This window comes from Schistocerca serialis, chromosome 4 (genome assembly GCF_023864345.2).
Source record: "Schistocerca serialis cubense isolate TAMUIC-IGC-003099 chromosome 4, iqSchSeri2.2, whole genome shotgun sequence".
Taxonomy (NCBI): Eukaryota; Metazoa; Arthropoda; class Insecta; order Orthoptera; family Acrididae; genus Schistocerca; species Schistocerca serialis.
Window position 1 is genome coordinate 69,828,854 of NC_064641.1, and position 115,156 is coordinate 69,944,009.

A 115,156-nucleotide genomic window follows, 5' to 3' on the forward strand; every position below is an offset into this window, starting at 1 on the left:
GTTTGTATGCTTACAACTATGGGCCAGCTAACAATTCTTACAACAGTTACATATACTGTTCTCACTATAATAGGCCTATCTGCTGTACAAATGCAAATAATGGGCTTTTGATGCACTTTTTAATAATGCAGCTGACCATTCATCTTCTTTATTGTCACCATCTTGTAAGATTATGATATGTTATTCATATTTTTAGCGCAATGCTGCACTTTCAATGTTTTTCGCTGTCATTGTACGATTTGTGTAACGTTTCTCAAAAAAATAGTTAAATAAAAATAAAATAATTAATATTATTATTGATTAGATAGATATGAAGTAATTAATTGAAATGGAATGTTAATAGATTTTATCTCTGCTAGTAAACATGACTTTCAAAAAAGCATTGAATAATTGTTAAGTACTAGTTGAGAATAGTACATGAATGTTTCTTGCTTTTCTGGAGCCAATACTAACGAAATGATAAAACACGGCACAGAAAAATTTGACACCCTTTCCTAATTAAGCAGGAACTCCATCTTCCAGCATAATCATTACATCAATGTGGCTACTGCAATGGTAGACGACATTGTCTGGAGGGCAATGACCTATCTAAATATTATGCAGTTAACATAATAACATTGTCCGGATTTCGAGAGAAAAAGATGGGTAGAAATGATATCACGATGTATGAATTATAATATGATGGATTAAAAGGCGAATGACCACTAACAGTGTTTGGCTGTGACCAATAACCAATGTGCCAGCAACTTCTCTTCGATGCAGCCTGAAACTGAGCTAAAAATTGCGTAATAAAATCACATATAACATGAACAGCAAGGAAAGTGATTTTCAAATAAAAGTAGCTACTTAAAATCAACTTAACACAATTATTCAACAAGAACATACAAGTTACACAAGTGTACACCTACATAGCTTGTCTGGATAGTGGAGAACAAAAGAGAGAGTGAACAAGTCATGTCCCACATTTTTATATCTTTACACAAATGACTGTACCTACTACATTTTGTTTCACGGTGTTCTCTTTACACGTTTTAACTCATAGATACTTCTTCGCAAAAGAATTCATGAATAATTAAAAATATATCATCTCATTAGTATAGATGTCTTTCAATTAATACACAGATTTATATATAGAAGATTGTTTATAATATTTTCAAGCGTTAACTAAAATTGGTGCTACTTTTTTATGCATTTATAAAGTAACATTTCATTTGTCTTTTATATATGGCATGTTGCCAATTACGTATATAAGTCAGCTTCCCTGGCTTTCAATTTTATCTTCATTACCCTGTTATTTTTATGGATTTGAAAATAAATTTGGCCTAGTTACAATTTTTTGTCTTTAACTTGAATTATTAGCTGTTACATAGAAAACATCTCTTACATGCAGCATATCGCTACTCAACTATATAACACAATCTCTCAGCCTTGTAATTTTAACTTCATCCTGTTGTTCTTTAAATAATTTAAAATTTATGTAGATTTAGGTATAAGCTTTTAAAAATGTTTTTGTCTTAAAGTCTTTCAGCATGTTCACAAGCTGGCTCTCTCATAATGAAGTTTGTAACTACATAATGGCATAGAGTTGTTGACCCACAATACATGTAATTGTATGACTACAGCTAATGATGATAGTTTTTACAGAATAGACTGTGCTTTTTATTTTTTAGATGATATGTCATCTTAACAGCAGTAACATAATAATGTTAAGTGGACTTGTTACAAGTTCACTTTTACTATTGAAGTTGGCCCTTTTTCTATGTTTTGTTCTTCTGTTATACACAGTTTTACATCTTACTTTATTGTACAAAACTTTCTTAGGCTACCTTTTCTTTATTTCTTTACAGTTCTGAAGATGGTTATAGGAAGCAACCGAAATTAGTTATACTGCATTACTTTATAAGGAAAAAACTTACAGTATAGTCATAAAAAATTTTTGAAATTAAAAAAAATATCTTTCATAAACTAGATTACTGACAGAAGAAAATTGCAGACCAAATTTAATTTTCTGATGACAAAATACAAAACTAAACAACAAGCTAACCATTAACCACTCACCAACTAGAAACTGCAATGGGATAGCTGAAGCTGAAGTACTTGTAGAAACCTGCAGCTTACCTCAAAACGATAAAGTCGATGAAAGGTTCTGAGAAACATTAGAAATCGAACTGCTTCTCAGCATCCGTTCAGCTTGCACAAATATGAACACAAACTGACTGTGGACATCCAAAGACAAAGAACAAGAAGCAATTGTATCAGACAAAAACTCTGCCTCCGGACAAAATGCTATCAAGAGACTCCATTTCCGAAAGACACCTGCCACTGCTGATCAACTACTGCCTTGAAAAATACACCATCTGATCGATGTGGAACCGAACGAAGACCATTACGATCCACAATGCAAACAAACCAAGGACAGGCTCAAACTACTACTCACATATATCATTAACGGACATAACAGGAAATAGATTTGAAATAATATTGACAGATAAACAAAATTCGTCAACCAGTGACATTTACTCCCAAACAACTAACCTAGATTCAGAAAACACCATTAACAATGACTGACTAGCATGTTACGACTAACATTTGACATCACCAAAGCGATCAACACAAGGCACTGCATGCAGACTGCTGAACGATCATTTGGCGAAATATGGTGTGGTGAACTCTTCCTCAAACTGAGGGCCATCAGACATCGGACTAGGCCTCCCTCCCCCCTCCCCTCCCTTCCGATGCAATAAAACTATTTTGAATCCTACAAGGTAAAAAAATAAGCAGACTATGTCGATGACCCAATACCCCAATTCTTCCCCCTTAAATTTGTGTGTAAGGAGGAACAATCTCACAATTTTTCTGTTAACTGTATATCATTGACGTCCCCAAAGCAAGCTGTAAAAACGAAAATATACAACTTTACACTGACAACACAGCCTACTGGAGCTCAGGAGCTACAACCAACACAATCACCTGACAGATGGAGAGATATTCAAATAGACCACAAACATGAATTAAGAAATGGGGTATTATACTGAATCCTGACAAAACACAAGCATTCCTACACTGTCACCAAAACAAATTGCAAAACATAAACAAAGCCTAATTGACATCACACTTTTCTTCTGGAATGCACCATCCATTACCACACACAGACTAAATAAAATAACTTTGGGTGTGCCTCGACAAATGTCTAAACTACAGCACCCATGTTACAGCCAATTCACACTGCCTGTTACGACACTATCATGTCATGACACTGTCAAGTGTGTTAGTCTGTTGGTCGGTTTTGGAATAACCATTCTGGGAGGCAGCCCAGCAGCCAACGCAAAGAGTATGAACTCGCATGAAATTTATGTAATGGGAGATAATTACTACTTGCATTACTGGAATTAAAGCATGGATTCTTGTTGAAAATAAACTGGTGTCATGAACAGTCTTTCTCATAGCCTAAGAAAAATACAATGCAATGTAGAAATACTGAAATCACAAAAATGAATAATGTGTACAGGATAGTTTTTCATACTCTGTCCACAGGAAGATTTTTAGAAAGTCTGATTTTACAACAGACCTGGTGTTTAACAAAAAGTCAATTGTACGATTATTACATATATATATATATATATATATATATATATATATATATATATTTAATAGAGCTCTCTGTTAGGTTAAACTGATATCATTAATTTACCTCTGATTTTCTGTGGTTACCGATCATACAGTCCATCCAATAAATCTTGATTACAACATATATATTTTAAGATGTCTTGCAGGATGGAAGAACTTACTGCCTCTTCTTATGACTGCAGGCAAAAGTCACTTCGACATGACGAATAATACATATACATATATTGTAAAGAGAAAAATGGGTGTTGGGAGTTTCTGAAGAAGTGACTGTACCCTTTGTGAAAGTTGGCCCCTTACTTGCTCTGTAACAACAAACCTATATCATTACCATGTCATTTACCAGACTGCTACTGTGTATACTTTGAATCATTATACACACACACACACACACACACACTATTTCTTACAACTAAATTTTATTCACTTGAGGTGCGGCCCATTAAATGTGTATGGTACCATGCCACTCTCGAAGCTTATCATTTCTTCTTTCACCCAAAGTCGATGCACTAGTCGCTGAAAAGAAAAAAAACTTAAAACTAAATGTGTAGTAGCTCACTGGCCACTGATTAAGTCATTCTTTTACGTCTGTATACAGCCATTTTATTCACCTGTTCTGCCCAGTACATCACCAGCTTAATTTACCTTTACCCTGTAAAGATAGGTATCTAGAAAATTCTATAAACTGTGAGATAATTATGCCCCTCATCTCTGTATCCTGCTTTCAACTTAGCCATCGTCGTACATATCCTTGAATGTATCTTACATGTCCTGTGGTTCACTTTCTATAAACACCTGCACATATCTGTTTATAGAAGGTTAACATTATTATTTCATGTAGATATTACCCATAGTCTCTTGTGCGTTTCCTTAATTCAACAATGCATATATACATATTAAATGTAGTCCACCTTACGTTTATAGTTATAAAATAGTTATTCCCCCTTTCTTCCTGAATGTATATAATTCTTATAAATGTGTGCATGGACGAGTTGCGTTTAATTGCGTTAGCTGGCGGTCGTTTATCATGTCAGCTGTCTAATAACTAAACCTCCTGCGGCCGTGTTTACATGTACATGCTCGCGAATCGTTGCTTTCACCTCGTCTGCTGACGTAGCTCTCCACTGCGATTAAACCACAATTTGTGTTGCAAGTTCTGCTCTGCTTCGTCCCTCCTCGCATCACGCAAAGCGCTGTATCATTTAATATCTCTCCCAATTTTACTTACCCTACTACTTTATTTCTCAAAATACAAGTATACTCTCTTATATCTAAACATGTTTCCTTAACAGTAGCATTCAGAAGAAAACAGAATTTAAATTACTGTTATGTACTCTATGTACAGTAATTTTTAGTAATAATACTTGTGTCAAAAATGTTTATTCCACAATGACTTTAAGTCCTTGTGGCAGCAGATACCTTTGTCTTGACCTGTCCTCTTGTAGATCAATAGCTCAAGGGTATGAGATTTTGGAAACTATATGCAGTCTCGTGCACTCATAAAAAAAAGACTTGCATCACCTCGGTTCCGAGAGTTCCGGAACCTGTACAGAAAATTGGAATGGAGATCAACATAAACATCATTTCTGTCCTTTTTATTGCTCATGGAAACCACACATTGCATGTTGTACCACCATACAGTGAGACCTTCAGAGGTGGTGGTCCAGATTGCTGTGCACACCGGTACCTCTAATACCCAGTAGCACGTCCTCTTGCATTGATGTATGCCTGTATTGGTCGTGGTATACTATTCACAAGTTCATCAAGGTACTGTTGGTCCAGGTTGTCCCAGTCTTCACTGAATATCGTTGGAATTCTCTGTAAATGAGAAGCATATCGACTTGTTCTTCCAAGCAATACATCATTAACATTGAAACGTCCCCTTTTGAACAATTATACAGGACTGTGCTTAAACTGACACACAATGTTTTTAGCGCAACGCAATCTGACTTTCAAAAATCCCTACAAAAAAAATGGCCGTGACTAACATTAACCTATGCGTTTCACAAATCGCTTACCTCACAAAAATCTTGGTTACTCGAACTACTGCAATACAGCAAGCGCCACTACTGCCAACTAAATAAAAGATTCAAACTACGGAAGGCACTAACTACTGATAGGCATATTTAGCAAATGAAAGATTTTGATAGAGAACAAATGATGTATTTACCTTAATAGTAATAATATATATAGCAGTTCATGACATCCAGTCTTATAAATTTCAAAACTCCGCCATCTCTCTGCCCACATCCACCACTGCTGGCGGCTCACCTCCAACTGCGCAACGCTACGCGCTGTTCACATCCAGCTGCCCAACACTACAATGGCAGACAAAAATGCAAACTAGCCACAGACTGCACACAGCACAGACAGTGATTTTCATACAGAGCGCTTCGTAACGTTGCCAATAAGAAAACATAAACAGCCTACTTACATAGCCCCCATGCTCCCCACAAAAAGTTTTACAAATTGTTTTGGGCAGTGGCCGATACAGATTTGAAAAAAAATTTTCATAATTACAATAACAAAGAAATCAAATGCACACACTTATTGATACAATGTTGGTCAAAAGCTAAAATTTTCTCACAGTCCATAAAGACAGTCCTGATCGTTCATCACAGTAAAATAGCAGCGTTTTTCTCAAAGTCTGAGCAGTAGAAGAAAATGCACACAGAAGTAGTGGATTTCCACGCAATCTTGAAGAAGTAATGTTGTCCTTCCAACGGAAAGACAGTGCTGACTCTTGACATGCAGACAGGTATTGGTCCACAACAGATCAAACCCACAGCAGAGTCAATCGAAATTTTGAAGAGTATTGGTAGGTTGGTCATCACAGAGCAGACCCACTGTAGTCTTGGTAGAGATTACGGTATTTGTGGGCCACCAGAGGTGCAGACCCACTGTAGTTCTGGTAGAGATTGTGCTATTGGTGGGTCACCAGAGGTGCAGACCCACTGCAGTCCTTGTAGAAATAATGGTACTGGTGAGTCAGCAAAGGTGTAGACCCACTGTAGTCCTTGTAGAAATGGCCAGCAGCCATCTGTTGTGACTCTGCAGGTGCACAATCACCATTGAAGAGTCTTGCGGATAATATAGCAAGTCCATAACCACCACTTGTGCACTCACAAAGTTTTTGGAATTGTCCTTAGAACCAGCAATGCTGTTATTCAGTTCCTTGCTGAATTAGTAACACGCGTGCAAACACTAACAGTCCCTACTTCTCACATATTGTGCATTACTATGACCAACAGAAACGTGTGCAGTGAAATGTAACTTAATTTGAAGAACTGGTGTCTATACAATTACAACATAAGAATACAATTACAAAGGTACAAAATACATCATTAAAGAACATAACAGTACAGATAACATTTGTAGTAACACAGACTTTACAAAAGAATAGAAATAAACATATACATCAGTGTTACAGGAATTATGAAATAAGTAAATAAATAAAATAATGAGAATAGTTTTCGAAACATTAATTTCACACATGATAATTGAATCATCCAGTACAATGAAGTGATTATTGTAAAATTACAGTATAGACAATGTCCATCTGGATGTATCGTTTCTAACGTAATCAACATTTTTCTTGGGGAAAGGACTTGGGTCAAGAACTCCTAAGTTCAGGAGTGGTATAGAGGTTGCGGTTAGCATGCTGGACACGAGTTTGCCTATAGCCATTTTTCTTTGATTTCAAGAGAACAGGTTCCTTTTATTTATAATCAGGAATGTTCCTGTGTGATAGTTCATGCTATAACTAGGAAACTTTCTTTAAGCACTAATGCAAACAAGCAGATTAAGACAGAATGTTTAGCTTCTGCAGTTCTTACTAACTCCAAACTCTTTCAGGTAGTCTGACTACGGACAAATAAAGTAGATTCATCTTAAACTGGTGATTGTTACCATGATTTTTTCTTTGATTAATCACTCGTCAAATAGACATCATTCTTTAGGACTGACAATCATTCATGTAGCTACGATACGTTTGATTCTGTAGTGACAATAGAGAAGCACAACAAATTCTGAATGTGCAATCCTAACAAAAGGAATAGCGAGAAACAATGGATTAAGAATATCAACTAAATTCTTATCAGGAACTGCAGATTGTTCTACTACGTACTGGAACCTGTGAAGTACATCAGGTGCGCTTGCAAAGATTATTTATGAAACTTTTTTTTCGGTGTATGTGCTTTGTCTTGTTACAATTATCAGTGGAGTGTAGTTATTGTTCGATAATACCATCACATCAAAGTACGATACAAAACTACATCATATTAAAAGAAAATCGAACTTATAAATTTCACTCTGTAGATAGGACAGATGGACCCAGCACAGCATGAACCTTCACATTGCTGGCATAGTTTCGTGCAAACAGTTCTGCTCGCCTACACCCACACTGACCTGCCAGCCTTTCTTGCAACTGCAAAATATAAGCCTCAAGACGCCTCTTTGGAGCTAAGTGATTCAATGAAGTATTCGGAGCCAGCCCAACTTCTACCCCCACAGCTTTGGAACCAAGTAGTATAGTTTATGTGATTTACAGGATTCGTATGGTCATGACAAAGATTCACATAGACTTACTTTCAAACAAGTTTGTGACTAGTATGTCTATTATGTACACAGTAAGTACAAAGAAAGTGCAATAGTTGTGTTTGATGGGTGCTTGGACAAACGGAAGACTATCAAGTCCACGGTGCACTAGGTGAGGTCGCCCAAAAAAACCGTCTGTGGAGTTATAATTTAATAGCACAATGACACCAACAGTTTCACAAGTAGAATTTCTACCGAATGCGAAAAATAGGTATAGAATCATCATCATGCTGGTAACAAAATGCATTGAAAGCGGTTCCTCCAAGATGGTGCAGTGTTACGTGACTTTATGCTTAATTACAGACTTACTATTTTATCAGTTGATTTGTTTGCACCACGTAACGCCCGCTGTTTACGTCCTTCTTCGTTGCTGAGCGATGCATCACTTTTCGTTCTGACGCCGCAACTCTTCCTTTCCTATATCTTTACTACTTTTTATTTATATAAATGATGAACTATTGGTTTTGCCGTTTAACAGATTTTTAATAACTGTGGAAGTATTACAGGCATCAGGTCCCACCTAATGTGTCACCCGCCTATACGTTTTATGTGAACCTTTCAAGACTCGATCGATCTGTTTACAAAGAGAGAGCAGCATATCTCTTCCTTTGATGCTGTCCAACAACGACCTAGGAAGCTCGACGCCCTCGCGGTTCTTCCATGGCTCGCGGTAGTTTGCAACATTCGTTTTATTCCTTGCCCACTTGCCGCTACGTCGAACTTTCGTGGTGATCGTTGGGCAACGTCTTCCACGTTATCTGAAACATAAATAATCTTTCTTCCCACAGTATTTCTGTAAACCCAAAAACAAACTTAAAGAACATAATAATAATAACTGTTCTTACAATTATTCGTATAAGTCTTGGTCGATTTAATGAGTGGTGAGACAGGCCTAAGCCTTGTGACACCACAATGGCAACTGATGATGCAGACCCACATATTTCAGGGGGCAGTTTGCCTGGCTTCAGCTCACTATGTCGCATTTGTGGGCAAAGATGTTGAAGTCCTAGTCATGATGATAGGTCTCCAAACTCCCCAGGGACATACATACTTCCTCAAGCAGAAGATAGGTACAGCTCCTTAGCTTGTCTACCATCTGGAAAGTGTAGTGGAGAAAAGTGTTGCCAACCATTTGCTCTTCCTCCATGCAGTGAATGGAGGAGACTTTACTTCCCCAGTATTCAACCAAGGCAAGGTTAAATTTCTCAACACCCTTTCCAAAAGAATAAGGATTTCGAGTCATACACTAGCAAAGCCACCAATCGTTAAGCATATCCAATGGAAATAACAGCTGCTGGTGTGTACTTTCAGACTGCCATTTTTGGTGATAATCACCCAACCACAAATCTCGCAAGGTTAGGCATAAGCAGTACATGACATTAGCCTAAAGGACATCAGCAAACACGGCTTTTTTATATGTCTTACAGAAGCTGCAGCTCAAGAACACATCTTCAGAGTTTTCCATTAGGTGGAGCAGAGGATCGGAAACTACTTGGATCGAGAGCAGTGGGGTGGAAGTTGACAAAAATGGGTACTCCCATTATTACACTGAATTCCTCTACTCTCAAGAGGCTTCTTCAGCTTATATCTTGCAAATGTATGACAGACTGCAAAGATCAATGTGGGTGTAGGACAGCAGGACTATTTTGCACGAAACTGTGAAACTGTACCAGCAATGTGAAGGGTCATGCTCCAACATCGATGACAATTGTAATGCAGGAGATGGAGACGAGGTGGATGAGCCCCTTGCAGTACCCATGTCTGAAGCAGCTGAGGCGACAGAAGGTGTTAATACACGTAATATTTTGCAGCGTTATGCATTCTTAACCATGTATATAACGTATTTTTCATTTATCGGATTTCTTCCTCCGGTACAGGCAGCACTCGTGACATGACGTTTGCGTATTGCGGGGAAGATAACTGAATAGCTTCTTGGTTTTGTTCCAATAATAATAATTATTATTCAGACAACACAAATGGCTGCCACACACATCTTACAAAAATACGTCTTCTCCACTCGAGAACTAAAGACAGAGTCTCTCTATTAATTGACAAAACACTTGAATGAGGTTTCCCTCATTGGTTACCGCTTTGCGTCACAGTGAAATACACTTTTGTTAACGCTTACAGCGATCGCACTAATGTTTTTGTAAGTGCTTTTTTTAAGTGGCAATACACTAGAATAACATTCATCACTAAATTACAATTTTTTCAGTTGAAAAACAGCGACAGCTCTGTTCTGGCTGAACCTTCCACAGCCCCTGACCCTTTTCCAGGATCTTGAAAACCTGAGACCCTTCACCTGGACCTTCTAGTTCCCAAGAAACATTGCCTTGGCCACTAACATCCAAACAGAGACGAGTAAAAAAACTACACACATGATGTATTGTCCAATTTCTTTACTGACGTCTTTTTCATAAATATTTGGAAAAGTAACTTATTCGGGATTAGTCACACACTTGAGAGGAAACAGTTTACTTAGCATATCACACTTTGATTCCAGAAATGCTGCTCGACTGAGAATGCTATTTATACAGTCACTCATCAAATATTACATGCATTAAATAATAACATATCGCCAGTTCATGAAACTCTCTTAGAAAAATTCAAGTTTTGTAGAATTGAGGGCTTCACACACAGATGGTCTGATTTTGTAAAGTTGTGCTGAATAATTCAGACAATATTAGAAAGGTAGAAAATTTTAATTACTGGGGTAAAAACCACAAAGGGAATCCCACAGAGTTTAATTTTGGTTCTATTCCTATTTCCTATAGATGTGAATGACCGTCCACTTAACATTCAAAAAACAAAATTGGTATTTTTTGTGAACAGTACTAGTGCCCCAATATAGACAGTAAATGATATTTTCCAAAGACTTATTAAGTGGTTTTCTGAAAATGGACTCTCCCAAAATTTCGAAGAAACACACTACATTCAGTTCTGCACAACAAATAGGATCATGAAAACAGCTGATGTAGTGCCCAATAACAAAACGGCTGGCATGTGGAGAAATAAGTCTTAAATCTAATTTAAAATCATTTCTCCTGGATAGCTCCCATTCCATTGACAAATTTCTACTTATAAACAGCAATTTAAAAAAAGCTAGTTTTAATTGTAGCGACACGAGTAGGAATAAAATGATAAGGTGTTGGTGTAATCTACATGTACATGTACATGTACATAAACTTGTACATGTACATGTATACTCTGCAAATAACACTTAAGTGCTTGCAGGGGTTCATCGAAACACCTCCACAATAATTCTCTATTATTCCACTCTCTAACAATTCGCAGGAAATACGAACAGCTACATTCATCTGTACGAGCTCTGATTACTCTCATTTTATTACGATAATCGTTTCTCCCCTGTAGGTTTGCGCTAGCAAAATATTTTTGCATTGGGAGGATAATGTTGGCGACTGAAATTTCGTGAGAAGTTCCCCACAATGAGAAACACCTTTTTTTTTTAAAAAAAAAAGGGTATGCAACCCAAATCCTGTGTTATGTCCATGACATACTCTCCTCTATTTCTCGATAATAGAAAACGCACTACCCTTCTTTGAACTTCCTCAATGTACTCTGTTAATCCTACTTGGTAAGAATCCCACACCTCGCAGCAGTACCCCAAAAGAGGATGTACAAGCATAGTGTAGGCAGTCTTCTAAGTTATCTGTCAATAAATCGCAGTCTTTATTTCGGCTTCTCCACAATGTTCTCTATGTGTTCTTACCAATATAAGTTGTTCATAATTGTAATACCTACGATGAATTTGCGGCCTTTAGATTTGATGGATTTATCGTGCAACCGATTTTTTTTACGGATTCTTCTTAGCGCTCACGTGGGTGACCTCACACTTCGTTATTTGGGGTCAATTACCAACATTCGCACCATCAAATATCTTTCTTAAATCGTTTCGCAATTTGATTTGATCTTCTGATGACTTTACTACACAATAAACTACAGCATCACCTGAAAACAGCCGTAAGACGGCTGCTTATACTGTCTCCTAAATCGTTTATATAGATAAGACACTGCAGAGGGCCTATGATACAACCTTGGGGAATGTCAGAAATCACTTCTGTTTAACACGATGACGTTCTGTCAATCATTACGAATTGTGACCTCTCTGATAGGAATTCACAAACCCATTTGCATAACAGACGTTATCTGTAAACACCTAATTTGATTACAAGCCGCTTGTGAGGTACAAGTGTCAAAGCCTTCTGGAAATCTGTAAATACGGGATTAATTAGAAATCCTTTGTCAATAGCACTCAACATTTCGTGTGAGTAAAAAGGTAGTTGTGTTTCACAAGAACAATCCTTTCTAAATCCATATTGACTGTGTGTCAATAGACTGCTCTCTTCGAGGTAATTCAGTGTTCGAACATAATATATGTTCTAAAATCCTGCTGCATATCGACGTTAATGATTTGGGCCTGTCATTTAGTGGATTACTCCTGTTGCCTTTCTTGAATATTCGTGTGAACTGTGCACTTCCCAGTCTTTGGGCACGACTATCGTCGAGCGAGCGGTTGTATATGATTGTTAAGTACAGAGCTATTGCATCAGCATACTCTGAAAGGAACTCTTTGGACTTTCTGCCAGGTTTCAAGACAAATTTTAGTTGTGGAATCTATTTTAATCATCTTGCTTTGAAGCCCACACTAAATTTAGAGCTTCTGTAAGAGATCGCCAATCTTGAGGATTTTGTGATCGTTTAAATCTGGCATGCCTGTTTCGTTGTTTCTGCTACAGCGTTCTGACCTGTTTTGTGTACCATGGTGGATAAGCTCCGTCGTTTGTTAATTTATTTTGCATAAATCTCTCAGTTGTTGTCGATACTATTTCTTTGAATGAAAGCCGCATCTGGTCTACACTAACATTGTTAATTTGGAATGAGTGGAGATTGTCTCTCATGATGCTGTAAGGGACTTTTTGTCTGCTGTTCTAAATAGGTATATTTCTCCCCATCCCTCCCTTCCCAAATGTAAAATCTTGCAGGGGGAGGGGGGAGTGTACAGTAGAGCGAATGAAGAATCTTGCCAGGGAGAAGGAGGAGATATGAATATACAGGGATTGCAGGAGCTAGATGAGAAGTGGGTAGAAGAATTATTGATGTCAGTAAATAGGGACTTAGAGGAAGCTATGGAAGCATTTCATGACGGTGATGACCAGAATGGGGGTCAGCCGAGTAAAAGTAATGTAGAAGGAGAAGATGAGGTAGAAGAATTAATGGAGGAACTAATTACTGTAGAACAGGGAGCTGCAGATTTGCAGAAGTGTTTTAATCTATCCATAGTGGATAGGCTAAAGAATGTAGGAAAGGAGAGTATTGAAAGCAATCCTGTAGGTATTTGTATAATCTCTGGGCCCAAGGAAGGTTTCGAAAGGCATAAAATTGTACACGACTTGCTTGAGGAGGATGAAGTCACTGTTAAGGAAGAAAAGAAAGTTCGGCCAGTAAACAATCTGTTAGTGCAAGGGGAAGTAGTACAGTGCCTAGATGATAGTGGCAGTGATTTGTGTGCTGTTAGTCAGCAATGGTTAGATGCTTTGCCTAATAAAAGAGAGCTGGTAATTATGCCTGTCATGGGACTCCAGATAATTGTAGCCACAGGAAAAGTGAAGAAGAATGTAAAGTATGAAGTGATGTTGCCTATCAGTATAAATGGTAACCAGTTGTATCATAACTTTCTAGTTATTGAGGGCTTAAGAATAGATATGTTAGTGGGAATTGATTTCTTAATGAAGTACAAGGGGAGGATGGACTTTGAAAATGACAGTATAAGCCTGGAAGTGAGTGGGAAAAACATTATAGTGCCTTTCTCTAAGAAAAAAGCTAACAAAGAGAGAAGGAGTAGCAGGGGGTGTTGTTGTGATGAATAGTGGTAACAGTGTGAGTGAAGTATGTGTGGAAAAAGGAGTTGAGAAAGTTAGAGTAATGAGACAGGCGGATATAATTTGAAAAATAAAATGATGCGTTATGGTGAGTTTGCAGTAGTGAGGTGTTGTCATGTTGTATATGAAGGTATATGTTTTGAAGTAGTAGTGAGAGAAGTAACAGAGATGACTAATTATAGAGTATAATAAAAGGGCTCAGAGTAATGAGGAGGAAGGGCACAACTTGTTGTAGAAGTGAGTGTTATCCTGTTGGAAAATGGTAAAGGAATTGTGGAGTGTTGTTACAAAAGTTGATGTTTGAAAAAAAGGGTGTTGGTTAGCATATGATTACTAATGGAAAGCGAGTAAGATGATTTGCATGAAGATGCATGGTCATAGTGGAAAATGAATCTATCCCAAAAATGGCATGAAATTTACCGGAGGTGACTAGTAAAATAAACTGATAGAGACGACAACCAAAATATTACTAATACTAATGCTACCAGGTGGGAAGGTGAGAGTGAACTGGTGTAAATAGCTATATGAATTTGAATTTAATATCTTATGTGATTTTGAAGTCATGCTCAAGTTTTGAATTTTGTGAATTATTTGCTATTGTAAAAGACTTCTTAAAAATTTTTGAAGAAGAAATCATAAAGTTAAGCGTATTTATGGAACATGGTAAAACCTGTCATAAAGACTTTGCCACAGTTGTCAATATTTGAGAAAAGATACAGTGGACAGGGAATAATCAGAATTTAACTTAATTAAGTGATTTCAGTGTATGCCTTCAATAGCAATGCATAATTTTGCTGAAGTAGCTCTTAAACACTTTAAAAGAAAATGCAAATTTCCTTGCAGTTTAAGAGTTAAATGTTCTGTTAATTTGCTTTTAATAGTTAAAATATAATTAATTAAAGATTATAGCATATGGAGAACAATTTTTTACTATGTGTTGAGACAGTTATGTATATTAGTAGTCTTAGACGAAACATGTTTTGTAGATAAAAACCACTGTACAATAAGGACTGGCCTGAGAGTGGACCAATGTGCAATGTTATGGACGCCAACCAACTAAGGTGTTGTGACATGCTAAGAGAAAAATCGTGAGGTAGAGGACACTTATGCAGTGCAATGTGTAAGGTAGAAGTGATTTCAAAACTACACCAGGACACCAATCAAAGTGCGGGTGGAGATTCAATGAAATATTGAGTCCATGTAAATAAGAGGAGGTAAAAGGCGAAAAATTTAATTGTAATGGACAAGAACTATTTTATGTAAAGTCACAATTTGTGGAAAGTTTGGTTTTGAAGGAAAAAATTAATTAGTTCAATTATAAAGTTTTGTAAAAAATTCCTAAAAAATCCAGTATTGGCTAGTATGCCAAGTCCGAAGTAAGAATTCTGCAACTTAGATTAGTAATTTTCAAATTTCACATTTGTTTTGAGAGTAAGGAGACAGTCCCGATGTAGTAAAATCATAAAAAGTTGTTTTCAACAATTTTAATAATTTCAGGGGGTGTGAGGCGTAGTGCCTTCGCATCGCTCCTGTCACTTGTTAGGACGATATCGTTATAGGCATGAGTCATCGACAGATGTCACCAGCTGACATGGACCTGAGTTACAGAGCTGTACATAGTTGTACTAGTAGGTGGCAGAGGTCAGCAGTTGACAGACAGTGCTATCAGTCGTAGTCAAAACAATGTTGTAAAGTTATATTTGATTAATATTTAATGTATTTGCTTAACTATAATTGTTTTATATGTGTAGTAATTAGCAGTGTGAGTGTTGTATGAGTGAAGAAGAACAGAAGTAAATGAAAATTGTTTTATTTATTCACGAAGTACCAGTTAAACTATACAGGGCATTTACTATAATTTAATGTGCAGTCAGTTTATGGTACTAATAAATCGTGAGTAGAACACAAATTAATCGGTAATTGCCGAGTAATTTTATATTTGATACTTTTCCAAATTTATTTATTTAGCAATTGCCATAGAAAGAAATGTTTTACTATGATTGGTCATTGAAGTAAAGCGCGGGTTAGCGCGGGATAATACTGCAACCTGATTTGCTGTTTGTGATATCAGCCAATAAGAAAAATGCAGGCTCGCGCCAATCTATGCTGGGAACAAAGCCTTTGGTGTGATCTAGGGGGGTCGGGGCTGAGGGTTCGAACTAGTAACATCTGATTGAAAGCATCTCCGACGAAAGTACTGTAAAATCGCGGAAAAATGCTAATTACGAGTCCGCGAAGTAGTACAAAGTGTATTTAAGTGAACGGTATAGTGGAAGTACGTGTGAATTTCGGACGGAATATCAAAATTATTGCTTTTGACTGTTAGTTAAAACCGCGTGGCGTGTTGTGCAATCTAAGACTGGAACAGGTATTAGTGTAGAGCAGAGTGCACAACATTTGAGGGAGCATTTTCATAACTAAACAATCCGGTGAACGCTATTAACTTCAGTAACGCGTGTAAATACCATAAACTGGCTACGGGTGTGATTATGGTGTGCATGTGAACTTTACATTGTGTTACCACTTAGTACGGACTTGGCAGTATTAACTGTGACCTTCATCAGGAAAATACACCTGAAAATTTACATTGCCAAGTTAAAACTTTTATTTCAGTAGCTAGCCACATCCCGTTTACCGGAAAATTCTATGATGTTGCGACCTGCAATAGACAGTAGTGGTCTAGTATTTTCTATTACAGATTTTAGCTAGACAAATGAACATTGCTGGACACTGGCAGGGCGGTAAAAATTAGTGTGCCGCGCCACAATCCTACCCCAAACAACTCCTCCCAATGGACTTCTTTCAATACCTCCACATATTCCGGAAGGTAATCATAATGATGAACGCCAACGTTAGGCAAAGGAATTTAGGAGACACCAAGGAAAATAACAACGGACAACTCCTTTTTGATCTGCTGACAACAGATCTGTGGAGCAGACTCCCAATCAATCAATCGACATATATAGGACACGCAGGCCACTCCACACAAGACCACATCATCTACAGTCCATGCTTACAAGAAGCCATGACACAACAAACAACAGACCCAACGATAACAAGCGACCACCTACTAAGACTGTTCACAACCACAGCAGTCCCCCCTCCCCACCTCCCAGATCAGAAACATGGGCGATTAGAAACTACAAAGCAGCAGAATGGGAGGGATACCAGCCAAAAATATGGGACGAAATAGCCGACCCAGTAACGACCTCAAACAACCAGGATCTAGTAACGGTCACCAACAAAATAGAATCGACAATTCAAACCGCAATCGAAGAAAATATCCCCAAAAAAGTAATACAAAACCGGAAACCCACCATTCCACAGGCAGCACTAGCGCTTATAAGAGAAAAAAGGGTGTACACGGAAATCAAAAGAACAAATGACCCCACACTAAAAGGAACAGGCTAAACGCGAGGATAAACCGAATATTCTCCGAATACAGACAAAACAAATGGACTGAAACATGCAAAGAACTAGACTACAGGGATGGAGGCAAATTTTGGAACAAGTTTAAAACACTCACAGGGCAAAAACAGTCCAACGTGCCATTCCTGTTAATCGACAACGAGCCGACCACTGATGCCAGGAAAATAGTACAGGAGTTCAAATGTGTGTGTTAATTCCTAAGGGACCAAACTGCTGAGGTCATCGGTCCCTAGACTCGCACACTACTTAAACTAACTTAACGCTAAGGACAACACTCACACCCATGCCCGAGGCTGGAATCGAATCTACGGCAGGAGCGGCGTGGCGCCTCTAACCGCGCGGCCACTCCGCGGGGCCAAAGGAGTTCAAAAACAGCTTTAAAGTAATGTATTCATACCCACAAGACGCGAGATTCGACTTAAACCACAGACTAACGACAGAACAGGCCATAGACGAAATGCTAAACACATCCACTGTAGACAGGAAGGAAGAAGAAACGCTAACACCACAAATTGCCGAAAACGAATTGACGGAAGCCATAATGACAGGCAGGGACTCGGCACCTGGAGAAGACGAAATTCGCAGATTACACCTCAGGAAAGCCCCTCTAGAAACAGTAGCGCCAATGCTAACGACACTATTTAACTACTGTTTAACCAGGGAAACGACAACAGAGACATGGAAAAAAGGAAAACTCATTATGCTACCAAAACCGAATAAACCAAAAACAAACCCCAGCTCGTACAGATCTGTCACACTGCTAAACGTAATAGGAGAGACATATGAGAGAATTATAACAGATTGGATCAGAAAATACGTGGAAAACAAGTTCATAATACCCACCACCATCCAGGCGGGATTCCGCTAAAACCACTCCACAAATGACCCGCTCATGAGATTATCCAATTATGTCACACAAGGATTTAACAATAGTCAATGCACCCTGGCGATATTTTTAGATATTGAGCGAGCCTTCGATAAAATATCGCATAGCGGTCTGCTAACATAGCTAATCAATATAGGAATCCCCAAAAACTGGTGAGGATAATAACAGGACAAAGATACCGAGCGAGGTGGCGCAGTGGTTAGCACACTGGACTCGCATTCGGGAGGACGACGGTCCAATCCCGCGTCCGGCCACCCTAATTTAGGTTTTCCGTGATTTTCCTGAATCGCTATAGGCAAATGCCGGGATGGTTCCTTTGAAAGGGCGCTGCCGACTTCCTTCCCCATCCTATCCTAATCCGATGACACCGATGACCTCGCTGTTTGATCTCTCCCCCAAACAACCCAACCCAACAGGACAAGTAAGGGAAGGCAATGCCGGGTCCACGTAAGAAACGAAACATCAGACTATTTCACGCCACAGGCTGGCGTACTGCAGGGAGAAATCATCTCCCCATTGTTATATACACTTGACACGGAAAACTTTCTGACCACGGACGGCAATATAGAAACATTAGCCTTGTATGCAGATCATAAGGCATACTGGGTCACAGGCTGCAAATCACACACAATACAAAGAAAAGCAACTATATATTTAATAAACTAGAAAAATGGATGGCAAAGAATAGGATCAAACCCATCCCCAACAAGACTCAAATGGTACTTTTTCGGGGGCATCGAGACTTAACCAAGAAAAGAAACGAAATTAGAGAGACGTAAGACTCACACTATGGGGTACGCCACTCCAACTATGGAACACAGCTGAATATATAGGGATCCAATACGACAAACTTAACACCTGAGTCCCCTAGACTTAGAACTACTTAAACCTAACTAACCTAAAGACATCACACACATCCATGCCCAAGGCAGGATTCGAACCTGCGACTGTAGCATCCACGTGGTTTCGGATTTAAGCGCCTAGGAATTGGCACACCCACCAACAAGAATTACTAAATAGAAGCAGGAAAAGACAAAACTTCGTCAGAGAAGTACAAGGAAGGTTTGAAGGATGTAGCACAGCAGAACAGCAGCATACACATATAAAACCTTTATAAGACCAATGCTAGAATATGGGGCCCCAGCACTAGGAGGAATGGCAGCCATAATAGCAAATAAAATGTACACAACAGAAAAACGACTCCTATGGAGTTTCCTTAAATTGCACAACACTACATCAAGCAATGAGGTATACAGGATCATCAAAACCACATCACTACAAACATGTCTAGCCAACCTAAGAGTCACCCTGACTTAGAGCACATAATAACTACCAGAATCAACAAAACAAGGAACCGAAATTCAAATACATTCACCCCAATAGGACAGTGCCTCAAAACACAACCAAAGCATTCCCAGAACTAGCGCCAACGATGGCGCCCCTCACTGAGGATGAAGAAACACCACCACATATGGATGAAAAATAACAAGGGCAAGATTAGAAGAACCACAGACACAACCAACAACAAGTTCACAGCAACCAACCACAGCAAACAGCAAGGGGACCTTCGCCCCACAAAAAAGAACAATAAAAATAAAAAATAAAAATAAATAAACAAGTAAAAAAGCCTGGTATCCATTCTCAGCGGTATTCATCAGCAGAAACAGCGTTCTTCTAAAGATGGAGAACAGTTGGATCGCCAAAATATTGAATTGAGTGATTTTAGGATCCAGCAGCAAACCTGAAGAGAGTTTCAAGACTTATTACTCCAGGAAAGTCTATGAAGTCAGATAAATGGGGTATGTTTTCTGATGATACCAAGGTCTTGACTTGTTTCATAACAAAATACTGGGTGGTCATAGTGAAAGTGCAGCTACTCACGAAGGTCCAATGTGGGCTGTAATTATTGTATGGTAACAGAACTTGGAAGATATGGTAATGCGTTAATACAGAACCGATTTACGCTGAAAAACAAATTAGTTTCAGCTGTGGCCACCCGTGCAAATCTGAAGCTATACATAATCTGTATGATGATATGATATCGACGTTGCCATTTGGCAAGCTATAATGTGAGTGGACAGCATGGCTATCGAGAAGGGAGATTGGGCACTCTTAATGAATCAGTTTTATGTGAATGGCAGCAATTACAATGCTGCATTGAGAGAGTTCACCAACTGAAGTGTCATTATATGATGTAAGGAAGATGATAATGAAATCCGAAAACATGGGTGAGTTTGGTGTGACATCTGGAAGGGGAAGACGTTCCATCCTGGTCAAAGTTATTGACAAGGTTGCTGTTCCTGTAACTGACCATGCAGTTCATGCCCTGACTAGCGCTGGCGCTCATGCAGTGAAACGAGAATTGTCTATCCCATAGTCAATGATACAGAAAGTTTTGTGGCCTGTTTTATTCCAGTATTGGTAAAATATTCGCGGCGACGTTCTGAATTTGCTCTTCTGTTTCTGGCGTGGATCGAAGTTGATGACTTGTGGCCAGGCAATATTCTATAAAGAGACCAGACACATTTTACAATGTACAGTGCAGTGAATAAACAGAACTAGCGAATTTGATGTACTGCTAAATCGCATGTTGTGCATGAAGAGTCATTACACTCACCATATGTGACTGGTCGGTGTGGATTCACAAGCACCTTTATTCTCAGTCCATTCTTCTTTGAAGAGAATACACACAAAGCGCCTGTCAGGTGTATTGTGACGTCAGCAGGTTAGGGAGTCAAGAAGAAACGTAATCGACGGAAACGAGAGAACACATGATAATTAATGGGAATAAGTGCGCGATGATCACCGCTCACTGACTTGCAAACAGATGCCGTGAAGGAGGTGGAATGACAGAAGAGTACATGGCCGAAATCACCATACACACGCAGAATTGAATGAGACAGGATAGGCATGACCAAGGGGGCGCATCGTTGCCTAGCCGTTTTCAAAAACAGAAGTATTATGAAGTGGAAGAGGAGATGAAAGGAGAAGGTGATGAGGTCGACAATGATATTTGTACAGTGTGTGCTAGTATTATATATGTGTAGTCCTGGAAACAACATATACTGTCGTTTTAGTGAACAGAGGAATTTTCCTTCTTTTGGCATCTTGCAATTGCGAGACTTACAAGTGTAGGAACTGATAATATTAGAGCTTAAACTATTTCGGTTTTTTGTAGTAATTGTAAAAGCTGAGAGGTGCTATGTTTTTCATGTTTGCTTCATGATGGAGAGCTGCAGATTCTGGTGACGCACGTCAGCACCACACTGCACCTTGTTCGTCGCTGATGAAAGCTGAGAAAGAGAGGTGGTGGTTGCACAAAAAGTGCTGCATGCTTGTTCTGTTAACTCTTCTCTCGAGCAGCCAGAGGACATAGACCTTCATCCATACAGCTCGCAACACCCACTACCTACTTGCAACAGTTGGCACTCCGATGTGCTCACACAATGTTCCTAACGGAGGAAAACTGTCGAAATCAGCTGCTAACCAGTACCTGTCAGCGCATGTGTGCATTGCTTAAGATGTTGTGTGGGAAAATAAAACGTCATTTATCTGTGTGTTTGCAAATTTTCTGTTCCAGGAAACTGATCTTCGACCTGTAGTAATTGTATTTCTGGTATTTGTAAGCCAAAAGTGCTAAATCTTTTTTACATTATGTGTTACATTATGACACAAAAACAAAGAATGAACTTGTATGTGTAATATAGTTTAACTGATATACACAATATATTTACTGATGTCATGTTATTGTTTACTCTTGAGGTATAACTATTTTCCATTTTGCTTGTGTTTCTACAGATATGGCAATGTACAGTAAATACTTCTTGTCGATTAGAAGTACTGAAGTGGACAGTAAATATTGCTGTACTTTGCTTTTTCTGTTTGCCCCATTGACTTAACCAGAGTAAATTAACTGATTTTCATGTCAGTAATTACACTCTACTTCATGTAAAGTCCTGAGATGTTTTACCACATAAGGTGAATAGATGTTAAACAATTAGCTTCCATTTTAATGAACGTTTAGATTTCATTTAATGGCTTCTATATATTAAGGTACATTCATATATAACTTGTTATAAAAGTGTAGATACGTTTTACTTAACCTGATCAATGTCTGGCTACACAGCTCACTTAAGGTATCATAATTCCTGGATTTATGGAAATATGTTTGGATGAAGTAGTAAGTTATACCTTGTTACAGTATCAGACAATATTTTCAATGATGTTTAGCTTTGTAGAAAGAGAAGTATGCAATGTTTAGAGTTGTGTAAGAGGTCATCATTTTTTAATTTTTTGTGCAATCTGTGAACATAACAGCAGCTGATTACGTGAACTTGCCTCTACAACTGCAACATATAGTCTTACTTATTGGAAAAATCAATAATTAGGATGAGCTGTGTGGTCCAGAGCTTTAACTAGAACGCATTAAGTAGTTTTGGAATTGTATCCATGGTCACTAATTTCACATTATGTTGTTGTATAATCTAATCAGACAACAAATTGGATTTCCATGTATATTCTATGTCTTCTCAGGACATATATAGACCAAAATGTAAATATATTGTAAATTTTCATTGTAGGAACGAGAGAATGTGAAGCATGTTTGATATTTTTATTGTATTACAATATGATGACTCATTGTTCATTACTCTGAAGTTATTTCTTTCTCTGGGAATCTTGCTGGGTCAAAATTTCTTTGATATTTCTATATTCATTTTGGGTTTATGGAGAACTTTTTGTCGCATCTTTTGAAAAAATTCCTGTGGGGGCAGCGGTGTGTAAAGAGTACTGCTGTCTTTGATGTTATGACATAGTGATATCATGCTCCTTATTCAACGCTGTATTCTGGTATCTTAGAAGTTGTGTGCACTTTTTCTTTGACTACAACATTGACCTGCTACTTAATCTCAATAATGCCCAAGCACTACTAGTCACACACAGAGATTGGAGTGTCAAATAATCAACACATTTAAGACCAAGCAATCAGCTGGCTGGGACGAGATATCTAGTGTCTTGGTTAAGAAGTGTCACAACAAATTAGTTAAACCTATTATCTATCACATTAACTGCTGTATGAGGGTAACGGCTACTCATTAAAAATTTGCTTGGGTTAAGCTAATATATAATAAAGAATCCAGAAAACGGGTTGAAAACTTTAGGCCAATATCGTTAGTACCCATATTTAGTAAAATCATTGAATAAGTTTTGCTTTCACAACTCAGTGAATTTTTCACAAAAAATAATCTACTCACTGAAACACAATATGGTATCAGAAAGAAAACACAGCACTGCCACAGCAATCTCTGAATTTTTACATGGTGTATATAGTGTACTAGGTATAGGAAATTTGTCAGCAGATATATTCCTTGATTTTACCAAAGCAATGGATTCATTTAAACATGACCTATTAATAAAGAAACTTAAGTCACATAACTTTAAAGATTCAGCAATACACCTAGTAACCAGCTACCTGTCAAACTGGCAGCAGTGCACAAGGCTAAGCTATTAAATTAATGACTGAGTTGTAACCTGTCAGTCTTTTAGTGAAACAGTGAAATGAGGTGTCCCCCAGGTGTCAATTTTCAGCCCCTTTTCCTTCTTAGTAGACGTGCATGATGTCACCCAGCCACAAAACTCGAAAATAGTGAATTATGAGGATGACACATCTCTGCTGTTTTTTGGCAAAAATACCTGTGAACTTACATCTTCTACAACAGATGGAGTAATAAATATAATTTTTTGCATGAACAAGTAAATGTATATGTTAATAAATCGCGATTATTATCATTTAAGACTGTTAACTCGACTCATACATCTATAAATCGTATATGTGGAACTGAAGCAACAGATGCTAATAGCTGCAGATTCTTAGGACTATACATAGATGTAAACTTGTGGTGGTCAAATCATATTGACTTTGTATGTGGGAGGATTAGTAGTGGATGATATCCACTCAGTCACCTACCATAAATAGTTACAAACACTACTATCAAAACTTCTTTACTATGGAACAATATATCCCTTGCTAATGTATGATGTTAAATTATGGGGCTGTGTTGCAGATACACACCTCAATAGATTCATGTTGCTACAAAAGAAGGCAGTTAGAATAATGAATGGTTTAGGTTTTCATGACTCTTATAGATTGGTTTTTGTACAATATAAATACCTACAGCATATTCCTTGTATTTATATAAGGTATATTATTTTTTGTAGATCATCAGAAAGATTCTAGAAAGTGCAATAATATATGTGACCACAATACTAGAAATAAAAATAATTACTTTAGACAAAGAAGTAAACTAAAAATAACAGACCACAGCCCATACATCAGTGGTCTGCTTATACTCACTTTCTGAATTTTCAGTTGAAAACATGTGATCTAACAGTTTTCATTAGAAATTAGACATATTTTAATTATACACCTGCTTTTGTGGCTTTAAATTCTCTTTTGTGGGCTTGTATTGTATGTAGTTTTGTTAATTTATTTCTCCTATCTGTTTGCAAAAGTCATCTTCTTTGTTGACTCTATTCAAATAAATAAATAAAGAAAGAAATAAATACGTTGTTGTAGGAGTTACATGTCAGATGGTTAGATGCAGTCATAACTCAGATGAAGTGGCAGAAGAATTTGGTAGAAAGTATGAGCATAAGTCGAAAACATTGTGTTGGTTCATGTGGTAAACATATTTAAGTGTTTTACTTTAGTCGCAGAAGGGGCACGAAATTATGTATGAAAATTGTGGTTGTTACAACATTGTGTTTCTTAATCAGTAGCTCCTGTGGTGGAACACATTACTATTATACATAATTGAAAAAGGTTTTTGTGATCAGTGATTACCTGTTAAATTAATGTGGAAATGCAATACAGCTATGCTTGTTTCTACATGAATGTGAAATGAACTTAAATGTTGATACAGGAGTGGTGAGGTTAGGTAGTGTTATGAAGTCTGTTACATGTCAAAAGGATAATAAAGTAAAGAGTCATTTCACAATGACATTTTGCAACTTTTAAGCGAGTGAGTTTCACATATGAATAGTGCAAGAGAAATGCCTTCACATTAGGCACATGGTAAACTTTAATTTGTAAGAAGGTGTATTCTCTTTGCAATGCTCCCATTGTCGAACTCCAATAGCTGCAAAATAAATAAATTATAAAGGGAGAGCTTTACAATCCTTCATGTCAATTTGCTGTGGAATTACTCTACATGTCTTATGCTCATATATTATGACGTGTTTGCAGAATAATACATCCTCTATAAAAATTATCATGGGTTTTACAAACAGAGCTCTTGTGAAACTCTGCTCGATCTATTCCTTCATGAGATTCACAGCATTGTAGATAATGGCTTTCAGGTTGATGCTGTGTTCTTTGACTTCAAGAAAACATTTAACACCATGCTCCACTGTTGTTTACTGAATAAATACGAACTTACTAAATATCAGATCAGATTTGCAGCTGGATTCAAGATTTCTGTGAAGCTGGAACTCAATATGTCACTTTTAATGGAACACAATCGACAAATACAAAGATAATTTCAAGAGTTCCCCTAGGAAATGTAATAGGACTATAGCTGGTTGCAAATATATATAAACGATCTAGTAGAAAAGATCGAAACCTCCATAGGGCTGTTTGCACATGATGCAGCTGTCTATAAAAAGGTAGCAATGCCAGTATACTGTAGCGATTTTCAGGTGGAACTGAAGAGAATTGATTAATGGTTCAAGGACTGGCAGTTGGCTCTTAATGTAAATAAATATAACATATTGAGCATGTGTGGGAGAACAAATCTACTGCTGTAAAACTGCTCAAATGATGCCAAATTACTGGAACCAACATCTACCATGCAATATCTGGGAGGAATTATCCAGAGCGACCTTAAGTGGTGTGTCCACATAAAACAAATAATAAGAAAAACAGATGCCAGACTGAGATTCATAGGAAGATTCTCAAAGAAATTTAATCTGTGTGTGAAAGAAGTTGTTTACAGAACACTTGTTCAACCCATTGTTGAGTACTGTTCATCAGTATGAGACCCTTACCAGGTAGGATTAATGGGAGACGCAGATATGTTCTAATGAATAGTGGCACGTTTCGTCATTGGAGCATTTAGTCAGTGAGAGAGTGTTAACAGAGATTTTCCATAAACTCCCGTGTAAGACACTACAAGAGATGCATTGTGCATCACAGAGACGTTCTTTGGTGAAATTCCGAGAGAGTATGTTCCGGGAAGAGTCGGAAAGCATATTACTTTCTCTCATATACGTCTTAAAAACTCTCCACAGAGGAAATTCGAGAAATTAGAACTAATACACAGCTTTAACGACAGTCGTTCTTAACATGTGCGATTCATGAATGGAACCGGGAAGGGGGGCAGGGGGAACCAGTTAGTGGTATTGGAAGTACACTCTGCCTCACACTGTCAAGTGTTTTGTGGAGTACTGATGTTTATGTAAATCTAATCCACCTGACCAGCGATAACATACTTCAAAATCCACAAAAGTCACAAGTTTGGATTCCATAGGAGTTACGTAACTGATAATGCTATATACACATTCATCCATCAAATTTTACAAGCATTGAATAACAATACAGCACCGTTTGATATTTTCTGTTGACTGAGTGAATCACAATATTCTCCCAGATGAGCTGAAGATTTAAGAAATTGATGCTGTAGGCAACCGAGGAATAATGCTATTTCCAACCAATAGAATACAGAAAGTTGTACTTAATAAATAATTCAACCAGTGTAAGAAAGGGAGATTTTTCTGACTGAGGAAAAAAAAAAAAAAATGTTTTGAGGTTCCACAAGGTTCTACCCTGGGTCCACCGCTATTTCTAATATACTGTACAACAAACAGAATTAGTTCTTTTTGTGGATGACACTAGCATTGTAATCGATGGGAACATTTATACAGCAACTGAAGAAATGGTAAATAATGTTCTGAAAATTATTATTGAGTGGTTTTCTGCAAGTGGCGACTCCCTCAATTTCAAAATGACTCAATATATTAAGTTCTGCACTTATAGAGGTTACTACACTAGAGATAAGTGTAACACAGTAGTATGTTGTATCTTGCATTTACTCATTGAACAATGTCACATGTAATAATATTCTAGGGTAACTCATCTTTAACGAAAAAATTCGTCATTGCTCAAAAAGATGCTGTAAGAATAATGAGTGGTGATTACACACAAACATTTGTTTAAGGGTGTAGGTATTTTGACTTCTGATTCAAAGTGTATTTATTCCCTCATGAAGTTTGTTGTAAATGATCCACTGCATTTTAAACGGAACAGTGATGTATAAAATTTTCAAAGCCAGAAGAGGAAATGATGTCATTACTCCACATTAAGGCCGTCTGCAGGACAGAAAGGTATGTACAGTGTTGCAATCAAATGTTTTGATCGCTTTCCCAATGATATAAAATGTCTGACAGACAAGTTAAATCTGGAACAGACTGCAAAAGTTTCTCCTTGACAATTCCTTCTGTTCTGTACAATAATTTCTACTTTTGTAAGGTGTAAAAGCTGGTACATATAAATCAACTAGCTCACAACTACATCTAAAAAAATCTTAAATGGTCAGCATGTAGCCATATTAACACTGAATATCGTATGTAATGTGAATGTAAATGACTTTTTCCCTATCATTACGATTAATCTTACAAATAATCCATAGAAGATGAAACTACCAACTAACTAACTAACTCTGCTCTCATAATTTGTATAGAGGCCTTTCATTATTCAGTGCCACCGCAGATAGTTTGGGTTTACTCTTTATAATTACTTCTTTTTGTTTTGGAAACAAGGAAAATAAACACATTTGGATCAGACTGAGAATAAAAATGTCCTTTGTTACAATGAGAAGCACATGCAGCGTTAACTGATATTACTTTCAGTTATTGCGCTGAAGAGGACTATCCGATTACGGAGAGGAACATCGACCTTGTGCCATTGCTGCCTGTCCGACCAAACGTTTCACACTCCATTCCTCTTAATCTCAGAATGTTGTGATTACCGTTGAAGTTCTACTGTCTTTCTTTTTCTTCTCTAGATAAAAATTTATTTTTGAACATGTGAACTGGATCAGGAGCACGCATTGGCTTGAGGTACGTGTTAAACATTATACCTCAAAATCCAGGCTCTGTGATGACGATTTCGCTGAAGTTCAATGAACGTCTCTCTTTTGGGATGTTGTGCATCGAGGGGCTGAAGCGTTCAAGGCTTTAATGAGAATTATACTTGCAGCGAAAATAATTCCCAGCTGGTCTTATCTTTTTAATAAGGGACTCATACTCCTCACGGTATGAATATTTACGGTATGGACTTCCATTGTCGTTTGAATTTTGCCGCCTAGTCAGACAAAGATGGAAATTTAATAGTCATTCATTTTTCTTACAGTCCAGCCAACGTGTCAATTGTCAGAATTTGACTATTTCTGCCGTAAAAGTGCATGTGTGTGTTGTGCATTAATGAAGTTGTAAATTCTAATTAATTTCTGCAGTAGCGAAAACATCTTCTGAGACTGTTAACCAGTAAGCGTCCAGGCACAATAGTTCAAATTTATGTTTAGTTTCCGGCACTAATCATCTGTTTCGGCATCTAGAAGAACTGCATCTCGGAAGAATAAACAACGAAGATACTGCATTTCGAAATTCAAGTTAATGATTGGTTGAGCTTCGTCAAACTATAAGTTAACCAATATGGAGTGTGTTGGTATGAATATATTTATTTGCATAGTGATCTATTGTAGCGTTTTCTCATACGATTGCTCGTCTGTTCGGCAGCGTAGTTTTAAAATGTAAACAAATTAGACCAATAGTTAATTCTTTTTATCTGCTGTTTCAATCCTTTGTCAGTCATGCAGCTTTTCAAATAGTGCATGTCATTTTAGAGTAATATCAGGACAAAAGCTAGACGATTTTTATTGTAAAATTAAAATTAATTTTAAGTTGTAACCGATTATAATTTCGTATTTACACATTAAGGACGCTACGGCTGAAATATTACGCCATAGTTGATGGGCAGTTTTTTCCCAGTGTTTGTACGTTATAACGCATAGTAGGACTGAAGGGTTACTTTCATTTTATTTGCATTTTTAGGGGCAGAAAAGGGTGATTGTAGTAGTGAAAACTGTAGGCCTAATGCAGAATGTTTGCAAGAGACAGAAAAGGAAAGTGGTACTGTTCCTGATGGTGATGTGAATGTTGAAAAAGTGGACTTCAAAGTAATATACAACAAGACGAAATACGATATTAGTTTTGGTTTAGATAGCACTGTCGGGCAGCTGAAGGAACACCTGCAGGATGTCATAGGTAGGTTCTGTGTGTTTTATTACGCTTAAATCTTAGTACTATTTTTTGGCATGATACATGTAGTTTATTTTACCCTGTTTAGTGTTTAGCACTATTTCCTCTCATATTCATAATATTTATAAGATCAATTTGTTTAGCTCATTGTGTTGCTGACGAATGTTTAGAAACTTTCTCATTTGTGCCACCTGTAGTTTCTAACCCTTGATTTATCAATTTTGCAGAGTCATTGATCATACAACTAGTAGTTTTATAAGAATGTGATCCTTGCTTCACCACTCAAATATTTTTTCAATTGTAGCAGGAAAACTGACTGTAAAAATGAGGTTGGGTATAGGCATAGATCTACTGTGGCACAATCTTGAGTAATTCGCGAAAAAATGACACATATTACATAAGTATGAAATTAGTATCTGTTTAAACCAACAAACTTGTGGGAACAAAATGTCAGCATCTGTATTTTTCTGACATTTAGCCTATTTGTGTATGCTTTCCACAGTGATATTTTGAACATTATTGTTGAAACAAGAACCATTTGTTTCATTTATATTGATTGCTCTTTCGAACAGAACACTTTTATTATCCACTTGTTGATATTTAGGCTAGAGTATGGCATGCTGTGTTTTTACTGAAATATTTGTAGATTGGCCGTGATTTGATATTTTGTGTTAAAGGCCTATGCAGTTAGCGCACATACCCTACTATTTTGAAAACTACATCATCATGTTGTGGTTTCAGTTATTAGAGAAATAATAAGTAACTGAACAAGTTTTGCAAATATTTTTTGTTATAATCAAATAAATAGAAATCATTGCTTGGTCATTTCAAGAAAGCCTTGTAGTGCACTACAAGCACAATTAATAATTAGTGTTAGGCCTTCCTCACATTTGACTGACTGTAAGCAGAGAGATACGTTAGACTGCTTTACCAGTTTTCTGTAATGAAATGATTTTGATCAGCTGATAAATTGCCGCACTTAATATTTAGTAATTTCTATTTTTGTTATGTTTAAATTGTGTGTTTTCTTCTATTGATAAAATGGAAATAATTCTGTGTTGAAATGAGCATCTGATAAATTCTGATACATCGGGGCCGCAGTAATCATGTAATTTCAACACACTTAATGGTGCAGAAAAGGTAATAATTGGGTTATGAATTTTCGAAGCCAGTGAATGTAAATGCCAAATACGTGTTGTGGTAATAATGAACTGAAGTGCTCTGGTATGTTTACGTTCTCTGTACACTTTTCATCATTAAAACAAAAACTGCAGAGTACTTTTCGAAAACATATGTTAGATAATGGACGAGTCTCGGTGTATTTCAGTGCTTGTTATGTGCATATATCGTACATAAACTACAACAAATACAAGGGCAGTACACTACCTAACTGTTTCCTAGTTCGGGCTTATAAGTTAATTGGAATGTTGTTGAGTTCAGTGTGTATTTAAATTGGGTACAACTTGTTGTGGACTGTTTCAGTTTTGTTAACTTCTACTCTGTATTTGATTTCTGAACATGCAGTGAAGACATTTGAAAGGTAGGTAACTTTGGGTCGGGGTGACTAATTCGTAAATGCCATATGAAATAATGCCACCAATTTAAACAGTAAGCCATGCTGGTATAAGTTCAAATAACACTTATGTGATATTGTTCAATTACAGTTAATGTTATGGGTAAGTCAAAAATTACAACTACCATCTTAAAACTAACAACAGTATTGAGCATATATATCGATCAGTTGGATGGAATTCAACTTGTCATTCTGGGTGTATTTTCCACAGTAAAAACAAAGATTTAAAGATCAGCAAATACCAGGCTTTAACATTTCTCTGGAAGCATTTGTCGAAATTTTTGACGTAAACGCCATACGAAGTGACAAGCCAAAAAATGTAATGCCATATGATAAATAACGCAACAAATATTATATGAAAGTGATAAGGTTTAAAAATTACCATTTGTAGTGTCTTTGTTTATACTCTGTGGGGCCACTGGGGTGATTTTTAAATAATTTTTGAAAGGTTGCAATATTATTCAAATATTTTTTGACGTAGTCCCACTTTTTTATTCACAGCTTCAAATGGATAACAGAAAGCAGGGAAGCTTTTTGAGGGTCCCTTGTGTTCTGAATCACACCGAAATTCCATGTATTTGTCCACCTGCTCAACTGAGTGGTAATGTGCTTCCCTACCATGCAGCGGGCCCAGGTTCGATTCCCAGCCAAATTGGATATTTTCTCCAATCGTGGACTGGGTGTTGTGTTTTCCTCATCATTTCATCCTCATCACTGGCACACATGTATTTATTGGTTGAAAGTATAACTTTGGGTTGGGCACCAACAACTTTTCTGTGTTTCCATGGCTGAGAGACTTTTCTTTTAATGAGTTTTTGATAATTGCTTCATCCTCTTGTGACCGTGTTCCTTAAGTTTTATCTTTGTTGTTCGAAAATCTAAAGTCTTGATCATTGGTAAGAAGCAGATCGGCTCTTTCGAGAAAATAATGTGTTATCTTGTTGAAATGCCAAAAGTCTGAGAGAGGGAAAATTGAATCATTGTGGTTACATTTGTGTCCAGAGCAGCCATCAGAAAAAAATATGTACTTAATGAACATGCTACGAACTTCTGTTTCCTTTCTTTGCTTCAGTTTCACCAAACAGAAAGAACATATTTTTTATTTGTTGAATTTTTAAAATTATTGTTTTCCATTGTTTATATAAGTAGGTGACATCTAGAGGGAGTATTTTTGGTCATGATAGATTCTACATGAAGTCAAAATTATGCAGTGTCACCATGTTGTAAGCACAATTTAGTTCTGGACTTCAGTTTCAGATGACAATTCATATCAGTTCAAGGAGGAAAAAGGGAAAAAAATCTTTCTTTGAAGTGTCAGGTGTTACTGCATTTAAGATGTATTAAATGAAGTACTAAACATATATTTTTACGTTCGATCCAGAAACATTCCTGTCCTGGGAGACAGGCTGCAAACAGTGGCACCTCACCAAATTCAAAAAGATTTTTTCCCGATAAACTGCTTTTATTTTCCTTTTTCTCTTAATCAGTGTTGTGCAGTATTACTTTCCATATAACGGTGAACTTCAGTTTTTCAGTGAAACGGATTTTATAAAAATGGAAAATAATTCCACACATTAAACCAGTTCCATTAACATATCTTCACATATTGAGTGTGTGAATAAAAATAGTTTTATTTGACATAGCATTTTAATTCTTGTTGCATACTGATAGACATGGTTGTCAAACATACAAAAACTTCAAAAACAGGTGTGCAAATTGTAACACATGCTGGTTCCAAACAATAGCACTTTTATGATTCCCACTTAGAACTGAAATTATCAGTTAAGTGAATTAAATGTAGGTTTGTCAGTTTCTTCCTTTGATAGTGTGTGATGCATAATCAGTCTTCAAAAATGTCTTACCAATCTGGCTATTTCCTCAGTTTCTCACATTAATTGTATCCTTTACTTTTATCTGTTATCCTTTTTGCAATTTAAAGTCTACTGCTCACTTTCGTGTTTTTTGCTCACCTTTCTTTCTTTTGTCAAAATTTTCGATAGTAGAGCAGTTTGTTTGGGAAGGATTGCACCTTTTTCATGATGTGGTCACCTACACATTCTCAATACACGGAAAACTCCTCTGGCCCAGAAGCCAACACAGTAGCCAATGGACTCTGAGCAATGGACAGCACAGTGACTGGGTGATGCCCATGAGGAGAGCCCTCAATCAAAGTAGATGACATTGTGGTTCACACCTCACAAATTAAAAAATTAAACTTACACCAGATAAAAGCTGTCGAGATGTGGCTGTCGCAGTGGCTGGAAGAAGAAAATTTATTGCCTTCAGTTCTATGGCCATGTCTTATATATACAGATTGCAGCTACACAGGGTGTTACTGTGGTTTGCACACTGTGGTAAAATGCAGGTGGAATGGGAATCAAATCCCTATTCATTTGCCCTGTTGTAAATTTTCAGTATTTTGACTAAATCACTGACACAAATGTCAGAATGGTTCCTTAGACAAAACTGCTAATTTTTTTCCCCCTGGGCCAATTGTAGAGACACCATAGGGCCAAGTGATGTAATTTTGGAAAAAGTTACTGCATGACCATCACAGATGTTGCTGAAGTTTTGTGTGAACGTTCACACATATTCCCAATGAACATAGGTAAGATTTTACATTTGCCAATATAATAGTTACAGAGATATAATCATTTGTTTGTCCCTGTAGCACAGTATTTAACAGTGCAGCCCCTGAGTTTTTTTAACTTTGAGACATAATGTGTCTGTAAGTATTTTCGTGAAAGTAACAAAACTTGGCAAACTTTTACAGCCTTTTGCACTCTCGGAAAATAATAAAAACAAAATTCTTGAGCAATTTTCATATAACTTACCAGTACAAGATCTTAGAATATAAAATTTCATTCTCCTGCTGCATTCTCATAGTTTACAAATTGAGGAGGGCAAAATTGGCTTTTTTTTTAAACACCAAAATGGTTATTGTTAAATAGTTTAAAAAATAATAATAAGATGGAGATGTACTGAAAATGTGTCCATATTTTGCTGAAACTCAAATTAAATCCGACATCTTTGATTATGTTCTAAAATTGTTTAGTAATCTCCGGGGAAGGCAATATAAAAAAAAAATGTTGATGACTCGGAAGTGAGATAAAGCATGAGTAACTAGAAAAGCTTCAAAGAAAGATGTCTTTTGTCATGACTCATCATGACATACTTCAGTCTGTTATTCTGCTATGATTACTGCAGCTTCATGCTGATTATAAACTTCAAAATTTAACTGTGCATTACCAAGGTATTGGAGATCGTACCAGTAAAATTCTTGCGTAACAGTTGCAACATACATATTCCAAAGTGCTGAAAAGTTTTACATCATCGTTACAGTATGTAAATTTATTTGAAGTTCTCACAGTGAAATGCGGTTCCAAGTTTGAGTCTTGGTCTGGCACACAGTTTTAATCTGCCAGGAAGTTTCTTATTTGAAGTCCATAGCAAAGTGAGAAAAGCAGTTTTCCCACTGCCATAGGGGCCATGCCCAACAGCTGTCAGTGGGTTTCTGTATCAAAGGTTCCCAAGCCCGACAAGGGTTTTGTTACACAGGATCACAAGCATGATGGTATATTTAAATGTTGGAGGCCAAAGTTAGAAAAAGTCTATTTTTGGATCCTAAGCTTAAGTTTACTTCAAGCCACTTTAATTTTTTTACAGGTTTCACTAACATGCCGTTGAATTTCGTGACGAAAACCATATTGCCAGCCAGATGATGTCACTGATGATGTTGGAATAAGTGTGATAATGTGCTGATGTGATGTGATGTGCTGTTCCAGAACCCAGCACTTTTCACTCCTTGGTGGCCAATGAAATGAATTTGCTGGGCCATGTGGGTGCATAAAGCTTTTTAAAGCATACTTCTACTCAGTGGAAGCTCCACAGATATTTCCAATTCACCACTCTTCGTGTTAAATGCATGCAGCATACCAATGGTAGGCCATGAACAGCTGATAACTCCATTTTGTTAAATTTTACAGATGAAGCGAAAATTGTTCCTTAAAAAATAGTTTAAAGTGACCCAGAGAGTTGCTACATGTGTAATGGTATAGTAGAAGCCTAGCTATTGACAGATTAGACTAATCCACCCACTTTCAAATCTCTTTGTGGTTATGGAGTTACAGGGCACTGGACTTGCAAGTTTTCACAGACAGATGAGTTAGGTTTTTGTTGCCTACCATCAATATTGCTGTGGCTAGAGGTCTGAGGTCACCTTCATCACTGTCACTAATTTTGGCCAGAAAAGATAATGAATTATTTGGAAACTTGCTGACCTGATATGTTTTATCAGTTTGCAAAATGGCATTAAATTTGCTTTCATCAGCACAGCAGAAATTGAATGAAATCAAGGAGTGAAAATCCTGTGTTCCAGAATAGCATATTATTAAAATTATTCCAGCATCATCTGTGACATGTGGCTTGCAGTGCGGTTCTCATCTTAACGTTAGACAGCAAATTAATGAAACCTGAAAAAAAAAAAATAGTGGTGTGAAGTAAACATAAGTGTAGGATTGTAAAAGAGACCTCTTCTAGCTTTAGACTCTTAACACTTAAATATATCATCAAGATCAGGATCCTGTATAAAGAAGCCCTTATTGGGCTTGGAACCCTTTTGGTAAATTAACCCACTGGCAGCTGCTGTTGCACAGCTGTTGAGTGTGGCCTCTATTGCAGTGAGAAAGCTGGTTTTCTCACTTTAAAAGAAACCTGCAGTGATTAAGCATCCATAGACCACTGTAACTCATTTATACAATATTTTATCAGTACAGTAATGTTTCACATGAACTACAACCACGTAAACACAAATATGCTATATTTTAAACCAGAATTAAACTAGCAAATCAGTAGCATTGTGCAATAAAAAAGATATATCCAGAATTCTTTATAGCATAAGTTTTATAAAAAAAAAAAAAAAAGAAAAAAAAACTGGCAGACTGCTGTGAATTTTATCAAAATCACACAATGTGACAGTAGTGTAAAACATGAAGGCAGTTTATAGGGTGTATGTTGCAGCTGTTATGCAATAATTTTTCTGGTATTATCTGCAGTGCCTTGGTAATGTACAGAAGTTTTGAAATTATAACCAGTTTGTTTCTGTAGTTGTCGTAGCAGAAAAACAGGCTGAAGTATGTTGTGAGGAGTTATGACAAAAGACACACTTTCCTCCTCCCCCTCCTGAGTTGTTCTGACTCAATCTCACTTCGTAATCAACATCTTTTGATATTACCTTTCCTTGAGGGTACTAAACAATTATAGAACATAAAAAAGACATCAGATTTGAGTATCTGTGGAATATGGGCACACTTCTAATTCACATCCACCTTGTTATTGCTTTTTAGGGCCTCTATGCTTGCATTGCAAAACCAAATCTAATTTTTTGGTGGTTTAGAAATTGGCTTTCTAATGAAATTGGTTTAAAAGAGTTTTCGGAATACTCTTCTTGTAAAAGTGGGGCATTTTTGCAAAAAATAAGAAATGTAAAGTTTTCCCTTACTTTGTAAACTGCTGGAAAGCAGTGGGAGAATGAAATTTTATTTTCTAAGACCTTGTATTGGTAAGCTATTACACGCAAAGTTTCAGATTTATGTCACAATTGCTTCCAGAGATACTTTGCATTTTTTTCCAAGCTTCTGTTTTTTTGGCTGACTTTGCTTCAAATCATCTATATGAAAATTGCTCAAGAAATCTGTTATTATTTTGCTTAATAGTGCAAAAAGTTTTAAAAGATGGCTAAGTTTTGTTTCTTTCAAGAAAATATTGCCAGAGGTATTGTGTCACAAAGTTGCCAAAAAAACTCAGGAATACATTTTGGGATCAAACAAATGAGTATGTTGCTGCAAGTATTACATTGGCAAAAGTAAAACTGTACCTATGTTCATCGGGAACATGTCTAAATGTTCACACAACATTTCAGCAAAATCTGTGATTGTCATGCTGGGAGCTCTATACCACTTGGCATGGTATGACTGGTAAAGGTTGAATGAATCACATTTTCCAACAGTGGAAAATATCATAAAATCATTAATGTAACATGATCGCCACATGGTAAGTTTCATGCGCCCATGTTTAATTCCAACAAATTTACTTTTGTGGAGAGGAACATCAACAGTATTTAAGAGGGTGTGGTAGGTACTCTTTAGAGGCTCATTGCTGAAGTATAGATCAAAATTTCTGTCATAGTTACTGCGAATAGCAATTGGTATACAGATTTCAGTGGTGCCACATTGAAAATTAGCTCAGGTAATTGTGACAGCAGTTTGATCAAAAGTGGTGCCTATAATTGCACTTTCCTGTTCAGTGTTTCTCGATTCAAATTCTTCCAAACTTGTGATCTGTCTCCAGGTCACAGTATGATCATTTACAGTATCGTGCGACACTTGATTTATAACTATGAAATAATGTTAAAAATGTCAGACAACAGTTTATGAAGTTGTGGTAATTTGACTGGAAACTCATGTTAGGTAATACCTGCTAGTGCAGTAATTGTAGTGTATTGAAGTGCTTTGTTGCAGATTGTCAGGTGCTACCTGTCTACTTTTAGACTTCAGGAAGCTCTTCAGTTGCTGTGAGTTTAGGATATATTCTTGCATCTGTGATAGCCAGGTCCACATGGATCCAGCAGTAATAATGATTGCATGTGGCTCAATGTGACTTGGGTGTCCCTAAAATCCCCCAATTATCTGCCCCTTGTGCAGCACCTACTTCCTTTCTTGTGCTGGAATCCCCCATCTCAGACTGTCCTTGTTTCTCCTGTATCCCTTCCCATGGTGACAGTGTTTGATGTTAACCCAGCTCTGTGTCTAGCTTCTGTTGTTTTACATCTTTATGCATTTCCTCTGCATCAGTTTTTCAGCAGGAGTAATTTCTGGTCCCATTTTGCCTTTGACCTCCATTTTGAAAATTTTTCTATAGTGTTTATCGGGTGGGAAAGAATAGCTTAAATAGCATAAACTTTTTACGCTGCTAAAGATCCCCTGCCCACAGTGACTACCTAGGCTCATTTATGCACTTAAATGCCAATGCAGTAGCCAGTCTAATTTGATAGGGATCATTAATGTACCACTTCGATAGGCTTGTGACAACACAGGGATCACACTTCTGATGCCTGAGCTGCTAGCTCCCCATGCATGTGTAGAAATACATACCCAACTTCTTGGGGCATTGGGACTCCTGTCAACAACCTTTAAGCTAGATGACCTTTGCTGTGGCTAGGTGGCATCTGTGTGGAGAGCCCTTTTTCAGAATATGTGGAATCAGTGTTCATGTTTCACACATGAAACATTTCAAACTACATCAATGTAATGGCTCTATTGATATGGCTGTCTCGACTAATAGGTATTGCCATTTCATTGAGGACAGTTATGTAGGATATAACAAACATGGTAAAGCAGAACAAACACAGAACAAGCAGCCAGAGGTGTTCACACACTTCTCAGATTAAACACCTTCTGTGAACAAATTCCTATAAACACTACACTCGAAACAATAGGTCATTCCATTTCAAATCGACCAATAAAAAAATTTTAACCTTTATGTTTGACAGTTTTGTAATTTTTTTGTCATACCATTCAACTTATCAAACTAACATCAAATAAAAAATTAGAGGATAATGAATAACAATCTGTTATCTGACAGTGGCTTAAGAAAGCTTAAAGCCGGTTCATAACGAACTAATAAATAGTGTGCACCACCAACATATGGTACAGTATTTTTTTTGATTTACACAAGGTGTTTGATACAACATGGCATTTTCACATTTTGTCATATTTGCATGAATAGGGTTTACAAGGAAATTTACCAGTCATCATCTGTGTGTGTTTTTTTTCCCCCGACTATTTAGAGCCTGGGTTGGCTTGACCCTTAGTAACAGATACATGCAGGGCAGTAGAGTCGCATAAGGGTCAGTGCCACACTTTTTGCAATTACAGTAAACGGCATTGAAGATGTGATGGCACAGAGTCACACCAGAATTATATTTAGTTGATCTTTGTTTAAGCTATAGCTCCATATCACTATGTAAAGCAGAATGCCAACTACAGACAACTATATGGAAAGCAAGAAAATGGGCACAAAACCATGAATACCATTTCTCTCCGACTAAATCAAGAGCTGTGTGCATTTGTAGAATACGGCCTCCCCATCCTTGGTGAGAAGTACATGTTGAAACCCAATGGAAATAAAGGACCACTACCATTTTCTAAGACTTCTTTTTGATGATAAGTTTATATGGTTGCCACATACGCAACAACTCAAGACTTCCAGCATGAAGGAACTCGGTACTCTCCGCTTCCTCACTGACAGTACCTGGGGTGCGAATCACAGTTTCATTAATATTTTGTAAAGAACTCATTTTATCCTATTTGGACTACAGAAGCAGCACTGACCATCCTAGAAATATTAGACCCTGCCCACCACAATGGGATCCATGTTGCAACCGGAACTTTCCAAAAAAGTTCAGTTGATAGCCTTCTTGTAGAAGCAAGAATACCGTTACTGAAATACAATTTAACCACACAATCATGATTAATCAAATAACGAATCAGCCTTGGCATTCAATTTTATTCCACAATTCAAAGACAAGTTACTCATGAAACACATTGTAACAGAACATCTGGCAGTGTAGGGCTGGGAGACATCAGACACGAACTTCAACGTCCTCCAATTATCAGTATGCAACACTCCACCACAAACACCTCCATGGTATGTTCCCCAACCAGAAGTAAAGATAGACCTAAGTTGTGGCACCAAAGACAATAAAAGTTCCAGTTTTTATCACTGTGTGCTTTATTCAGTCATCAAGAGTATTCACATGTTAAATCTCCTTTAGGCCGTTTGCCCATTGGTGCAACACACCTGCAAGGAAATGTATGAGCATTGGACAGCTGTCACTTCAGAGTCTGACCCATTGTGCTGCATTGTACCTTGTCCACAGGCGCAACTGCGGTCCATGTGCAATGCAACATGTATGTGCGTAACTCCCATACAACCACGTCCAATGCAACTGCTCTGGCAGTTGCGTCACAACTCTGGTGTGACTTCCCGCATGGTATTCTTTCTTGGTGATTAGTTATGTCAGATTGGGTCCAAGTAATTTGTGCTAAGCTGGCTTTAACAATGGAGAGTCATCCGTGTCTATATAGTCACAGTTTGCCAGTATATTCAAACAAAATTGCTGTGGAAAAAGCATGAGAAACTGTAGGAAAAGAAACTGATGCGAGTGGTAAGTACATTGGTAGTTATTTCAGTAGTATCAGCATTGAAGTGTTTCAGGTTGGCTTGAGCTGCGTGATGGTTTGTTCTACTTCACCTCGTGCACCTAGCACTTAGTAAGTTACCACTTCAACATAAATAAGTTGCCACTTGAACATTCCTTTTATATACAATGAATGTTGCTTACTGAATATTCGGTTGCTGTTAAGTATTATTAATCAAGTCCAACTAGCCTGTGTCTTGAATCTGTGTGCCTTTGTCCCCAAATTTGGCTCAGACTTCACCTCCTTACAGACTGCGGATAAAGCTGCAGAAAATTAACTTCTCATTTTTTGCTCACCTCACCACCTAAGTAAAAAGTGAGATTCAATTCACCTTCTTATATTATCTTCAAAATTAGAACTCAATACATGATAAATGAGGACAGCTACCAACCTGTATACTGCCTCTCTGTGCTATGTACATAACAAATCTGATATTCAGCCAGGTAGTTAACAAGTATAATACCTTTATTATCTTTGAGATTTCGTGTTCTTAGATTTCATAGAGCTCTTTCCTTCTGCACTGCCTGCTCTATGGAAATACTATCTCCACCTCAGCATGTACGATTGTCTGACTACTACCCACTTCCATACATTCGCTGGATCATTAGCTCTGGTATCATCATCTACAATTTAAAACACCTCCCAACAATAAGGTGCTCACCACTTATCGATTACTCTCTGACATGTGTATTTAAGGATGTTATACCTCTTATTTAGGGAATGGGATGTATCACTACAGTGTACATATGATATCGTGGCGATGTACAGCAATTTAACTGTGTGTTGATAATGTATTGTTCAGTGTTATCTGTTTTTTAATTATTATTGTGAAGTATTTTTATTAGAGCAACAAAAAAATCATCATGTGTTTTCATAGCTGATAATTGTTTTTATTTTGATTTAATTATTATTAACATAATACTTCCATAGCCAAGGTAAAGCAATATTTGGTGTCAGGAAATATTGCGTTAAAAGATTTTGTAATCCTGGTCAAAGCCATATTTGCTTACTGAATATGTTTTCTCTTCTCTGTTTCTAGCGGGCACACACACACACACACACACACACACACACACACACACACACACACACACAGCTACTCACTGTTGAGATTCTTTTGCAAGTTATTAAATTTTGCAAAATGCAGGCTCATCATACTCAATGCATGACCCTGACTCAATCTACAGTTGAATATCCATGTGAGGTGATTGTCTTTTTTATGAAATGGTTGCATGAGATATTTTTGCAAAGGAACTACTTCATCAACAACAAAATAAAATGAGAACTTTGGTCTTGTAATGTCATGAGGTAAGGTACAAGGTTCAGGCAAACCAAGAGTTCATTGTTGTAGCCTGTGGTTCAGGCTTGAAGCTTTTAGAATTCCACCATCACCGTTTCTTCCCAAGATATCCTGTTTCATTTACAGTGACATTTGCCATTGGAATTGGCTGCAGCCATCAGCATGATTGAATGGTATGACTTATAGCTGAAATCTGTTAGTCCGCTTCTAAGAATTTTCTTAAAAGTGTATGTGGGTTCCATGTATCATGCCTATGCAGATAGGTAGTTCCAAAGAGACTGAAAATGCTGTTTGTTTCCAGAGAGTTTTGTCTGAGCTGGCATGCATTGCTTCTGCAGCGTGTTCCAAATAGCTTCGCAGAATTTCTTTGTTGTTCTTCCAATGGTACAATTCCCATGAATGAAATAAAATGATAGTGAGGGGAGACTGCATCCACTTCCCAAGTGCCTAAAACAAAACTATCTCTTATAAGAGGAGTTGTAAGCGAAATTGCACTGATAAATTTTATAATTTTTTCTTGAGCTGTTATGAAACTTAGAAAACTGAAACTTGGCAACTGAAAACACTGTGCTTAAAGTAATACTACTTAATATTTACAGTATTTTTAATGGTATTAAATTAACATTGAAACACTGAAAAAAGTGATGTACCTGTTTCTCCAATACCATTGCTGATACACATCTGAAATTTAGGGCAGCTTTAGTTGATGTAGGTACAAACAAATTGGTGGAAAGAATTTTTTAAAACAATGTACTTTTCTTTATATTTTAATTACCTTCTGTAAAGAAACATGGAGAAATGGGGACTGTATTTTCAAGGAGTCAAAACCAGGTTGTAGTGGCGGCAAATGAAAGAAAGAATATTATTTGTATAAGGAGCTGCAGTTTCTAGTTCGTCATGAAACCTTAAGCTAGCAGATGTTGCTGGAAGTTTGCCTCCAGCTCCCAAACAAGAAAGTGAGGCTCTCAGCAGTGCACATATCAGTGATGATGAAGAAGAAATTGATGATGACAATGAGTTATCAAATGAATATGCTTCCCCAGATAATAAAACTCCAATACAGGCATCATAACTCAGCACTAAGTCTCAGCCTACCTCGGTATTTCTGAAATGAAGACCAAACATACTGTGAAGAAGGTAAAAGTCTAATCACTAACATCTGCAGCCGATAAAGCTTTTATAGACTTTTGTAATCAGCAGATTAATTTCACAGAAGACAGTCTGAGTAAACATGTTTCAGTAACAGATGTGAAAAACATGACACACAATTTTGTCTGTTCAGAAGTGAAGTGGTACTATTGACAGATGGTATTCTCGAGTCCTCCAACTCGTCAGTCATCTCCGTGCCCACAGATGACTGCGTGAAACACCTCTTCCATATAAAACTCACGAACATGTATCCTCAGTTCTGTGTGCCACATCCCATGAACCATTTACTTCCCAGGATTCCCAGTACCCATCAGTCAATTGGTGGCAGTTTGGTGCAGGCAGCCCAAATGTTTAGTTCTATGAACTCACATTGTTATTTTTCATGTCTTTGTGTTAAATTTTTTTTTAAATACAATAGAATTATAACATTTGTAATGAGCTTAAATTTATAAATACATTTGCTTCACGGTAAATTTCTTTTATACTTTATAATGATTAATAAATGCACCTTACCTCAAAATAAGTGATCTTTCTTCAACTGAAATACTTTTCCTCCATTTTATGTCCTTTTTTGTAATGATTGAGCAAAGATTTTCAGCCAGCTCCTCAGCTTCTTTGACATTCTATAAATTCCTTTGAATTTTACTTGCACTAATACAAAAGCTGAACATGTCTGATTATTGTGAATGAGAGGATGAAACCAGAATTTGTTTTCTTCGAAGCTTCCTCAACTACCAATATGCCACGAGAAAATTACAAACTGCATAGCTTGGCATTGTTGAGCAAACTGACAAAATTCAGCACTTTTGAGATGGTTGCCCATTGCAAAAAAGTTGCATCAATGGACAAAGAATGTGCGATGCAATTCTCCTTCAACTGTAGCCAAAACGTTGTGTTGCATCAGTGGATGAACAGCCCTATACAGACAGCTCAGGAGATAATGAATAAGTTTTCTATGCATACGTAAACAACTGCAGTTGAGAACAATATTCTCTGTCAAAAGAATGCAGCATACATTCTGCAGAGTTGATCGCCATACATAGAACATTGCAAAACGTGATAATTTTTCCTTGACAGATTTTCATTATTTTGCGAACAATAGGTAGGTGCTACCCAAAACATCCATTGGTCTCTTCTGCCACCCATGACAAACTGTCGAACTGTGTGCCCTCAGCATACAGTGCTTTTTCTTTTTTTTCCTTAACCATGTTGGCATTCCAGGTAATGAGCTGGCTGACAAACTAGCCAAAGAAGCAACAGGGATGGAAGCACTCAAATTCAATGTCCCAACTGATGAACTGAGGGCACACATTAGACCCTGCATCCTGAAGAAACGAGAAGACAAATGGCAATTAAGTACACGATACAATTAACTATGGACCATTGACACACTGCTAAGGCAAACTTTGCTACAAAGCTCAATGAGGAAGGCATTGCCTTGTGCAGATTACGAATTGAACATACCAAAATAACTCTAACATCAACATAGTTGAGTCTCTTTACATTTACAATCATCTTGAACATCCCAATTATCCAATGAGGGAAAGGAGACCAAAGCTTAACATTGAATCTGAACCATTTGTCAATCCTGGTAGCTTGTCACGTTGTTGAGAGGTGAAGGTTAGATTACAGGCAGATTGAAAATTTCTGTGATCCAAACCTGATTCCGTCCTACAACCTCTGTTTCCACACTCTTGCCTTAGCTTTAGATCACCAAGCCCAAAAATACATGCACTCTTTGACATGACTTAAAAAAGGTATGTTGTTTTCAATATTTTGTAGTCATTTGACACTACTTGGACATGTATCTTCGAACTGCTCTCTGAATAGCGCTTCTATACAATTTGCACATTTTTATGCCATTTTCCCACTTGATGTTATTTCAGATATCTGTTTTGCCATTCAATACATGTTTGTTGTCAATTTTACCCTTTTACCCCATTGAGAAATCTGAAGTACTTACCTTACTGTGATATGTTGACCATTCAGCATCATAAAATATACCTTATCTGTTCTAGTTTGACAAATAATAAATTTCTTGTTTACTGTGAGTGCATAGTGTGTGGAGCTGAAACCTCAGTGTATTGTCGTTGAAAAATGAAGTGCTCACAGATGTGTTGTGGAAACTGCGTTGCGAATATGGTTTTACAGCATGTGAATGTCAGTATTCACAAAGTCTGGGGCCAATGGGCACCTTAGCTTGTGAAGAGTCTCAGATATATTTTAGATATTTTGCAGTACACTAGAGCAAACCCTCCTATCAGGATACATTTTTGGGTATGAATAGCTCCCATTGGTTGCAGGATCATTTTCAAAGTGTATATTAGGATTCAACTTACACACAAAATTTGCAGCTTTCGAGAGAGATATCAATGTACATCTAACAAAGAAGTTGTTGAAGGGAAAAATGCCCTAATATGTTATAGTTCCCTGGATAGTTTTGAATAGTTGTTCCAGCAGAGAAAATTTCTCTTCTGTGTAAGAATAGAAGTTAGTTTATGCTTTGTTACATTGCTTGCAGACACCCACAGCAGCCCATTATGAAAAAGTAATATGCACCTCTTGCTACAAAAGTGTCGAGGTGTTGATGTATCAGTAAGCAGTTTAGGGGGCACACGAAAACAAGAAATATGATGTAACAGTCAAAGGGAGTACTCCGTGACTAAAACAACTTGTCGTTTGATATTTGTCACACTGCAGTACAGTACTATCAGCTGCCCCTCTGTTAAAGCTCAAACAGCACATTGTGGCGGGTGACCAGCACTGGCGCTTCTCCAACTTGCCCATCACTCAGCAGAAGGAGAACGGACTGCTGTCAGATTGTGTCTACACTGCATTACTTGAAAACTGCATGTGGTCTGACGTTTGGCAGTGGCTAGTCCGTGTCATGTTGTAAGATTTGTTTAGATCAATTAAATTCCAAGGCTTTCAAAGCTGACAAATTATTTTAATCTGACTATTGGAATGGACTAGGAAACAGTCAGTGATTAAAGGGTCACTGCAGGTGGGGGGAAAACAAACAGCCATTGTTTAGAGTCCTTATGTCAGTGTCTTAGGACAAGTTAACTTTGATGCACATGTTATAAAAAACAGTGTTGATGAATAACGAGTTTTATGGGTAACTTTTGTGATTGAGGACCTTTACTCTTCCACAGAATAACATTTTTACCCACACATTCCTTCCTCCTCCCACCCAGTGTTCAAGTGATTTCTGATTGTTAAAGATTTGTTTGTGTTTCTATATATGTTGATTACTTAAAGATCCCCAATGATCTCCCCTCAGTGGGCTCACAGCTATCTCATTAGTGAGTTGGTGGGTAAACAAGGGGCCCAAAGCTACTGCAGCACTTCATTCCTTTCTTGTGATGTGTAACATGCCACACTATTATTTATTAATTTATATTTAATTGTTGCTTGCTGTGGTCTAGCTGTTTGGAAAATAAGGTGCCGGACATTCATACATAGCCGGTTTTGGAGGATGACCTTACCCCAGACATACATGCGTCGATAAATAAAGTTCTGAACCTTTGCCCACAGCACATGCCTTGTCTATTCTCCCACACTGTTCTATAACTTGGTTCCTTCCATAATATTGTAATAACCTCTCAGACAAACAGAAGCTAAACGATGTCAAAGTTAGCGTAAGGAGGGCTATGCGTGAAGCGTTCATTGAATTCGAAAGTAAAATTCTATGTCCCGACTTGACAGAAAATCCTAGGAAGTTCTGGTCTTACGTTAAATCAGTAAGTGGTTCGAAACAGCATATCCAGACACTACGGGATGATGATGGCATTGAAACAGAGGATGACACGCGTAAAGCTGAAATACTAAACACCTTTTTCCAAAGCTGTTTCACAGAGGAAGACCGCACTGCAGTTCCTTCTCTAAATCCTCGCACAAACGAAAAAATGGCTGACATCGAAATAAGTGTCAAAGGAATAGAAAAGCAACTGGAATCACTCAATAGAGGAAAGTCCACTGGACCTGAAGGGATACCAATTCGATTCTACACAGAGTACGCGAAAGAACTTGCCCCCCTTCTAACAGCCATGTACCGCAAGTCTCTAGAGGAACGGAGGGTTCCAAATGATTGGAAAAGAGCACAGATAGTCCCAGTCTTCAAGAAGGGTCGTCGAGCAGATGCGCAAAACTATAGACCTGTATCTCTGACGTCGATCTCTTGTAGAATTTTAGAACATGTTTTTTGCTCGCGTATCATGTCATTTCTGGAAACCCAGAATCTACTATGTAGGAATCAACATGGATTCCGGAAACAGCGATCGTGTGAGACCCAACTCGCTTTATTTGTTCATGAGACCCAGAAAATATTAGATACAGGCTCCCAGGTAGATGCTATTTTTCTTGACTTCCGGAAGGCGTTCGATACAGTTCCGCACTGTCGGCTGATAAACAAAGTAAGAGCCTACAAAGTAAGAGCCTACGGAATATCAGACCAGCTGTGTGGCTGGATTGAAGAGTTTTTAGCAAACAGAACACAGCATGTTGTTATCAATGGAGAGACGTCTACAGACGTTAAAGTAACCTCTGGCGTGCCACAGGGGAGTGTTATGGGACCATTGCTTTTCACAATATATATAAATGACCTAGTAGATAGTGTCGGAAGTTCCATGCGGCTTTTCGCGGATGATGCTGTAGTATACAGAGAAGTTGCAGCATTAGAAAATTGTAGCGAAATGCAGGAAGATCTGCAGCGGATAGGCACTTGGTGCAGGGAGTGGCAACTGACCCTTAACATAGACAAATGTAATGTATTGCGAATACATAGAAAGAAGGATCCTTTATTGTATGATTATATGATAGCGGAACAAACACTGGTAGCAGTTACTTCTGTAAAATATCTGGGAGTATGCGTGCAGAACGATTTGAAGTGGAATGATCATATAAAATTAATTGTTGGTAAGGCGGGTACCAGGTTGAGATTCATTGGGAGAGTGCTTAGAAAATGTAGTCCATCAACAAAGGAGGTGGCTTACAAAACACTCGTTCGACCTATACTTGAGTATTGCTCATCAGTGTGGGATCCGTACCAGATCGGTCTGACGGAGGAGATAGAGAAGATCCAAAGAAGAGCGGCGCGTTTCGTCACAGGGTTATTTGGTAACCGTGATAGCGTTACGGAGATGTTTAATAAACTCAAGTGGCAGACTCTGCAAGAGAGGCGCTCTGCATCGCGGTGTAGCTTGCTCGCCAGGTTTCGAGAGGGTACGTTTCTGGATGAGGTATCGAATATATTGCTTCCCCCTACTTATACCTCCCGAGGAGATCACGAATGTAAAATTAGAGAGATTAGAGCGCGCGCGGAGGCTTTCAGACAGTCGTTCTTCCCGCGAACCATACGCGACTGGAACAGGAAAGGGAGGTAATGACAGTGGCATGTAAAATGCCCTCCGCCACACACCGTTGGGTGGCTTGCGGAGTATCGATGTAGATAATAATGAAGAGATTGTAATATGTGAACATTTTGGGCAACACAGTTAATTTATTTCGCTTTAATTTAAAGTGTCACATCCATACTTGTTCTGATCGCATTCACACTATTATTACAGTCACTCATTTGCCTCAAGTTTATATGAGTTTATCATTACCAATTCCTTGCAGCATGGTCGCATTTTAATTACCTGTCAACTCCTCTGATAAGAAATGAAGCCATGCTTTAAAATTATGTTTTACCACAAACACTTTTCCCTCATACATATGTGTCCTACTCGTGTGAGGGCACTGGTGCAATTGACTCATTCCTTCATGCCCTATGACTCCAGGTGCCAGCCTGTTCCTTTTAGAACTATGGGGCATCTCTGTCAGCGATGCTGCTGCGCTGTAGCAAAGAAATGTAAGAATAGATTTGATCCATCAAGTACAGGATCAATATTTATCTCCCAACTAATTATTCTCAAAATCCAAGTGAGATTTTGAAAATAAAAGAAAAATCCTCCCCAATACTGAAAAAGAAAATTCGCCACTGACTGAAAATAATTGAAAATGGCAGTGGTGCCCTCTTAGCTTGGCAACATTAATTCTCTCTCTATCTCTCTCTCTCTCTCTCTCTCTCTCTCTCTCTCTCTCTCTCTCTCTCAACCACTGTAATGTGCTGCGAGCTCACTCTTCTTCCACGCCACTCAGGTTTATGTTACGTACACGATGACTAGGTGACCTATTGACAGCTGGCTCGCCCCTGTTGTTGTTGGCTGATAGGACCGATTTTTGTGCTTGCTGAAGACATCCAGCTGGCTGTTGAATTCTCTCCAGTCCATTGGCTGCTTCATTCACTGCCTGAAGTCTCACCACACTATCAGGCTGCTCTCCGCAGTGCCATTCTGCAGTCAAATGCAGCACCTCGCTTTACTGGCTCTTAGCATGTAACAACCCATCACACTTACTATCTCTTGAATTGCTCTGCTTTCAACACAACAGGCTAAATAAGAGGCTGTGTAACTGAATATGTTCAAAGCAGCCTGTCACTAAACTACATATACTCTTAATTTTTAGACATGTCCATTACAAGAGTCACAATAAACATTCATAAACTTAAATAGAAGGAAACATAGTCAAATTAATATACCAATACAGTATTGACATGTCCATTATTGGCAGTTAGATATATTACACTTAATTACTTCATCAGCACTGTTAATTTTACTTCCTATTTTCCTCTTCTTCTGGGGGGACAGATCTCTAGTAAAATATTTCTTTACATGTGCCATGTTGCGTACCATATATGTATTAAAGTTCCAACGTGTTTGGGAGTTTGTGCTGTAACCTTATATTGTCCTTTATATGCATGATGGAACTTTTAACACCGAATCCATGACATCCTAAATTGTAGGATGCTCCAGTTTATCATATTGTTTTCACCTAGCATCAGGTCTTCAGTAACTGTTTCTTCCACTATTTTGACCTTTTCCTTCCATGTAACATATATATCGTAGAGATCGGTAGAGTCCTGAGCTGGCAGGGAATCAGACCAGTCTTCTGCCACCCAGGAAGATTAAGGAAATGTTGCGACCCATGAAAGATAATCTCGGCCTGAGAGTACCGGAAATTTACAGCATTCCTTGCGAGTGTGGCAAAATTATATGGGCCAGTCTATAAGAACTGTTGCCGACTGCTGTGTGGAACGTCGGCGTCACCTGAAATACAGGTATCTAGAAAAATCAGCGTTGGCTGAGCACAGTTTGTTAAATAAACATAAGATTCTATTCGATACAACAAGAATACTTGCTCACACTTCAAACTATTGGGACTCTGTCATCAGGGAAGCAGTTGAAATTAGACTATGTGAAAATAATTTCAACAGAGACTCCGGATATGCACTCACCAAAGCATGGATGCGCGCAGCTGATAAAGAAAGAGCGCAAGGGAGACTTCTTACATTCCTCCCAGTTCTCCGCCTGTTGCGATGGATGGCGCTACAAGCAACGCTGGATAAAGTGCGGAAACAAAATCTACGGACATAGAGGCCACCACCTCCGTTTTCACCATGACGTTATCCAGTCAATCAGAAGCCGTCCACTGCTTATAAAAGCGGAAGCCTCACTGGTCCACGACAGTCAGTTTTACCCCTGATGAAGATGACGGAGGTAGTCATCGAAAGCTCAGGATTTTATCCAAATTTGACGCGGCAAGTAAACAGAGAACTTTTTTGCAAGGACTCTGTCGTGAAAAACTTCGTAGTCATATATATGTGACTTCTTGATCAAATCTACAGTGAGGCCCTATTACACCATCAAGTTTCTTTGACAAAGATATTCAACAAAAAAATTTGATAGTGTAACACGGGCCTAAGCAAAGAAGGGAAAGCAGAAAGGTGGAAGGAGTATATAGACACTCTACACAAGGGTGATGTACTTGAAGGCAATATTACAGAAGTGGAAGAGGGCGTAGATGAAAATGAAATGGGAGGTACGATACTGTGTGAAGAATTTGGCAGAGCACTGAAAGACTTGGGAGTACACTACATTCCATTAGAACTACTGATAGCCATGGGAGTGCCAGCCATGACAAAACTCTTCCATCTGGTGAGCAAGATGTATGAGACAGACAAAATACCTTCAGATTTCAAGAAGAATACAATAATTCCAATCCCAAAGAAAGCTGGTGTTGACAGGTGTTGAAGTTACTGAACTACAAGTTTAATAAGTCACGGCTGCAAAATATTGACATGAATTCTATACTGATGAATGGAAAAACTGGTAGAAGCCAGCCTTGGGGATGATCAGTTCAGATTCCATAGAATTGCTGGAGCATGTGAGGTAATACTCACCATTACAACTTATCTTAGAAGATAGTTTAAGGAAAGGCAAGCCCACGTTTCTAGCATTTGTAGACTTAGAGAAAGCTTTTGACAATGTTGACTGGCACACTCTTTCAAATTCTGAAGATGGCATTGGTCAAATACAGGGAGCAAAAGGCTATTTACTATTTGTACAGATACCAGATGGTAGTTATGAGGGTCTAGGGGCATGAAAGGGAAGCAGTGGTTGGGAAGGGAGTGAGACAGGATTGTAGCCTATCCCTGATGTTATTCAGTCTGTATATCGAGCAAGCAGTAAAGCAAGGAAAAGAAAACTTGAGAGTAGGAATTAAAATCCACGGAGAAGAAATAAAAACTTTGAAGTTTGCCAATGACATCTAGTACTGTCAGAGACAGCAAAGGAATTGGAAGAGCAGTTGAACGGAATGGACATTGTCTTGAAAGGAGGATATAAGAACATCATCAACAAAAGCACAGCAAGGATAATGGAATGTCGTCGAATGAAGTCAGGTGATGCTGAGGGGATTAGATTAGGAAATAAGACACTTAAAGTAGTAGATGAGTTTTGCTATTTGGGGAGCAAAATAACTAATGATGGTTGAAGTAGAGAGGATATAAAATGTTGACTGGCAATGGCAGGAAAAGCGTTTATGAAGAAGAGAAATTTGTTAACATCGAGTATAGATTTAAGTGTCAGGAAGTCATTTCTAAAAGTATTTCTATGGAGTGTAGCCATGTATGGATGTGAAATGTGGACAATAAATAGTTTAGACAAGAAGAGAATAGAAGATTTCGAAACGCGGTGCTACAGTAGAATGCTGAAGATTAGATGGGTAGATCATGAAACTAATGAGGAGGTACTGAATCGAATTGGGGAGAAGAGGAATTTGTGATACAGCTTGAGTAGATGGAGGAATCAGTTGGTAAGACATATTTTGAGGAGGGATCACCAATTGTATTGGAGGGCAGCGCGGAGGGTAAAAATCGTAGAGGGAGACCAAGAGATGATTACACTAAGCAAATTCAGAAGGATGTAGGATGCAATAGTTACTAGGAGGTGTAGAAGCTTGCACAGGATAGATTAGTGTGGACAGCTGCATCAAACCAGTCTCTGGACTGAAGAGCACGACGACGACGATGAGGACAGCGACAACAACCACCACCATGTAGTTAAGCCCCTTCAAAATTGTCATTCTCTTTTACTTTGGTATGTTGAACTTTCATGATGGTTATATTTCGATGGTTATATTTCATGTGAAGATAAAGGTAGACATAAAAAACCAAGTGTACACTGTAGTAAAACTATCATAAATGTGCATTTGTATATTTACAGTTGAGAAAGTATGTATGTCTTGGCATCTCACATAATTTCTTGTATAGTTAATATCTACATAATCTGACTGGAACAGAAATAAGAGGATTATGGTTTATTTTGCAGGTGTTCCACAGGCCATGCAGAAAGTTATGATAAAAGGACTTGCAAAAGATGAAAGGACACTGAGGGAACTTGGTGTTGTTAAAGGTGCTAAAGTAATGGTTGTAGGCTCAAAATTGGATGATGTGCTGGCAGTGTCTACCCCCAGCAAGCAGGTATTGTGTTTGTAGTCACTGTTGCATTGTAGCTTATTTGTGTAAGTTTGTAAGAAAAAACAAATAATGGAGAAAGGAATTCAGGGAACTTGTTTACCTCCAGATTAATGTGGCTGGCACAATATTATCTTGTTCTAGTAAAAGTACAACTCATGCCCGCCCCCTCCTCCTTTGTACCCCACCCCCCCACCCCCAGTGTTCACTAGGAACGAGAGATGGTTCTAAGGTCAATGTGATTTTGAGAGTCCATAGGTACTTTCTGTCATTTATTCATAGAACAAGAGAATTCGCAGCTGCTTATAGGTTTGTTGGCTGATGCTGACACAACAGAATCAACTATTAACATTGGTCTGCTCACCATGCTAACAGTAAGACAACTGATGTTTGCTGCAAGCACTTCACTACTTGTGTTGCATGTGGCATTTTCCTCTTACCATGCCCCTCACCCCTCTGACAGCGGACTTTGTATGGTACGAAAAGAAAAGGATTGTTCAATAAATAATGCCCACACTTTTTTCGCAGAACTTGTTTACTCTTGAGATTCAGAATCTGGTTACACTATCAGTTGATAATTCTTTTACATGTACTATTTTTCTGCATAGCCTCGAGGACATTGTATGGCCTGTGTTCACTACTATGAATTACGTTCTCATTGTCTTCAAAGTGTGTTCCACATAGAGAATCCTTAAGTGGTCCAACATGTGGAAATTCAAGGATGAGAGGTCTTGGGGAATGGGTTGGATATGTTCACATTCCTGAGGCTTGCGTGTAGTGGTGATAGAGCAATGTTTCTGTTGGGTTCTTGTCACACTATTTACTTTGGAAATGGATCTTGAGTTTTTGTCAGGGTCTTCACGTATGACTCTTAATTAAATGGTAGGCCTCTTGGAAAAACATACACGAGAATGGCACCACCTCTACACCAGAAGACTATCATGACTTTGCCAGCCAATTGAGCTACTTTGAATTTCTTCATTCCATTGATTGGCTTAAAATTGTTTCTAGCTTGAAGTGAGGCAACCAGGTTCTGTCACCTGTAACAGTCTTCTGAAAGGATTCTCCATTGGTCTGAAACTGAATCTTGTCATTTGTTGCTAACATTCATTGAAGCCATCTTGCTTTGAATGTCAGAAGAGGTTTGCCTGGCTTTAGTATCGCTATAATCTTTGCTCGTTTAAGCTGGTGTGGGATATTACCCAATTCTAAAATATCTGTTAAGAAGTTTGCGAGCCATGTTCTAGTATATTTTCCACAGTGAAGTAGGAATTCCGGGTGGATGCCATCGAGGCCGGGAGCCTTGCCACTTTTGATTTTTGACAAGGCTGCTGCAACTTCTTCCGCTGTGATAGGCTGGGTAAATTCGGAGGTAGGCGATGCCCTTTGTTTTAAGGATCTTAATTCACTTTTGACGGTCGTGGTGTGTGTTCTGTCCCTTGGTGCTCTTGAGGTTCTAACTATGTGTGCGGCCACATTGTTAGGGGCTATCGGGTGGGTGTCTTTTATTTTACGTTTACTGCCTCCCAGGTTACGGAGTAGGGTCCGTGCTTGCCTACTGGATTTAGTGAAATCTAGATTCTCCACGGTGTCCATCCATTTTTCCCGTCGAGCTGCGTCTAAGCTGTGCAACAGTTCGTCCGCGATTTCTTGGTTGTTGGTTTCGGTAAATTCCTGGTACAGGTCTCCGCATCTCTCATTCCAGCCTGGGATGTACTCTTTCCGGTAGCCTCTGGGTACATTCCTCTTAGCCGTGGCGATGACTGCTCCCACAAATCTGTCACAGTTGTCCCTAGTCGGGGGTATCCAACCTAGACACTTGTCAAGGTTTTCTGCAAAGGTGGCCCAGTCTGCCTTCTGGAAATCCCATCGTGGGCGAGGAAAGGATTTTATGATTGGGATGTTAATTCCGACTTTTAAGATAACAGGGCGATGCTGGCTATGTGGGAAATCAGACAGGACTTCGCGAGTTGCGGCTAGCGGTTGGTTGTTTTTGTTTTTAGTGACAAAGCATAAGTCAGGGTTATAAGCTCGTCTCCATGCTGCTGATCGAAATGTTCCGCGGTCCTTGGCGTCGAAAATCAGGTGGGTGTTAGTCTCCTCACTTCAGCTCGTCAGGGATTCACCGTTCTGGTCGTTTCGTGCGTACTTCCAGTTCTCATGGTGACTATTAAATTCTCCTACGTAGATAGCAGGGTGGGGATATTCTTGGAGTACTTCTGGAGGCCATGGACAGCCGGGAGGCTTATAGATGTTAACTATAGTGGTCTCGCAAATTTTGACAGCAACTTCATGTATGTTGTTGTCTGTAGATATCTTACACAGGGAAGCATTTTCTATCTTATTTCGTATGTAGGTTGCCACGCCGTAATTGCGGTGATAGGTGGCTGCCAGTATCTCGAATCCAGGGATTTTTCCTCTATAGGCCAGCTGATCTACGTTTTCCGCATGAGTCTCTTGTATCGCGACTACGTTGATTTTGTTCTGAGTGAGAACTCTCTGGAGAAATTCACATTTGCTCCTACTTATGCCTTCAATGTTTAGGTGGCAGACTCGGAGGCACGGTCCGAGTGCTCTAGTCAATTCTTCATCGTTCATTTGGTCGGTATCACTCATGATGTGTTTACCAGGAGATCCAGCACAGGATTATCTGGATCATCTGGTTACCTTTAGTGCTAGTTCATTTAGCATTACCCAGGGTGCACGTGTAGTATTCTACTATGGACGCGAACTAGCCTTACACCCCAGAAGTACATAGGCAAAGATGTTGTTGAATGACAGGTGAGGTATGAGCGGCGGCAATTTGAAATTAGCGGAGGTTGAGGCATGGCGGGTAACGAGAAGAGAGGATATACTGAAGGGCAAGTTCCCATCCTCAGAGTTCTGACAGGTTGGTGTTAGTGGGAAGTATCCAGATAACCCGGACGGTGTAACACTGTGCCAAGATGTGCTGGCCATGCACCAAGGCATGTTAAGCCACAGGGTGATCCTCATTAACAAACACTGTCTGCCTGTGTCCATTCATGCGAATGGACAGTTTGTTGGTGGTCATTCCCACATAGAAAGCTTCACACTGTAGGCAGATCAGTTGGTAAATCACATGGGTGCTTTCACACGTGGCTCTGCCTTTGATCGTGTACACCTTCCGGGTTACAGGACTGGAGTAGGTGGTGGTGGGAGGGTGCATGGACAGGTTTTACACCGGGGGGGGGGGGGATTACAAGGGTAGGAGCCAGAGGGTAGGGAAAGTGGTTTGGGGATTTCATAGGGATGAACTAAGAGGTTACGAACGTTAGGTGGGCGGCGGAAAGACACTCTTGGTGGAGTGGGGAGGATTTCATGAAGGATGGATCTCATTTCAGGGCAGGATTCTAGGAAGTCGTATCCCTGCTGGAGAGCCACATTCAGAATCGGATCCAGTCCCGGAAAGTATCCTGTCACAAGTGGGGCACTCTTGGGGTTCTTCTGTGGGAGGTTCTGGGTTTGAGGGGATGAGGAAGTGGCTCTGGTTATTTGCTCCTGTAACAGGTCGGGAGGGTAGTTGCGGGATGCGAAAGCTGTTTTCAGGTTGTTGGTGTAATGGTTCAGGGACTCCGGACTGGAGCAGCATCCTCCTACAGGCCAATCGCAAATTAGAACAGCATGCCACCCTCCACCTCAAAAAACTATCCAATCTCCTGGTTTCCCACCTCCGGAAAGGCAACTCACTCACCCTTCATAACCTTTCCAGCAAACCTCAACCTCCTCTCATTGCACACAGACCCAGTCTCTCCCATCTACTCAATCTCCCACTTCCAGCTCCACTCCCCCCAAAACCTCAAAATTCCAATCAACACAATCTGGAACCACAACACCCTAATTCAGTAGTTAACCTTTCCTCCAAACCTCTCTCCCAATCCGAAACCTCTGTCCTATCCAAAGGCATCCCCTTCAGCCCCACTCCCAGATTCAACCAAACAGCCCTTGTCAAAGATTTACTGTCCTACACCCGTACTCTCTGCTGGAAATATCACTTTGCCACGAAGAAAAATGATCCTAATCCTACTCCTAATGGTCCAACTCCCCAAGACACTATCCAAATTGAACCCTGCCTGGAACAGTTCCGTCCTCCGTCACAGCGGGACCCACCTCCTCTTCCTCAAAATCACCCTCTCCAAACTTTCCAGGAGTTTCTAACTTCCAGCCTTGCCTCTCAATCCTTCTTGAAAAACCTTAATCCTGCTCCCAACATCACCACTGCTGAAGCCCAGGCTATCCGTGATCTGAAGGCTGACCGATCCATCGTCATTCTTCTGGCGGACAAGGGTTCCACAACCGTGGTACTTGATCGTCGGGAGTATGTGGCTGAGGGACTACGTCAGCTTTCAGACGACACTACATACAAAGTTTGCCAAGGTAATCCCATTCCTGATGTCCAGGCGGAGCTTCAAGGAATCCTCAGAACCTTCGGCCCCCTACAAAACCTTTCACCTGACTCCATCAACCTCCTGACCCCACTAACACCCTGCACCCCTACCTTCTACCTTCTTCCTAAAACTCACAAACCCAATCATCCCGGCCGTCCCATTGTAGCTGGCTACCAAGCCCCCACAGAACGTATCTCTGCCTATGTAGATCAACACCTTCAACCCATTACATCCAGTCTCCCATCCTTCATCAAAGACACCAACCACTTTCTCGAACGCCTGGAATCCTTACCCCGGAAACCATCCTTGTAACCATTGATGCCACTTCCTTATACACAAATATTCCGCACGTCCAGGGCCTCGCTGCGATGGAGCACTTCCTTTCACGCCGATCACCTGCCACCCTACCAAAAACCTCTTTCCTCATTACCTTAGCCAGCTTCATCCTTACCCACAACTTCTTCACTTTCGAAGGCCAGACATACCAACAATTAAAGGGAACAGCCATGGGCACCAGGATGGCCCCCTCGTACGCCAACCTATTCATGGGTCGCTTAGAGGAAGCCTTCTTGGTTACCCAGGCCTGCCAACCCAAAGTTTGGTACAGATTTATTGATGACATCTTCATGATCTGGACTCACAGTGAAGAAGAACTCCAGAATTTCCTCTCCAACCTCAACTCCTTTGGTTCCATCAGATTCACCTGGTCCTACTCCAAATCCCATGCCACTTTCCTTGACATTGACCTCCACCTGTCCAATGGTCAGCTTCACACGTCCGTCCACATCAAACCCACCAACAAGCAACAGTACCTCCATTATGACAGCTGCCACCCATTCCACATCAAGCGGTCCCTTCCCTACAGCCTAGGTCTTCGTGGCAAACGAATCTGCTCCAGTCCGGAATCCCTGAACCATTACACCAACAACCTGAAAACAGCTTTCGCATCCCGCAACTACCCTCCCGACCTGGTACAGAAGCAAATAACCAGAGCCACTTCCTCATCTCCTCAAACCCAGAACCTCCCACAGAAGAACCCCAAAAGTGCCCCACTTGTGACAGGATACTTTCCGGGACTGGATCAGACTCTGAATGTGGCTCTCCAGCAGGGATACGACTTCCTCAAATCCTGCCCTGAAATGAGATCCATCCTTCGTGAATTCCTCCCCACTCCACCAAGAGTGTCTTTCCACCGTCCACCTAACGTTCGTAACCTCTTAGTTCATCCCTATGAAATCACCAAACCACCTTCCCTACCCTCTGGCTCCTACCCTTGTAACGGCCCTCGCCCCCCCCCCCCCCCCCTCCCCGCTGTAAAACCTGTCCCATGCACCCTCCCACCACCACCTACTCCAGTCCTGTAACCCGGAAGGTGTACACGATCAAAGGCAGAGCCACGTGTGAAAGCACCCACGTGATTTACCAACTGACCTGCCTACACTGTGAAGCTTTCTATGTGGGAATGACCAGCAACAAACTGTCCATTAGCATGAATGGACACATGCAGACAGTGTTTGTTGGTAATGAGGATCACCCTGTGGCTAAACATGCCTTGGTGCACGGCCAGCACATCTTGGCACAGTGTTACACCGTCCGGGTTATCTGGATGCTTCCCACCAACACCAACTTGTCAGAACTCCGGAGATGGGAACTTGCCCTTCAGTATATCCTCTCATCTCGTTACCCGCCAGGCCTCAATCTCCGCTACTTTCAATTTGCCGCCGCTCATACCTCACCTGTCTTTCAACAACATCTTTGCCTCTGTACTTCCGCCTCGACTGACATCTCTGCCCAAACTCTTTGCCTTTACAAATGTCTGCTTGTGTCTGTGTACGTGCGGATGGATTTGTGTGTATGTGCGAGTGTATACTCCGCATACTCCTTTTTTCCCCCTAAGGTAAGTCTTTCCGCTCCCGGGATTGGAATGACTCCTTACCCTCTCCCTTAAAATCCACACATCCTTTCGTCTTTCCCTCTCCTTCCCTCTTTCCTGATGAGGCAACAGTTTGTTGCAAAAGCTTGAATTTCATGTGTATGTTTGTGTTTGTTTGTGTATCTATCGACCTGCCAGTACTTTCGTTCGGTAAGTCACATCATCTGTGACTTGTTCATCATATCGATAAAATAATTGTGAAAATTATCTACAGAACATGACATAACTAAACTAAACTTACAAGTGTATTGCGTAGATGCCATCTTGATGGTCTGTTATGCCTTTGCAATCTATCAAAATTCTATCAAAACTTCACACACACGGAGGGGAAATGTCATATTTGAAGCATATTGAAGGACAATGCCGAATGTGTATTAATTACTGTAAAAAAAATGAGACATTATTTATTGAACAGCTCATTCATACACCTGTATGGCTACATTTTATTGGCACAGGTTTGATAGGGGTTTGTGTTGGGTGTGAGAGGGAGAGGCAGCAGGTGCACAGGGAAGAAATGTGGCACAAGTGAGCTCATTCTGGTTGCAGGCATGGGAGTAGTGTGGGGCACACAATTGTGCTGGCCTCAAATTATGCTAGCCCCTGACATGCACTAACCACCTCTTCTGATCCATAACCCTAACTTCTGTCATACCACAATCACACCCTATTTCCCACAGTATCTTTCGACCTCTGTAGTATTTCATTCTCCCAGTGAGCTTCTCTATATCGTTAGTGTCTTTTGCACAATTCGTCTTGCCTGCAGCCAGAATGAGTTCTTCAATGCAGTGTTGCCATACTGTGCATCTGCTGCTTCTTTCTCCCCCACCCTTCCCCACATCCTTTTTTGCCCCACACACTCTACTTGGTACAACCCCCATTCCAGTTGAGCTGCCATGCTGGCACAATTTAATCAGCCAGAACAATGAACTCCTATACATGTATGAATGTGTAGACTATTGTTCTGAAGAGGGACTCATCCAAAACCAAACAAAGTTTTTAGTCTTGTTAATGCATATCAATGACTTAGCACGCAACTGTTCTCTGTGTTGTTAAATTTAATCCTTTAATTTAGAGTAGTTTTCCACATCACAGTAGTACTGGTGTTGACACCTATGATGAAATGTTGACACTGAATATCAAACATACATTTCTCGTCCACAGCTCTGCAGGGCACAGTTCAACATTGTAAAGATAAATCTAGTACAGGCTGACAGGTCTGAATGGTTGTACTATGGTTGCTTTAGAAGAAAGGTACTATACAATACATGCAGGTTGTAGCATATTCCTAGAGTCATCATTTAAAAGTTTATGTTGAAACTTTGTTAATAGACTTTCTTGGAATGGTTACGTCAATCTTAGAGTCTTCCAGTTCAGTTCCTTCGTTATCTGTGTGACACTCTCCCATGGATCAAACAAACATGTGACCATTTGTGCAACCTTTCTCTATATTCATTCGATATCCCCAGTTAGTCTGCTTATTACGGGTCCCACACTGTTGGATCACACGAGTGATTTGTAAGCAATCTCCTTTGTAGACTGATTGCACTTCCCCAGTATTCTACCAATCAACCAAAGTCTACCACCTGTTTTATGCACAACTGAGCATATGTGATCATTCTATTTCATATCCTTGCAAAGTTTTATACCGGGTATTTCTATGAATTGGCAGATTCCAACAGTGACTCTTTGATATTATACTCACAGGATACTAAGTTTTTTTCATTTTGTGAAGTGCAAAATTTTACATTTCTTAACCTTTAGAGCAAGCTGCCAATCTTTGCACCACACTGAAATCTTATCAAGATTGCGTCATCTGCAAAAAGTCTGCAAAGTCATTAATATACACTATGTGATCAAAAGTATTCGGATATCAGCAAAAACATACATTTTTCATATTAGGTGCTTTGTGCTACCACCTACTGCCAGGTACTCCATAACAGCAACCTCAGTAGTCATTAGACAGCATGAGAGAGCAGAATGGGGCACTCTGTGGAACCCATGGACTTCGAACGTGATCAGGTGATTGGGTGTCACTTCTGTCATACATCTGTATTTGAGATTTCCACAATCCTAGTGATAGTGAAATGGAAACATGAAGGGACACATACAGCACAAAAGTGTACAGCTCGACCTCGTCTGTTGACTTACAGACGCCGCTGACAGTTGAAGAGCATTGTAATGGGTAATAGGCAGACATGTATCCAGATCATCACACAGGAATTCCAGACTGCATCAGGATCCACTACAGGTACTATGACAGTTAGGTGGGAGGTGAGAAAACTTGGATTTCATGGTCGAGCGGCTGCTCGTAAGCCACACATCATGCCGGAAATGCCAAATGACGCCCTGCTTGTTGTGAGGAGCATAAACATTGGACGATGGAACAGTGAAAAAACATTGCATGGAGTGACGAATCACGGTACACAATGTGGTGATCCGATGGCAGGGTGTAGGTATGGCGAATGCCCGGTGAACGTCATCTGCCAGCATGTGTAATGCCCACAGTAAAATTCGGAAGCGGTGGTGTTATGGTGTGGTTGTGTTTTCCTGGAGGGGGCTTGCACCCCTTGTTGTTGTGCGTGGCAGTATCACAGCACAGGCCTACATTGATGTTTTAAGCATCTTCTTGCTTCCCATTGTAGAACAGCAGTTCAGGGATGGCGATTGCATATTTCAACACGATGTTCATAATGCATGGCCTGTGGCGGAGTGTTTACACAACAATAACATCCCTGTAATGGACTGGCCTGCACAGAGTCCTGACCTGAACCTTTGGGATGTTTTGGAATGCCGACTTTGTGCCAGGCCTCACTGACTATCACCAATACCTCTCCTCAGTGCAGCTCTCCGTGACAATTGGGCTGCCATTCCCCAAGAAATTTTCCAGCACCTGATTGAATGTATGCCTGCACGAGTGGAAGCTGTCATAAAGGCTAAGGGTGGGCCAGCACCATTATGAATACCAGTATTACCGAAGGAGGGTGCCACAAACGTGTAAGTCATTTTTAGCCAGGTGTCCAGATACTTTCGATCACATAGTGTCTGTGCAAGATGAACAGCAAGGGTCCCAACACACTTCTTTGGGACACAGCTGAAGTTCCTTGAACATCTGACAGTGACTCTCCATCCGAGATAACATGTTGCATCCTCCGTACCAAAGAGTCCCCAATCCAGTCACAAATTTCACTTGATACCTGATGTGATCGTGCTTTTAACAATAAGCATAGGTGTGGTACTGAGTCAGATGCTTTTTGGAAATCAGGAAATACTGCATCTACCTGATTGCCTGAATCCAAAGCTTTCAGTATGTCTTGAGAAAAGTGTGAGTGGGGTTTCATATAATCGATGCTTTTCGAATCCATGTTGGTTGGCATTGAGGTCATTCTGTGCAAGATACCTCATTATGTTTTAGCTCAGAATATGTTCTAAGATTCTACAACAAATTTATGTCAAGGATATTGAACAGTAGGTTTGTGAATCACTTCTACTACTCTTCTTGTAGAGGGGTGTGACCTGTGCTCTTTTTTTTTCCCCAAGAACTGGCTTCTTTTTTTGGGGGTGGGGGTGGGGGTGGGGGGATTCTGTGATAGATCATACTTAGAAGAGGGTTAACTCAGCTGCAAATACAGTATACAATCTGACAGGGATTCTGTTGGGGCCTGGAGTTTTGTTTAGTTTTAACGATTTCAACGGTTTCTCAACACCACTGACTGACACTAACTTTTGTTGTGCTCATCTTTTCAGTAGGACGAGGATTAAATTTGGGCCATTCTCATAGGTTTTCCTTTGTAAAGGAAAATTGAAAACGAAGTTAAGCATTTTAGCTTTCGCATTGCTACCCTCAATTGCAGCTCGTGTCTCACTCACTTGGAACTGGACACTAATTTTTGTGCCACTAACAGACTTTATGTATGACCAGAATGTCTTTGGGTCTGTGAAAGATCACTGGACAATACTATGCTACAGTAGTAATTGAAGGTCTCACACATTGTGCTGTTGACAGCCAAACGTTTTTCATTCAGCATCTGTCTGTCTTCAGCCCTATGCTTTGTTTTACACCTATTATGCTGTGGTCTCTGTTTCTGTAGAAGTTTCTTTACAGTGACTGTATACCACGGAGGTTCCCTCCCATTATGAACTGTTCTAATATCTATCCAATGCATGGTCAACTATCTTTTTAAACTTGAGCCATAGTTCCTCTACATGTGCCTGTGCTGAAAGTTTCAGGTTCCTTATTGAGATATGACACTACTGACTTTTTATCTAGTGTACTGAATTTATAAATCTACATCTATATCTACACAGATGCTTCCAATCGCTTGGGACTTTGTGTTGGGCTTATTACAATGTCACCGATATGGGAGTCTCTCCGATGATCAGAGGATGTTATATTTGTAGGATTCTCCTGTACAAACAATTTCTTGAATGCAAAATTTAAGACTTTGGCTTTTATTTTGCTATTTTCAACTGCCACACAGACTGGTCAACACGGGTCTAAATGGAAGCCTTAGATGCGTGAAAGAAGGTTGTATACGTGGAAGTAGCCTGGAGATACTAGAAGGTATTAGATAGATTATATAATGGTAAGACAGAGATTTAGGAAAGAGGTTTTAAATTGTAAGACATTTCCAGGGGCAGATGTGACTCTGACCACAATCTATTGGTTATGAACTATAGATTAAAACTGAAGAAACTGCAAAAAGGTGGGAATTTAAGGAGATGGGACCTGGATAAAGTGACTAAACCGGAGGTTGTACAGAATTTCAGCTAGAGTATAAGGGAAATATGGACAGAAATGGGGGGAAAGAAATACAGTAGAAGAAGAACGGGTAGCTTTGAGGGATGAAGTAGTGAAGGCAGCAGAGGATCAAGTAGGTAAAAAGAAGAGGGCTAGTAGAAATCCTTGAGTAACAGAAGAAATATTGAATTTAGTTGATGAAAGGAGAAAATATAAAAATGCAGTAAATGAAGCAGGCAAAAAGGAATGCAAACGTCTCAAAAATGAGATCGACAGGAAGTGCAAAATGGCTAAGCAGGGATGGTTAGAGGACAAATGTAAGGATGTAGAGGCTTATCTTACTAGGGGTAAGATAGATACTGCCTACAGGAAAATTAAAGAGACCCTCGGAGGAAAGAGAACCACTGTAAGAATTTCAAGAGCTCAGATGGAAACCCAGTTCGAAGCAAGGAAGGGAAAGCAGAAAGGTGGAAGGAGTATATAGAGGGTCTGTACAAGGGCGATGTACTTGAGGACAATATTATGGAAATGGAAGAGGATGTAGATGAAGATGAAATGGGAGATATGATACTGCGTGAAGAGTTTGACAGAGCACTGAAAGACCTAAGTGGAAAGAAGGCCCCAGGAGTAGACAACATTCCATTAGAACTATTGACAGCCTTGGGAGAGCCAGTCCTGAGAAAACTCTACCATCTGCTGAGAAAGATGTTTGAGACAGGTGAAATACCCTCACTTCAAGAGGAATATAATAATTCCAATCCCAAAGGAAGCAGGTTCTGACAGATGTGAAAATTACTGAACTGTCAGTTTAATAAGCCACGGCTACAAAATACTAACATGAATTCTTTAAAGACGAATGGAAAAACTAGTAGAAGCCGACCTCGGTTTGGATTCCGTAGAAATGTTGGAACACTTGAGGCAATACTGACCCTAAGACTTATCTAAGAAGATAGATTAAGCAAAGGCAAACCTATGTTTCTAGCATTTGTAGACTTAGAGAAAGCTTTTGACAATGTTAACTGGAATCCTTTCTTTCCAATTCTGAAGGTGGCAGGGGTAAAATACAGGGATCGAAAGGCTATTTACAATTTTTCCAGAAACCGGATGGTAGTTATAAGAGTCGAGGGACATGAAAGGGAAGGAGTGGTTGGGAATGGAGTGAGACAGGATTGTAGCCTATCCCTGATGTTATTCCGTCTGTATATTGAGCAAGCAGTAAAGCAAGAAAAAGAAAACTTTGGAGTAGGAATTAAAATCCATGGAGAAGAAATAAAAACTTTGAAGTTTGCTGATGACATTGTAATTCTGTCAGAGACAGAAAAGGACCTGGAAGAGCAGCTGAACGGAATGCACAGTGTCTTGAAAGGAGGATATAAGATGAACATCAACAAAAGCACAACAAGGATAATGGCCTATAGTGGAATTAAATTGGGTGATGCTGAGGGAATTAGATTAGGAAATGAGACACTTAAAGTAGTAGATGAGTTTTGCTATTTGGGGAGAAAAATAAATGATGATGGTCAAAGTAGAGAGGATATAAAATGTAGACTGGCAATGTGAAGGAAAGCGTTTCTGAAGATTAGATTAGATTAATTATTCAGAGATGCTTATGCGTGTACGTAGTTAAGTCGCATATGAGCAGTACCTTCTCCCGCTTCTGGCTATTTGAAGTGCGGCTGTTAGCTGCATCCAAGGTAACTGGACACGAGCTGTTCCAGCAGTAGCAACAAGCAGCCAGGTGCTACCCGGAAACATTTTCTTTGTGCGCCCAAGTTGCCAGATTCGCACATATGCAGAGCAGTTTGATTTGTAGTGAGGTGGGAGGTAGTTTCCACGTGAACCGTGTTTACATTTAGTGGTTTTGTTGTTTCCTCTTGGTTGACAGCTGTCAAGTCAAATGAAAACAAAACCGATTTCTGTGGCCCATAGCTATAAAGTGACTTAAATACGTTCACGTAATTATGGAAGGGTATAATATGGTATTAGTTTCAGTTTTATGATTTGATTTTATTTCCAGGTTTTTGGCAGTTGGGCATTAATTGCCTTGCAGAACACTGAAGTTATTTTTGTTGATTTCATAAAAAAAAAGGCTTTAATTAATCCTTTCTTCAGAGGCAGTCCGTTTATCGGAAACACTATTGGCTGTAGTTCAATTCTTTTATCTTGGCGGCTCGCACATGCCTGCTCAGATGCGGGAGTTGCTGCATTGCCAGTTGCAAACGACGCACACGCCATGAGAAGCAGCGCCATAGTATAGTTCACAAACTTACGTTTAGGGGGGAGCGCGCAGTTTATGAAGTAAAGCCGCCACGGCCACATTATCCCTTTCGCTGGTGCAGAGACGTGCTCTCCGCATTTTGTCATCTCTGCACTGCTCGCCTGTGCAGACGCGTGGTGTTCCGACTGCTTTGACACACTTGTCATTCAATTTCACAAGAAGTATTTGGCCCAAAAATTTGATTTTTACACTTCTTCTTGACTGATACCTCCCCCCATAAATGACTTAATTTTGTTTTGATGTTCAATGCAGTTATTTTGCAGCATTAAATGTAGTAAACCATTGCACGAAATTTTGAAAAGTTTGCAGAGGTAAAAGTCCGTAGAGTATACTTTCCGTATGGTCGATTTTAGTTGCTACAATGTTGAGAATGAAATGTGGACAAGATACCTAAATTTCATATAAAATTTACTGTTTAACAATATCTCATTTAATTTAAGTACCAGATAGGTGTTGTATGTAATATTGAGAAATATTCCGTCTTTCTCTACTCTAATAAAAGTTTTATTTACACTGGGCACGTTTGGCTTTATTTTAAAGCACTTCAGTCAATCAAAAGGAAGTAGACAAAATACATTAAACAAAACTGTGGACTTAGAAAAACAGGACTTGAATATACTGTGTATCCGTGAAGTGCTCTGAGCTATGTCAAATATAATTTTTGTGTGTGGCACACACAAACAGCATTTATTTGCTAAAACACTGATCAGCCGACACAAACGTTGAATATTGTGTTACCGCAGCACAAAACTACCAAAGGTGACTTGGCAATTGAGGAGACAAAATACTGTCCACTTAAGATGCTTCAAAAGGGAAAAATACGTCTGGTCTAAATAAGACGCTTATTACAGTTGCAGAAGAGGAATGTGTTTCAAATTCTGCTCTAAATAATACTTTTAATACTGTCGCAAAAGAATATATCTCAATATTAATAGTAAAACAGCGACTGCGGAAGAGAAGATATACAAACAAAACAGATAACATGACTATTGATGTGTGCCTTTTCATTGTTTTTAATTTCTGTGAAAAGAAATATTGGAGGACAAAATTAGAAAAACCGAAAATTTATTATGGTTATAATGAAGAGACAAAGTACTAGAAATTTCAAAAAAATTATATTCAAACGAATAAAATTCATGAAGTAAGACACTTTGATGTTGATTTTAAATAAAGAAAATATTAATCACCGAACAAGGCTTGAACTCAGAACCTTTCGCTTAGCAGTCAAACACCTTAACCATTACGCTAAGGCAGCTTGTTCACCTGAGCTTCTGGAGGACTCTAAGATATCACGCAAAATACCGATAAACACTGTTGGTATGACTATGAATTACTCATGTTTCGTCGAAGTACAATAGAAAATAAAAGATTACCGCTGTTCTTTATTGCGAAAAAGCATTTCGTGAGAATGATACAAACACCTTTCCTTGCTATCACCTGAATTAGGAGGCTTATTGCTTTTTGGTTAATTGATTAATAGAATATGAAGCAATTGGTATAAAGAATGCTTTTTCCAAACTTTCTATAAAAGAAAGTCTGCTATCAAGACATTGCTTTTGTTCAGTTATTTTATTTATGACTGAATGTTTCTAAAACTGAAGACACTCGTCCGTGCTCTGCACTGCAGTCGAGCTCTGGCAACGTCGTTGTCTGTTCATTGGCTGACTGTGTTTTGTGACGTCAGATGCGCAGAACGAACCTAAACTCGGCCACCATCGTAAATGACGCGCACTATAGTGTCAAATGTTTGCAGAATTTCAAATGCACATTGTTATCTTTTGGGACGTATGGCATTATGCCATAACAAAGAACTAAACATGAGATAATATGGTACTGGTACTCAAAGAAAATTTGCATCCTGAAAACCACACTGAAAAGATTAATATCAGCTTGGGGCGTACGTCTTTGTGAATCTGGACATACGAATGTGCTATTTAAGTCTAATCGTCATTTACGAAATTCTGATGCTCATGGAGTATCCTCTGATGTCCTGTTTTGTTTGTTACATAATGTAAGGTCTCTTAATGCTATATACATACGAACATATGGACTACCTACATCATCGTAGCTGCACAGGCACAATAATGCTGTTTTCTGGTGTAATAGGTTGTGGGAAAACATTGTGATTTGTGGTTTTAAAAGCGTTACTTTCAGAGTACACAGCCACTTAGAAGAATTTAGAGACCAGACATTTGCGGCATTACTTAACATTTTACTGGCACATTTGTGTGATGTATTGAAGTGTAACACATGCAAAAAAAGACAAATATTATACCGGTATGTGAAAGTTTAGCTTTTCTTGTAGCTACACTATGTGTGTTAGTTTATACCATTAACTTTTTCTATTTGTCTGTTCACGCTGCTTAAGAGTGTTGTTGCTATAGGCTGACTACATCACATGTCCTATGCTCTGAATCACTACATTTACATGCGACACATCTTCTGAAAGACAAAAACTGAATTTCTGAAACCGTTTTTTGTTGTCTGAAGCGGGTTTGCTAGACCAGTTAACTACGGCGCCTGGAAAACAGCAGACATAGTTGATGATTTAGTCAGCACAATCACTATTTCTCTTCAATTAGACGAGGTATAAACAGCTTCAGTCTAATATTTCCACTTATCTTTCACTATACAATGAGCCACTCTGTCAATATTTGCCAAAATTTTGAAAAACAAGACAAAACCTTACACTCCAATCACGTTTCAATACCGACTGCGTTTACTTGGGAGCGAAAATCAATTGTGGAATTGGAAAACTGGCAACCAGAAGCGGATTTCCAGAATAGATTTTGAAATGTGTACTTGACCACCCTCAAGCAGTATTGGGAGATCACTTTACAAAATCCAGTTTTGGGTGCCCCATGTAAACGTGATGAATATTTGCTACCATTGGCTGGCGAGATCACATGACATGAGCTATGATTGGCTTACGAAAGCACATCGTGATCTCCCAATTTCAATGCTTTGGGAACAAACATTCTGTGTTTGGTGGAATTTGTTTATATACATTCGTAATACGAAAATATGCAGCGTACTTGTTGCTGCAAATCAAGCGTCTTTCAAAAACACATTTTTTTTCTGGGGTTTGTTTCTTAAAGAGGCGGGAGGTTCTACGCTAGTGTACAAAACCTTGATCATTCAAAGGATTGATAAGTTTTCCGATTCTGAAGGAAAGTATACTGTCACTTAACATGAAAAAGTGTATTTTTTAATCGGCAAAATTCCAGGAATTTTTTTTTTTTTTTTTTCTTGTCCACGTATACACCCTGTAATCATAGGTGGTGATCGAAAAACACATTTCACATCATATTTCCACAGAAAACTACCAATGCTGTAGGAAGTATATTCTGTGCAGGCAAAAGGACAGTAGACGTTGGTACCACATCATTATTAACATCACTCGCCGAATTCACAATTGATGGTTGGTACAACTGGTCATTCATTCAATATGCCGTTCATAGTAAGCCAACACGCACTGGTTAGTATATACAGGCTGATAGTTAAGCCAGTACGCATTGATTTGTATCCATAGGCTGACAGTTGTCACAATTTGCTGTAGCATGAAGGGGTTCTTTGTACCTTGGTTTGTAAGGCCCACATCATCTCGAAGCCGACCTTCCATCAGAATGGCTACAGCAAAAGACAGAGTAGTCGCACCTTGCACCAGTGACCAACAGTGAATCTTGTGAGAGGTGATAATATCAATGTTACACCGTAGACTATGGCCTCTTTGTTTTACACAGGAAGCATTTCCAACAAGGTTGGTCATGTTCTGCAGAAAAATGATGTGAAATGTGTTTTTTGACCAAAATCTAAGATTATAGCCTTTTTAGGAAATTAAAGGATGATTTTGCTGTGTGTATCTATTGCATTCGTTGCAATTGTAATACGTTGTATATTGGTCAAACTAGTATGACTGTGGAGGAATGGTGTACTGAGCATAAGTATCGCACATTTAAAACAGCTGAACAAATCTGTTGTTGCAGAATGCTTGTCTTGGAACAAGTCATCCTATGGAATATCACAATAGTGAGATTCAGGCATGCTCTTCCAGCTATTGGGATAGTATTGATAAGGAAGCAGCTCAAATCAAATTAACATGTAACCTTGTAAATAGAGATGGAGATTTTGCTTAAATTCTGCTTGAAATCCTGCTCTATCTCTGGTCAAACAACAGAGCAACAGAAGTTTATTAATATTCATTATCAGTAACTTCTGACATTGGTCATCTCTAGTTTTGTGATGGCAGTAGTGTTTAAAGTGTGTGTGTGTGTGTGTGTGTGTGTGTGTGTGTGTGTGTGTGTGTGTGCGTGCGTGTTTTTGTACATTTCTGCGTGTGATCTGCATACCAATGTTTTAAATTTTCCTGCACAACATTTTCTCAATGCATTTGTATATTGAAAATGGCTGAGTGTGCGCCTATCAAGGAAGTGGTTATTGTCAAAGATGTTACTCAGATGCATTCTTGTAAGTTATTTGAATATTTCACCATTGTTTTTTTTTTTATTTTTGTATACACAGCTTGACAGCTTTGTGAGGGTATGTGTGCGCGCAATCTCTTTAGCTGTCTGTCTATACATAATTCCCACTGCCTTTCTGTCCATAGATTTTTAAGCAAGCATCATTTGTATTTGTCAGCACATCCATTAGTCATCATAAGAAGTAACACCATTCTTGTTAATAGGAATTGCTAGAAGAGAAAGCTGTATCCACAAGCAAGGAGCCATTTTGCAAACAGAAACAACATCGGAAGGTGTTGGATAAAGGTGTTCCAGAAGATGCAATGCCTGGAATAAAAAATGCAAAGGTGAGATCTAATTGGGTAATGTTTTGAGATCCCTGATATCACTATTAATAAACATAATTTTCATTTTCCTGTTCTGACATTTTGCTCCAGTATGTAATAACTAAACTCCATCTGAACAGGCCTCAAAAGGTCCTACGGTGCCAATAGACCGGTCACTGGGTGCATCCATTGTGCAAGACTGTTTTAAAATTCCTCACAGTTGCTTGATCTAAAACTTCTTAATAGCTGTTGATTTATGTCTCTGTTTACTATTGGCGTCAGTGCTGGGGGTGGTAGTAAAGAACAAAAGAAATGTGGCCTATTTCTCTGTGAATTCCATGTACTTGGTCCGTAAAACTTCAGCTATGTAGTGTATGTTTCCTTTGAATATTTCATACAGGTTCCAAATTGATTTCAGGTTTCGTTCACCTCTGCTTATGATTTTTCAGCTGTGTGTCTTTGATTTAGCACTAGCCCACATTATTTTTATGCATATGTTTGTTTAGTAAGGTGTTGAACATTTATGTTAAAGTTGATGACCTTCAAATAATATGTAATTACCATTTATTAAGAATGCTGTAAGTGGAGTAATTTTTGTAGCAATAAAAGGCTGTATTTTGGATTTAATGAAAAAACACTGCAAGATGCCATGTTTTAACATCTGAAAATAACTGATCCTTCTCACTTTTAATACTGCACAAAGTTTCAGAAACAGGAATGAGGGTTACATTTTTATGACTGCGTGCCTAAACCCTATGTATATGGTTTCCCCATGGTGTCAGATCTCTTGCTTGTCTCACAGCCAGCTAAAGATTTGTTCCTGTAACATTAATTAGTCGTGGCGGATTGGGGACACACAGTGAGGTCCATTGTTATTTGGCAAGATCCCTATACATTCTGATATTCAAACACTTCAAATTTTGGGCCTTCCTATTTACAACTAAAACATTACATTATGAGTGTAATTACTCATTGTCATTTCAACTACGTAGTCCGTTGGAATGGATTGTCAAACAATCACTCGGTTCAAATGCCAGGACCACACACACTAAAAATCCACTATTCAAACAACAAAATTTAGATGAGCGACACAGTTTTTGACACTCCCCCCTCCTCACCCCACGAGGCTCGCCTTTCTTTGGCGGGTTCGGGCTTGGCTGCCACGGAGCCCCTGCCTTTGCAGCATCTTTTCCCTTCCGTGCTGCATGTCTAATAAGATGTCTCTCTCTCTCCCTCCCTCCCCCCCCCCCTCTCCCCCCCTTTTTTTTTTAATCACACTGTTAACAACAGATTTTCGAGTGATTCTCCAATTTGCTGGTGCTCAGAAACGGCACATATACGTATAGGCTTGAAATGAATGCCAATATGGTGCCTCACAACTCTGTTCTGAAGGGAGATGGCGTGTATGTGACATAGGTGCCGTTGTGCCATCTCTTTGGTCAATGCTCAGACGCACGCTCAGAATATGTGACATGCTAGACTTGGCCTTGCATGTTCGGGAAGACTCCCGAACGTGCTATTCCACACTATGACATCAGGAACTCGGCACGCTCAACGTTCAGATGCACGGTCCGTGTGCCGACGGCTTAAAACCAGTGCATTCCCTTTGGGGGGGGGGGGGGGGGGGCAGAAGGAGCATGGCATCGGAGATGCTGGCAGTCGTGGGGAATGTTCTCGCTGTGAGCCAATCATGTTCTTCACAGTCATTGTCTACTAAATGTAAACGGAATGAGGCTAATGATTCAAAGATTCTCCCAGCTGCACCATATTTCCTCATGGTTTCCTGTGCTGAAGGCAGTAAGTCCCTTGCTACAGTAAATATGTTTGTTACTCAGAAAGATGATAGAATTGCTAGCCCTGTGAAATCCTGCTCTCATTTATGCAATGGCAGTTTGGTTTTAGAGACTACTTGTGATTCTCAAGCACAGCAACTGCTTGCAGCTTTGCTCCTCCATGGCTATCCTGTTTGTGTTGAGACCCATCGAACCCTGAATTCTTGCCATGGAGTTATTCACACTAGGCTGCTCGATGGTGTGACCGAGGCAGAAATCCAAACATACCTCTCCGATCGGGGTGTCATTGCAGTCCATTGGGTGATGAAAAAGGTGGATGCATCCCTAGTGCCCACACGCATTCTTTTTCTCATTTTTGATGGAGTGGTGCTTCCGTCCAAGATCAAAGCAAGATATGAAGCTATCACAGTTCGACCACACATTCCGAACCTGATGCACTGCTACATTGTTACAACCACACTCGAATGTCTTGTAGACACCGGCCCAAATGTGTAACCTGTGGTAGGGATGCTCACGAGGGCGATTGTCCCTCCCCTCCTCCCTGCTGTATCATTTGCAATGGCAACCAGGCCACCTCTTCCTGAGATTGTCCCTTGTATCTCGATGAACGGTCATCCAGGAGGTCCGGGTGAAGGAAAAAGTGCCTGACCCGGTCGCTTGCAAGTTCTTGGTGAGTCGGATATCCTAGGATATCCTACGTTCTACCATCTGGCACTTAAAGTACTGCTCTTGCTACATCTCATTCCACGAAGGACGTGGCAAGGTGGTCATGTGACCTCTAATTCAGCATTGCAGTTTTAAAATTGCCCAGTGTTACGGTAGCATCCCCTGCTCCCCCGGCTGTGCAACAACCCATTAAACTATCACCTCACGGGGCAAAGTCACCTGCTACACAACTGGCAAGCTGGAAACGACAGAAGGAATACTCCCGTGAAGACTTCTTACATCCCTCGAGCCAACCGGAAGTGCTCCATCAAAACAAAGGCAAGTGGTCTTCTCCTTTGCCGACTTGAAGGTCCTCTTCAATGGTGTTGCCACGTGATACCATTGCCTGGCTGACCTCTCTATTGCTGGTGCGCACCTCCAACTATTTTTCTGCGCTGGACTCCACAGACCGATAGAAGGAAAATGCCGACGCCTTTGTAGATCTCATGGAGCAGGATCCCCCAGCCTCTACATCTACATCCATACTCCGCAAGCCACCTGACGGTGTGTGGTGGTGGGTACATTGTGTACCTCTATCGGTTCTCCCTTCTATTCCAGGCTCATGTTGTTTGTTCAAAGAAAGATTGTCTGTATGCCTCTGTTGTGTGGGCTCTAATCTCTGATTTTATCCTCATGTCTCTTCACGAGATATACGTAGGAGGGAGCAATATACTGCTTGACTCCTCAGTGAAGGTATGTTTTCGAAACTTCAACAAAAGCCTGTACCGAGCTACTGAGCGTCTCTCTTGCAGAGTCTTCCACTTGAGTTTGTCTATCATCTCCGTAACGCTTTTGCGATTACTAAATGATCCTGTAACGAAGCGCGCTGCTCTCCGTTGGATCTTCTCTCTCTCTTCCATCAACCCTATCTGGTACGGATCCCACACCGGTGAGCAGTATTCAAGCAATGGGCGAGCAAGTGAACTGTAACCTCCTTCCTTTGTTTTCGGAGTGCATTTCCGTAGGTTCTTCCAATGAATCTCAGTCTGGCATCTGATTTACCGACGATCAACTTTATATGATCTTTCTATTTTAAATCTCTCCTAATGCGTACTCCCAGATAATTTATGGAATTAACTGCTTCCGGTTGCTGACTTGCTATACTGTAGCTAAATCATAAAGGATCTTTCTTTCTATGTCTATATTGAGATTAAATTGCCATTCCCTGCACCATGCGTCAATTCGTTGCCGATCCTCCTGCATATCAGTACAATTTTCCATTGTTACAACCTCTCGATATGCTACAGCATCATCTGCAAAAAGCCTCATTGAACTTCCGATGTTATCCACAAGGTCATTTATGTATATTGTGAATAGCAACGGTCCTACGACACACCCCTGCGGCACACCTGAAATCACTCTTACTTCGGAAGACTTCTCTCTATTGAGAATGACATGCTGTGTTCTGTTATCCAGGAACTGTTCAATCCAATCACACAATTGGTCTGATAGTCCATATGCTCTTACTTTGTTTATTAAACGACTGTGGGGAACTGTATCAAACGCCTTGCGGAAGTCAAGAAACATGGCATCTACCTGGGAACCCGTGTCTATGGCTCTCTGAGTCTCGTGGACGAATAGCGCGAGCTGGGTTTCACACGATCGTCTTTTTCGAAACCCGTGCTGATTGCTACAGTGTAGATTTCTAGTGCCCAGAAAAGTCATTATACTCGAACATAATACGTGTTCCAAAATTCTACAACTGATTGACGTTAGAGATATAGGTCTATAGTTCTGCACATCTGTTCGACGCCCTTTCTTGAAAACGAGGATGACCTGTGCCCTTTTCCAATTCTTTGGAGCGCTACATTCTTCTAGAGACCTACAGTATACCGCTGCAAGAAGGGGGGCAAGTTCCTTCACGTACTCTGTGTAAAATCGAACTGGTATCCCATCAGGTCCAGCAGCATTTCCTCTTTTGAGTGATTTTAATTGTTTTTCTATCCCTCTGTCGTCTATTTCGATGTCTACCATTTTGTCATCTGTGCAACAATCTGTAGCAGTGAGTCTTCAAGGGCTGGCAGTTGCCAGTTGCCAAAGTGGTACCCCTTCATTTTTCCCCTTGTCCACTTTCCTCGTCATGACTCTCCTCCAGTGGAATGTTTGCAGCATCCACTTGTTCTCTGCCTCTAGGAAACAAAATTGCATCCTCATGACTGCTTTGAGCTCTCTCATTTCTCCTCGATCCACTTTGATCTTGGCCCTGAGGAAAGCATTCCATCTCATGGGGGAGTCATGCTGCTCATCCGGGATGACATTCGTAGTCAACCCATCTCCCTGACAGCCGCTTCAAACTGTTGCACTCTACATTTTTCTTCCTAACTTGACATTTCCCTTTGTACTGTTTACATTTCTTCGTCATTCGGTGTCACCAGGGCAGACTTGCTCCAGCTTATTGGGCATCTCCCTCTCCCCTTTTCTGTTGCTCAGTGACACACACACACACACACACACACACACACACACACACACACACACACTTTTAATATTTACATGGATACTTGTTCAGTGCATGTTACTTGTCCCATAACTGTCTGATGCTGTGTATTGTTGTTCTTATGTCTAGTCACATGATTTTGGTATTATCGTTCTGAAATAAATCGCCAGTACTAAACCATCAACGCCGATATGAAATACCCAACTTCTGTGGCAAGAATCTTAATTACTTTGACAGATTTACTCTAAATTGCGTCCCGCAACTGCGGCATCCACACTGCATGATAAATGCACTACAGGAGCCAAGCCATGACTCCTCTGCATTCACACTATGAGCTCGCCAGAGCTTCAACCATATATATTCGCATGCATGGTAGGCTGCAGTACTACAATATGTTTACACCACCTTGCTGCCAGCAGTAATTCTGCAGTTTGTAAGACTACCTCTACCAAAACTGGAGAAGGAATTAACATTGGATGGAGGAGTGTATTGCTTTTCCACACAGTTGTTAAACTTGATGTCAGTGTTGAGACAATGACCAGTAGTGCATTAATCGGGTTAGCTGTCATATCCAAGAACAGTCCAATGGCAGAGTTTGTCAGATAATTTATAATGTTTGTTGAAGCACAACTTTTTAGAAATACAATCAATGGATCAGTTGCACTTATATAAATCTCCAAAACAAAATACGGATTGTGGCACAGAACACAGCTCACGTTTACATCATGTGTCACAGTGATCAGTGTCTTGCAGTAATTCATCAAAAGAAAATTACCCAGAGATAGTTCATATGATCCAGTCCTTAACGGATGCCGTAACTTAAAATAATCAGTTGTGCCAATGACAATGATGTCCCAAATTCGCTAATATATTCTTAGGAATCAACATTACTAAGTTTTTTCAATACTTGTTCTTTTATGGAAATGTTGACATGTTTACATTAGAGTGCAGACCTCTTTTACTCACAAGAGTAACGCGGAGATGTTACCATACGGTAAGTCTCCCCTGACCTGTGGTTCTGGATGAATTTCCCAAAGTCTTCCCCTTCTTCCTTCTCCTTCAACCCTTCTGCCTGAAGGAGGAGCCACTGGCTCCAAAAGCTTGCCAATTACAACAGTCATTTATATATGTGTACTGCCATCGCTTGGTGAGTAGATTTTTTGTCTATCCCATTAAATAACTTGTAAATCTTGACATTTAGCTTTCTAATCCTGTCCACAAAATTCTTGATGGCTTCTCTTTTGTATTCGAGACACATTGTTCAGGTGTTCCCAATATTTACAGCTGTTTCTGCTTCTATATTGCTGCAGCAAGCCTACCTTCAGAATTTCAAATCTCTGCACGTTCCTTACCTCTCCGTGATACACTGCCTATGCCTTAGTGTCTCCCACCAAACATAAGTTAGCCAAATGTAAAGCTGATCCCATGACTCACATCCCAGGTTTATGTATGTTAACAGGTTGTTTATAACTGCTAATATGATCTCTCCTGCTGGGTAGTTGAAAAGAGAGAGACTAGGATAGCGATACTAGTGTGGAGGATGGCTACTGATATTTCCAGTATGTCAGTATTGATCCTTTTTGTCTTCTCTGTGAGGAGGACATAAAGTTAACTCATACGTATGTAAGATTATCACATAATAAAGATGTGGTGCCTCTTCATCCAAAGTACATTGCTCGCAAAATATACATAAGGTTCGTTGTGAACAAAGCAAGTGAGGGTAGTAACTTGAAAACACTGTACCTTCTCTAGGGTTGGCCAGTAGTGCTACTTGATGAATGACACAGGGCAAGTGGGACGTATATTTCCTTCTAAATGAACTTTGTGTGTGCTGCTTCCAACATCTGAGCATGGATACCCATTCCAGCCAAAGGCAGTTTCTGGAGGTCATGCCTATAAACAAACACCATTAATCATCGGCCAAACAAACAAATCGAAGAGGAATTTTCGTATGAAAATTGTTAATATTTTCTGCAGGTGACATCGAAAGTCAACCAGCATGCACCTGTGAACTCGGTTTTGCTTCAACTGTTATGCCAGCATATGAATCTGGTGGCCAAAGCAAATTCCCCATTATGAGTACTAGCCTGCTATTGACCATATGTCTTTCTCCAAAAATTCCTCGTACAGAGAAAATTTATTATTTTTAGTTGTCATTTTCCATATTCATAAAAAACAACTTAAATTTCCAATAAAGTAATCTTACTTAACTTACATAAAGTTGCTACAATTTTGTCAGTAATGATTCCAGATTCAGCTTTCTACTGAAAACAGGATGAGCAGACATAATTTCCTGTTGCAGGAAAATGTTTGTGTTTGATAAATGTGAAGCATGTTGCAATTATTTGGAACTAAATTTGCATTGATGAAGGAAATGGGCTGATTTTAAATAACAGGTTCTTGGTCAGCACATAGAACTTGTCCAACTGTAAAACATTGATGTAGCAGTTTGGAGATTTGTCAAATGCACAGAAAGCACTTGGTGTGGTGATTTCACGTGATTGGCATGACCAAAAATATCAGTAACTCCCAAAGTGAGGACAGTGTTTTCTATAGCAAATTTCCTATGATTCAGCCACTTGTGCCCATTTAGTTCCCCTTCTTAATCCTGTCTTGTTTTTTAGTTTTTGTTTCCCAGTTCCTGTCTGTCTGCTCCTAGCTTTTGTTGTAACCCCCTCCCTTGCAGTAGGTATGCTTGACAGGTAGCCTACACAAGCTGCAGCTGCCTTAGAGAGAACGGAGGCGCACCTGCACCCTGTGAGGACAGCATTAGAAGAGTTGGCTCCAAACACACAAATTTTTCATTTGTCTATTTTTCAGTTACTATTCTTTTTTGAAAATATTTCAAACAAAAGAACACACACATCCGTTTCTGGGGGTGTGACTTTCTTCCTTGGACATTTCCTATTGATAATTTTGTTTCTCTGTTGAAAATGCACATGTTTGCTTTAAATAGAATTGTATTATATGAAAACAACTCTTATCACTGAACTTTCCACAATAATGCATTTACTCGATTATAAGAAAAGTTTTTTTTTCCCCCCAAGTTTGTTGCTCAAAAAGTAAAGAATCGTCTTATATTAGCAAATTAAACTACTGCTGCTGAGGTTGACATTTTTACATTGTTTAATAGAGTATATTGGAGTCTTCTTACATTAACAGATGAAGTTATGGCTTTTATTTTGAAGAATTCAGAAAGGCAGGCCTGTGCAAATGATACTCACCTTCGAACAGGCTCAGGATTTCCCGATATGCCGAAACACTCAATGCAGTATTGACATTGCATGAACAATCATGTGACATTTGACTGGCTCAGCACTGAGACTCTATGATCTAGCCATTACTACAATCTATTGGTGTGCTTAAAATTTTGTGAAATGCAGGAGGAAACAGCACAAAATTTTATCATCTTACAAACTCTTGTTCTATTTGAGCAGGTTTGCAATAAAAGTTCTCATACATGTATGAGTACAAACATTATGCTGCTTCTTAAGTAAACATTCAAAAGCAGAAATGCTGTCCTTAAAAAAAAATATCCTTGGTTCTGAACTTGGATCAATATTTTATTTGATTACAAGAGACTGTAATGATTTACTAAGTGGGTTGCAAACGAGAAAGTCGGTCACTGTTCATTATTAGAATACCAGGTAAAAATGTTTCCAGATTTTAATCGGCTATAGAACATGACGCTGACATTCAGATGAAACAAGAAGGAAAATTTATGAGAACGAAACAAAAGAAATCATATTAAAATGACTGTAATTGTTGTCACAAGAAAAAAGTACAGCGACTAAATCTGTTGTGTGGAGATGGTACCAACAGACATCAGTAAATGGTGGGACGAGCACAAGTTTGAGAATTGGGCTGAATCGTGATTGCGATCTTTACCTATGTACTAGTTGCTGTTATTAAATATGACTTGCACTCTAAAAGATATTGCAGTCCGTGTTCAGTTGCTAAAGCATAATACCACAAAAGGGTCAAGGGGGAGTAGTGAGCAGGTAGCAAATTACGTTGTGTTGCCAACCGTGGGAATCTATACTGCATAGTTTAACATTTCAGGAACATCTACCATGTTTAAACTGCAGTATCCCTAAATCTGTTTAAACTGCAGTTTACCTGAATACATTTGTAGCCAGTATTGAATTGAATTTAAATTTGGTCAAATGCTCAACAAGAGTACTAATTTCTGCAGGAGACGATAAAAGCCTAGATGGGAGCCGGTGGTGGTCTTATTTGTTTCATGCTGCAGTGTCATCTATGCTCATCGTGATGTATGTCAGGAATGAAAGGGTGTGTGTCAGCTGTTGGCTCTACACAGCCAATGAGAGAGAGAGTGCAGCAGGCAGATGATATATTTGGAAGCAAGATACATTGTAACATTCCCATGTCAGTATAGAAGTGAAATCGAACATGTAATTGGAATAAACAGCTGTGTTCCCAGGTCCCACAGTAACCACAATCTCAGAAATTGCCACATATTCAGAAGAAATAGCCAAATATTTGTGACAACAAAAATATAAATTTCACAGCTGTGCTTTGAGTATGACGAAGATTAAAAATAGTGATACCACTGGTGACAAGGTTAGTAAGTGAAAAATTTAGAAAAGAAAAACCTTACAGATTCATGTAAATAATTTCTTTTTCATTTTATTTCTCATAATATTATCTAAATGTAGATAATAAATGGCATAAATGTAGAATATGTATAATATTAACTTTTTATACCCAAAATATGTTAAAAATTAATTTTTCTCAATAAGCGTCATGGAAAAAAAGAGGGTTGTCTTATAATAAGGATCGTTTTATACTTAGGTAAATATGGTAATTACCACTCTTCCTATTTATAAGTAGCTCTGCTCCTGTTACACCATTTTGTGCTGCTGTTGAAACTACACCTTCTTCATCTGACTGGATATCCTTATGCCTTATCTTCTTTCTGATTCGCTTCAAATGGTCTCCCCCTCCCCCCCCCCCTCCCCCCCCCCTTCCACCTTCCACCCCACCCCACACCGAAGTGATGGTCTTTTAATTATTGTGTATTTCATTACGTGTTACTTCATTTAAAGGTTCATTTTACACCTGCCAAAATATCTCATTAGTCCAGGAAATTTGAACTACATTTGAATTCTTTCTCTTCCAAGACACAGACCTTATTTGTTTCACCTGCCAGCTGATAGAAATAGTGACAGTGAAGGCTAGTATGGTGTAGGAAGTTCGTTTTTTGTGCTAGACTATCTGTGTTCATTCACATTTGCATCAGTGAATGAGTGGAAGTTGTTTGTATTGAAAAGAGCAACCATTTGTTGGTGATAGATATCAAATCATAATCTAGATGTTCGTTGGGAATGTTCATATTAGTTTGATTCACAAGTAAATACGAAAAAATCTTAAATTGTTTTCGAAGGAGTATGGCATACATGTATACATTGTGTTATCATTTGATGAGAGATGTAGTTACAGGTAACTGCTGATTGTGATGCTGTAGTAATTAATCTATAAAATGAAGAAAGTTGCATAATATTAGGAAATTGCTATTCTAAATCTGTTCTGTGTTTTTCATACTTTCAGGTAAATATAGTTTTCATTAAGATCACCTTCATGATCTGTTTTGTATTTAAAAGGGTGTTTTTTTTTTTTTTTTTTCTCTAGGATCCATTGCCACCATTTCCTCTGTCAGGAATGTTAAATAAATCTGGTGGAAAGGTACGTCTCACTTTCAAAATGGAGCAAGATCAGGTGTGGATTGGCACTAAAGAACGCACTGACAAGATACCCATGACATCAATTAAGGCAGTTGTTAGTGAGCCGATTGATGGCCATGATGAGTATCACATAATGGTAATAGCCTCATTTCATTCATTATATCTTCATAGTTGTAGCCTATTTGTTTTGTTACTACATGCAGGAATTTCGAAAATTCTTAGGTTACCTCTTAAAATACATCACTCCAATGTTTAATGATTTTATTTCACAGTCACAGAAAGACACAAAAATTATAGAAGATACTAGTTCATAATGTTGATATGGTACATATTTTCTAAATAGATTGAGATTTTTGTTTCAAGTAGCAAATATTTTCTTGTTCACATTCACTAAGATTTTATCTGTCAAGGTACTGAAGAAAGTGTGCTGTTATAAATTGAAGCTGTATAATTTTGTAATGACTTTTGCTGGCTCCTGAAAATACTTTACAGTGATAAAATCTATATTATTTGCTAAAAGGTAACCTGTCAACATTATCTGTATGAGGCTGCACTTACTTGGCCACTTGCTCTCCCTCAGTCAACGCCTTGTCGTACAAGTTGTTGATCAAGACATAACTCTCTTGCAGCATGAAACAATCTTACCACTCTTTGGATCAGTTTGTGTTCCTTGCTTGTTAAATCCCAAATTTATTTATTTATACACAATTTCTGCTTGCTGCTAAATGCCATAGTTACAGTCCTTGGGAATTAAAACTGCATATTTGTACTCCATATTGGACATCTCATATACACTCCTGGAAATGGAAAAAAGAACACATTGACACCGGTGTGTCAGACCCACCATACTTGCTCCGGACACTGTAAGAGGGCTGTACAAGCAATGATCACACGCACGGCACAGCGGACACACCAGGAACCGCGGTGTTGGCCGTCGAATGGCGCTAGCTGCGCAGCATTTGTGCACCGCCGCCGTCAGTGTCAGCCAGTTTGCCGTGGCATACGGAGCTCCATCGCAGTCTTTAACACTGGTAGCATGCCGCGACAGCGTGGACGTGAACCGTATGTGCAGTTGACGGACTTTGAGCGAGGGCGTATAGTGGGCATGCAGGAGGCCGGGTGGATGTACCGCCGAATTGCTCAACACGTGGGGTGTGAGGTCTCCACAGTACATCGATGTTGTCGCCAGTGGTCGGCGGAAGGTGCACGTGCCCGTCGACCTGGGACCGGACCGCAGCGACGCACGGATGCACGCCAAGACCGTAGGATCCTACGCAGTGCCGTAGGGGACCGCACCGCCACTTCCCAGCAAATTAGGGACACTGTTGCTCCTGGGGTATCGGCGAGGACCATTCGCAACCGTCTCCATGAAGCTGGGCTACGGTCCCGCACACCGTTAGGCCGTCTTCCGCTCACGCCCCAACATCGTGCAGCCCGCCTCCAGTGGTGTCGCGACAGGCGTGAATGGAGGGACGAATGGAGACGTGTCGTCTTCAGCGATGAGAGTCACTTCTGCCTTGGTGCCAATGATGGTCGTATGCGTGTTTGGCGCCGTGCAGGTGAGCGCCACAATCAGGACTGCATACGACCGAGGCACACAGGGGCAACACCCGGCATCATGGTGTGGGGAGCGATCTCCTACACTGGCCGTACACCACTGGTGATCGTCGAGGGGACACTGAATAGTGCACGGTACATCCAAACCGTCATCGAACCCATCGTTCTACCATTCCTAGACCAGCAAGGGAACTTGCTGTTCCAACAGGACAATGCACGTCCGCATGTATCCCGTGCCACCCAACGTGCTCTAGAAGGTGTAAGTCAACTACCCTGGCCAGCAAGATCTCCGGATCTGTCCCCCATTGAGGATGTTTGGGACTGGATGAAGCGTCGTCTCACGCGGTCTGCACGTCCAGCACGAACGCTGGTCTAACTGAGGCGCCAGGTGGAAATGGCATGGCAAGCCGTTCCACAGGACTACATCCAGCATCTCTACGATCGTCTCCATGGGAGAATAGCAGCCTGCATTGCTGCGAAAGGTGGATATACACTGTACTAGTGCCGACATTGTGCACGCTCTGTTGCCTGTGTCTATGTGCCTGTGGTTCTGTCAGTGTGATCATGTGATGTATCTGACCCCAGGAATGTGTCAATAAAGTTTCCCCTTCCTGGGACAATGAATTCACGGTGTTCTTATTTCAATTTCCAGGAGTGTAAAATCAAAGATGCTGTAACTTACCAAATGAGAAAGCGTTGGTTGTTGATAGGCACAATAAAAGACACACAAACACACACACAAATTTCAAGCTTTTGCAACCCAAGGTTGCTTCATCAGGAAAGAGGGAAGGAGAGGGAAAGATGAAAGGATGTGGGTTTTAAGGGAGCGGAAAGACTTAACCTTTCCTGGGATTGGAATGACTCCTTACCCTCTCCCTTAAAACCCACATCCTTTTGTCTTTCCCTCTCCTTCCCTCTTTCCTGATGAAGCAACCTTGGGTTTATACACACACACACACACACACACACACACAAACATACACACAAAATTCAAGCTTTCGCAACAAACTGTTGCGTCATCAGGAAAGAGGGAAGGAGAGGGGAAGACCAAAGGAAGTGGGTTTTAAGGGAGAGGGTAAGGAGTCATTCCAATCCCGGGAGCGGAAAGACTTACCTTTGGGGGAAAAAAGGGACAGGTATACACTCGCACACATGCACATATCCATCCACACATACAGACACAAGCAGACATATGCTCCCGGGATTGGAATGACTCCTTACCCTCTCCCTTAAAACCCACTTCCTTTCCTCTTTCCCTCTCCTTCCCTCTTTCCTGATGAGGCAACAGTTTGTTGCGAAAGCTTGAATTTTGTGTGTATGTTTGTGGTTGTTTGTCTGTCTGTCGACCTGCCAGCACTTTCATTTGGTAAGTCAAATCATCTTTGTTTTTAGATATTTATTTCCTACGTGGAATGTTTCCCTCTATTATAACCATATATATATATATATATATATATATATATATATATATATATATATACACACACACAGGATGAAGTGAAATTCGCGCACGCAGGCTTCGCAGTGCGGCTCCTCACATGCCAGCGATAAAAAACTGTCTGTCACAAAATTTCGTCCAGCGAGTACATCTGGCAGAAAAAGGACGTTAAAGAGTGGCAGTCTGGCAACACATTGTATTTGTGTTGTACTGTTGGTGCGCAGTGGATAGAGTTTTGGATTAGAATGCAGGAGGTCGAGGGTTCGTCCTGGGTTCAAGCGTATGTTTTTTATTAGGTAAATGTAGTCCAAGTGGTACGGTATCTGACATCTTAATCGTCAACAGCGATTGCAGCAGGTCCTCTGGAAAACATTTGCACTTACATACAGCAATCATAGAAATGAAACATTAGTCAGCTTTGAAAGATGCCCTTTCCACATCATGGGATCAAATTTATTTGCACCACTTCCTCTACTAGAAGCAAAACCTGTTTTCTTTGTACCTTGCTCTAACGGTCACATAGATTAGTACCAACTATTATTCTTGCTTCGTTCAGGTCCATTACATTTCGTTAGGGCCTTACATTACCAGTAGGACTAGCAACATGCTTTGCAAATAATGTCCAAACTCAGTTACTACACCACTGGCCATTAAAATTGCTACACACGAAGATGACGTGCTACAGACGCGAAATTTAACCAACAGGGAGAAGATGCTGTGGTATGCCAATGATTAACTCTTCAGAGCATTCACACAAGGTTGGCGCCAGTGGTGACACCTATAACATGCTGAGATAAGGAAAGTTTCCAACCGATTTCTCATACACAAACAGCAGTTGACTGGCATTGCCTGGTGAAACATTGTTGTGGTGCCTCGTGTAAGGAGGAGAAATGCGTACCATCACATTTCTGACTTTGATAAAGGTTGGATTGTAGCCTATCGCGATTGCAGTTTATCGTATCGCGACATTGCTGATCGCATTGGTCGAGATCCAATGACTGTTGGCAGAATATGGAATCGGTGGGTACAGGAGGGTAATACGGAACGCAGTGCTGGATCCCAATGGTCTCGTATCACTAGCAGTCAAGTTGACAGGCATCTTATCTGCATGGCTGTAAAGGATTGTGCAGCCATGTCTTGATCCCTGAATCAACAGATGGGGACTTTCACAAGACAACCATCTGCACTAACAGTTCGACGACGTTTGCAGCAGCATGGACTATCAGCTCGGAGACTGTGGCTGCGGTTACCCTTGACACTGCATCGCAGACAGGAGCACCTGCGATGGTGTACTCAACGATGAACCTGGGTGCACGAATGGCAAAACGCCATATTTTCGGATGAATCCAGGTTCTGTTTACAGATCGTGATAGTTGCTTCCGTGTTTGGTGACATCGCGGTGAACGCACTTTGGAAGCGTGTATTTGTCATCGCCATACTGGAGTATCACCCGGCGTGATGGTATGGGGTGCCATTGGTTACACGTCTCGGTCACCTCTTGTTCGCATTGACGGTATGTTGAACAGTGGATGTTACATTTCAGATGTGTTACGACCTGTGGCTCTACCCTTCATTCGATCCCTGCGAAACCCTACATTCAGCAGGATAATGCACAACCGCATGTTGCAGGTCATGTACGGGCCTTTCTGGATACAGAAAATGTTCGACTGCTGCCCTGGCCAGCACATTCTCCACATCTCTCACCAATTGGAAACGTCTGGTCAATGATGGCCGAGCAACTGGCTCATCACGATACGCCAGTCACTACTCTTGATGAACTGTGGTATTGTGTTGAAGCTGCATGGGCAACTGTACCTGTACACACCATCCAAGCTCTGTTAGACTCAATGCCCAGGCGTATCAAGGCCGTTATTATGGCCAGAGGTGGTTGTTCTGGGTACTGTTTTCTCAGGATCTATGCACCCAAATTGCGTGAAAATGTAATCACATGTCAGTTCTAGTATAATATATTTGTCCAATGAATACCCATTTATCATCTGCATTTCTTCTTGGTATAGCAATTTTAGTGGCCAGTAGTGTATTTGTATGTGTTATCACCATGGTCCCGTTAATTGTTTCAACTGTCTATTTCTTATTTGTCTAACCACGTATTTGTTGTGTTCAGCATTACAAAATGTTATAAACTTAGGGGACATATGACAAAAGAAATGGTGTATTTTACAGTATGAAATGTCAGAATGAAATTAATGAATAAAAAAAAAACGCACCCCAACCCAGGATAGAACCCTCAGCCTTCTGCCTGGTAACCCAGAGCTCTAACCGTTGTGTCAACTGTGCAGCAGGATTAAACTGTCCTCTCAGATGTAGCTACAATACGTGTTGTTACAGTGTTGCCAGAGTGCCACTCTTTAACGTCCTTTTTCTGCCAGATATACTCGCCAGACGAAATTCTGGGAGAGACGTTTTTTTATCGCTGGCGTGTGATGGGTTATAGTTCAATCAAACACAAAAATCCCATAATTTATGTGAACAATATTACGGACAAAAATAGATTGCTACTCACAGTAGAGCTGACACGTTGAATGGCAGATACACACAACAAGAAGACAGTTACATTGTTCAGAAGAGAAAATGTACACCCCTACAAACACACACACACACACACACACACACACACACACACACACACACACACCAGGAATCCGTCACTCTATCGCAGAGGAATTTTGGAAAGTAAGCAAGAGATACCAGCAGATTTAACCGTTAATCAGACTGTTAAATGTGTCAGTAGAATAGTTAAATTGGTTAGATCATTGTATGAAGGTTCTGGATTTAATTTCTAGACCAATAACTAGTTTTAAAGGATTTGGAAGTTCTTTTACAGTGTAAAAGTTGCCAGACAGTGGAGTATTCATTTAGCAATTTACCCGAATATATTTAGCCATAGCCTTTAAATTATCTGTGAGCCAGAACAGTTTTAAAATGTGCTAGTGATATTCAAAAACTATTCTTGCAGGGAATTCAGCTTGGGCCAACAGAGGCCTCAAGATACTGGGTGTACTGGGTGCCAGCTCAGTATGTAGATGCCATCAAGGATGCCATTCTTGGAAAGTGGCAGTACTTCTGATTCTATTCTGTGGTGACTAAAAATTCAGAGTCCATTGTGGGTGCTTCTGCCCTTTCAAGTAAAACAGTTTTGTGATGTGACTGTAATAAGACATGATATGTATTTTTCAGCACGATTTTTCATTCAATTCAATTGAAGTGGAGGCGTGCATCTGCAGTGAGAAAGTTACCAGACACTGATGTGAATATGTGATTTATCTGTATTGAGACTTTTAGGTCTTTTTTATGTAAAGCAAAATATAATACTCTTACTGTTGCTAGCACAACAGATTGGACTGATGTATGTATTTATGAGTTATCAACCTCGCCTTTGCTTTCGATAGCTGGACTTTATGGTATGTCAGTTTATGAGATTGTTTAATTATGTTTTGTTGATTGTAACAATGATTGCTGTTAAATTTTTATGTTTTGATTATATATATATATAATAAATGCACAAATAAAAAACAGTTTTTCTTTTAGTATGAACTGAGACTTGTTAATGGAATTACCAGGGCAGCTCAATCAAAATAGGCACTGTTTGATCTATATACTTTTCCCAGTGTGGTGTACTAGTTAAATACCTCCTTACTAGTGTTTGATGAGTGCTTCTTTAACTCTTTCACTACTGTGAGCATGTGTATACATCTTGCTACACCATTCCCCAGCTGTTGTGGACATCTATATGTGCGCCTCTTAGATTTTCCTACAGTGCTATGGGTGTTCCATATCTCAGCGAATAAAATAGTTTATTGCATTTATCATACAACATATGTGCCTCATTGACTGCTATCATTTACTGAAAGAAAGGCGAAAAATCCATTTCAGTATCTTGAATCATTTAGGAGATATGATGATTTTTATGACTATGTGGTTCATGATGCACAAGAGCATAAATAGGCACGTCGTGAATGACTGTTCTAGTATGACTTTTCCAAGTTTTGTCTCCTGTTACAGTGTTGTATACAGATTTTAACTTTCCTCACTCAAATTTTCTGAGCATTTCATTACGCCAGCTGACAAGCCTGTTTTTTGAGCTTTGGTCAAATTGTGCTGAAATCATCATGAACAGATCTTCAGAGTTAAATATTCATTCAAAATCAAATCTACAGCTAGTTTCAATTTGTCTATGATGTCTCCATTTCACAGTAAGTCACATGCCAACCATCTTCAATTCTGTTGGACTAAATTCATCACTGGAAGCCTGACTCGCAACAAAAACCTGCAAACCACAATACTAAACAGTCTTTGCTGAAGGTAGTTGACTGCCAAATATAGAATGAAGTGATTTCAGACATTGTTGTTGAGTTACGCATTTACGAAAATTATGAAAAATCCTCGGAAAACTTTTACATCAGATTTCCATATTTTTGCAACATTGTTTATTTGAACATTAATTGTAATCAAACTACCCAGCCATTTTCTGAGATGCCACATATACTTATATATTATTTTATAGGGTGGTCAGTAAAAGTCTCAAAAGCTTGTAAGGATGTTCCAGGGTAGGTTGTTCTGAGAAATAACGTTTAAGAAAAAAATTGGTACATTGTGCCGTTTCTAAGGGAATTTGTATTGAAGTTAGTCAGTCAGGCTGTTGTGTACATAAATTCAAGCAGCTCATCTGAGATGGTGTCGCCAAATATGTTCTTCATCAGTTTCCTAAAACTGAGCAAGAGAGCGATACAAAAATTGGAAATAGGATCAGACCCGAGCCAAAGGCTGAGCAGTCTCGTGTGCAACATCTATGGTATGGTAACTACTGACACTAATTTTTGTCTGATGGGCTGCTCAAATTTACACATGCTACAGCCTGATTGGCTAACTTAAGTGCTAATTAACTCAGAAGTCAGATATTTTTGGCTGAGTATGTTAGGCTAAATGACGGATAGCATTTTCTACTGTGGTATTTATGAATGTTACTGTTGATTTGAACTGCAGTAAATTTTTGACAACTTTGTGAGGGAATAAATGTACTGTGCCTATTATCCAAATACCCAATCGATAAAGAAGTGAATCTGATAGACTAAAAATGTGTACCACACAGACAGAGTGAAAGACTGATTGTGGAAACAGTTTTCTACGCTATGGCTAAGTCATTTTTCCACAGTACCGTTTATTCCCAGAGTTCTAGTGCCACAAGACACAGAACAACTTCTGTGAGGTTGTAAAGTGAGAGGTATGTGCTGGCAAAAGGCAGGTTAAGAGGTGGACCTAATATTGATTATTCTCCATTTTTAAATATGCTCCACTGTGTGCACTCCCTGGGTTTTTTAATACAACAGTTTGCACCCCCTCAGATAGTACAGGATGTTTAAAAACTATATACATATTAGAAAGTATTTATAGCTTTACCACGGCTAGGTTATTGGAGGAATGAATACATAGCTTATATACATTCCTGCTAGGCATTGTCTTCTGTTTGCTTGGTTACCTGTTGTAAAACGGCTATTCGACAGCAGAAATCATTTGTGTTCTGTAATTTGCGAAGTGTAACTCCGTGAGGACAGTACAAAGACGTTTCTGGTTGGCGTGCCAAACTGATCCTCCAAATGGGTGGAATAAGTACAGATGGTGTCAACAGTTTGTAGACACAGGATGTGTATGTAAAGGAAAGGGTCCTGGCTGCCCTCATGTTTCCGACAAAAATGTCACATGGATTCAAACGACTTCCCAACATAGTCCTACAATATCAGCTCTTGTGATTCGGGACTTTTTAACTGCCTACAACAATAATTTGGCATATCTTGTGATGTCAGTTGGTTATTAAGCTGTACAAGTTACAGCTGTTTCAGGCTCTACATCACGATGACAAACGCAAACTTGGCATTTTCTGATGGGTTTCAGAATTATATTGTCAGTGATCACACTTTTGCACAGCAAATCATCTTCAGCGATGAAGTGACTTTCCATCTTAGCGGGAAAGTAATCAAACACAATGTTTGAATCTGAGGCATAGAGAACCCACATCGTCACACTGAACATGTAGGAGATTCTCCCAAATCAATTCATTTTGTGCAATATCCCACTTGTCTGTTTACTGCCCATTCTTCTTTGATGGAAACTTGGTTAACAGTCAGTAGGATTTTACGATGTTATAAAAGTGGCTGGTTCCGAGGCTGAACAAGGGCAACTTCATTTTTCACTGCAGTCACAAAGTGCATGAGTATATGAATGAAACTCTATCAAACTGTTGGTTTAGTTTTCAAACAGCTGCCAAATTAGCACTTCTCAGTTGGCCTCCATGATCAGTGGACTTGATTCCCTGTGGTTTTTTCTTGTGGGGTTTTGTTAAAAAGGATAATGTTGATGTGCCAATAGTACCACTGAACCTGGAGGAGTTGAAGAACTGGATCTATACTGGCTTAACATCAGTGACAATATACACGCTTACCCGAGTAGGGGAGGAATTGGAGTTCTGATGTAATATTGTTTATGTTGCTGGTGGAGGACATATTGATCATTCATAATCTAAACGCGAGAGATATGTAAATGTGTCCCAAGTTTCACAGTTGTATGTCTTAACATTTTAATAAATATATACATTTGAAATATGTATATTCTTTTTGAAACACCAGCAAATTTGTCTCAGCCAATCAAGATCAAAAATTAAATGTCTAAGAATTTTGACTAATGTATTTCATTGATTCCTGTATCATTGTGCATTATTTCTGATATCATGGTCAGGCCTTGTGCAGTACTGAATTGCATGTATTGTGTTTTATCAAAATTAAGTGACAGTCCATATGCAGATAATCAGTTATTAATTTTCAAGAAAATAGTTTGTATTTTTTCAGATGTTGAGATTTCTGCATTAGCCATGTCCATGATACTACTTCTGTCATCATCAAATTGAACTATTTCTGCTGCTGGGATATATGACAGTGTATCATTTACATATTGAGAGAACAAGAATAGACCGAATACTGATACCTGTGCCGATAAGTCTCCATTTTAAAGACTGTTTTCTTGTGGACACTCCCTGGGTTTTTAAAGCAACAGTTTGCACTCTCTTAGTAGTATTAAAACCAGTTATGAACAAGTACTAGAATAATGGTGATTGAAACAAACAGCTGTATTGTAATCCAACGCCAGTCTGCCATCAACATACAAACCACAATGACAAAGACCAATGAAGACTTCAAATGGAAACATTACAACTTATTAAGCATGTTACGCCAGCATGTGGGATCAACAAAGTTGAGTGCAATGGGGCCAAAATCAACTGGATTCCTTAACTCCCAGTAAAATCCCTCCAATGGTCAGGTGACACTGCATTTTGGAGTCTCTGATGGAGTGGCAATGTTCAATGAAGGAAATCTTGCAAAGTATGAAGTCCTGAAAAGACTTCTACAAACCGTTTATTCTTTCACAGTTAAATTTAATGGAAATGATAGTTGCTACGTACCATATATTGTAGATGCTGAGTTGCAGATAGGCATCACCACTATGTTGTGAGTAACAATTGTCCTTTCGAACATTGTCATTATTCCATCATGGATTTTCCATTATTTAAGTGTTAAATTTAGATGAAAGAGTTAGAGCATCAGACAGAGCTGTTAGAAACCTTGAAAACAGGTCAAGACAGTGTGGACAAGCAGGAAAAAGGAATTTGCAAGATGAGATGGAAGAGGATGCAGACAAGCCATCATACAGAGCTGGGATGCATTGAGGACTTTAATGGCCATTTCCCAGAACTTCTGTTTTTTAGGAGTAATGTGTACTTGTTCTCAGCTTCTAAATTGTTAATTTCTCGGCTTCTAATTTGTTCAAAATCGTAGGGTACACTTATTCGAGTGTTGTCCATATTTTAACATGGGGGATTTCTTATTTTGTAAAAATCAAAGAAGTTAGGGCCTGACATAAATCAAAAAGTGTAGGCAGTTTTTGTTTTAATGTTTTACTGAAATAACTGTTAACTCAAAACTAATAAAAGTAATTTTAGAGATCCCTCTGTTAAAGTAGTTACAAATGCATAACCTACAAGTCTCTTCTTCTTTTTAAATTTTATTCCTAATAGTTTTTGAGAGAAGATACCTTTTATATGAATAAATTTTACATTGTTTAAGATTTCCCAACCTGTCCCTCCCGTTAAGTCTATGTAACTTCGTATCAGGGTACAACTTAACATGATATATACATAGAATTGTCAAAACATACTGTAGTATAACATTTCCAGCATTGAGATGACTGTATGGGCAAGCCAATAAACTAAAAGAAATGACGAAACGTAATCTTAGATGTCTTCTCGTTATGAAAACAACAAACATGCTGTGAAAGCTATCATTAAGGTGCAGCATGATCTACAGGGTGTGTCTTAATTTTGTAACAATACACTGGATTTTTAGTTCTGTGACTCATTACAGTTGAAACCTTATATAACATCTATGATCAAGACACTTGTAAATAAAATGACATATTTTTCTAATTACTAAATTTAGAACATGATAAGCTGAGGCTGAAATAAAGCTGCAAATATTTTCCCTGCTGCTCAGTAATAATTTGGCAATAAACAGTGTTTTAAAAAACAGTGTATGTAAATCAAACATATGCAACAAAATCTGCAATAAATGAAAACTTTTGTACCCTACAAACAACGGAAAATGAAGCCAAATGTTTGAAAAGAGTTTCAGCATTCGTTTTCACTCATTTGTGTCAGACAGATTTACTATGAATAAAAAGAAAAGCATCAACATTTTCCAGTGTAAAAGTGACAGTCTTGTGTTGAGAATAAAACCGGCAGAACTAAAATTTCTTTCAGAACCAGAGCTAGATCTTGTATACACAATACAGGGTGATTCAAAAAGTATACCACAACTTTAGGAATTTAAAACTCTGCAACGACAAAAGGCAGAGCTAAGCACTATCTGTCGGTGAATTAAGGGAGCTATAAAGTTTCATTTAGTTGTACATTTGTTCGCTTGAGGCGCTGTTGACTAGGCGTCAGCGTCAGTTGATGCTAAGATGGCGACCGCTCAACAGAAAGCTTTTTGTGTTATTGAGTACGGCAGAAGTGAATCGACGACAGTTGTTCAGTGTGCATTTCGAACGAAGTATGGTGTTAAACCTCCTGATAGGTGGTGTATTAAACATTGGTATAAACAGTTTACAGCAAGCATTTGTTCGCAGCCCAGGAAAATCGACTCGCAGAGCTAGCAGAGAGCTGCAAATTCCACAATCAACTGTATGGAGAGTCCTACGAAAACGGTTAGTTATGAAACCTTATCGTCTGAAATTGGTTCAAGCACTGTCTGCAGCTGATAAGATTAAAAGAATCCATTTCTGTGATTTTATCCTTGCTCAAATGGAAACAGATGAATCTTTCGTTTCAAAGATTGTGTTTAGTGATGAAGCAACTTTCCACACTAACGGGAAAGTCAACCGTCACAATGTCTGTATATGGGGCACTGAGAATCCGCGGGAAACAACTCGGTATGAACGTGACTCGCCTAAGGTGAACATTTTCTGTGCCATTTCAGCCGATAAAGTTTTTGGTCCCTTTTTCTTCGAAGGTGCTACTGTAACTGGACTACAGTATCTGGAGATGTTAGAGAATTGGCTGTTCCCTCAGCTCGAACAAGAAGCACAACAATTCATATTTCAGCAGGATGGAGCGCCACCACATTGGCACTTATCTGTCCGTAACTACCTGAACGTCAACTACCCGAGGCGATGGATCGGCCGCCAGGCAGCCCGTGACAGAGCACTTCATCACTGGCCTCCAAGAAGCCCTGATCTTACCTCCTGCGATTTTTTCTTATGGGGGTATGTTAAGGATATGGTGTTTCGGCCACCTCTCCCAGCCACCATTGATGATTTGAAACGAGAAATAACAGCAGCTATCCAAACTGTTACGCCTGATGTGCTACAGAGAGTGTGGAACGAGTTGGAGTATCGGGTTGATATTGCTCGTGTGTCTGGAGGGGGCCATATTGAACATCTCTGAACTTGTTTTTGAGTGAAAAAAAAACCTTTTTAAATACTCTTTGTAATGATGTATAACAGAAGGTTATATTATGTTTCTTTCATTAAATACACATTTTTAAAGTTGTGGTATTCTTTTTGAATCACCCTGTATTTTTTGTCAATCTGATGAGTCGAAAAAATTTTGCCCACTTGTTTTCCAGTAAGAAGCCATGTTTCCTTCCATTTTGCAGTTTTGATTTAAATATCCCCCTCCAACTCATTTATTGGAATATGACTATCACTGACATCTGCAAACAAATCCAAGTTCTATATTTTTTACTAGTAGTGGAGTTCTTGTGGAATTTTATGAAAGAATTGCCTCTTCGGAGCTTGCACATGCCTTTTTCATGATAATGATTTGTACTTTTATTGAAAAAGTATAAACTCTTTAATACATCATTTTGCAAATCTACACCTATGTGAACCCTACTCCGAATCAGAAAGTTAATTGAAAATAAAACCAAAGGTTTTGTTGTTGAAGGTATTTGAATTAATTCTCTCAATTTCAGAGCTCTACCAAGTTCGCTAACAAATTTGATCGGGCAATCTGATAAAGTTTTCTTATATAAAGGTCTGCTCAAAAAATTTTTGTAACTTTGTCCACAAATTTTTTCTATGATCCCCTTTTACATATTGTGCATAGTCTCTTCAAAATATTCTTCTCCACAGTTGATACACTGCTCCTAGCGCTGTTTCCACTTCCGGAGTCAGTCTCGGTACACCTCTTTCAGGATCGCATGAAGCACTGTGTGCAGATTTTCTTTTGTCTCATCTATCTTGCAAATCTTCGTCTTTTCAGTAGGGTTTTCAGCTATGGAGAAGATAAAGGTCAACTGGGGCCAGATGTGGAGAGTATGGAGGATGAGGTTGCACAGTGATTTCGTTTCATGTCCAATAGTAACGCACCAACAGGGATGAATGTGCGGGTGTGTTATCGTGCTGCAAGAGGCATAAGTTGTGTCACTACATTTCAGGCCATTTCTTTCTCACAGGCATCATAACACATCCCAATAGTACCATCAATTAACAATTTGTCCCTGTGGCACGAATTCATGATGAACTAATCCTTCCAAGCCAAAGAAAATACCGCCATAGTTTTGACATTTGACCTGACCTGATGAGCTTTTTTTGGTCTTGGAGAACTGTTCCCGATCCATTGTGAAGACTCTCAACATCGTAATTGTAGACCGACATCTCATTACCAGATATTTCTCTTAAGGAATATCTGATTCTCATTTGCGTGGCCCAAAAGCTCTTCAGATTGCGAGGCGGAAGACCTCTTGACTCATGAGCTGTGGGGCGAACTTGAAGACATGATCCAACTGAAATGTTACATCCTTCTGCCATCTCTCAGTCAGTGAGTCAGTCAGTCTTCAATTGGCTTGGACAGTTTCATTGACATTCCTGTATGAGCATCATCGGTAGACGCCGAAGAGTATCCTGAATGAGGGTTATCTTTAACTTGCGCCTGGCCATTTTAAACCATTTGAACCATTCGCAACACTGAGAACGGCTTAAGCACTCATCACCGTAGGCTTCCTGCATCATTTGTTGTGTCTCTGTAAAAGTTTTCTTGAGTTTCACACACAATTTAACGCAGACGTGTTGCTCTTGTAACTCTGCCATCTAGAAATTTGCAAACTGTACGACATAGCATTCTTCTCAATACTGCCCCAAACAATAACAGCTCAATACTGCCCCAAACAATAACTAACAGATGTACAAAAATTAAACTTTCGACAGTTACACATTAAACACAGGCGTGTGCACGGATGCCAACCTCATTTGTGCAAAATTAAGAATGTTCTGGAATTTTTTGAACAGATCTCGTGTTCGGCTGTTCTTTAAGCGAGGGAACACAACTCTGAACCTATGAGGCCTATACTTGATTCTGTGACAGACCTCGGTTTTGACAGAGAGGTATCAGTTCCCTTTGGAACTGGCCACTGAGGGCCTATTAACATAGCCATAAATGGATTGTACGTCATACCTCTGCCATGACTTCGCAGCTCTTACCTTCAGAGATGATTTTTAAATGACGAAATGGTGGCCAAAGAGAAGTTGCTACCTCATGCCACCTCTGGATAATTAACTTTTCCTTTAATTATAATTTGAAGGGTCCTTGTAACAGTCCTATTTCAGAGGCTTCTCCGTCCTGTGGCACCTGACTCAAATGCTGTAATAGTATCATCTTCCATTCCTTGAAGGACTGCAAAGATTCTCATCTTTTAAATGCTATAAAATAAACTACAGTGTATAAAAATTCAGTAATAGTGTAGCATACATGCCATAAGCAGAGAAATTAGTTCGTTCATCACCGTGATATCAGTTCCTTCCATTTGGGCCATTTCTCCCTTCTCAGACAGCTTTTCGCACAAAGCTGAATATTGGCTTCCTACCAATTCCAATAATGTTAACCGTTTATTCTATTGAGTATCACTGGACAGTTCTAGGGGTCTGTCAAGAGCATAAAGGAGGCAACTTTTCATTGCGTAATTGACAAGTTCTTTCGCCGCAGTCTAAAGACCATGAACTAATGGACGATTGAGGCACATACAGAGTGTCGTAAACCTTTTGGGTCAAAATGAAAGAGGTGATAGTGGGTCGACAACCGATTATATTGAGAAAGGGGACCAATGATCAGAAATGCATATTTATTCTGTTTACAGACATACAAACAGTACACCGCATGACGATGATGTAGGTCATTGTAATTACTCAAAGTAATGACTGCCAGTTTCAATTCACACATGGCAACGGTGCGTGAAGTTCTGCCGCACTCTCTTGAAGATCCCTGGTGTCTGTTGTACCAGGACACAGGTAGCTTGGACCCCAGCAAGCAGGTCTTCATCCATTTCTATGCGGGTTTCTCACATACACATCTTGATGTAGCCCCAGAGGAGAAAGTATAGAGGTGTAAAGGCCCCCATAAATGATCAAAGATTTTGTCAAACTTGTCTATGCTTGCCAAATATTTGATCGAGTAGGGTGCTGTTTGACCTGCTTGTCAAGTATAGTGTGTTTGCAAGAAATTTTGACTGACAGAAAGTTTGACAAGATGGTGGATGTTGTTTATGTTGATGATTTGCCACATATGTTTAGTGAAAAATTGTTTTGTTACAATTTATCTCACTGTATCATGAGTTTCCACAACTATAGAAATAGCAGTCACTGATTAAAAAAAAAAAAAGCATTGATAGCTGCCAAAATTGTAGAGGTATCACATCTTTCCCAGCTACATGTTATGCCAGAAGAGGTTATGAACAAGATCACTATTTTCTGCATAAGATAAAAGCAGGAGTGCAGAAATAAAAGAAATCGAAATTCTCCAGTTTTTCCAAGGATGATGGGGTCTCTATGTTCCTGTGTTACGGTATTTTAATGAACTGTCAATAGAGGAGCAAGTAGAAGAGAATAAACTTTCACATGCATATGTATTCTTTTTCAGTTGAGGGTGAAGTAACTCTAAACTACCCATTTAATGTTTCACTGTCCATCCGCAGAAAGTAATTGTAACTATCAGGTTCTGAGTGCAACATTTCCATTTACAGGTTTTCATGTGTATATTTCTCCCTCATTTTAAACCTTCTCTCGACCAGCGTATTCTTCTTCTTCTTTAAACACAGTGCCAGAGTCAATGATAGAAATGCTTTATCTGCATTTGTAACCATTCCCACTAGTGCCAAAATACAGTATGCATGAGAAGCGTCTGCAACTTTGACAGACAATTTTCCTTTTTTTCAACGAGGTCTTTAACAAGTATTTAGAAGTTTCATTGTCCATTTGAAGAAAGTTGATATAATCTTCTGGTTATGAGAGTAATATTTCCTTTAGCAGACTTTCATGGGTTAAATCCCTCTCTCACTTTAAGCCATTCCCTGGACCAGTGTCCTGTTTTCTTCTTCTTCTTCAAACACAGTATCAAAGTCAATGACAGGACTGCTGTGTTGACATTTGCGACCATTGTCACTACTGTCAAAATACTCACGAACATGAACAGCATCTGTTCAAAGTGAGGTTAAACGGAGAAACTTCGTTTGTACGCATACGGGCTTGTTTCAGAAATCCGTAGCTGGACAAGGACTCATTTGACAAACAGGTTTGATCGTTTGCGGGGGACTTCAGATCCGATGATCACGCTGGCCATAGCACAGGACCTCTACTTTCCATCCAACGATGAGGGTATGTGTTGGTCTGGTGCTTGTGAACATTAACATCGAAGTGAACTGGTGCACCAACGAGTTGAAACCACATCCTTTCACAGACAACAAGGGGTACAGTCTGCAAGAACTGTGGCAGTACATCTTGCAGGAACAACAGATAACATGGACCAGTGAAATGGGGAGGCAGCAAATAAGGTGATCTTGGACAATGCCGGCCCATATGTTGACAGAGAATCGTTGCTGGCGGCCACCAATGTGGATGGCATAGGGACTGCCCTCACACCAGACGTGGCTGTTGAAACTTGCAATGAGCGTCACAGGTGAATGAGGCTTCATCTATGAACAATACAAACTATAGGAAGTTTGGCATTGCAGCACTGAGGTGGATAATCCATTAACAGAAGTGAACACGACACTCAAAATCCGTTAGTCCCATGCCACGTGGCATGAATGACCCTGTCTCTTGGAAGTTGGTATCCACGAAGATAAACTTTTTCCAGTTATGATGCTGCCTGTTGGGAAAGCATTCTCTGCACATTTGTGCTGCTTTGTGGTCACTACATCTTGCTGTACCTTATGTTAAATGAATGTCTGCCAACTCTCGTGACGAATTACTTTCCATTTCTGACTACATGTCATGCACTGTACGCAGTAATGCACATTACGTGGACACGTCACAAGCTGTCTGATGTAATGGATGACTGACACCAAGGATAGCAGTGTTCGTGTGGCACAGGTTAATGGGTTGGTTTTGATGCATGCAGTCGCCACATAGCACACATGCTGTGAGCTAAGGTGTGTACAATATGTATGATGCACAGGGGTATGCACTGTTTATCAACTGCTGCCTGTTCCAATCTACAACAGATTCCCAGGATCTTTGTGAGAATGCAGCAGAATTGCACGCACCATTACAATGCATGAATTTATGACATTTGCCTGCTTTATTTCTTCATTGATAGTCCTCTGTTTCGATGTACTGCGTTGTTATACTGGCTGAAAAATGAGGGGGTTGAAGTTCAACACTGACTACTGTAAATGATGTAGCCAGCAGTTGTGTTTCACAGTTCTTTAGTTTCATTGTTAACCACCACCCCCAATATTACACAGTTATATGGCCACTTCATTATTGGTTACTGATAAACCTTATTAGTACATTGCAGGCAAACATCAGCATACCGCTACAATAGTTTGCTGTAGAACATCTATAAGCAACAAAAACCTAACCACACAATTCTTGAAGAATAATATGGTACGTTTGACATTATTTCCCAAATAAATTGAACACACACTGTTATTGTTTTAACACATGGCCTATTGGTGTTACACCAATTCCACTGTTAAGTTAATGCATTATCATTACTCTACCTGATACAGACTCCTCATCTGAAAATCGACCATGGACTGACCGTGTCGGGACCTAAAATCGGGCCTTTATATATCCTCACAATAACAGGCAGTGAAACTATAAATTGTTTTATGTTTAATTTACAGAAATTACAATTAAAACGTACCTCATTCAATTAACTGAATACACGGAAAAATTCTCTCTTTTTAACAGTTTATTCTGCCACAAATGTTAGGACAAATTATTTGTTTAAATAATGAAATTAACAGACATATTTATACAAACAATGCTTTTGACAAATCTGGTAATTATTTTGGAATTAATTAGGGGCTAGCTTTGCTAATTGTTTTCGAATAGAGCCAAATAAATACTTTAAGAATCCTAGTAGTTCTTCATCCAAATGTTTATAGGTAGTATACAATTTATACTTCTTTATTAGTCAACAATGGAATTTAAGTCACGAAACAATTACTGATTTCATCCTATAACATAAGTATTAGCTAGGAATGGTCAAAATGAATTAGGACATTAATTACAAGCACAAAGTTAGACCTGGTGGTATATTTCTTAAGACTGAGGACCAACCTTTCTCTCTTATGAAAATACAGATGTTACTCATGTATATTAATGATAATTAGTCAAAAATGAAAATAAAATTGATTTAAGGAGGCAGATGGCAAAATAAGAAAGGAAGTATATAGATCGTAGCTTGCTTCGTCACATTACCGCCTCAGTGTGTTGACCAGATAGATATTGCAAATAGCTAACTGGGCAATACAATGACACAGGTGACACCAGAATGTGGGTTTAACAATCTGCACATAAAAGAATATTACATAAGAATTTTTTTTGTTAATATTCATAATAATATTACATAAGAAATAGACATTTCCAGGGGCAGATGTGGACTCTGACCACAATCTATTGGTTATGAACTGCAGATTGAAACTGAAGAAACTGCAAAAAGGTGAGAATTTAAGGAGATGGGACCTGGATAAAGAACCAGAGGTTGTAGAGAGTTTCAGGGAGAGCATAAGGGAAGAATTGACAGGAATGGGGGAAATAAATACAGTAGAAGAAGAATGGGTAGCTCTGAGGGCTGAAGTAGTGAAGGCAGCAGACGATCAAGTAGGTAAAAAGACAAGGGCTAATAGAAATCCTTGGGTAACAGAAGAAATATTGAATTTAATTGATGAAAGGAGAAAATATAAAAATGCAGTAAATGAAGCAGGCAAAAAGGAATACAAACGTCTCAAAAATGAGATTGACAGGAAGTGCAAAATGGCTAAGCAGGGATGGCTAGAGGACAAATGTAAGGATGTAGAGGCTTGTCTCACTAGGGGTAAGATAGATACTGCCTACAGGAAAATTAAAGAGACCTTTGGAGAGAAGAGAACCACTTGTATGAATATCTAGAGCTCAGATGGCAACCCAGTTCTAAGCAAAGAAGGAAAGGCAGAAAGGTGGAAGGAGGGTTTATACAAGGGTGATGTACTTGAGGACAATATTATGGAAATGGAAGAGGATATAGATGAAGACGAAATGGGAGATAAGATACTGTGTGAAGAGTTTGACAGAGCACTGAAGACCTGAGTCGAAACAAGGCCCCGGGAGTAGACAACATTCCATTAGAACTACTGATGGCCTTGGGAGAGCCAGTCATGACAAAGCTCTACCATCTGGTGAGCAAGATGTATGAGACAGGCGAAATACCCTCAGACTTCAAGAAGAATATAATAATTCCAATCCCAAAGAAAGCAGGTGTTGACAGATGTGAAAATTACCGAACTATCAGTTTAATAAGTCATGGCTGCAAAATACTAACGCGAATTCTTTACAGACGAATGGAAAAACTGGTAGAAGCGGACCTCGGGGAAGATCAGTTTGGATTCCGTAGAAATGTTGGAACACGTGAGGCAATACTAACCTTACGACTTGTGTTAGAAGAAAGATTAAGAAAAGGCAAACCTACGTTTCTAGCATTTGTAGACTTAGAGAAAGCTTTTGACAGTGTTAATTGGAATACTCTCTTTCAAATTCTGAAGGTGGCAGGGGTAAAATACAGGGAGCGAAAGGCTATTTACAATTTGTACAGAAACCAGGTGGCAGTTATAAGAGTCGAGGGGCATGAAAGGGAAGCAGTGGTTGGGAAAGGAGTGAGACTGGGTTGTAGCCTCTCCCCGATGTTATTCAATCTGTATATTGAGCAAGCAGTAAAGGAAACAAAAGAAAAATTTGGAGTAGGTATTAAAATTCATGGAGAAGAAGTAAAAACTTTGAGGTTCGCCGATGACATTGTAATTCTGTCAGAGACAGCAAAGGACTTGGAAGAGCAGTTGAACGGAATGGACAGTGTCTTGAAAGGAGGATATAAGATGAACATTAACAAAAGCAAAATGAGGATAATCGAACATAGTCAAATTAAATCGGGTGATGCTGAGGGAATTAAATTAGGAAATGAGACACTTAAAGTAGTAAAGGAGTATTGCTATTTAGGGAGTAAAATAACTGATGATGGTCGAAGTAGAGAGGATATAAAATGTAGACTGGCAATGGCAAGGAAATCGTTTCTGAAGAAGAGAAATTTGTTAACGTTGAGTATAGATTTAAGTGTCAGGAAGTCGTTTCTGAAAGTATTTGTATGGAGTGTAGCCATGTATGGAAGTGAAACATGGACGATAACTGGTTTGGACAAGAAGAGAATAGAAGCTTTCTAAATGTGGTGCTACAGAAGAATGCTGAAGATAGGGTGGGTAGATCACGTAACTAATGAGGAGGTATTGAATAGGATTGGGGAGAAGAGAAATTTGTGGCACAACTTGACTAGAAGAAGGGATCGGTTGGTAGGACATGTTTTGAGGCATCAAGGGATCACAAATTTAGCATTGGAGGGCAGCGTGGAGGGTAAAAATTGTAGAGGGAGACCAAGAGATGAATACACCAAGCAGATTCAGAAGGATGTAGGTTGCAGTAGGTACTGGGAGATGAAGAAGCTTGCACAGGATAGAGTAGCATGGAGAGCTGCATCAAACCAGTCTCAGGACTGAAGACCACAACAACAACAACATAAGAAATCTTATCAAAAACTACAGTACATATGTTTTTCAAATTTCTACTTTTATGAACTGCCCATATGAAAATCCCCATACAAAATATTTGCATATTCTGTGTTGTTGGAGGGTTGTTTGAAATGTTATCAGAATCACCACAAGATGTCAGCACTAGCACAATGAGTTGTTCACGTGATATTCATGGGCCTGTTGCCACATCAGTGCTTTTGGAAGAGAGCTGTGGTGGTTATGTGGCTCTGTTGTTGTTCCCGCGTAGTGATTTGCAAAGATCGAAAAAATCAAGATTTGATCAGTGTTTAAGTACTTCGTAAAGAAAGGTATGAAAGCAAAGGACATTCATGCCGATTTCCAGAATACACTGGGGGACTCTGCTCCCTCATTTTCAACTGTTGCCAAGTGGACAAATGAATTTAAATTTGATTGGGAGAGCTTAGAGGATGATCCACACAGTGGTTGGCCAAGATGTGTCACTACTCCAGAAATCATTGCACAAAATGGTCATGGGGGTCAGAAGTCATTTGAAAGGGTATATCACATTTTAGATGAAGAACTAGAAATGAAAAAATTATCTGCAAGATGGGTGCCGAACTGTTGACACGAGCCGTTGCTATGACAACATTACACGAACTAAAGTAAGAACTGTTGCCACACACACCTTATTCACCTGATATGGCTCCGACAGACTTCCATCTCTTCCCAAACCTGAAAATTTTCCTTGGTGGACGAACATTCATTTCAAATGAAGAATTGATAGCTGGAGTTGACAACTATTTTGCTGGCCTGTGGGAAACTCATTTTCGAGATGGTATCAAGGCACTAGAACATCCCTGGACCAAGTGCATTAATCTACAAGAGACTACATTGAAAAATAAAAAAAGTTTCAGGGATGTAAGCACTTTTTTTTTCTATTCTGTTCTGAGAACTTTTCAACCCACCGTAGTACAATGGCACAAAATATCCACAAATTATATTTTTAATGAAATTAAGCATCTTCATCATATGTGATTTCCTTTTTTGATAAACAAAGATTGCATTCTAAGATACATATCACTTTATACAAGTCCTGTCTCGCTTCAAAAAATAAATGATCTTGGGTTGCAGAAAGCTAAATTGCACTGCACATTGCAGTTCATTTTTAGACAGAAATTTTCACTTGCTCAATATTTAGTACTTTTCACAAGCATTTTCTCTCTTTTAATGAGCTTTAACACATTTCCTCACCAAGTTGTCCACACCTTCAGCAGGTCCAAGTGGCAGTTAGTTAGGAAAAACAGTGCCATCAGTTCCTTTGGAGGTGGTTCTCCTCTGCTGCAGTACATAAAAAAATTAGACAAAATACCTTACTTCAGTACAGTCACTTTTACTTCTAACTAAGTATAAGGAAAAAATGTTTCACAATAATGGAAAATAATCATTACCTCATAAACATATAAATTACACAGTTCTCATTACATCTCAATAATCAACATTAAATTTGACTATAGTACAAAAGGTGGAGACAAGTCAAAATTTAAAATCAACTACACATTACACTATGTCATAATTCTGTCTCAAACTGGTTAAACTCGAAAGATTTGGGTTTCTTCCCCATTTGCAAAATCACTAAAATGCGAAGTCCTGGTTTGAAATTCACACCGTTTATGGACTCATATCACCTTAATATCCAGAATAAGTACATTAACTCTAGCAAAAACTTAAGATTTGCAGTAGTATAGATTTACTAATCATTACATTATGAAAAAAGAAGAGTGTCACCATCACAAGTTTACTATTCTAATCAAAATTAAGGGGATGAAAGTTGTACCAAATCATTACCCTACTTCTTCACTCAACTCTGAGCACTACTCTCATTAAACAAGAACATTAAATCCTCGCAAAATCACAAAATGTTACCAAATAGTTAACCTGTCAAATTATTCACATAAATTTAGCACTACAGTTATCAATTAATCAGCAAAATTAGTTTTCTTCATTCCAGTGTTACCACTTTAAGCTCACTATTCGTCAGAACACAAATAGAAGTTTTCAGATAATCTATAGATCCAATAATGCAGCATTATATGACTTGTACCTCACTAAAATATTGCTCTTTCTGTTACACTCTCATTCCCAGCTACAGTGTCATGAATTGCACAGTATACACAGTACCCAATATTGCCTAGTTCAAAAATAAATCCTCCATATAGTTACACCACATTTGTTTGTATACAGTTATCTTTTTCATTACTCAATCATGTCTCTCAGCTCCATTATTTTACTTACATTTTTTATCCCATTAGTTAGTGGAGTGATTTCTCAAAAAAATATCCCTACTGCAGCTAATAAATAAACACCTGATCTGCTTATCCAATGCAAAATTGATTCTACTGAAAAACACTCCACAGTAACAGATCCTTATGCTAAGGCAAACTTAACTCTCATCACCGATCAGACAAAATTATCACTTAAGAAAAACTATTATTTCACTGTATTCCATCCAATTGCTTGAGACTCTAGCCTGAAGGCTGATATACATACATATCTTGCATATTCTTTCCATACATTACTTCAGGCAACTATGTTTAAAGTTTTGTTTCCGTAATGTTAGAAGAGGCTGTACCATGACACACTTCTATAGGTAAATAGTTATCGCCATATACTGATTGCACTGAACACAAACACTTGTATTATATCACAATTAATATTAGGATGTAATATTCAAGATGATTTTTACTGTGTTTTGCCTCTGCTGCTGTACCAAATTATACTAATTTCACACAAGAGCTGATTACTTTAGATGTTAATTATAGTTTTCAGGTAATCTGCACCTTCTCCTCCACATATGCTAACAATTTTTATTTTCTGTTTATCTTACTTCTTTGTTTGACAGAAATTCCTCAACTGTGACACCAATTTACTTTCATCATATTTCATAAAACCAGAATAAACACAGTATCTCATGCATTTTTATCAAATACCTGCCTTTTCTTCCATCCTCTTATGATTCCATTACTTATCGCTAATAAAACATAATAAATGTAGATAACATTAGAGAAACATTTTCTAAAATATTCGTATGCTTAAGTATCCTGCTGTACAAAATCTCATGAAAGTCAAAGATAGAATGTTTGTGATTCACTTATAAACTACAGATAGGATAGGAGAAGAGTCTCTGACTGTCTCAGGAAACACGAAAAATGAGACAGACAGCTGGGGTAAGCATTATCGCCACATATGGAATCTAACAAAGAATGTTGAACCCCCTACTTGCTAACTGCACAAAAAATTCGTCTCAAATATTACATCAATGCTGAGATTTTGAATCACCAGGAAATTGCACTCCAACAACTGTCTTGCCAATTTCATTGTTAATAGTATCTCTTGTTTCACACTCTTTGATAGCTTACCAGTAGCACCAATAATTTTTAATCCAGTCACATGTATCACTAGTATACCCTCTATGTTCTTAATAGATTCAAAAAATGCCTGTGAAGTGCCATTCAAATCACTACAGCTGTCCAGTAAGCACTTAACATGGATACCTTGTACATTTGCAGTTATTACTGGGTGTCACACTTCCTTTTTGCTTTCCATGTGGTCTTCATACAACAAATCCACATTAATCCTTTCCCTGGAAAAACTATCATCCTGTTTAACAAAATAAATATCAGACACAATCAAATGACAGATAGCACAGCCCTCTCCCCTATTACCACTCTCTAACTCTAGCTCTTCATTAGGCCTAATATTTTCCTCCTTTATTCTTTCTTTACTTAACATATTATCATCATTATCAATTATAAGTTCAAATTCCCCATGCTCATCACTACTGGATTCACCACTGCTATCATCATTACAACTACTGTCAGAATAAGACCCATTGTCACTGTATTGTCCTCAAATACTTGGCTAATTAGTTGATCCATGTTTCCAGTGTTAGATCACAAAGCAAAACACCTGAATTCCGTAGTTCTGTTAAAAAATTTACCATCCATTTTGATAATTTGGTCATCCTGAGCAACAGCAACACACACACTGTTTCATCACTTAATTTTAATATAGTAACTTCCTCCTCTCTTTTTACAGGATAAACAATGCTGCATGCACTATCGTTCAACATCTCACTATTGGAATTTACACTTGTCTGATAATTGTCATTTACATTACCCTTACCTTTGATTACAGCACATTTATATACATGTGGCTCTTCATCACTACCTGCTCTAGTGCGAGCTAAAACTGAAACATTATAGAGTTTAAATGTTTTGATCCAAAATTACCATCTTCTCCATTTCTGTTACTTGAATTTTTCCTATGATTTCAGTGCCCATTCTGGCTATCCTCCACCCAACCATTCCTTGAATTCCTACTATAATTAGTTCTGTTCATTCTATTTACCTGAAATTCTCTCCCTGATTGATTATTGTCATCAAAATTCCTCCTACAATTTTCCAAAAGGGCTTCACCCTCTCCACTTTATCAACATAATTAAAAAAATCGCTAATATTACCCCCAGGGGCAGGTACAAGCAATTCTCTAACTTTCTGAGGCAACTTGGTTTCTAAACTCATAATTATTGATTCACTATCTAGCTCTTTGTCCAAATATTTCAGTTTGTTTATTCAAAGCTGAGAGAAATTTTTCATAGTACCCTTCCTAGACTCAAATCTCTCTCCTCCCCAAAATTCTCTTATGCTTCTCTTCCAACCAATATTCACCTAAAATTGCTTTCTTAAAGCTATGCCATGAAGTACAACTATCAGCTACCTGAGCTGGCCATCCATAAGAGGTTTTCAAAAAACCTCTCACAAATGACATTTTCTCTTTGTCATTCCATTTTTCAGGCAAATCATTAAATTCCCTAATGAAATCCGGTGGATGCACTTCCCCATATGGTTAAAGATTATTGAATTTCTTACAACTAACAAATGAAGGACCCTTTGGGTCACTACAAACTCTATGCTTTAGATTTTGTATCTTTTTCTCTATTTCAGCCAATTTTGAATCTACAATTTTTATTTACTTGTACCAGTTTTTCCTCTACCACTACTGCACACATGATTTCTACCTCCATTTCTAAATCATTTTTAATCTAATCAATGTGGTTCTCAAGTTTAACCCTATTTCCAGCACAAAATTTGCTGGCTGCTTTGACTTCATCTTTACACTGTTTCTCGAAAGCCTCCATTCTCCTACTATAGTCATCACAAAGCCTCTTTCTCTCTTCTACATATTTACTGCTCATTTATGTTAATTTCTCATTAGTTTTACGTACTACTTCTTTATCTTTTCATCACAATCTTTAACTACTGCCTCAACCTTCTTATTTAATTCAGAAACATTAGAGCTGACTACCTTAAATCTCCTTTTTAATTGCTTTCTTTAGTTCATCCTTTAAGCTAACCATGTCATTTCTAAAGCTATCAGTTTTCTTTTCCATGCCATTAATGTCTTCTTTCATACTATTTTCCACCCTACTAATGTCTTCTTTTGTACACATACCACTCATAATTTGCATTAACATCACATCCAATTTTCCATCTGCCATAAACTGTTGCCCTCATGCTGACTTTCACTACTAGATTCCTCCCCCTTAGCCTTAATGACTTCATCCACTTCAGTACTATTTTTGTCCATTTCACTCACATTGCCACACAATGTAGATGACACTTTTACCATTTTGTCTGCAATAGGACTTTCGTCCCCATCATTCAAAGTTACATTCATGTCCGATTTATAGCCACTATCATCTACAGAACCAGTCTTTCTGTTTATTTAACAACTTAACCTCCACAGCCGTGTTATCAGTTGCATCACTCACTTGTTGTCCATTCTCCCCCAACACACTGTCTTGTTTGTTAAGGCCACTCATTATGTATCACTTAATATAAAATAGCTTTTCCTACGAATTACCTTGTTTTTATTCATTACTCTGCTGCTGCTGTGGTTGTCATCTTGATTTGTCATCTTCACGGCCACTAGAAGTTGTAATTTTCTCAGTGATCTGTGTTGTTTATCCCGGTCGGCTGCATCCACCTGTGTGGTGGTTGGTTGCTCTTGTACTCAATGGCTGCTTCCATAGAACCCACTCGCTGATAGGCTGCTGTCATACTGTGGCCATGAAACCCATGCACTGATTGGCTGTTGCACTTCCCTCTTTAATAGTGGTTACATCAATTCTGATATTTCAACAATATTTGAATTTCACACTCCCAAAATATTGTCTGTTCACTGCCCTTGAAAAAATTCTGATGCCACATGTACCACACACTCACTTCATTAAAATCACTTTGTTGCAAACCGTTCTTGAGTTCACTGTTCAAAGTATGTGAGTCCTTGCTTATCGTATCCAAATACAATAGTCCTCACCCGAAAGGCCACCATATGTGACGTTCGCTTGCTTTATTTCTTCGTTGATAGTCCTCGGTATTGATGTTCTACATTGTTATACTGGCTGAAAAATGGGGGATGGAAGTTCAACACTGACTACTGTAAATGATGTAGCCGACTGTTGTGTTTCACAGTTCTTTACTTTCACTGTTCACAGCCCCCCCACCCATTATGGTTAATGATAAGCCTCATTAGTACGTTGCAGGCAAACATCAGCATACTGCTACAATAGTTTGCTGTTGAACATCTATGAGCAATAAAAACTTTACCACACAATCCTTGAAGAATAATAAAGTATTTTTTGTAACACTCACTAGGCTGATGTATCACCTTGTAAAATCCGCTCTGCAGAATGACAAACACTAACTTATAACATACTGGACCCCTTGGTCTGTCTGGTATGATAAGCGGTAGATTTACAGGGGTGCGTGGCATGTAATCTTTGTGACTTACACTATGTGATCAAAAGTATCCAGACACCTGGCTGGAAATGACTTATAAGTTCGTGGCGCCCTCCATTGGTAATGCTGGAATTCAATATGGTGTTGGCCCACCCTTAGCCTTGATGACAGCTTCCACTCTCGCAGACATACATTCAAATAGGTTCTGGAATGGGGAATTGGGGAGTGGCAGCCCATTCTTCATGGAGTGCTGCACTGAGGAGAGGTGTCGATGCCATTTGGTGAGATGTGGCATGAAGTCGGTGTTCCAAAACGTCCTAAAGGTGTTCTATAGGATTCGGGTCAGGACTCTGTGCAGGCCAGTCCATTACATGGATGTTATTGACGTGTAACCACTCCACCACAGGCCGTGCATTATGAACAGGTGCTCAATCGTGTTGAAAGATGCAATCACCGTCCCTGAATTGCTTTTCAACAGTGGGAAGCAACAAGGAGCTTAAAACATCAATGTAGGCCTGTGCTGTGATAGTGTCATGCCAAACAACAAGGGATGCAAGCACCCTCCTTGAGAAACACAACCACACCATAACACCGTCACCTCTGAATTTTACTGCTGGCACTACACACTCTGACAGATAACATTTGCCGGGCATTCGCCATATCCACACCCTGCCATCAGATTGCCACATTGTGTACCATGATTTGTCACTCCACGCCACGTTTTTGCACTGTTCAATTGTCCAATGTTTATGCTCCTTACACCAAGCGGGGCGTCGTTTGGCATTTACTGGCATGATGTGTGGCTTATGAGTAGCCGCTCAACCATGAAATCCAAGTTTCTCACCTCCTGCCTAACTGTCATAGTACTTGCAGTGGATCCTTATGCAGTTTGGAATTCCTGTGTGATGGTGTAGGTAAATGTCTCCTATTACACATTACAACCCTCTTCAACTGTCGGCGGTCTCTTGTCAGCCAACAGATGAGGTCAGCCTGTATGCTTTTGTGCTGTGCATGTCCCTTCACTTTTTCACTTCACTATCACATCGGAAACAGTGGACCTAGGGATGTTCAGGAGTCTGGAAATCTCACGTACAGATGTATGACACAAGTGACACCCAATCAACAGACCACATTCAAAGTCTGTGAGATCCATGGAGTGCCCCATTCTGCTCTCTCACGATGGCTAATGTCTACTGAGATCGCTGATACGGAGTATGTGACAGAAAGTGGCAGCACAATGCACCTAATATGAAAAACGTATGTTTCTGGGGGCGTCTGGATACTTTTGATCACATAGTGTACCTGCGTGGTGGCAGCACAGTCGGCCTCTGCATTTTTTCGACCTGTAATCTTACCAGCAGTTCAGCTGCTCATATGTTATTCGGCACCCTGTGGATTCTAGACTTAGCAAATACGTAGAATTAATGTTTTTGGGAGGGACTCCGGTGCTACTAAATAATGCAAGGCAGCTCTGATAAAAACAGTTATATACTATCCAGGCCAGATAGCGGTCAGACAGATATGCCCCTCTAAGTGGCTGTCGGAAATTGATTGCATTTGGTTGTCTCAATCAGACTAATCCCAATTGTGATTGTATTAATATAATTCACTCAGCTGCCCTGCAGGTCTTTTAGTGCACAAGGCCAGGATCTTGTATTACTGGGTACCATGGAACTCAGTCTTTACTTACACTTTATACCCCACATAAAAATAAGCCTGATCATAAACAATTGGTCATAATGATCATTAGCAGAAAACAAAAGCAGAACTGCAACACCAGGAGCAAGCACAGCGGCTGATTACCGTGTGCAATGACTGTTGTGTTGTTGCACGTAATAAGCTTTGCTCAGCTAACTACTTGTGTTTCTGTGCCTCAGTAATTGTCACATATTAAGATAAACATTAATTCACAGTCAAAATAACTTTACCACCTACACGAATGTTCCTTTGTCACCGTCTTATTCGGATTTAGCCAAAAAGCAAAGCTTAGTTAGTAATCTTGCAGGAGCGCAACTGGTGGCCCTCTGTAGTGGTCCCTGGTCGAACTGCTAGCTCTCAACAATGGCGTGCTGTGCACCCCTTCCCCACTAAACTGCTTGTGACACCAGCCACCTTTTCTTCCCTTAAAACACACACATTTTACCTTATACTTTCCATGTTTCTTTCTGTGCATATACACTTTTGATTTTCAATATTCTGCAAATTTTGCTCTGGGCCTCTCCTCTAATTTAAAATTTTTCCAAATGAACTACTTTTTTACATTTCAGCAACATCTGGTTGGACCAGTCCACCTTCTCCATTCCCAAGGGGTGTCTGGCTGTGGATGCTGCATCATGTTTCTAAGCTACCCCTGGCTTTTCTGTGTCCTTCCACCTTTGCGTTCTTGCAAGTCACCATGCTGGCCTACCGCACCCTGACTCGGCTCTCATCGTAACTCTTCGGCATGCTACCTCCGCTCTGTCTGTCTGCTATATCACAGCATTCTAATCGGTGCTTGCTTAATTAAAAAGGCTATAACTTTAGCTGCATGGCCTGTACAACAACCAGGTTTCTTTCTGAAGCCACCTCATATTATTAGCTATTGAACAAAGTTCTTAAAACTATTGCTTATCTGAAGCATGGTCATTTGTGCACAGCACTTTGCCACGTTTTACCCCGCCACCATTGTTCGTGTAAAATAAGCTTGCCTTTTTCAGAAGCAGTGTTCATAGATATGTTACCTCTGTAGTGCTTTAAAATTATATCTTTATGATTACCCAATTTCAATTTTTCACTTCTTTGTTTCTCTTTTGGTACACCTTCAGTCTTCCTTTTCAATGATTAAGTCTAATACTACTGATTCTCATTTCTCTGCCCAGCACACCAATTTCCATCCCACTTACTACTATTGTCACTTAAGTACTGGACACCAATAACTTTCTTATTAGATATATACAGACAGTAACTTTGCACTATGACTACTATCATTTTACTACTCCAGTTTCCAATTACTGTCTTTGGTTGCCTATCACACCAACTGTGAACTTACCAACCTATGGATTTGAGGCCTCAGCATCATTCATGCCACCTCTTACACTTCTTTTTCTGTTTGCTTAAATTTGTTACTTTATCTTGTATAATACCCCTTTATTCCCAACCTTCACACTGGCATATTACTTTTGTATGTCTGTGAGAAATGCACTTTCAGCTACTACTGCTACAGAGAAACAAACATAACGTTTCTTTAATAGTTAGTGCTTTCTGTGGTCTCTGATCATTATTCCTCATCTTTGCTCCCTACTCTCAATTAATCTCACATTCCAGCAGTGCTTTGCGTGTAGTACTAGCGTCCATCTTCCTTCATCCTAAAATTTAACCCTTTTCTTTAACTTTAAATACCCCTTTATTGCACGTAAGTTCTGTTACTCTGCATTTCCACAACTACTTCTCTCCACTCAGAGTCTTGTCCTCCCTCCTTTTACACTCCTGTGAAGAATCTTTGATACACAAATGGTTAGTACAAGAGACTGAAGCACAGGAAGAAAGAATTGCTTCAGACTGCTGAGGTGCACACAATCGCAAATTGTGAAGTCTCTCCTAGACTGAGAGACTCCCTACGCTTAATTATCGCTCTCTCCCTCACATACCTCTTCAATTCTATTACATTTGTTAGTCCAAAATCTCATTTGGAACCAGGATAGACGAGTCAATAGGCGTTAATATGTGGTGAACTCTCCACCAAAAATGGGCCGTGATACACTAGCAGAAATTTCTTTGTCTATTGGGACACCATTTTCGATCGATCTTTGGTCTTGACTAGTACGAAATCCCCCGGTTTAAACACAGTTGCCTGAGCCATAACATCATGTCTTTTCTTTCTTTCAGCTGCCCGTTGACACATTCTTTCTCTGGCCAACTTTTCTATTTCATTTTTAGCTAGAATTCTGCTCACTGGAAAAACTACTTCACCCCCAATAACATTCGTTGGTTTATGTCCAAACATTAATTCACATAGTGCAAAACCTGTTGCTTCATGCCATACATTATTGATTATCTCTTCAAAATTTACAATAAAGTTTGCCCAAGTTGTGTTTCTCCTGTGACAATAAGTCCTACATAACCAGTTCAACTCCTTCATGACCTGCTCACGGGCGTTCCCATGAGGAAAATATGGCGAAATTCTGACATGACTCAGTCAACGTCACTTCAACATTTCTGTAAACTTGTGGGATGTAAACTGAAGGATATTGTCTGACAATAAAGCAGCTGGCTTCCCCATTTGCACAAAATAATCTTTCTACAATTTTTCAGTAAATATCCTGGCATTCATCCTCCTGATTGGGTACAGCTTTACGTGTTTTGCAAACACATATAACACTACAAAAAATATAGGTACAACCACCCCTGGATACTGGGAGAGGTCCAAACAAGTCTGCCGCAATCAATTCTCGAGGTGCTTCTACTCGCACATTCTGTCGCAAACCTTGAATGGGAACCATAACTGCTCTCACCTTTTGACATTGATCACAAGCTTAGTCTCCTCTCTGCACCCTTCGCCACATGTTCTCAAATATTACCACTTCTTGTAACTTTGCAATGCACTTTTGTGCCCCATAATGTCCATAACTTTCATGCACTAGGTCTATTAATTCATCTACATATTGCTGCAGGAAACAGATTTCCACTCCTCCTGATCCTCTATCCTCCTCCTAAACAATAAGCCTTGATGAATTTTATAAAATATTTGCACTTTGTGATGTTGCTTTGATCCTAAAATTTGCTTGACATATCTTAAATGTTCATCCTGATTCTGCTGTCTTCTTATATGCTTACATACTCGCCTAATTACGGCCTCATGGTTCAATCCTCTCATCACCAGCACTCGCAAACCATCCAAGTTTTCCTTTTTCTCAAGCTCTCTCCCCCTTATCAGCATTCTGGATAATGCACCTTTAATAATGTTATCCCATCCTTTAATGTATCTAATTTCCATGTCAAACTGCTGTAGATACATCGCCCAACGTCCCAGTCTAGTACTACGCAAACAACATCACTTCATAGAGCTTTATGACCTCCTGCAGGTCCAGGAGTTAGAATAGGCCCGAGGTATTCCTGCCTGCCATACGAGGCGACT

At 39.3% G+C, this 115,156-nt stretch overlaps 1 protein-coding gene across 1 annotated transcript; it reads left to right on the forward strand.

Annotated features, from left to right (window-relative positions):
- The first annotated feature begins 28,845 nt into the window (after nt 1-28,845).
- On the forward strand, nt 28,846-88,198 carry LOC126473947 (ubiquitin domain-containing protein UBFD1-like). The gene is made up of 6 exons (XM_050101308.1): nt 28,846-29,155; nt 29,542-29,754; nt 52,741-52,892; nt 70,926-71,048; nt 81,615-81,803; nt 87,640-88,198. Exons 1-6 carry the CDS (start codon nt 29,143-29,145, stop codon nt 87,748-87,750), a joined length of 801 nt encoding a protein of 266 aa, XP_049957265.1. The 5' UTR covers nt 28,846-29,142; the 3' UTR covers nt 87,751-88,198.
- Nucleotides 88,199-115,156: the final 26,958 nt, after the last annotated feature.

Excerpts from the sequence above, each read along its gene's own strand:
- LOC126473947 (XM_050101308.1), top strand. Across the intron at positions 52,893-70,925 it reads TGTCTACCCCCAGCAAGCAG|GAATTGCTAGAAGAGAAAGC; the intron begins GTATTGTGTTTG and ends TCTTGTTAATAG. Across the intron at positions 71,049-81,614 it reads CTGGAATAAAAAATGCAAAG|GATCCATTGCCACCATTTCC; the intron begins GTGAGATCTAAT and ends TTTTTTCTCTAG.